The 136,475-nt window shown below is 50.6% G+C and overlaps 5 protein-coding genes, 2 long non-coding RNA genes and 1 other non-coding gene across 17 annotated transcripts in view; 4 read left to right on the top strand and 4 right to left on the bottom strand.

The window, feature by feature from the left end:
- Positions 1-1,844, bottom strand: part of TECPR2 (tectonin beta-propeller repeat containing 2) — a 67,668-nt gene extending 65,824 nt beyond the window's left edge. The window contains exon 1 of the mRNA XM_060181166.1: positions 1,731-1,844. The gene's annotated coding sequence lies outside the window, so the exon portion shown is untranslated. The remainder of the gene's footprint in view (positions 1-1,730) is intronic.
- A 24-nt stretch (positions 1,845-1,868) lies between these two features.
- CINP (cyclin dependent kinase 2 interacting protein) lies at positions 1,869-6,217 on the top strand. The gene is made up of 5 exons (XM_060181165.1): positions 1,869-1,972; positions 2,484-2,652; positions 3,453-3,582; positions 3,795-3,924; positions 5,767-6,217. Exons 1-5 carry the CDS (start codon positions 1,966-1,968, stop codon positions 5,967-5,969), a joined length of 639 nt encoding a protein of 212 aa, XP_060037148.1. The 5' UTR covers positions 1,869-1,965; the 3' UTR covers positions 5,970-6,217.
- A 2,054-nt stretch (positions 6,218-8,271) lies between these two features.
- ZNF839 (zinc finger protein 839) lies at positions 8,272-16,366 on the bottom strand. Its single transcript, XM_060181373.1, is given in 9 exon segments — positions 8,272-9,127; positions 9,267-9,343; positions 10,103-10,211; positions 10,322-10,423; positions 10,519-10,696; positions 11,675-11,767; positions 13,033-13,288; positions 13,290-13,852; positions 16,023-16,366. Coding segments are annotated over 9 exon segments (2,052 nt in total). The 5' UTR covers positions 16,290-16,366; the 3' UTR covers positions 8,272-8,720.
- A 1,631-nt stretch (positions 16,367-17,997) lies between these two features.
- TRNAI-AAU (transfer RNA isoleucine (anticodon AAU)) lies at positions 17,998-18,071 on the bottom strand. The gene has a single exon. It is a non-coding gene; the product is annotated as a tRNA-Ile (tRNA).
- Positions 18,072-23,860: 5,789 nt separating this feature from the next.
- On the top strand, positions 23,861-47,034 carry MOK (MOK protein kinase). 7 transcript variants are annotated; one of them, XM_016186100.2, is made up of 12 exons: positions 23,861-24,030; positions 30,920-31,034; positions 34,928-35,017; positions 36,164-36,234; positions 40,903-40,981; positions 41,071-41,119; positions 42,891-43,069; positions 44,401-44,502; positions 45,304-45,477; positions 45,857-45,968; positions 46,368-46,562; positions 46,648-47,034. In XM_016186100.2, exons 1-12 carry the CDS (start codon positions 24,024-24,026, stop codon positions 46,726-46,728), a joined length of 1,254 nt encoding a protein of 417 aa, XP_016041586.1. In that variant the 5' UTR covers positions 23,861-24,023; the 3' UTR covers positions 46,729-47,034. The 7 variants fall into 7 exon arrangements, with proteins under 7 accessions (XP_016041586.1, XP_060037054.1, XP_060037056.1 ...); XM_060181071.1 differs by lacking the exon at positions 34,928-35,017; XM_060181073.1 differs by lacking the exon at positions 45,304-45,477.
- Positions 47,035-56,247: 9,213 nt separating this feature from the next.
- Positions 56,248-109,422, bottom strand: WDR20 (WD repeat domain 20). Its single transcript, XM_060181155.1, is given in 5 exon segments — positions 56,248-58,177; positions 62,722-62,765; positions 62,768-62,810; positions 65,405-65,587; positions 109,130-109,422. Coding segments are annotated over 5 exon segments (1,806 nt in total). The 5' UTR covers positions 109,379-109,422; the 3' UTR covers positions 56,248-56,890.
- Positions 109,423-109,615: 193 nt separating this feature from the next.
- On the top strand, positions 109,616-118,967 carry LOC132535433 (uncharacterized). Its single transcript, XR_009547224.1, has 3 exons — positions 109,616-109,674; positions 111,624-111,735; positions 118,812-118,967. It is a non-coding gene; the product is annotated as an uncharacterized LOC132535433 (long non-coding RNA).
- Positions 118,968-119,737: 770 nt separating this feature from the next.
- On the top strand, positions 119,738-134,490 carry LOC132535434 (uncharacterized). 4 transcript variants are annotated; one of them, XR_009547227.1, is made up of 5 exons: positions 119,738-120,227; positions 121,820-121,920; positions 128,798-128,954; positions 133,039-133,132; positions 133,456-134,490. It is a non-coding gene; the product is annotated as an uncharacterized LOC132535434 (long non-coding RNA). The 4 variants fall into 4 exon arrangements; XR_009547228.1 differs by having other exon boundaries at positions 119,741-120,227; positions 121,820-121,911; positions 128,821-128,954; positions 133,485-134,490; XR_009547226.1 differs by having other exon boundaries at positions 119,741-120,227; positions 121,820-121,911; positions 128,821-128,954; positions 133,464-134,490.
- Positions 134,491-136,475: the final 1,985 nt, after the last annotated feature.

Below are 136,475 nucleotides of genomic sequence, written 5' to 3'. Positions count from 1 at the left end.
GAGAGAGGGAGAGGGAAAGAGAGAGGGAGAGAGAGAGGGAGAGGGAGAGAGGGAGAGAGAGGAGGGAGAGGGAGAGGGAGAGAGGGAGAGAGAGAGAGGGAGGGAGGAAGGGAGGGAGAGAGAGAGGGAGGGAGAGGGAGGGGAGAGGGAGGGAGGGAGGGAGGGAGAGAGAGAGAGGGAGAGGGAGAGGGAGAGAGAGAGAGAGGGAGAGAGAGAGGGAGAGGGAGAGGAGAGAGGGAGAGAGAGAGGAGAGAGAGAGGGAGAGGAGAGAGGGAGAGAGAGGAGGGAGAGGGAGAGGGAGAGAGGAGGAGAGAGAGAGGGAGGGAGGAAGGAGGGAGAGGAGGGAGAGGGAGGAGGGAGAGGGAGAGGGAGGGAGGGAGGGAGGGAGGGAGAGAGAGGAGAGAGAGAGAGAGGGGAGAGAGAGAGGGAGAGGAGAGAGGGAGAGGGAGAGAGAGGGAGAGGGAGAGAGAGGGAGAGAGAGAGGGAGAGGGAGAGAGGGAGAGGGAGAGAGAGAGGGAGAGAGAGAGAGGGAGGGGAGAGAGAGAGGAGAGGGAGAGAGAGGGAGGGAGGAGGGAGGGAGAGAGAGGGAGAGAGAGGGAGGGAGAGGGAGGAGAGAGAGGAGAGAGGAGGAGGGGGAGAGAGAGGGAGAGAGAGAGAGAGGGAGGGAGGAAGGGAGGGAAAGAGAGGGAGGGAGAGGAGGGGAGGAGAGGAGAGGGAGAGAGGGAGAGGGAGAGAGAGGGAGAGAGAGGGAGAGGGAGGGAGAGAAGGGAGGGAGAGGAGAGGGAGAGAGAGGGAGGGAGAGTGAGGGATGAGGAGAAGAGAGGGGAGGAGAGGGAGGGAGGGAGGAGAGGGGGTGAGGAGAGGGGAGAGGAGAGGGAGAGGAGAGGGGAGAGAGAGGGGAGGGAGAGGAGAGAGGAGAGGGAGAGGGAGTTGAGAGGGGGAGGAGGGAGGGATGAGAGGGAGGATGAGGGATGAGAAGGGAGGGACGGGAGGGGGGGCGCGGGCAGAGGGGACGCTGGCCGACAGTCGCGCCCTGCGAGGAGACCTGGGCGTCCGAAGGAAACGCGAGCAAACCGCCGGGAGCCCCCCTCCCTCCCTCCCCCGGGAGCGGCCCCGCACGCGCCGTGGGTTCGAGCCCCGGCGGGGCACCGGCGCGATCGCCCAGGACCCGCACTGCGAGCCGGCCTGCGGGGTCCGTGTGTGTCGGGGAGCCCCGCCGAGCTGCCGGGGTGCGGGTCCCGGGGACTCGGAGCCTCGGGGCGCGGGGTCCCCAGCCGCAGGGCGCGGGGTCCCTGGTCCCGGGCCGCGGGGTCTCGGGGTGCAGGGTCTCGGGGCTGCGGGGTCTCGGGGCTGCGGGGTCCCGGGTCTCTAGGCTGCGGGGTGCGGGTCCCGGTGTGCGGGGTCTCGGGGCTGCGGGGTCCCGGGGTGCAGGGTCCCGGGTCTCTAGGCCGCGGGGTGCGGGTCCCGGTGTGCGGGGTCTCGGGGCTGCGGGGTCCCGGGTCTCTAGGCTGCGGGGTGCGGGTCCCGGTGTGCGGGGTCCCGGGGTGCAGGGTCCCGGGTCTCTAGGCTGCGGGGTCCCGGGTCCCGGGCCCCGGGCTCCCATCCCAGCCCGCTGTCGCCGGGCGCCCCCAGGTGCTTAGGCGCGGGCGGCCCTCGTGGGACAAGCGAGCGTGAGGGGCCGAGGCGCGGCCGGGGCGGCGGAGGGCGGGGAGCGGCGCGAGCGGACTCACCTCCCACCGCGGCCCCTCAGATCGCGTCGGCCGGTCGCGCCGGAGGAGGCGGGGCTGGGCTCCGAGCCGCGGGGGCCGCCGGGAACCCGTTCCCTAGGCAACGGCGCCGGCACCAGCGAGAGGCCGCGGGCTAGAGCGGCCCCGTCGCCGCCGGCTCGGCGCGTGGGAAGCGACGCGCCACTTCCGGTCTGCGCAGCGGCGCTTCCTGCTCCTTCGCGGGATACCCGTGGGCCTCATGGAAGGTGCGCGGAGGGGAGTGCTCGGGGTCGAGGGCGGGCGGGAGTCTTTTTTTAAATTTTATTTTCTGGCGGGCCGGAGCCCCGGGATTGAAGGGGCGCGTGTGTCGCCCCGCCGGGCCCGCAGGGGGCTCTGCGGTCACGTGGAGCCCGGCGCCGCGTGCGGGGGAGCGGCGGCCGCGGGAGGGGGCGCCACCGACTCGGACCCGGGACCCTGCCCGCGCTCGCGGGCCCCCGGCGCTGCGCTGCCTTCCAGCCGGTGCTGTTTCTCGGGAGAGAGAGAGAGAGAGAGAGAGAGAAAACAGCGCCACGCTCGACACTTGACGAGCTTGCAAGTGTGATCTGCAGCTGCCCGAGTTGACGCGTCCCGGTGACTTAGTTACAGTTTCCGTAAGACCTATTCGTCCCGGGGGCGTAGGGTTGCAGGTGGTTTCACTGTCGAAAGTGAGAAAGATATTTCGCCCTCTAAGATCATGCGTTCCCTAAGAAGGACACGTCCCTTTTTCCCTGTCCCCAGTCAAGGCTCCTGGGAGTGTGACACCCAGGAAGCCAGTCTTAGCTGTCAGTGCGAGAAAACTTAAGGACAATGCGGCTGACTGGCACAACTTAATCCTGAGATGGGAAACCCTGAACGACTCGGGCTTTGCTGTTGCAAATAATATTGCCAACGTGAAAATCAGCTTCCTGTAAGTACACCGCGTCAAGCTTCTCATGTTGTGCGCTCTTCACTCTTCACAGCTGAGCAGAGGTTTCCTGGGACTCTCTGTCCAGGTAGGAAGGGTGTTCTGTATCGACAGGGATGCAGTAGGTGATGTCAGACAGACAAAAAAGCAAGTGGTAAGATGGTTCATTTTTTTTTTTTTTCTTTATTGGGGAATTAATGTTTTACATTCAACAGTAAATACAATAGTTTGTACGTGCATAACGTTACATTCCCCATTTCATTTATTTTTAATTTTTTTTTATATTTATTTATTTTCCCTTTTGTTGCCCTTGTTGTTTAACATTGTAGTTATTGATGTCCTCGTTGTTGGATAGGACAGAGAGAAATGGAGAGAGGAGGGGAAGACAGAGAGGGGGAGAGAAAGACAGACACCTGCAGACCTGCTTCACCGCCTGGGAAGCGACTCCCCTGCAGGTGGGGAGCCGGGGACGCGAACCGGGATCCTTGCGCTTTGGGCCACGTGCGCTTAACCCGCTGCGCTACCGCCTGACTCCCCACAGCATATTCTTGATGCTGAGCTGGGAAACAATATCTCGTGTCTCCCCTCCTCCCAACTGTGTCATTCCCAGACGGGTACAAATTAATATAGTCCGTAGACTTCACTGTATAAACAAATCAGTCAGCAGATAATGTAGAGACTTGAAACAGCAACAGTACAAAATGTCTCCAGTACCTGTGTGGACACGGACACCTCTCAGGCTGTCTAGACCACAGGTGAACTCATGTAGTGCATTTTGTTTCATTTGCTTCCTTTTCATCCAGGAGTAAAGATGAGATAGAATTAGAGGGCAGCTATCCGGCTTCCAGTGAAGGTGCTGAGAAGATGTTTCCGGAATATAGTCAGGAGCTGGAGGGGCTGTGTGAGGAGCTGCAGGCCACCCTGGAGGCTTTGGTAAGCCCTGACCCCTCTGCCCATCACTGACTGCCCGGTGCACTGGGGGCAACACCTGGCCTCTGCGACATTCTGCACTGAGGGTAGAGACTGCGTTACAGAACTTGGGTCTCAACAAACTTAACTCTTCTTAGCTTTGAATTCTCTGTGCTGTTGAAACACAGACCTTGGTAGATATCAAGTAATGATCTTGTTCCACACTGTCTTTTCAGACCAAAATCCAGGGGAAAATGGAAAAGCTATCTTCAACCACCAAAGGGATCTGTGAACTAGAAGACTACCACCACAAGGAGGATCAGAAACGGGCCCCTTTATTCCACACGTGGCCCACAACCCATTTCTGTGAGTAGCTGCATTTCCACAAGGGTGGTGATGAAGCGGCATCTGGTGACATTGAGATCTGCCACTGGTTTTCACATGCAAGAAGATCCTCTCAGAGGGAGTAGGTGGGACTTCTTAAATTAGTATTTTCCTTTGCTTTTAAAAAATCTTTATGAGAAAGAATGAATGAGAATGTCACACTGACACAGGGATGCCAGGGATTCAACTCAGGGCCTTATGCTCGAGATTCCAATGCTTTATCCACTGCACCACCTCCTGGGCAATCTTCTTAGTTTTAATTATGAAACAATTAGCAAAAAATATTAACTGTAGACAGAGACTTGTGAAGCAAGCTGCCATTAATAGTCTTTTTTTTTTTTTTAAGTAGATAGAATGAATTTTATCTCTGTACAGACAGAAATCTTATTTTTGGTCTGGGAGGTGGTGTAGTCGATAAAGCAGTTGGACTCTCAAGCAGAAATCCTTTGTTTTTTCAGGAAGAAAAAAATGGGGGGCTTTCTATTCCCCTCTCCACTTTTAAAACTAGAGCGTTAGGGAGTCTAGCGTTAGGCTGTAGAGCAGAGGGTTAAGCGCAGGTGGCGCAAAGCACAAGGACCGGCATAAGGATCCCGGTTCGAGCCCCGGCTCCCCACCTGCAGGGGAGTCAGTAGCTTCATAGGCGGTGAAGCAGGTCTGCAGGCGTCTCTCTTTCTCTCCCCCTCTGTCTTCCCCTCCTCTCTCCATTTCTCTCTGTCCTATCCAACAACGACAACACAATAATAACTACAACAATAAAACAACAAGGGCAACAAAGGGAATAAAGAAATAAATATTAAAAAAAAAAAACTAGAGCATTAGCGGTACCAGAGATTAACTCTCATGCAAGTCCTGTGAACTATCACTGCACTAGCTTCCGAGGCCACTTTCCTCTTTTTAATTAGAAATAAATAGAAGACATTTCAAGCCGCCCTGTGGAAGAAGATTCTGGGGAAAAAGGACCTCGTTACTTAAATAAGTTCTAGAAGGCTTGTTTATCGAAGAATAGAAGCTAGTTAATGCTGAGAATGGGGATCACTCCTAAAGTTGTATGTTGATTGAAATCCTGTCAGTTTAATGTAAAGCTGCTATTTCTGATCTTAAGAGGCAAGCAGAGAAGGCTCTGACTCCAGTTATTTGTGAGATAGGCTCCCCATGTGACTGAACTCGGATTTGCACCAGTGAGGGAGTTAAGTGCCCATCTGGTTCATCTGTCTTGGTGTTAATGCTGATTCTGGCTTTTAACAAGAAGCTTTTGGGGGCTGGGGAGTTAGCAAAAATGGTTCTGCAAGATTCTCATGCCTGAAGCTCCAAGGTCTCAGGTTCCATCCCCAGCACCACCATAAACCTGAGCTGAGCAGTGCTCTGCTGTCTCTCTCTCTCTTTCCCTCCCTCCCTCCCCCACTCCTTTTCATATTATAATAAAATGTTTTTAAAAAAAGGTTGTTTGGGAGTTGGGTGGTAGCACAGCAAGTTAAGTGCACATGGCACAAAGCACAAGGACAGGTGGAAGGATCCAGGTCTGAGCCCCCGGCTCCCCACCTGCAGGGGAGTCGCTTCACAGGCAGTGAAGCAGGTCTGCAGGTGTCTGTCTTTCTCTCCCCCTCTTGTCTTCCCCTCCTCTCTCCATTTCTCTGTCCTATCCAACAACATCAGTAACTACAACAATAAACAAGGGCAACAAAAAGGAATAAATCGATACATATTTTAAGTTTTTTTTTTTAAGTTTTTTTAAAAAAAGGTTTTTGGGGGGAGCTTTTTGAGGTGACAGTGAGTTAAGTTCATGGCCTGGTTACCGCTCTTCAGGGAGACTCCTGTGTGTTTCAGACGAGGTGGCACGCAGGCTTGCGGACATGTACCGGCAGGAGCTGCTCCTGAAACGCACCATCGGGGCAGAACTGGCCCACACGGCCGACCGGGACCTCACTCTGAGCTACCTGTCCATGTGGCTGCACGAGCCCTACGTGGAGGCCAACAGCAAGCTGCTGCTGGAGAGCATGCTGCTCGAGACGGGGCACCGAGCTCTGTGAGCCCCGCTGCAGGCACTCACCCCGGCTTTCCCGGCGGACGGAGAGCGGTGGTCTGCTCTGTAGAACCCAGAGCCAGAACCCGAGGCCCTGCCCTGCACACCAGCCCGGCCACCGCTCCCCTTGGCTCTTCCGGCACCAGGTTCTACATGGCCCCCGCTGCTCCGTCTTCCCTCCACATACTGTCACCTGCCACTCGGTGTCACCTGCACTTCCCTTTCTGTGTGAAGTAAAGGAGTTTGTCTAAAGAATGGCAGTGGCCTTGGCTGGTCCGTTGGTTTTATAGTCGTGGGCCTCAAGCACGTGCACTTTTCTCTCGCCCCCAGTCAACCTGTGGAGCTTGCCCGAGTGCTTTAGTGCGCCCATGTCCCTGAGTGTGTGTTCTGCTAGGTAAGCTGTCTCTAGACCCTGTGATCTCACTTTTTTGTAAATTGTCTATGACACGTATAGAAAAACTGGTTAGAAAACTTTATAGCTTAGAGAAGGAAATGCATTAAAGGAGACACCAAAATTCAAAAAAAGGGGAAAAACCCGAAAACTTTATAGCAACGATAGGATAGATTGTGCAAATGACATCCATGCCTGAGGCTACAGTTTTTGATATTTTATTTACTTATTAATTAGAAGCACAGGAGGAGAAAGAACCAGACATCACTCTGGTACCTGTACTGCCAAGGATTGAACTCAGGACCTCATGCTTAAAAGTCTAGTGCTTTATCCACTGTGCCACTGCACTACTGGACCACTTAAAAAGATTGTTTTATTTTATATAGATTTTTTTTTATATTTACTTATTTCCTTTTGTTGCCCTTGTTTTACTGTTGTAGTTATTATTGTTGTTATTGATGTCGATGTTGTTGGATAGGACAGAGAGAAATGGAGAGAGGAGGGGAAGACGGGGGAAAGAGAGACACCTGCAGACCTACTTCACCGCCTGTGAAGCAGCCCCCCCCCCCCCACTGCAGGTGGGGAGCCGGGGGCTTGAACTGGGATCCTCACACGGTCCTTGCGCTTTGCACCACGTGAGCTTAACCCGCTGCACTACCGCCCGACTCTCTTAAAAAGATTTTTGTATGTGGCACTGGGAGTGAGCTAAAGGCCTGGTGTGTCCACAGTACCGCCAAGCTACGTCAACAGTTTGAGTTTGTTGACTGTCTGCTTGGAATCGAGAGAGACCACAGTGCCCCACCATCCCTGCAAGTCCCTGACTGCTCACGGTGCTGCCAGGTGGTGCTGGGGACAGAAGCCGGGCCTGAGGCAGGGAAGGTACACAGACTACCTGCTGAGCCCCAGCCCCACGGAGAACATTCACAAGGAAAAGGTGGAGTGATAGTTCAGCTGGTAGAGTGCTGGGCTTGCATGCCTCAGGGTCCTGGTGGTCTGCAGCAGCACAGGTACCTGAGAGGGGTTCTGCCTTGTCTCCCCCACCCCCACCCCCACCCCCTCTGTCTTACGTGAAACTATACAGGGGGCCGGGTGGTGCACCTGGCTGAGCGCGCGTTACAGTGCTCAAGGACCCAGGTTCGAGCCCCAGACCCCACCTGCAGGGGGAAAGCTTCACAGTGAAGCAGGTCTGCAGGTGTCTCTCTTCCTCTATCCCCTACCCTCTCGATTTCTGGCTGTCTCTATCCAATAAATAAAGCTAATAATAAAAAAAATAATTAAAAAGAAAAAACTCCCTGTATTTAATAATAAATCTAAAGGAGAAAGGCCTGGATCAGTGAGTTTCCACTGAAATCAGCGGTCCGGGCCCAGAGCTGGAGAGGGAGCTCGGCATGAGCCTGAGTTCTGTCACCAGCACCACATCCGAAATGCCCAAAGATCAAAAGCAGGGCACTGGGAGACAGCCCCTTACCAGGAGCAGGTCCTGGGCACTTGGGCATTCCATGGGTGGCGGAGCGGTTCTGTGGTATCTCTCCTTTCTCTAGAATAGAATGAAAAGCTCGGCGTGGGGACGGGGGTCTCACACACATGAGACCCTGGGGCCGCTGGAAAGAGGCCCAGGCCGCAGCCTCAGCCCTGTCTCACGAGTTAGGCTTTATTGTTTCCCTTTGCTGACCTGCGAGCCAGAAGGAGAAATGACCTGTCAAGTGTGGCCCAGAGTGGCCAGCTTCTTTACTTTACTGAACCCCAACGTTTCCAGCACAGACCAAGTCTGGTGAGGGCAGCAGAGGCTGAGCAGAAAGTGGCAGAGGCAGAGGGCTGGTGACCGGGCACGGTGTGAGGGTGTCCCAGCTTCTTGGGGGCCAAGCTGAGGAATCCCTGCTGGGTGAGGCTTGGTCACGATCAGAGAAAAAGTACCAGGCAGAATGACATCGTTCTTTATAAATAAAACATCTGTTTATGCTGGTATCCACACTAGAAAAACAGACATTACTCAGTACAGACCTGAGCAAGTCCCTACAGACAGCAGCTCAGCCGGTCTCCAAAGGAAGCCTTTCGGGTGTGCCCACCGGCAGGGCGGGCCCCTCCACCTGGGTCACGATGGCAACGGGAGGGAGCCTGAGGGGGACAAGAGGAGCCCCTTGGGGGTGCGGGTGGCAGTCATCTCCTTGTCCTGGCACAGCCCGGGGCCCCCAGTAGTGGTCTCCAGAGTCCAGGCCTCGCCGGTAGCCATGATGTGCCCCAGTCCCATCTGGTCGGAGTCCGGGTCACCCTCGAGGCTCCTGAGCTGGCCGTCAGCGGACAGCTGGCCTGGCTGGGGCAGGAAGATGTTGCCTGGCTGCACATCTGGGGACGGAAGTTTCTGCCACCTCAAGAGTGCAGGCCGTCACTGGGGCTGGATGATGGGCCACGTGAGGGGGAGGCCTGCACCCTGTGGAGGTCTCCTGCTGCTATACCCACAGAACTGCCAGGTGCCAAGGGTCCCGCTCCTCTGGAGGCCGGCAAGGAGCCGTAGACACCCCCGCTCTGCAGGCTGTGCCCCGTGTCCTGGTCTGGGAGGGGTCCCTGAGCATTCTCCTCAGGGAATGCTGCCACCCGCTTCTGGGCCAATGTCCCTGGCTCCCCCAGCTGAGGGGAAAGAGCCAGGCCACTCACACCCCGATAAGGGACAGTAACGTCTGCGTAGCCGGTTCTGGCTTCAAAGTCAGCTACTGGCGGCGGCACGGCGGCACCTTGAGGATGGCGAGAGACACTCCCGTTGATGCGGGCGGCAGGCCCTAGATGGGGGAGAACAGGTGAGTGTGAGTACAGGGGTGGCCTGCTCCCTGGACCCAAAACAAGCTCGCCCAAACTAATGCTCCCTTTGTTTAAAAGATGGATCTGTAGGGGCTGGGGAAGATAGCATAAAAAGAGTACCTTTGTGCCTGAGGTTCCAAGGTCCCAGGTTCAATCCCCAGCAATACCACGGGGCAGAGCAGAGCAATGCTAAAGTTCTAAAAAGTAATAATAAAAGGACTTATTTTTATGAGAGAAGCCCGGTCGTAAGCTGGCGCTGGGGGTGAGTCTGGAGCCTCCAGGACCTCGCACGTCCAGGTGCTGTGACATACTGCAACCACCCCGACGCCTCACATCTTTTTTTTTTTTTTTTTAATTTTTTTTTTTTTCCTCCTCCAGGGTTATTGCTGGGCTCGGTGCCTGCACCATGAATCCACCGCTCCTGGAGGCCATTTTTTTTCCCCCCTTTTGTTGCCCTTGTTGTAGCTTCGTTGTGGTTATTATTATTGCCCTTGTTGACGCAATTCGTTGTTGGATAGGACAGAGAGAAATGGAGAGAGGAGGGGAAGACAGAGAAGGGGAGAGAAAGATAGACACCTGCAGACCTGCTTCACCGCCTGTGAAGCGACTCCCCTGCAGGTGGGGAGCCGGGGGCTCGAACCGGGATCCTTACGCTGGTCCCTGCGCTTAGCGCCACTTGCGCTTAACCCACTGCACCACCGCCCGACCCCCATCAACTTTCTTTTTTAAAAGATTTTATTTATTAATGAGAAAGCTAGGAGAGAGAGAACCAGCCATCACTCTGGTACATGTGCTGCCGGGGATTGAACTCAAGACCTCAAGCTTGAGAACCTAATGCTTTATCCACTGTGCCACCTCCAGGACCACCTCAGATCAATTTTCTAGCAGAAAGAAGTCACAAGCTCTCTTGGTGGCGCCTGGAGGGGCTGTCAAGACCCCAGTGGCAGTCCGGGCACCTGAGAGCGGCTTCTGCCTGCTGGCACTGTGGGCGCAGGGCTGGGTGCCGTCCTGGGACAGAGGTCCACTTCTGGCCCTCTTCAGTGCAGCCAGGTCCGGCTCCATGCTCTGCGGGGAGAACAGGGCCGCTCGGACCAGGAGACCCGCTGCCGGACAGCCGCGAGTCCGGGACCCCAACCACAGCCGCTCAGCGCACAGGCGCCCCAGACCACACCCACCTGGCACCCCCTCTTCTGTGGGCCAGGCTGCTCCAGCTCCCACCCGGCCCCTCGTGGCAGGTGCCCGTGGGTGGAACGCCATCTGGGTGCCTTTCGTTCCGCCTCAGGAGTTCACCCGGGATTCCTCATGACTCAGCCGCCTGAGGAGAGAGGGCCAAGGAGTCCAGAAGCAGGCAGGTCACCACACGAGAAATCACACGGCCTCCAGGGGAGGTCGCTCGGTACCTTACTGTTGTTTATTCGCAGGGGTTCCAGAGAACGTGGGCTGGCACTGCTGAGGTAATCTCGGCACAAGTTCTTCACCATCTCATGCAACTCTTCAAATTCCTTGTATACAGCCAGGAAAAGAGGCTTGGCTGGGTAACCTTCCTCAACCTTTGTGAGATGACAACAACAAAGAAAAGATTTAGGCCTGAGACAATGACTGGTATAGAAAATAGAGATTTTTACAGGGCAGGTCACAAGACCCATGTGATACCCTCAGCCACCTGTCAGTGGGCTCACCAGGTAGGGCACCTGTCTTGCCGTGGCCTGACCCAGATTCAAGTCTGCCACCACAAGGGAGGCACTGTGCCAGCAGAGGGAACTTCAGTGCTGTGGTGTCTCCCCCTTCTCGGACCTGAATGAATGGCCTGGCCTGCTGGAATCACGTGCACTCGGCCTTGATTCTATAAAGAAATAATTTCTCTCCCCACGCGCGCACATGTGGCAGTCACCAGAGGATCAAGAGCCCGAGGTGAGAACAGGAGGCCCCGCGGCTCGTGGGAGGAGGACCAGGCCTCTGCTCCTCAGGGGCCCGGCTGGTGCTTCCTGGGACTGCAGAGGGGAAGGCGGCGAGGGAGGGAGAGGTGCTGAGGAAACAGGCCTCGAGGGTGGGGGCTGCGGCTGCCGCTTTGACCCCCTCACACAGTGAAAGCAGCCTTTGTTGTCAGCAGGACTGACAGACTCACCTCTGCTCTGTCTGGGAGGAAGGAGGCAGTCCGGCTCTTTTTTGTAATTTTTTAATTTTTTAAACTTTTTTGCCTCCAGGGTTACTGCTGGGGCTCAGTGTCTGCACCATAAATCCACTGCTCCTGGAGGCCATTTTTCCCCCTTTTGTTGCCCTTGTTGTGGTTATTGTTATTATTGGATAGGACAGAGAGAAATGGAGAGAGGAGGGGAAGAGAGGGGGAGAGAAAGACACCTGCAGACCTGCTTCACCGCCTGTGAAGCGACTCCCCTGCAGTGGGGAGCTGGGAGCTCGAACCCGGATCCTTACGCTGGTCCTTGCGCTTTGCGCCACCTGCGCTTAACCCGCTGCACCACCGCCCGACCCCCAGTCTGGCTCTTTCTACACTAAACGCCAAGACTCACCTTCCCGAGGAGAAACTCGTAGACGGTCACAGCCTGAGCCAGCCGGAACAGAGCCAGCTCCACCAGATCCCCACGGCCGCGCTGCTGGAGAAGCTGCCAGAAGAAAAGCACCTGGAGTCTTTGGAATCCCTGCAGGGCCTTCCCAGTCCTGTGGCCGGGAGGCCAGCGGCGTGCAGAGCTCCAGGCTCGCATGCGTGAGGTCCCGAGTTCAATTCCAAGCTCGGCACACGCCTGAGTGCTGCTGTTTCTCTCTCATATTAACATATCAGTCTTTGGGCTGCTAAGTCAGCTCAGCACACCGGGAAGTCTCAGCGCTGGGACGTCTCCCACCCACACCTGTGTGCTTTCTTCCACCAAAGCTCTGCTCGGCTCTGGCTGATAGTGTTGCCTGGGACTTGGGAGCCTTAGGCATGAGAGTCTCTGCACAACCATTATATCTTTCCTCACTTGTTTCTGTTTTTTTAATCGAGGCAGAGGCAATGGAGTCAGAGAGAAGAAGTGAAGAGAGACCACAGCACTGCAGCTCCCTTTAATGCAGTGGGTTCGACCCCTCCTTTTTTTTTTTTTTTTTTTTAACTCAGAGCACTGCTCAGCTCTGGCTTATGTGGTGCTGTACTGGGACCTTGTGAAGCTCAGGCACGAGAGCCTTTTTGCATAACCGCCTGCTGACTCTCCCTTTTAAAAAGTGGCCACCAAGTCGGCGCCACAGAAAGCACAAAAAAGAAAATTCTCCCAAATTAGTGGTGAGACGGCCTAAAGTGTGAGCGTTTCTGTTTATTCAGGAGCGGACTCCAGTGCTGCAGGTGGCTCATCTGGGGTGAGGGGGCTGGGGGGAGTGTTGGTGGCTCCCCCCATCTGTCTGCAAGAGTCGAGAGAAGCCTGGGGCCGGGTGGTGGCGCACCTGGTTGAGCTCACGTTATAGTGCGCAAGGACCCAGGCTTGAGCCCCTGGTTGGAGCCCGACCTGCAGGGGGGAAGCTTTGTAAGTGGTGAAGTAGGGCTGCAGGTGCTTGTGTCGCTCTCCCTCTCTATCACCCCCTACTCTCAATTTCTGACTGTCTCTAGCCAAGAAATAAAGTAAAAAAAAAAAAAAAAGTCGGAGAAGACCCCGCAGCAACAGCAGGAGAATGGGCTCTAAGAGGGATGCCTCGCCAGAGCCAGGCACGCCGCCCCCAATAGGCAGCATCCTCACTCACGCGAGAACACAGCACACCCAGCTCCAGGACAGCAGGGATGCAGAACTGTCAGCAGCAGACAAGTTACCTGCAGGCCACTCCGGGCTGACGGGGCCCCTTCCTCCCCTCCAAGGGCTGGTGTGAACACTTCCAGGGGGGCCAGGCCCCGTCCTTGACAAGTTACCTGCAGGCCACTCCGGGCTGACGGGGCCCCTTCCTCCCCTCCAAGGGCTGGTGTGAACACTTCTGGGGGCCAGGCCCCCGTCCTCGCCTCCTTGTGGCCCTGGACCGCCCTGTCCCCGGCTTTCCCAGGTGGGACTATCTCAGGCTCAAGGTGGCCATGGCTGGGGTTGAGTTTAAAATGTCGGGCCAGGCCCCCCTTCCCAATGTAGCATTTGTCACACGCCTGACACTTAAATGCTTTGGGCCTCAGTGAGCAGCTGGAATTCAAAGAGCCCCTGCTTGTCCCCTGGCTCCTCCTCCTCCTCGAGGCTCAGCTCCGAATAGTCGTCCGAGTCTGAAGGGTGACCGTCGGCCAGGTCCTCTGTCTTTATGAACTTGTAGTCCTTCGCCTTGTGCTTGGGAGGGCGGGAGACGCGCCCAGAGCGCGTCTTCACTCATAAGAGCCTTTTCGGTTTCTCAGGGTGCTTTGTGTGTGTGCTGGCAATGAAGCCATCGGCTGAGCTGGAGGAAGATGGGGTGACCGCAGGCAGGTGAGCGGCTGGGGCCAGGCCCCTCTCGGCGGAGAGCAGCTGCAGGGCGGGCAGAGGCCTTCGCACAAGCACCTACAAGGGAGGCTGAGGGCCAGTCAGGAGGCAGGGCTGCAGCCTGGTGCTCAGGAGGGCCCCAGCACCGGGTAGCTGTGGGCTGGCGACGCTGAAGAGCCTTCCGGGTGGCGGGCTCAGCCTGGCTGCCTGGGGCTGGACGGTGACCAGGGGGGACGTCGGCCTCTGCTGCCTGTCTGTGCTGCCAGGTGACACCTTGACGCATCCGGCTTCCAGCTGCTTAAAGACAGAGAGCAGTGGTGTACTGAGCAGTGGCGCCGCGGTTCTGTTCTCTTCAGTTCACCAATGAACACATTTCTCCCCGCCCCTCTTATTTATTTTACCAGAGCCCGGCTCAGCTCCAGCTTACAGTGGTTTTGGGGACTGAACCTGGGACCTTTGAAGCTTCAGGCATGAAAGCCTTTGCATAACTGCATAACCACTATGCTATCCCCAACCACTGAAGTCTTTTTTTTTTTTTAACTGCCACCAAGTTTATCACTGGGGCTCAGTGCCTGCATGAATCCACCACTCCTGGTGGCCGTTCTCTTCAATTTTTTGTTTTTAATTATCATTTTGACGAGACAGAAATTCACAAGAGAAGGGAAGATAGAGACAGAGAAACACCTGCAGACCTGCTTTACTGCTCCTGAAGCTTCCGTCTGCGGGGGGGGGGGGGAGGGGGGGGACTGGGTGCTTAAACCTGGTCCTCAATCATGGGATGTGTGCTCTCAACTGGGGGCGCCACTGCCTGGCCCCATAACTGTAATGATTACAACAGTGTTTCTCAATCCTTCTGGAAAAAAAAAAAAAAGATGACTTTATCCCGTCCATGAGTGAGTGTAAGCACTTGCACAGACAAGTAAAATACTGGGTGGGTAACTCCAGGAGCAATAATATTGTGGGTGTACAAGTCTCGGTGCTGAAAAACTTTTTGTTGAGTCATATTTTACTTCCTTGCTCAGTGCGTGGCTTCCTTGAGAGCAAGTTTTGCTGATGCAGTAATTCCTAACCTGGGGATCGGCCCCAAGGACTCCATAACGCCCAACCAAAAAGATCTGTGTACTCCTATGTTCATAGCAGCACAATTCATAATAGCTAAAACCTGGAAGCAACCCAGGTGCCCCACAGCAGATGAGCCGCTGAGAAAGAGCAAGGTTTGCTTTGGTGACCTCTTAACACAGCACAGAGTACCGTGGCTGACAGGCCCCAAAACTACATTATTTCCCCTCCTGATAACAGTATCACTTTACTGAGGAAATACTGATTTACAGGAGCCGTGTCGGCACAAGGATACATTTCCACGTTTCCCCAAGATACAAAATCCCGCTATTGAGAGCGCTGTGGCCAACCCAGGAGGGCAGCTTCAGCCTGCGGCCACGCTCCCGGGCTCTGGGCCGGGCTCTCGGTGCTGGCAGCCCGTCAGTCGGGGACCCCGAGGAGCCGTGGCGGGAGGACTCTGCTACAGACCCTCAACCTCTCAGAGTTTCTTCCTTAACTGTAAAAGGCTGATGCGGGGTTAAGCTCAAAGCGCAGGGACCGGCGTGAGGATCCCGGTTCGAGCCCCCGGCTCCCCACCTGCAGGGGAGTCGCTTCCCAGGCGGTGAAGCAGGTCTGCAGGTGTCTGTCTTTCTCTCCCCCTCTCTGTCTTCCCCTCCTCGCTCCGTTTCTCTCTGTCCTATCCAACAACGACGACATCAATAACAACAACAACAACAATAAAACAAGGGCAACAAAAGGGAATAAGTAAATGTTCAAAAACATTTAAAAGAAAAAGCCAACAACAAGGGCATCAAAAGGGAATAAAATAAATATTTAAAAAAAAAGAGTAATAATTTCTGGGGCCAGGTGGTGGCGCACCTAGTTGAGCGCATATGTCACAGCGCGCAAGGACCCAGGTTCGAGTCCCCCGTCCCCCACCTGCAGAGAAACGTCACGAGCAGTGAAGCAGGGCTGCAGGTGTCTCTCTGTCTCTCCTCCTCTCTGTCCCCCCTTCCCTCTCAACTGCTGTCTCTATCCAGTAAATGGATAAATAAAGATCATCAACAATAATCATAGTAATAATAAGTAAATAGAAAATCAAAGCCAGGAAAGGCTGCTGACTGTTGTCTCCCCGCCTCCTTCCGTGGGAGCGGCGTCCCGGGCGAGTGCGCGCACCCCGCGCCCCGCACCGCCCCGCACCCCGCACCACCCAACGCCCCGCACCACCCTGCACCCCGCACCACCCTGCGCCCCGCACCACCCCACACCCCGCGCCCCGCACCACCCCACACCCCGCACCACCCGGCGCCCCGCACCACCCAGCGCCCCGCACCCCGCACCACCCAGCGCCCCGCACCACCCCACACCCCGCGCCCCGCACCACCCAGCGCCCCGCACCCCGCCCCGCGCCCCGCACCCCGCCCGGCACCTGCTGCTGCCCCTCGGGCTCCGACAGGCGGCCGAACGCCCCGGGCCTGTGCGGGGGCCTCACCTGGGGCGGCGGCGGGCGCGGGGGCTGGGCCGAGTCCCGCAGCTCCCAGGGCGGCGGCTGCGCCTTCGTCACCCGCTCCAGGACGCGCCGCAGCTGCTCCGGGTCCAGCGGGGCCAAGCGCGCGGAGCTGCCGCTCGGGCCCGGAGCAGCCAGGCTGCCGCCGCCCTCACGGAGGACCTCCGCCTCCAGCAGCACTTCCGCCATGTCTGCCGGGGCCGGGGCTCGAACTCCAGTCGCCCCGACGGCCGAGCGCCGGCGGCGCCGATGTGCGTCACGCGCGTCACGTGAGGAGACGCTGCCTACGGGTGCCGCGCAGGCCTGGATACCTCGGGAGCGAACGCGCCTGCGTGAACCGACGCGTCTGTTGACCCCGCCCCCTGCCGTGGCCAAACCCCGAGAGCGGCTCTGTTTTTATTGTTGCATCTCTTCTTTGAAGGAATTACGCTTTAGGGCGGAGGGTGGATAGATAATGGTTATGCAAACAGACTACATGCCTGAGGCTCCAAAATCCCAGGTTCAGTTGCCCACACCACCATAAAGCAGAGCTGAAAAAGTAAGAAAATCAAATAAATAAATGGCTTACAGTGGACACTACAGTACAGTAGTTTGCAAATTGACACGCATAACATTTCCACGTAACAGCACAGCCCCCCACTAGGTCCTCCTCTGCCATCAGGTTCCAGAACCTGAACCCTTGAGAGCAAATCTGTCTCTGCAAAGAAGCGCCTTCTTTTCTTTTCTTTCTGTAGCCCAGGAGGTGGCATAGCAGATAAAGCACTGGACGCTCCAGTATGAGGTCCTGCGTTTGGCCCCCTAGCATCACATGTGCCAGTGTGATGCCTTGGCTCTTAGTGAAAAGATCTTTAAAAATAAAATAAAATAACACCAAAGTCAAAGACTCTGGGGTGGGTGGGTGGGGAGAATACAGGTCCATGAAGGACCTAGTGGGGGTTGTATTGTTAAATGGGAAACTGGGGAATGTTATGCATGTACAAACTATTGTATTTACTGTTGAATGTAAAACATTAATTCCCCAATAAAGAAATTTAAAAAAAAATTAAATAATTTAAAAATTCTCATTTTTGTTTTTACTTATTTATCCACCCCCACCCCCCTTTTTAATCGTGTTTCTTTTTTGGAAATCTTCTGTTCGTACTTTTTTTCCCTTTAGTTTTCTGGTGTTTTTTGTTTCCAGAAGCACTGCTCAGCCCTGGCTTATGGTGGTACAGGGGATTGAACCTGGAACAATGGAGCCTCAGGTATGAGACTCTCTTTGCATAACCATTATGTTATGTACCCCCGCACTCATCGTCTGTATTTTAACCTTAAATTTTTTCTTTTTTCTTTCTTTCTTTCTTCATTCCCTTTTGTTGCCCTTGTTTTATTGTTGTAGTTGTTATTATTGTTATTGATGTCGTCGTTGTTGGATAGGACAGAGAGAAATGGAGAGAGGAGGGGAAGACAGAAGACAGAGAGGGGGAGAGAAAGACAGACACCTGCAGCACGTCTGAGCAGAGTGCGGAGCTGACTCCGGAGGTGTCCTCACGGGCGAGGCCTGATGATGGATGGCACTTGTGCCCGCACACCTGGCCGGCCACACCCGGCCGCGCGGGGACCCGCGAAGGTGTCCAGAGCACCGGCCCGGCAGCCTCGCCCGCACCCTCCTCGCGGGGGCTGGAGCCCTAGCGCTTCCCGCTCCTTCCAGGTGCGTGGTATGAGCTCAACGCAAGCCCGCACGCGCGACCCCGAGAAATGCATGAAAACTGGGTGCGTGCCGGAAGCTCTGCACCACGAGCTACTGGGGTGACGTCCGGGCACAAAAAATAGAACCCGCAGGCGTTTTAAGGAGACGCCGTAGCAATTCTGCACGTCCTTCGAGAAGTTTTGAAGCGAAAAAAGAGGAACTCACTTCTGGCCCGTACGGGGATCGAACCCGCGACCTTGGCGTTATTAGCACCACGCTCTAACCAACTGAGCTAACCGGCCACCCGAGAGCGCCCGGCCGCCGCGGCGTCTACAAGGCTTCTGGCTGCGCGTCCCGCCCGCGCCTGCAGGTGGAGCCCGCGAGCGGAGCTGGGCGCCCACCCGCCCGCGTCTCCCCGCGGCTCCTGCAGATGCTCAGAGCGCAGACCCGCGGGGGAACCTCCGCACCCCGACTCCCGGCGTGACGTTCAGATACAAAAGCCAGTTTTTAAAATCGTGCTGGCCGTACTTCGGATTCGGCTGTGGGCCCCTCCCTCAGCAATGCCAGGTCATGGCTTCATCCATTGATTGCGGATTCGGCGCGCGAAGTGGGTGGTTTCGTTCTTTCCTGCGATGACTAAGACGCCGGTCCCCTTAACATGCAGACATTTGTTTGTTTGTTTGTTTGTTTGTTTAGCAAGCGCCTGCACTTTGTACTCCGGATGCAAGAATGATTCATAGAGTAGCTGCTACCCAGTTACTCCCAAGGCCAGGACTGAGTGCAGGAGAAACAAAGGGAGAGGGAGGTGCTGGCAAGACAAGGCTCAAAGGCACCCCGAGGGCCTCTAGGTCCCCGCCACGCGTGTGCCAGGCGTTCTCGGGAGCACAGAGGCCCTCTGGCTGGCCCACTGGCCACTACCCTGACCATCCCAACAGCTGTCCCCAAGCCATTTGTCCCCAACGTCCCTGCTCCAGCAGCAGAAACCACAGCGAGTTCAGCAGGGCAGCTGTCACCGAAAAGAGGTTGCGGGGTCTCTCCCTCCACCCGCAGCTAGGGAGGCCAGCTCCAGGCAGTGGCCACCAGGACAACACACACACACACACACACACACACACGCACGCACACAGCCTGGCAGAACCTGGCAGAGCCTTGATCCCAGGAGTCACTGGGAGACGCTCCGGCTTAGCAAGGAGACCCGAAGTTAGAGTGGGGGGACCACGTGGGTGGCGCCCAGCATTTGAAAGTGAGCTGGGGAGGGAGTCCTGCTGCCTGAGAAGGCCGGGGCCATGGGCTGCCCTACTGACGACCAGCATCTGGCATGGCACAAGGGCAGCAGGTAGGAGTAGGGCCGGGGGGGACTCACTGCAGAGCACATGCCAAGCTTAGAAGAGGCCCTGGGTTTGAGCTCTGGCACCACACCAGAGTACTATAGATGGAAGGGGTTTCCTCCTTTCCTCCTCTTCCTCCTCCTCCCCCACCTTCTCCTCATTATCCTCCTTATCCCCCTTTTCTTTTCCTCTTTCTCTTAAAACCAAATAATGGTGGGGGGTAGGTGGTGGCACACCTGGTTAAGTGCACAAGGACCTGGGTTCAAGAAAGCCTCACAAATGGTGATACAGGGTTTCAGGTGTCTCTCTGCCCCTTTCCCTCTCTCCCCCTCTCAATTTATCTGTCTTTATCCAATAATAAATCTCCTTCTCCTTCTCCTTCTCCTTCTCCTTCTCCTTCTTCTTCTTCTTCCTCTTCTTCCTCTTCTTCTTCTCCTTCTTCTTCTTCTCCTTCTTCTTCTTCTTCTTCTTCTTCTTCTTCTTCTTCTTCTTCTTCTTCTTCTTCTTCTTCTTCTTCTAGCGTTTGCCCTTCTTCCGTAGCCAGTCAACAGCATCAGGTTGAGCCTGATGTCAAGTTTCGAGACCTCCTTTGAATCTGGAGAGGTGGCAGTCGTTGACTATGTGGGTCATAGTCTGTCTGGAGCCGCAGGGGCAGTTCGGGTCGTCTCTGGCTCCCCAGCGATGGAACATAGCGGCGCACCGGCCATGGCCTGTTCGATAGCGATTGAGGAGGGCCCGATCATAACGTGCTAGGTCAAAGCCGGGTGGACGCTTGCAGGGGTCTGCGATGAGGTGTTTGTTCTTGACCTCAGCTGACTGCCAGCTCTGTTTCCAAGAGTCTGGATCAGAGAAGTTCAGTGTAGGCGTAGGGGACCAGATTGGATGACGAGACGTCAAGCGTTGAACAGTAATAATAAATAAAAAGATTTAAAAATAAACTACTGGGAGTCAGGCAGTAATGCAGCAGGTTAAGTGCACATGGCATTAGCACTGACATAAGGATCCCAGTTTGAGCCCCAGCTTCCCACCTGCGGGGAGGGGGGATCACTTCACAGGCGGTGAAGCAGGTCTGCAAGTGTCTATCTTTTCTTCTCTTGTCTTCCCCCTCCTATTGCGATTTCTCTTTGTTCTATCCAACAAGAATGACCGCAATAACAGCAGTAATAATGACAACAACAATAAAACAAGGGCAACAAAAGGGAATAAATATTTGAAAATAATAAACCACTTAAAAAATAAATAACAGATATTTGGGCTAGGAAGGCCATTCAGCAGCATCATACATATGTGAGGCCCTGGGTTCATCCCCCAGAGTTGCCTTACACACAAAATGAAATTCAGTTCTTTTTTTTTTTTTTCTCTCACCAGAGCACTGTTCAGCTCTGGCTTATGGTAGTGCAGGGGGGTTGAATCTGGGGCTTTGGAGCCTCAGGCATGAGAGTCTAGTCTCTTTGCATAACCCTCTGCCAAGACTCAGTTCTTCTGTAGGAGTAGGATGTGTGAGCAGGCCCATATCCACAACAATCTCGCATTCGAAACCAACCTAGATCTCGGTCCAGACTCTCCCCTCCAGGCCCAGTTCTGACCAGCTTCAGCCAACAATGTAGCCTAAACTGACATGTGACATTTGGGATAAGCTTGTACTAGATTTGGACTCAATTGTCTGAAATCCACTCTAATTGGACTCCCAGCACCACATCTGGTGCTTTACCCAGGGAGGAACAGGAGTCTGGACCCCCTCCCAGCTGCTCCTTCCAGCCTTTGCAAAGCCACAGGATGGGCCCTCCCTGCTGGCCCTGCGCAGGGCCCTGCCTGCGTCCTCTCCGGCAGCAGACACTGCCTCCCTCATCTCCTCCGAGCCTGTGCTTCAATGTCACCGTGCAGCTAACTCCATAGCCTCCTGGCTACACCCCACCCCTGCGGCTCCCTGCCTATGTGCGCGCTGGGTGCCAGGGCGGTCATCTTTCTGTGGCGCCCAGAGATCGAATCAGGTGGCCATCAAGGCGCACAGACCGCGCAGAGGTCCAAGGGTGCTCCCCTCTTGCTTCCTGAGTGGCAGGACCCCAACACCTGCCAGACACACCCGGGTGGTACCCGCGGTAAGGAGACGCAGTGACAAGTTCTAAACGGCAGGCGGCGCCCGAGAACCACGCGGTCAGCTAGTCGCCGGGGCCGGGGAAGGAGAAGGAGCGCTGGACCCGCTGCTGCCCACCGGGTCTCACCGCGGTCCCCAAACAAACAAGCCCTACAGGACCGGAATGAAACGGCCCGCATGGCTATTACTGCACTTTAGAGTGCTTAAGCAATCTCCTGAGTCAGCCTTCTTATTTACATTTTCAATTTTGTCTCAGGGCCGTAAAAACACGTAAGTACTGAAGCTGAATTCTTATCAGTCAACTCCAGAATAAAACCAAAGAGAGTAGGAGGGGGCATTAGACATGCTTCTCTGTACACTATGTACTGTGTCAAAGCTGCTGAACAAATCAATAGGATTTTTCACATGTTCCTTCTAAGTCACTACAGCAAATCACTTGTTTTCAGGAACTTAAAAAAAAAAAAAGTCTTTCCATGGCCCAGAAAGTGGATCAGTGGCTAGAGAAATAGACTCAAATTTAGCATGAGGTTCTCAGTTTGATTCTCTGACGTCATATATGCCACAGTGATGCTCTGGTTCTCTCCTTATCATCAATCAATATTTACATTTACACATATATGTAATTTTCTAAAATATTTATTCACTTTCGTTGCCCTGGTTGTTTTATTGTTGTAATTATTGTTGTTATTGATATTGTCGTTGCTGGATAGGACAGAGAGAAATGGAGAGAGGAGGGGAAGACAGAGAGGGGGAGAGAAAGACAGACACCTGCAGACCTGCTGCACCGCCTGTGAAGTGACTCCCCTACAGGTGGGGAGCCGGGCTCGAACCCGGATCCTTACTCTGGTCCTTGAGCTATCACCCAACTCCCCCTATATTTAAAATTTTAAACCAGGTAACTGCTCAGTGCTTATGGTGGTGGTGGTGGTGGGGTTGAACCTGGGAACTTGGAATGTCAGACATGAAAGTCTGTTGCGCAAACCACCATGCTATCTTGACGTGATCTCGAGTCTTCAGTAGCAGTCACTGAGCAACTGTATGTACCTTGCGGGGGGTGGGGGCTCCAGGCAGAAATCAGAAGCTTTTGTGCTGTGTATCGTGGACACAACACCTCATATAGTTGTCACAAGCAGAATTACATTAGGAAACGTGAGGACTTGGGGTCTCTACCGTCTGACCCCTGGAATTACCTGTAAGCAGAGAACTACTGCTCCAGGGCAACTCTCACAAGTTCCACTTTTTTCTTTCTGCTAACACATCAGGTGTGGGCTCTTTGATTTTACATTCTAGGGGCATTCGCTCCTCCCTAAGCCCCCAGGGTGTGCAAGAGAGTGGGGGTCCCTGTCAACTTAGGAGAATAGCCCCAGGCTAGTCTCCCCTCTCTGGCAGCAGACGGACCCAGCCTCAGAATTTACAACCAAGCACCCTGTTGTTCACTGAGGTGAGCAGAAAATTCACTAACACATGAGGAAGAGAAGCAGTAGGGCTGGGCAGATGATCCCAAAGAAATGACTATCTAGTTCTATCATTATAACACTATTGCAAATACTTTGGTCTTCTATCGCTTCGGTGAGAATAAGCTCCTCTCTCTCTGTCTCTCTCTCTCTCTCCGCCTTAAAACAGTTTATTGGCTTAAGTGCACGTGGCGCGAAGCTCAACGACCAGTGTGAGGACGCTGGTTAGAGCCCCCGGCTCCCCACCTGTAGTCGCTTCACAGGCGGTGAAGCAGGTCTGCAGGTGTCTCTCTTTCTCTCCCCCTCTCTGTCTTCCCCTCCTCTCTCCATTTCTCTCTGTCCTATCTAACAACAATGACATCAATAACAACAACAATGAAAAACAACAAGGGCAACAGAAGGGAAAATAAATAAACATATAAAAAATAAAATAACAGTTTATTGGATTCATGTGGATAAAGATATGTACTTGTTCACAGTCTAGTACTCAAATGCCACACCCACTTCAAATCAGTTTTTTCTCTAGTATCTGTCATGCAGCAAGAAGCACATTCTCAGTTCTGCTGGACCTCTCCAGTGGACACTTCTAACAGCAAAATCCACATTATGCACAAGCACGGTTTTTCACCCAACAGAGGCTGTTGGTTAACGTAACCACTGCAGACACATCGTCTGAATGGTACTTCCACAGGATGAACTTGTCAACATGCCTTCAGTCACCAGAGTATATTCCAGAAATCACTTTTTTTAAATTGGGGAATAAGAAATCACGTTTTATCAAAGCCTAACACACCGGTAGACATCCGGAACACCTCTGCGGTGCTAAAGTCATTCCCTCGTAGGTCGGGGATCTATCTGTAAGCTCCACTTTCTCTTCGGCCAAAGATTTTTTTCTTCTGTGTGTTTACTGGTCACCTCACAGACTGGAATGAACTACTACAAACACGGGCACAGCTACAGTTCCTCAGTGGTACCAGGCTCTATAAACGTCATGGCTGTGGTCCCCGCACCGCACCTGTCTTAGGTGGAAAAGTTCTCAGGACCAGGCTGTCTGTATCCCCACGTTGGGAACTCGGAGGGAGGGGTTGCTTAGCAACCAGCCGGCGGGATGCACTGCGCACGCGTACTAGGGACACCGGAGCAGAACGGGTCTTGTGCGCAGGCGCAGACAACGCCCCGGGACGTTCTGGGCCAGGTGGTTGCCAAGGAAACAGGGATACAACATGGCGGCCGGCTCCTAACGCTCTCCATCCAGGGACCACCGTGGAAGTCCTCGGTCGGGACCCTGCCCCAGAGAAGTGAGAGTCGGGGGCTCTTTCCTGCCCTTCCTTCTCCGTCCCGAGTCTGCAAGGGTTGTCGCCAGCTTCTGGATCCAGGATGAAGAGTGAGCGGGCCGGGGTCGCGGGGGATCGCAGGCGACCAAGGGGACCAAGGGGACCAAGGGGACCCTGGCCGGCAGTGGCCGCAGTGAACCACTGAGGGGAACTGACTTGTGTGCTTGATCATTTGGGGAGGAGATCAAGCAGTAATGCTTTTTTAATATTTGTTGATTCCCTTTTGTTGCCTTTGTTTTATTGTTGTGGTTATGGATGTCGTCGTTGTTGGATAGGACAGAGAGACATGGAGAGAGGAGGGGAAGACAGACACCTGCAGACCTGCTTCACCGCTTGAACCCTGACCCTGTGCTTGAGAGTCCAGTGCTTTAGCTGTGGCGCTGCCTTCCAGACCACACAAATACAGTTTTATTTTATTTTATTTTCTAATTTTTTTATTGATAAAAATAAAAAAGAAACACTGACAAAACCATAGGATAAGAGGGGTACAGCTTCGCACAATTCCCACCACCAGAACTCCATATCCCATCCCTCCCCTGATAGCTTTCCTATTCTTTATCCCTCTGGGAGCGTGGACCCAGGGTCACTGTGGGATGCAGAAGGTGGAAGGTCTGGCTTCTGTAATTGCTTCCCCGCTGAACATGGGTGTTGACAGGTTGATCCATACTGCCAGCCTGTCTCTCTCTCTCTCCCTAGTGGGGCAGGGCTCTGGGGAATCAGAGCTCCAGGACACATTGGTGGGGTTGTCTGTCCAGGGAAGTCTGGTCGAATCCTGCTAGCATCTGGAACCTGGTGGCTGAAAAGAGAGTCAACATAAAGCCAAACAAATTGTTGACCAATCATGGACCTAAAGGCTGGAATAGTGCAGATGAAGAGTTGGGGGGCCCTCCATTTTGTAGATAGCTAGTAGGCATATTTTAGTTATATTTCAAAGGGCCTGTGGCTATACTAGTTTTTTTTTTTTTCTGCCTGAGCCTGGAATCTGATATACAGGTGGATCCTAATTATTGTCTGGGGAGATGATGTCATGGCTGGGAAAAGGACCAGAAAGCTGGATCAGGGAAGAGAGTAGCTCCCTAATATGGGAAAGGGGTATAAAAATTACTGTAAGCCCCATTGATTTGATGTGACCTAGGGCCCATAATTAGCTTAGGAGCCTGTGTGACCTCTGCATCCCTGTGGATGTGAGCTCACATTCTGTGGTCATGAGTAGGAACATTACAAGCTGCCCCAGTATCGACCCATCTTCCTCAGGTGGAGCATAGAGTATGTTGTCCATCCTCCCTTCGGAGGATGGAACATTTTCTACCATTGTTGATCCAGAACAAATACAGTGTTTTTAAAAAAAGAATTTATGGGGGCTGGGCAGTAGCACAGCAGGTTAAGCACCTATGGTGCAAAGCACAAGGATTGGCATAAGGATCCCGGTTCAAGCCCCAGCTCCCCACTTGCAAAGGGGTCACTTCACTAGTGTTGAAGCAGGTCTGCAGGTGTCTTTCTCTCCCCCTCTCTGTCTTCCCCTCCTCTCTCCATTTCTCTGTCCTATCCAACAATGACAGCAACAACAATAAAAACAACAACGATAAACAAGGGCAACAAAAGGGAAAAAATAGCCTCCAGGAGCAGTGGATTCATAGTGCAGGCACTAAGCCCCAGCAATAACCCTAGAAGCAATATATATATATTCATTAGAAAGATAGATAGGAAGAGAGAAAGAACCAGATGTCACATGTGCTGCCAGGGATTGAACTCGGGACCTCATGGTTGAGAATCCAGTTCTTTATCCACTGTACCACATCCTGGACCACTAATTTTTTTAAACTCATTGATATTTGTCTAATGAGAGAGAAAGAAAGGAAGGAAATGGAGAGAGAGAGAGAGAGAGAGAGAGAGAGAGAGAGAGAGGCCACCAGCTTTTTTTAAAGCTATATTATGTTTTATTTATTTTTGGTGAAACGAACCTTGTGCATATGCAAGTGCTATGGCCTCCTTTTTGTTTTCATTCAGATAAAGATATAGAGAGAAGGGGACCGGGTGGTGGTGTACCTGGTTAAGCACACATATTACAGTGTGCAAAGACCTGGGTTTAAGCCGCAGCCCCCACCTGCAGGGAAAAAGCTTCACAAGCGGTGAAGCAGGGCTGCAGGTGTCTCTCCCCCTCTTTCCGCCCTCTCAATTTCTGGCTGTCTCTATCCAATAAATAAATATAATTAAAAAATTAAAAATAAAAAGAAATTTAAAAGATTATTTAAAAATGATAGAGGAAAGGAGAGAAGGGGTAGATAGCATGATGGTTATGCAAAGAGACTTTCATGCCTGAGGCTCTAAAGTCTCAGGTTCAATCCCCCACACCACCATAAGCCAAAGCTGAGCAGTGCTCTGGTAAAAAGAAGAAAGAGAGAGAGAGAGAGAGAGAGAGAGACACCACAGCACTATAGCTCCCCTCTGTTGCCACCGCCCCTCTCATGTGGTGCCTGGGCTGGAACCTGGGCTGCACAGGTAACAGGGCAGGTGCGCTTCCCTCTCCCTGTGAAATCCCTTTCCAGCCTGCAAATACAAACTCTTGAAAGCCCACCATTGCCTGTGCTTGGTGAAGTGTGTTCTGTGTACTCAGGTGCTGCCTCAGAGCTCCACACAGCAAGGCAGCTTCCTTGTTCTTGGGTGGGGGGTCCCGGTGGGATCCTGGTGGGGTCCTGGCTGGGGTTTCCCTGGGGGCTGCTCCGCCAGCTCCTCTCCTGGGATCCTTTCTATTCTGTGTAGTTGGAACAAGGTGCCATCATAGAGCAGCGTGTGTAGGAGGCTTTGCCGTGTGCTTTTTTGGTTTTCTTTCATTTTAACATTTTGTTGTGGAAATTTTCCTGCAGTCCAAAAATAGGGGAAATAGAATCCTCATGGGTCTTTGTCACCAATTTCCAGCAGAGATCAGCATTCGGCATTCCCCCACTGGCTTTTATTTCTGGAGTCTAGCTTTCATTGTTGCTTTTTAATAAAAATAGTAAGCTCACTGTGGGAAATATCTAACTTGGAAAATGAGACAGGGCTGGAGGATGGCAGACCCAGTAGTATGCACTTTACCGTGTGTAAGGATCTGGGTTAGAGCCCCTGGCACCACATGGTGATGGTGGGGGTGGGGGTCACAGACAGTGGAGTGGTGCTGTGGTGTCTCTCTTTTAGTTATTTATTATTATTTTTTAATTCTGTTTTTAAATTTTTTAAAATAATTTTCCCCCTTTTGTTGCCATTGTTGTTTTATTGTTATTGTTATCGTTGTTGGATAGGACAGAGAGAAATGGAGAGAGAAGGGGAAGGCAGAGGGGGAGAGAAAGACAGACACCTGCAGACCTGCTTCACCTCTTGTGAAGTGATCCCCCTGCTGGTGGGGAGCTGGGGGCTCGAACCAGGATTCTTGTGCGGTCCGTGCACTTTCCACCATGTGCGCTTAATGCGCTGCGCCACCACCCGGCTCCTGGTGTCTCTTTCTTTCTCTTTCTGTCTCCCTCGCTCCCTCTCCATTTCCACCCACCTTCTGTCTGAAAAAAAAAAATGATGCTAGCTAGAAACCCCAGCAAAACCTTGGCGGCAAAAAAAGAAAAAAAGGGCAGGGGGTAGCTAGCATAATGGTTCTGCAAAGAGACTCTCCTGCCTGAGGCTCCAGAGTCCCAGGTTCAGTCCCCAGCACCACCATAAGCCAGAGCTGAGCAGTGCGCTGGTAAAAAAAAAAAAAAAAAAAAAAGAAAGAAAGAAAAACGAAAACAAGACAGAGGAAATGGTATTCTCAGAAAGAGCCACTAGTCTGTGAGTGTGCATTAGTGGGTTCTCTTTGAGGGTGTTATTTTTAGAGATCTAGAATTTAGATCCATGCAGCACGGATCACTATATGACTAAGCCACACACACACACACACATAAATATGCATAATTGCATGACTAGGTCTTATCTCTTTGGGGATGGTTGAAGTGCCATTGACTTTGTATTAAATATGACTGCACTGAACTAAGAAAAAGATGATGCTGTATCCTTCAGACAGAGCGGATGGACCTGGGGGTGATCATGCTTAGTGAATTAAGGACTGAATGTCAGCTGCTGGGCAGTCTTGCTTGTTTGATGCCTACAGAGACTGAAATACATGAACTTGCCAGCAGAGGAGTAGCCGCACTGTTCCCATGACCCTGTGAGAACTGAGGAAGTCATCTGGGGCTGGGGGTGGGCACACAACCTTGGCCATGGGAGTGCATGCTTTGTTTGCAAGACCCTCTGTGCATTCCCTCTGAAAGGGGCAAGATTGTGTTTGAGGTGCTGCATGGTATTGTGTTGTGTTGTGTTGTATTTATTGTATTATATTTTTTTAAGTTTTTTTTTTAATTTTTAAAATATTTTTTTTCCCTTTTGTTGCCCTTGTTGTTTTTTATTGTTGTAGTTATTATTCTTGTTGTTATTGATGTCTTTGTTGTTGGATAGGACAGAGAGAAATGGAGAAAAGAGGGGAAGACAGAGAGGGGGAGGAGGGGAGAGCAAGACCGACACCTGCAGACCTGCTTCACCATTTATGAAGCGACTCCCCTGCAGGTGGGGAGCTGGGGGGCTCGAACCGGGATCCTTAGGCCGGTCCATGCACTTTGCGCCACATGCGCTTAACCTGCTGCGCTACCGCCCTGCTCCATACATTGTATTTTTTGCAAGCAGAGTTATCTCTGGGGCTTGGTGCCTACCTGACTCCACCATACCCAGTGGCTTGCCCGTCCTTCCTTCCTTCCTTCCTTCCTTCCTTCCTTCCTTCCTTCCTCCCTCCCTCCCTCCCTTCCTCCTTTCCTCTCTTCCTTTCTTTCTTGTCTCCAGAGTTATCGCTGGGGCTCAGTGCCTGCACTATGAATCCACTGCTCCTGGAGGCTATTTTTTTCCTTTTGTTGCCCTTGTTGTTTATTTTTGTTATTGTTATTGCTGTCGTTGTTGTGGCTCGAACCGGATCCTTGCTCCGGTCCTTGAGCTTTGCACCATGTGCACTTAACCCTCTGTGCTACTGCCAGCCCCCCCAGTGACCATTACTTTTTGATAGCTTCCTCTCTGCGGTAGAGACTGGGGACTTGAACCTGGGTCCTTGTGCCAGCCAGTCCCAAGAGACATTGAGGTTTTGTTTTGGTTTTTTAATTTTTTTTATTTATTCCCTTTTGTTGCCCTTGTTGTTTTATTGTTGTAGTTATTATTGTTGCTGTTATTGATCTTGTCGTTGTTGGATAGGACAGAGAGAAATGGAGAGAGGAGGGGAAGACGGGGGGGGGGGAGAGAAAGATAGACACCTGCAGACCTGCTTCATCACCTGTCCAGCGACTCCCCTACAGGTGGGGAGCCGGGTGCTCGAACCTTGTGCTTTGTGCCACATGTGCTTAACCCGCTGCGCTACTGCCCGACTCCCACATTGTGCTTTTAAAAGCTTGTTTTGTGTGGATGTGGGCATGAGGCCCCAAGCTGATGGGCCTTTTTTGGTCCCATCTGTTTCCAGAGCAACGCAGCTGAACTTTGCTGGGCTTCTGATCTGTTTGTTTCTAGTTGGTTTTCTTTTTGGCCTGGCTCTTGGCGTTTCTCTTTTTGTCTCCATTGGCTTCCTTCAAGGCCCTCCATAACTTGCCAGCTGGGTAGGGACCTGTATTCTCAGGATCTCTGTTTAATTGAAAAGTCTCTGGAGGCTGGGTGGTACATGGTGCAAAGCACAAGGACCAGCACAAGGATCCCAGTTCAAGCCCCTGATCCCCATCTGCGGGGGGGGGGGGGTTCACTTCACAAGCGGTGAAGCAGGTCTGCAGGTGTCTATCTTTCTCTCCCCCTCTCTGTCTTCCCCTCCCCTCTTAATTTCTTTCTGTCCTATCCTACAACAACAACAATGGAAAAAAAGATAGTCTCGGGAGTCGGGCAGTGTAGCCCAGTGGGTTTAGCGCAATGGGGTAAGCTCAGGTGGAGCAAAGCGCAAGGACCGGCTTAAGAATCCCGGTTCAAGCCCCTGGCTCACCACCTGCAGGAGAGTCGCTTCACAAGAGGTGAAACGCAGGTCTATAGGTGTCTATCTTTCTCTCCCCATCTTTGTCTTCCCTTCCTCTCTCCATTTCTCTGTCCTATCCAACAATGACAACATCAATAACAACAATAATAACTATAACAATAAAAAAAAGGCAACACAAGGGAATAAATAAATATTTAAAAGAAGAAGAAGAAAAAAGATGGTCTCCAAGAGCAGTGGTTCATAGTGCAGGCACTAAACCCCGGCAATAATCCTGGAGGCAAAAACAAAAACAAACAAAACACCTCATTAGCAACTTTCCAGCCAGAGTATCTGGAAGGATCAGAATTCAGTGGGTAGAGAGCATGCCCTGCCGGCTGTGAAGCCCTGGGTTCAAGCCCCAGCACCACTTGAGCACCTTGGGTGGCACCAAGGGAGTTCCATAGATGGTGAGGTGGCCTCCCTTCTTATCTCCTCTCTCTCTTCCTCTCCCTTTCCTCCCTGCCCCCTGTCTTCCCCTCCTCTCTCAGTTTCTCTCTGTCTTATCCTTTCTTTCCTGTTCCTCTCTCTCTTTCTCCATCTCTCTCTCTCTCTTTCTCTCTCTCTCTCTCTCTTTCTCCATCTCTCTCTCAAATAAAATGTGAAGAATCAGTCCAGGGAGGATTCTCATCAGTGGTATCACATATGCACTAGACCCTGAGTTCATTCCCAGGGCCAAACAACAACAACAATGTGAGCACAAAATATATGCAGGGGCCAATGAAATTGTTCATTTGGATAGCGAGCTGCTTTGCTGTGTACAAGACTCAGGTTCAAGCCTGGGCCCCACCACTTTGAAGGAAGCTTCAGTGTTGGGTCTCTTTCATTCTCTGCCTCTTTATCTCTAGCTAAAAAAACCATAGACACATACACACACAACACTTTTTTTCCATAACTGTATTTCTTTACAGACTACAAAGCCATTGGCAAGATAGGAGAGGGAACATTCTCTGAAGTTCTGAAGGTGCAGAGCCTGCGAGATGGGAACTCCTATGCTTGTAAACAGATGAAGCAGCACTTCGAAAGGTAGGCAGGCGGGCAGCTCAGCCCAGGCACTGGCACAGTGAGGGCAGTTGCCACGTGGAGGCTTCTCCTCACTCAGGAACATGTAAAATGTGGCCACAGTTCTTTGCAAAGTGAGGACTGTGGGCTTTCTCTCTCCCTCTCTGTCTCCCCCTTCTCTCTCATGGAAAAAATGCCTGCCATGTGATCCGGGAATTTGGCGCAGTGGATAAAGCATAGGACTCTCGTGGTCCGGGAGGTGGTACAGTGAACAAAGCATCGGACTCTCAAGCATGAGTTCCACAGTTCAATCCCCGGCAGCACATGTACCAGAGTGATGTCTGGTTCTTTCTCTCTCCTCCTATCTTTCTCATAAATAAATAAATAAATAAATAAATAAATAAATAAATACTTTAAAAAAAAGCATAGAACTCTCAAGCATGAGGTCCTGAGTTCAATCCCCGGCAGCACAGGTACCAGAGTGATGTCTGGCCCTTTCTCTCTCCTCCTATGTTTCTCATTAATAAATAAATAAAATCAAAAGGACAGGAGATAGCATAGTGGTTATGTAAACACACTCTCATGCCTGAGGCTCCCAGGTCCCAGGTTCAGTCCCCCCATACAGCCATAAACTAGAGCTGAGCAGTGCACTGGTAAAAAAAGAGAGAGAGAGAGAGAGAGAGAGGGAGGGAGAGACAAAAATAACAAGTATTTAGACAGACGTCTGCAGCTGTAGCTCCTTCTAGTGTCAAAAGCAATGTTCTTGTCTCTGACTTATAGGAATGACTCCAGGGTTTCTTCAAGAAAGACAACTGTTTTTTGGAGTCATCTCTAGGAATGAGATTGCTACTGTTTGCAGGGTGTTCCACTGCTGTTACTTGATCAATGAGTTCGTAGTCCGGGCCGGGCTCCGAGCACCAGCGATAACCCTAGAGGCCATATATATATATGACGTCCTTAATAATTAATCTTTTATTTTTTTCCAGATCACTACTCAGCTCTGTCTGGTGGTTATAGGGGGATGAACCTGGGGCTTTGGAGCCTCAGGCACAAAAAAGCCTTTTTGAAAAACCATTATCCTACCCCCCCACCCAATTAATAGATATATTTAAGTTATTTCTTTTTTTAATATTTATTTTATTGATTTATTCCCTTTTGTTGCCCTTGTTGTTTTATTGTTGTAGTTATTATTGTTGTTGTCGTTGTTGGATAGGACAGAGAGAACTGGAGAGAGGAGGGGAAGACAGAGAGGAGGAGAGAAAGACAGACACCTGCAGACCTGCTTCACCGCTTGTGAAGCGACTCCCCTGCAGGTGGGGAGCCGGGGTTCGAACCGGGATCCTTGTGCTTTGCGCCACCTGCGCTTAACCCGCTGCGCTACAGCCCGACTCCCTATTTAAATTATTTCTGTCTTGTCACTCCAAGCTTGGTCTGGGCTGGCAAGTTCTCCGAACCTGGTTCTAAGGGACGGTGACCAGATAGTGTATAAAGAAAGAGTTGTGGGAGCAGGCGGTGGTGCCCCCGGTTGAGTGCTCACATTACAGTGCACAAGGACCCAGGTTCAAGCTCAGGGGGGAAGCTTCACAAGTGGTGAAGCAGGGCTGCAGGTGTCTGTCTCTTTCCCTCTCTAACTCCCCCTCCTCTCTCAATTTATCTCTATCCAATATTAAATAATAAATAGTAAAGACAAATACTAGAAAAAAGAAAGAAAAAAAAAAAGAGAAAGGGTCATGGCCAAAAAGGTTGGGGGTGTTGGGTTAAGTTAAAGCAGATGCCTTTATTTTGTAGGGTTTTGGAGAGTTCACACACTCTCCAGAATGGGCCGGCCTGGGCCTCCCCCGAGCTTTCTGAGCAGGACGTCCCCTCACACGCATTCTCTGGAGGAATCATATTCTTTGGGGCGTGGTCCATTCTGAGGCATTTGGGGGAGCCCTGGGCTGTGCACAGGCGGAGTGGCGGGTGTCAGAGGGATGGTATGGCAGCCTTGTCCCCGTGCCATGCAGCCGGCCACCTGTGGGCCTCTTGAAGGGCTGTGTCTGGGGATGGAGCTGCTCTTAGATCCAGCTGGGCCTGCCTTGCCCTGCCCTCCCACCACCCCTGCATCCACTCCCCTCACTCGTCCTCTCTCTGCCACTAACTAAAGAAAGGTCCCAGGAGCCGAGGCCCAGGGAGCCTGACTCCTTCCCCTCCTGCAGTGTGAGTTGCTGTATAGTTCTGAAGTTCATCCTTCAAAGGAAATAGGGGGTTGTAAGGAAATTGAAAATGAAAAAGTCTCAACTTTTCAGTCAGAAATCTTTCTTGCCCAGTTGTTCGGGATGTTTTTACATATCTGCGGGCTAGTGTGAGAGGGACTCAAAATACTCAGCCACACTGACTCCAGGTAATAGTCACGTGATTCCCACTGTTTGAACCACCTGACACAGTGCTGAGCTTCCCATTACATGTTACATCTGGGCTGTGGGAAGGAAGGGTTTATTCACGTGTGCTCCTTTTAGCGTCTCAGATAGAGGTCTCTGTGGATCAAGTCAAAAGACCGTGTGAACCTATGGGCGGTCTGGTGTCTCTCTTGGGGTCTGGAAGTAATGACAGCCAACCTCAGGCCACTCGGCCCATGATGCTGGGATGGGTGTGGATTTGGAAAGGACACAGCGTCCAGGTGTCCTGTGCGAGGCTCACCTGACGGCAGGTGGATGGCACTGAAGGCTGTTGAAAGCTGGGTCTGCTGCACCACTCTGAACTGCTTCTTTCGGGTGGTGTCTGTGGCCATTACTCCACTCGCCCCCCCCCCCCGAGACTTCTGTCCTATCTAATAAAAAGGAAAAAAGAGTGGTCTGGGAGGTGGCTTAGTGGATAAGGCACTGGACTCCCAAGCGTGAGGTCTTAAGTTCGATTCCCAGCAGCATGTGTACCAGAGTAATGTCTGGTCCTTTCTAGGGAGTTGGGCGGTAGCACAGCAGGTTAAGCGCAAGTGACACAAAGCGCAAGGACCAGCACAAGGATCCTGGTTCGAGCCCCCGGCTCCCCACCTGCAGGGGAGTCCCTTCACAGGCGGTGAAGCAGGTCTGCAGGTGTCTGTCTTTCTCTCCCCCTCTCTGTCTTCCCCTCCTCTCTCCATTTCTCTCTGTCCTATCAACAACAACGACATCAGTAAAACAACAACAATAATGACTACAAGAATAAAAACAAGGGCAACAAAAAGGGAATAAATAAATATTTAGAAAGAAAGAAAGAAAGAAAGAAAGAAAGAAAGAAAGAAAGAAAGAGAGGGACACCTGGAACAATGGAGTACCAACCCTGATTGGAAAAAAAAAGACACCAGCAAGGTCTTCTCACAGGACCTTAGATAGAGAACTATTTGACTTATGTCTGAAGCTCCCAGAACCTTGGTTTCTGTGAATTCATTTAGAAACAGAGTAAGCCTACCTTCTAGGGAAAGATAGACATAGGCTGGGGGATGGATCAACCAGCCATCATGCACATCCAGCAGAGAAGCAATTAAACAAGCCAAAACTCCTTTTTTTCTGCACCCCTAAAAGAATTTTTGTCTGCACTCCCAGAGGGGGAAATGTTAGGGAAAGATGACCAGAGGGATTTGAACCCCACTTCCACTGGGACCTGGAACTTTTGGGACCTTTGCACCATCACTTCTAGGGAAGGGATTCTGGAGAACACTTGAGGAAGTCAGAGGCTGTTTCTATCTTTATTATAAGATTACCTTATAATCTTTAAATCACTAATAAAAAAATAAAAGCAAAGGGAACAGGGTGGGCCTAACCTCAGCAGCCCGCAGGAGAAATAAGCCTGGGAGACTTGCAAGTTTCCCAGTTAAGGTTGTGTCATGACTCGTGAAGTAATGATCCTCCCTGTTAAGCTGACCTGCGTTACAAACTAGTTATTTATTTTTACCTACACAATAGTATTGAGCAAGTGAACAATCTCCGGGAGATACAAGCTCTGAGGCGCCTGAATCCACACCCAAACATTCTTACGTTGCATGAAGTGGTCTTGTAAGTATATATTTGGGGCTTTTTAAATTGATGTTAATGTGATGACAATGACTAGATTGCTTTTAAGGAAGAAGGGTGTGGGAGACCATCTCAGAGGGCTGCCTTTTTCATTGTCTCTGAAGTCACCCACTGGCCTGCACCGGTCCCCATGCAGACCTGCCTCATTCAGGCCAAGGCACACTCCCCCCAGGCGGACCCTCCCCGGAGCCCAGCTGGACTGCGGCTAGAGCCGGTTCCGCACCTGAGGTCAGCAGTGTGCTCTGGTCTTGCTGGGCAACTGCTCTGCTCCCGCCCCCAGTGAGTGCTGTGACTGGTGCTCCAGGAGACCAAGCACAGTTGTCCCAGGCCCACGAGAGCCCCCACACTGGGCATAGCACCTGTCCAGGGGCGGCACCGACCTCCATCGGAGCCCCCTGGGCAGACCCGGGCTGGAGAAGCAGACGGCCAGGCTGCGGCCCCTCCTCAGTGTGGCCAATCTGTGTGTCGTCCTCTCCTCCCTCCCTGCCCCGCACAGGTTTTGGGGTGCCCTCACTTATCCTGATCACACAGAGGTCATTTAGTAAATGGTAAGGGGGTGTTAGCCACCAAACCCACATTCCATTCTTTTTTTTAAGAATTAAAAAAATTATTTATTTATTGAATAGAGACAGTCAGAAATTGAGAGGGAAGGGAGGGATAGAGAGGATGAGAGACAGAGAGACACCTGCAGCACCGCTTTACCACTCCTGAAGCCTTCCCCCTGCAGGTGGGGGCCGGGGGCTCAAACCTGGGTCTTTGTGCAATGCGCCATGTGCGCTCAACCAGGTGCGCCACCCCCCCCCACATTCCATTCTTTTCCCTTTGTGTGCTTGAGCCAACACCCCAGTCTCATTTCTGCTGACAGTTAATTTGATATTTCCAGGACATTTATTTAAAAGAAGCATGACGGGTTAGAATTTCTGCTTAAAAGTGGGTCTTACCATTATTTTACGTATATTTCACCTGAAACATTGATTTGAACCCCAAACTTGTACTCTTTCATTCCTTATATTTGGCCTTTGTCCTGAGTCTGCTTTATGTTAACCAATGAACTTACATATCTGACTATGCTTTCTTAACAAAGACAAGAAAAAATAAAAACATTTACAAACCTGCTTTCTTCTTCAGTGACAGAAAATCTGGTTCTCTTGCACTAATATGTGAACTTATGGACATGAATATTTATGAGCTAATCCGAGGTACGTAGACTTCTTTGCAAGCTAATCGAAGACCTGCTTCTAGAGGCTTCTGCGGGTTCGCTCCGCTTGGCTTTAGCGCTCAGAACCTCTGGTCCCTGCGTGTGAGTCCCCTGTCATGCAGGGCAGCAGACTGCTTTGCCCTGGAGGCCTTTTGCTGGCAATGCCCTCTCTCTGAGGCGGGTGAGGGTGGGCGGTCACTGCCTGCAGGGGCTCTGTCCCACGCGGGGTCTCCGTTAAGGCTCGGCAGGCGCTCCTCTGTGTCTCAGAACAGGAACGGCGGGGTGGGGCGGGTGCTGAGAGGCACCTCCTTGTGCTCAGATCCCCCTCTGTGTTCTGGGTGCTTGCTCGAGCCCTTCTGAATCAGTCAGCTCTGTGCAGCCGGGCGTCCCGGACCCGGAGCCACCCTCTTCCCGGCTGGCTGCCAGACTTACGGAGGTCGAGGTCGCCCGAGGGACATGAGAAAGGGCTGCAGGTGGCCGGCTCACATCTAGCCATGCTCCCTGGGGTGTCAGGACTAGGGAGTGTCCCCGAGAACATGGCGTGGGGAGCGTGGGGCCTTCCAGATCACATCAAGCCTGTGGGGCTGCCCCCTCATGCCACGTGCCCGCCTGCCCGCGTGCACCCCAGAACAGCCTTTGCAGGGCATCGAGGAGGCCCAGGGGCTCCTGGGCTCAACAGTGCAGGCTTGAGGTGACGTTCTCTCTTCCTGAGATGGAGAGGACCCCTGCACCAGCACTCGTTCTGCAGAGGGAGTGGAAAGAGGCATGGTGGCAGACCAACTGCTCACAGGGGACTGCACACACTTGTGTCCTAGACGCCGGGCCCAGGGAGGCGAAGCAGAGGTTGCACGTGTGTGAAGTCCTGCCCATGTCTGGTCCCCAGCAGCCCCCAGATATGGTTAAAACTTTTGGATCCAAACCTCCTGAATCTCTTGGGAAAAATAGGATATGCCTTTTATCCTCTCTGAGAATATGTGGTATTTCCTTTTTTTTTCTTTATTATTATCTTTATTTGTTGGATAGAGACAGCCAGAAGTCAAGCGGGTGATAGAGAGGGAGAGAGACAGAGAGACGCCTGCAGCCCTGCTTCACCACTCGCAAAGCTTTGCCCCTGCAGGTGGGGACCAGGGGCTTGACCCAGGTCCTTGCACATTGTAATACGTGCACTCAACCAGGTGCGCCACCACCCGGCACCTATGTGGTATTTCTTGTGTCGTCTTCCGTGTATATTTAATTCATAGGTGAGCCCCTCACTTGGGTCTCGGTCTAATCTTGCTTTACATATAATTCTTCCCCTTCTCTCTCTCTCTCTTACCTCCAGGGTTATTGCTGGAGCTCAGTGCCTGCACTATGAATCCACTGCTCCTGGAGGCTATTTTTTTTTGTTGTTGCCCTTGTTGTTTTATCATTGTTGTTATTATTGCTGTTGTTGTTGGATAGGACAGAGAGAAATGGAGTGAGGAGGGGAAGACAGAGAGGGAGAGAGAAAGACAGACACCTGCAGACCAGCTTCACTGCCTGTGAAGTGACCCCCCTGCAGGTGGGGAGTGGGGGGTTCCAACCAGGGTCCTTCAGCCAGTCCTTGCGCTTTGCACCACATGCGCTTAACTTGTTGTGCTACTGGCCAGCCCCAGTTTTAAATATAATTTAAAAAATTTTTATTTTGAAAAAATTTTTATTTATTTTCCCTTTTGTTGTCCTTGTTTTTTATTGTTGTTGTCGTTGTTGGATAGGACAGAGAGAAATAGAGAGAGGAGGGGAAGACAGAGACGGGGAGAGAAAGACAGACACCTGCAGACCTGCTTCACCGCCTGTGAAGCGACTCCCCTACAGGTGGGGAGCCGGGGGCTCGAACCGGGATCCTTAGACTGGTCCTTGTGCTTTGCGCCACGGGCGCTTAACCCGCTGCGCTACCGCCTAAAACTCCCCTTAAATATACTAACAAGCTTAGTTATCTGATTTATTGGCTTAAGATCTATCAGAAATGGAGCTGGTTAGAGGGAGAACATAGCTCCCCTCGCCATGTCTGAGAGCCTGGGTTCAAGCCCCACACGGCGTGGGGCGGGTTGGGGTGGGCTCTGGTGCCACACTGTCTGTCTTCTTTCATTTACTGAAATTTTTAAGATCAGTGAAAATCGTGCCTGTGGGGGCACTACCCCTGGCGCTACCTAGAGCCCTCATGGGTCCAGTTTCTTTCTTTATTCTTGAGCAGGAGTGGGAGAAGGGAGAGGGAGAGGCAGGGAGATCTCTGCATCCCTCCATCACCCATGGTACTAACTTGACTGTCCACTGTGCTCCTGGCTGTCCTAGATTGTGCTCTCAGCCCTAGTCCCAGAGCCCCAGGAGAAAACAACACTATTCCTGGGCAGAGATAGATAGCATAATGGTTATGCAAAGAGACTCTCATGCCTGAGCCTCCAAAGTCCCAGGTTCAATTCCAAGCACAACCATAAGCCAGAAATGAGCAGTGCTCTGGTAAAAAGCAAACAACAAAACTCTTTCTGACGATTGTCCAGACTTGTCGGTGACGAGGCGGGTGTGGAGAGTGGGTCTGTCGCTCAAGCTTTTGCACCTGCTCTAGGCACCCGCTGCTCCTTGGGTCTCCAGAGCACTGGGGGCACTGCCAGGGGGCCTTGCAGAGGACGCCCAGAGTCAAGTAAGCAGAAAGCAGCGTTTATTTCATGCTGGTAGGCTCAGCGGACTCAGGCCCCAAAATGAGCCCAGGACAAACAAAGGTTATTGCTGTTAACATGTTTTTCAACTAGCTGGCAACAACAAATTTAAAAGAATAGTAACACTTATAAAGGTCTTTATATATATCAAGAGGATTCATTTTGAGCAAGGTCTGATAACGGACTCCTTAGCAGGTGTGATGGGCTCTTTGGAGGCCAGCCAAGGTTTTCTGTGGGGGGCAGCATGTCTGTGTGGGGGAGACTGCTGCCAATTGCATTTCCTTCTCTTAACTAAGAAGACAACCCTAGCTTAGTGATAAGCCACCCTGCTGCTCTGCGGCACTGTCAGCCCAGCACTGGGCACATGTCTTAGGGAGGGCTGGGCCCTCCGCCAGCAGGTCTGGAGAGGCTAGGGCTCTGCTAGCCTGGCAAGGGTGAGCCCATGGGAGGGAAGACAGAGAGCTCGCTTTCTTTCCACTTTTGCTTAATATTTACTTATTTCATGGATAAAGACAGAGAAATCAGGAAGGAAGAAGAGGAAAGAGAGATAGAGAGCTTGAGAGGGAGAGGGAGAGGGAGAGAGAGCACAAGAGAGAGCCACCCACAACCTAGCTTCACCACTTCCTCCAGGCAGGGACCTTTCTGCTTTATGGAGCCGGTAATTGGGGCTGTTCACAGCTAAGGAGAGCGGTACTGTAAGTGCTGTGAAGCGGTAATAAATGCAAGAATGAAAAGATTGGGGAGAGCTCGTGCCCTTAGACGTTTTGTGACGTAGATTGCTTTGTAAACTGGAGTCTTGGTTGGCTCTGTGAGGACCACAGCTGTCAAGTGGGGCCTCTGCTCCCGGGAGGGGGGTGTCTGACTGCTCAGGTCAGAGCGGCTGTTCTTTATATCAGGTGCAGTAGGACGGGGCACTCCCTGGAGCAAGGGTAGCCACTGTGCTCACAAGGACCACAGGAACGGAGGGAACAGGGTGGGGGAGCCAGCGCCAACACGTGGCAGCCTCCTGGGTCAGAAAAGGTCAATGCCATTGTCAGCCTCTCTCCATTAAAAGCGTGCTGGGGAGCCGGGCGGTGGCGCAGTGGGTTAAGCACAGGTAGCACAAAGCGCAAAGACCGGCATAAGGGTCCCGGTTCGAGCCCCCGGCTCCCCACCTGCAGGGGAGTCGCTTCACAGGCGGTGAAGCAGGTCTGCAGGTGTCTGTCTTTCTCTCCCCCTCTCTGTCTTCCCCTCCTCTCTCCATTTCTCTCTGTCCTACCCAACAACAACAACAACAGCAATAACAACAACGACGATAAACTACAAGGGCAACAAAAGGAGGGGGAAGTTACATAATAAATAAAAAAATTTTAAAAATCAAGCATGCTGGGTTGGGGGGATTGAGGGGGGCGCTGTGGGCTGGCTCCTTTGCTTAGTGATTCGTTGCCATTTTTCTGTTTGCAGCCAGGCCTTCTCTGGAGCTTTGTTCATGCAAGTTCCCACCAGTCCTGGCAGAGGCCTCTCTTTTCCCCGAAAGAGGGCGAGATAGGGAGAGGGAGACAGAGAGACGAGAGGCCCCTCAACACTGCTCCCCCACTCACGAAGCTTCCTCCTTTGTGGTGCCCTCATACTGGTGGTTGCATACCGTCAGGTGTGCGCTGGGTCGAGGGAACCAGCTCCCTAGACTGGACGACCTGGACTGGAAGCCTGGGAGAGCTCTGGACTTGCTCGAGCCCTGCAGCTGGGTGGCATGGGTCCCTGGAGGCCTGGCCTGAGCTGGCCTCAGGTTCCTGAGCTCCAGTGGCCCCTCAGATGGTTAACAGTCACGCAGAGCCACGTGGACGGCTCACTGACCTCGTCAGGATGCAGAGCTGACGTGGTGGAGTTCCCTCCATGTCCCTGAACCCACTGCAGACTGTCCTTCACTGAGAAAGTTATGTCCTCACCCACCATTACATTGGCCTTTCATTTCAAAAGAGGGGGTGTGGTGACCATGTCGACTCCCCTGGCCCGGCCAGGGAGAAGATACCCGCTGTCGGAGCAGAGGGTCATGCACTACATGTACCAGCTGTGTAAATCGCTCGACCACATGCACAGGTGCGAGGGCCTCAGCCTCCAGGGCGCGGTGGGGGCCAGGGCCGGACTGAGCGCACGAGGGTGAGTGACCCTGTCTTCCCTTTGTGCAGAAATGGGATCTTCCACCGAGATGTGAAACCAGAAAATATATTGATAAAGGTAAGAACTTTCAGCTAACGATGGTGTCAAGGTAACGAGAAGCTGTAAAAATGTCTCAGGGCCTGAGAGAGAGCTCACCAGGTAGGGTACTTGCCTGGCCGTGCAGGGGACCTGGGTTCATTCAGTCCCTGTCATTTCGTGGGACCACCACAGAGCCAAGGCGGAGTTGCGAGGCTGTGGTGTCACTTTATCTGAGGGTGGAAACCAGGCAGAGGCTGCCCTTGGAGCCAGGGAGTTGCACAGGCTTGTGGCCCTGACTCTACACAATAAATGATTGTGGATGAGAAGCTTTTGCTGGATAGACTTCAATCCCATGTTGGTCAGCAGTCATTGTAGGGTTGGAAAACATGGTTTATCTGATAAATGCTATCAACACAACTGCACATCCAGGGAAAATTATCTGAGGCACCTTCATACTGTACACAGCAATGAACTCTGTTCCAACCACTGGCAGTGGGGTAGGGCAGGGCTTAGGCCCCCACTACTGGCACGACGTGTGTGGAGTTTAGGTACCATCGCAGTCAAATGAACAAACCCACCCCCAAGAGTTCCCTCTCCCCCACCCTGTGCCCCCAGACAGACTCATCTGCTGCCCTCACCGTCTATTTACATTTTCCAGAATATCCGGCAAACCAAATTCTGTAGTTAAAGAGAGCTTTTTTTTTTTTTTCTCGTTTTGGCTTTCTCTCAGCATCGTTTTGGCCTTTGTAAGCTCTGTTCCTGGTGAATTTTGACCATGACTCTTGGATGTTCGGTTCTGACTTCACCACTCTTTCTCTTTCATTTCCGTTTGAGGAGTTTCTACTGGTATGTCTTCATGTTCCCCGAGTCCTTCCTTGACTCTGGAGCCTGGCAGATCACGTTATTTTTGTTACAGTGGGTTCTGAGTCCCTTCCTCCCTCCCTTCCTTCCTTCCTTCCTTCCTTCCTTCCTTCCTTCCTTCCTTCCTTCCTCCTCCAGGGTTATCCCTGAGGCTCAGTGCCCGCACTATGAATCCATTGCTCCTAGAGGCCATCTTTTTGTTTCCATTGTTGTTGTTGGATAGGACAGAGAGAGATTGAGAGAGGAGGGAAGACAGAGGGAGAGAGAATGACAGACACCAGCAGACCTGCTTCACCACTTATAAAGCGACCCCTCTGCAGCTGGGAAACCGGGGGCTCAAACCAGGGTCCTTGTGCCGATCCTTGTGCTTCGCACCATGTGCACTTAACCCAGGGTGCTACTGCCAGGCCCCCCGGGTTTTTCATGTTTTTCATTTTTACTTTTGGTGGCTCCAAGGAATGAACTCAAAGCCCCCCACGTTTGCTGCAAGCAGAGCACCTCTTGGACCCAAGAGGAGGAGAGATACCACAGCTCTGCTCCACCATTCCTGGAGCCCCTCAAGTGCCGCTCACGGTGTTCACATGTAGTGCTGGGCTCGAACCCAGAGCTTCACACCATGAGATGTGAGCTCCTGCCTGCTGTGATAGTCTGGAGGTCTGAAGTGTGTGCCTTGTCCCTATCTGTCCTGTTATTCTCCTGCCTTTTGCTGCCATGATGCGTGTTTCATGAGTGAGCGCGGGCGCTCGGCTATGGCGGGGACCGGCCAGGGGCTCACACTCGACTTTACCCTTCAGAACCCAGAGTCACTACATGTGTTCAGAAACACCCATCTGAAGCGCGCTTCTGGGCTGTGGAGCCTGAGGCCTTCTCACAAGTCTCTGGAGTGGCGTCTGATGCCGCACTGCTTGAGATGTTCCATCTCTCTGTGTCCTCCCCCCGCCCCCCGCAGCAGGACGTCCTGAAATTGGGGGACTTTGGGTCCTGCCGGAGTGTGTACTCCAAGCAGCCATACACAGAGTACATCTCCACGCGCTGGTATCGGGCCCCCGAGTGCCTCCTCACCGACGGCTTCTACAGCTACAAGATGGACCTGTGGAGCGCTGGCTGCGTCTTCTACGAGATCACCAGGTGGGCCGCGCCCTTGAGTCACTGTGGAAGGGCCACAGAACACTGGCCTGGAGTCACCGCACCACGCAGCCTCCTGCGGCCCCACTACCGAGCACCCAGCTGCCCTGCTTCCCTGTGTGAGGAACGTGCTGTCTGGAGCAGAGGCCTGTCTTGCCACTTTTTTGAAAATATTTCAAAAAACTTTATTAGATAGAGACAGGGAGAAACCAAGAGGGAAGGGGGAGATAGAGGATGAGAGAGAAAGAGAGAGACCTGCAGCACTGTTTCATCTTTTGCAAAGCTTTCCCCCTGCAGGCGGGGACTGGGAGCTTGAACCCTGGTCATTATGTTCAACCAGGTGTACCACTTCCCGGCCCCTGTCTTGCCAATGTTGTACTCTGCCCTGAGACCTGTAATGGGAAGTGTGTTTATTTCCAGTGACCTGGAATCTTTGATCCCCAGTCTTAAATCTATAAAACTGAGAGAGTCAAAGTTTCCCAGAGGGCCAGAGGGCCAGAGAGCTGACCAGGCAGGGCACCTCCCTGGCCGTGGCCGTGCCTGCTGCCTGGTTCAAGGCCCCACACCATAATGGAGTGACTTGGGACCCCAGAAAGCTCGATGCTTTCTGTCTCTCTAGCTGAATGGGGAAACAAACAAACAAACAAACAAACAAAAGACCAGTACAGTAAAACTGTGCACACTTACAAGGCTGGGACTTCAGGAGCCAAAGAAGCCCCTTGAGAGTGATTTGTTGTCAAACCCTGCCCTGGCCTGGCCAGCATTTTTGTCAACAAAGCTCACTTGAGTGGTTAGTGGGTGTCACCTGTCACCAGAACGTGGCTCCCTCTTGACTCTGAGAAAGACATCTCCTGTTGTTAAAACAGAATGAGGAAGAGCCAGACCGGCCTGCGAGGAGGTTCAGTAGTAAACTTTGAATCCATAGGCATGAGGTCCTGAGTTCGCTCCCCAGCACTGCACAGGCCAGAGCACTACTCTGCCTGTCTCCCTTGTTTATCTGTTTCTATCTCAGGGAATAAATCAATCTAAAAACAAACAAACAAAAAAATGTTCTGGGAGGTGGCGCATTGGGCTCTCAAGGTCCCGAGTTCAGTCCCTGGCAGCACATGTGCCAGAGTGATGTCTGGTTCTTTCTCTCCCTCCTCCTATCTTTCTCATGAATAAATAAACATTAAAAAAAAAAAGAGAGAGAGGCAGGCAGACTCAGGCCAGAGGGGGTGTGTCGTGAGGACCGCCATGTGGCTACAGATTGCTTCCAGAAGCTTCTGCCAGTGATGGTGGCCTGCAGAGGGCCGTGGCTCAGTCCTCATTGCAGCCCCCTTGTCGCCCCCCAGTCTGCAGCCCCTCTTCCCTGGAGCCAACGAGCTGGACCAGATCTCCAAGATCCATGACGTCATCGGCACACCCGCTGAGAAGACCCTCACCAAGTTCAAGCAGTGAGTGCGCGGGGTGGCCCTCTCTGCCACCAAGCCACCTGCCCAGCTAGCCGCAAGTCTAAGGGGGCAGGGAGTGGGGCTCTCTCCAGTCCCGCAGGAGAATCCAGGTCATGCCCCAGCATTTGGAGACGGATGGCCGTGAGCACCCAGCACCCCAGCCACAGGGCCGGCAGAATGAGGAGTGTTCAGGGAGCGTTTGGATTCTGGGTCAGAGGTGGGGCCGAGGAGCCGGGGTCTCCTGGGGGAACTTAGGCTGAGGGGGTCCCACAGCTCCCAGACACTGGGGCTGAGGGCGAGGAGATAGCCACTCATTTGGAGTCTATTTTTCAAACCTTCGCTCCACTCTTCTTAGGCAGGACTGTGATATCAGTCTGTCTTTCTTTTTTGTTTGTTTGTTTATTACCAGAACACTGCTCAGCTCTGGCTTATGGCGCTGCGGGGGACTGAAGCTGGGACCCTGGAGCCTCAGGCATGAGAGCCTGTTTGCATAACCATTATGCTGTCTGCCCTCCGCCAATATTAGTCATTTTGAGAACACACTGTTTTCTTCTTGACACTTGAACATAATCTGGTTTCAGTCCTGCACACACCCAGCCCCTCCCCCACCCCTAGTTCAAAAGCAGCTTCCTTCTCAGAGCGGTTTTAGGTTCACAGCAGAACGTGCGTGCAGGCATTCTCCAGCCCTGGGGTCCCAGCCCCGCAATCGCCCCGAGGCCACAGCCCCTGCCCCCAGAGTCTCGAGGGCCCGCGGGCGCCTCAACCGTGGCGTGATCGTCTACTGTCATTGGGCTTTCAATGCAGGTCGAGAGCTATGAGTTTTGATTTTCCTTTTAAAAAGGGATCGGGGATTCCTCTCCTGACAGCCAGTCTGTCCCCGCAATGTCTCTCCCTCCTGCACGCCATGGTGGCTTATGACCCCGACGAGAGAATCTCGGCCCACCAGGCGCTGCAGCACCCCTCCTTCCAAGAGCAGAGGTAGGCAGCCTGGGGGAGCTGGGGGAGCGTGCCCCGAACCCATGGCCGAGGGGATGCCGTCTGTGGGCCCACACTCACTGTGACCCGAGCACCCTTTCCCAGAGGGGGTGCTGGTGGGGTGGGGGCTCTGTGGCTGCTCAGACTGGGAGGCACAGTGGACTCAGCCCAGTGAGCCCATGAGGCAGCTGGTATCTCATCTGACCCCAAGTCTCCAGCTGCTGGGCACAAATCTGTGGCCACAGACACCCTCAGGGCATAGAACCCCCAGCCAGCTGGTAGACGACACGGCTGTTCCTGGCGGTGGGTGAGGAGGCGTGTGAAGACAGACAAGACTCCTTGCCCCTCATCCTCAGCGGGCCGCACCCCTCCCCACCCCCAGGGCAGCAGAGAGGCAGGCTCTGGCCAACCACAGAAGAGCTTGCTTCTCCGAGTGCCCCGTGGGCCCAGACCTCAGCACTGACTGGCAGACGGCCAGGGAGAGCCGGAAGCAGGTACCAGGGGCAGCTGGGCCATGGGTAGGCCAGGCCAGACACGCAGAGGAGGCAGCGTGGGCCTCCCCGAGGGCCCCTCCTCATGTCCTGGGTTGGCTCCCCAAAGGTCCCACTCCCCTTTCCTCTTGGTCCCAGTTGCCAGGTCCCGGCAGGGGCCCTTCTGAGTCTGCACCGCCTTGGTGCCAGGAGCCAGGCCGCGCCCCAGAACCCTTGGCCTGCCCACCCCAGGTCCCTCTGCATGCCCAGACATTCTCCTCTCCCTCTCAGCGGCCCGGGACCCCACGTACCCTCTCTCCACACACCCCTGCGTGACCCTCCTGCGGCTGTGTCCCCGCAGTGTGTGGGCGCCACCAGCACAGTGTGAGCAGGGCTGCAGCCCATGACCTCTGTCACCCCCAGCACCCCAGACTGCGGGCAGAGGAGGAGCGCGCCCGCCGGCCAGGCCCGGCCTTCGTGGTGGAGCTGCCCAAGCTGAAGCTGGCGGGCGTCGCTAAGCTGCCGTCCTTCTCCAGCCCCACGCTGCAGCCCGTGTTTGTCCCTGGCAAGGTGGCCGTGCTGCGGCGGCCCTTCAAGTGTGTGGGCGCAGGCCAGAAGGTAAGCCCCCCTCCCCCCCGCTCATCTGGGAGTGCTGCCTTGGCCTCCATGGCCTGTGCTGAGCGACTGTCCTTGTCTTTGACAGACGGACACGCAGAAAGACTTGAAGCCGGACCTGAAGCAGTGCCGCCTGCCCACCATAGAGAGGAAGGGCGGGGGCCCCTGAGCACCACGGCACCACTGCCAACTCCTAGGGAAGCCGCGCTTCCGACACCCCCCCTGGGCCGGCCCCGGAGGGTCCCCTTGAGCAGCCAGCCATGTGGCCTGACCCCCAGCTCAGGTCCCTATGTCCCAGAGCAGCTTCTGTCTTGTCTGTCACACGTGTCGACCTGAGTCAGAGCAGATAGGACATGTCTGCCCATGAGCTGACTATTAAAGACTATCAGGGCAAGGCCTGGCTTCATGCTTTCTGAGTCCAGCGCAGGCTCTGGCCAGCGGCCCTGGGCTCTGCAAGTACTCCCCGGTGCGCTTTTGTCTGCAAAGTTCTGCAAGGTGCATCTTCACTTTGCTTCTCCTGGAAGACCATGAAAGAATGAACACAGGCATGCGCTGGGTGCACTGGATCCCTGGGGTGTCCAGTGTCCACTCCGGACTCCCGACCTTGATCCCTGAGCCCCCGAGGCCCAGCAACCCCCCCCCCCGCCTCCCCAGAGGTGCTCTGAAGGCCTGTGGGGAGGAGTAGAAGGTGGACGCCACACAGACCCACTGAGGCCTCCCTACCTGGGCTGTAACTCATAACTCCTTGGGTTTTTTATCTTTTCAAACTGACACATTAAAAAGCAAGCACGTTTCCCAAGTTCAGTCTTAAGTTTCTTTGTTCCTAAATTTGAGACAAATGTGTGGAACGTTCCAGGAGCTGTTGGGGGCCACCAAGAGCTCTTAGAGGCCACCACGCCAGTCAAGCCAGAAGGGGTCTTGTAAGTCAAGGTCTCAGAGAGGTCAGTCTGCCCAGTGGGTGCCCAGGGGACCTCCCAGGCAAGCACAGGGAAAGCTGGCCCACCTGAGAACCTAGTGGGGCCTACAGGGCACCCTACATGGTGGATAAGAGTGAAGGACCCAGCCCCCCAGCCGCACATGGGAGAGCCCTGTGGCAGCAAAGCGAACAGGAGGGGCAGGTATAATGCTGCCCAAGGGGCCGCTGGGCTCACTGAAGGGCAGTGACGGCCTCAAGCACACAGGGCTGAAGGCCAGCATGGGGCACAGGGTGGGGGGTCTGGGCTGGGGTGGAGACAGCCATCAAGGGCCCCCTTCTGCAGGAGTGGAGCCCCCAGGGGCAAGGGGGCCCTGCTGTCCTGGCCTGCCTGCAAGCCAGGCAGTGGGCAGGTATGAGGATTCAAACTCACTGAGAGGCCGTGAAGTGTGGTGAAGGCACCCCGGATGGGTGGGCTGCAGGGTAGTACTGGGGGTTGGGCAGCTGGCCACATGCTCCCGCTGGAGCCCACACGATGCCGAAGTGTCAGAGGAGCCAACACTGTCCTCACTGGGAGACTGCGGACTCCCCTCCACCAGACCTGCCCCCTGGAGGCCAGCCTGCTGCCACCCAGCCAGACCCACTGCAGGTGCTGTGACTGTGGCCTTGGTGGCTGCAGGAGGGGACACTGGGCAAGTGGCTTCACCTGGACCCTTTGGCCAGGGCTGGAGCCATGAAAAAAAGTGTGCTATGAGCACTGGCTGAGGGGGTGGGTGCAGTGCTGGGACAGGCCTCGTGCCCTGCCAGGGTCGTGATCTCTTGAACCCAAGACACAGCTGTCCTAGAGCCAACCTGGGGGCCACCTGCCACTTGTTACACCCACAGGAACACCCAGGAGGGGTCCAAGATGAGGGAGCTCAGGCTTGGTTTTCAGAGGCTCATCACCACATCTGCAGAATCCGGGGCTTCCCTGTCCTCTCTCAGAGCCACACAGATGGACTCCAGAGACCCACACTGCTGGAAGGAAGCTGGAGCGCCCAGCAGCCTAGCGCAGGCTGACACAGAACTGTCACGCCAGGGGCCTTCTGAGCATGTGCACAGGGGTCTTTCCCACCAGGTACTGGCGTCTCTCGCCCAGACTGCTGACTCCTCTGGTGACCCCACCCCACAGCCACATTCATGTGGCCCACCAGCCGCCTGAAATTGCCCCCACCTTACCCTATGGGGGATGTGCAAATCAGAGAAATGCATTCCAAACGCTCTGGGGGAAAAAAAAAAAAAAAAACTCTTTCAAAAGCTTCAGCTGTGAAGGTCAGCTTACACCCGAGGGTTGTCCCTGCCCGGCAGCTTCGCGTCCGCGGGTCGGAGCTGGCCTGGCTGCTGTGTGCTCAGCCGCTTCAGGTCTGTGCCCCAACCCCCGCCACCCCAATTCACCAAGTGCCTAGCACCTGTGGGGGCCAAGCTGTGTGTGGCCACTGGCTTTCAGGGACTAAAGGACAATAGTGACACAGTGCTGAAAGGAAAAAAAGCAACGGGCTGGGGGTCAGAGCGCTCACAGGGCAGCGGCCCGTCTTGCCATGCATGGCCCAGGTGTGAACCTCCACACCACGTGGGGTGTGCTGTGGTGGCAGAGGGAACCTGGGGCTGCCGTGATATTTTTTTCTCCCCATCACGTCTGTCATTAGGGTCTACACATGAATCCACCACTCAGGAGCCATTTTTTCTTTGATAGGATAGAAATTTGAGAGGGGAATGAGACAGACAGGGAGAGACACCTGCAGACCCATTTCACTACTCAAGAAGCTTCCCCCCTGCAGGTGGGGACTGGGGGGGGGCTCAAACCCAAGTCTTTGTGCACGGTAATGTGTGACTTAACCAGGTGTGCCACCGCCTGGCCACCCCACCGGAGAAAAAAATCCAGTGTCGTGGTCCAGGAGGTGGCGCAGTGATAAAGCTTTGGACTCTCAAGCATGAGGTCCTGAGCTCGACCCCTGGCAGCACATGTGCCAGAGTGATGTCTGGTTCTTTCTCTGTCCTCCTATCTTTCTCATTAATAAATAAATTAGATCCTTTAAAAAAAAACTTAAAAAAGAAAAAAAAATCCAGTGTCACCAAAATATCAAGAAGGCTGACTGAAAGCCTGGTCTCTGCACCCTCCAGAAGGCTTGCTCTAGTCAGGGGCGCGGGGCTGTGTGAAAGAGGCAAAATACTTTGATACCAAACATTTCACTGTACACACGATGGCCAAAAAATGCAGTTTAACAGACAATAAACAAAAGATAGATTCAAGGTAGCTTTAATCTTTTTTTCATGAATGAGAAATACCATTAAAGACGAGCATTCCTAGTGAAGGAACTGCTTCATCCAAGTGCGAAGTCACATCTCATACACATAACACAGCATTGATGCATCGGGGAAAACACCATTAGGATAAATGCAAGTGGGTTACAAAGGGCATCTTCTGTCCCATCACAGAGGTCACGAGCCCACGACAGCAGCAGTTTCTAGCGCACGCCGCTCTCTGAAGCGCAAACGATCTTTTAAAATCTATGATTGTAGCATCCGCCTCCCTGAATTATATTTAAGTCATAATTAAGTCCGAAAGTTACAACTTCCTTCTGAGCATATTGCAGGTTGTCTCCTGACCAGCTAAGGAATAAAAGCATCAGGGCGGCAACACAGAGGGTAGCACTATTTTTTTTAAATATTTATTTTCCCTTTTGTTGCCCTTGTTTTTTATTTTTATTGTTGTTGTAGTTATTATTCTTGTTGTTATTGATGTCGCCGTTGTTGGATAGGACAGAGAGAAATGGAGAGAGGAGGGGAAGTCACCGAGGGGGAGAGAAAGACAGACACCTGCAGAGCTGCTTCACCGCCTGTGAAGCGACTCCCCTGCAGGTGGGGAGCCGGGGGCTCGAACCGGGATCCTTATTCTGGTCCTTGTGCTTCGTGCCACTTGCACTTAACCCGCTGCGCTACCGCCGGACTCCCGGCAGGACTATTTTTAACAGCTGAATTCAAGGACTGCCCAGCCCAAGAAGTGCTTAACTCCCACTTAAGTATACAGATATATGTGTACATATCACGTGAGGTTGCCACGGCGTTGAATCAGAGTAAAGAGCAGGAGAGCCCTGCTTCTCTCCTTGTTGCTGCAGCCTCAGACAACTTCCCTGAGCAACCAGCAGCGCATGGCCCCCGTCTGCCGGTGGTCTTAGCCCACGAGGGTCTGGCGTGGCTGGAGGGTGCCTCGTGGCTTTCTCAGTCAGGTGAGACATACTTGGGGGTGAGACTATGCCCTGCCAACAAGGCAGTCCCCATCATCCCAGCACCACCTGCTTCTCCACAAGTTTCCACGATCACTGAGGCCTGCTGCTTTCGAAGCTGGTGTCTGCACAGACCTCCACTGACACGTCCGAGCAGGTCACTGCAGCCATGACTCACCCTTAGAGCCCACACAGAGGGGCTGGTAGGGTTGGCACCTTCCCAGGGAAGCTCTTGGGGGTGATATCTGGCCCTAAGTAGGGATGCCTCCTGGGGGGCTATTCCCCACTATCCTCCCCAGGTCAGCTCCCACGTCCCCCAGTCCGGGAGTGGTCTCCAGCACTGCAACCCTGGACTGCCGGGCACCCCCCTGGGCCAGGCAAATTCAGCAGCATTTTTTTTTTTTAAACCGGAGCACTACTCAGCTCTGGTTTACGTTGGTGCAGGGGATTGAACCTGGGACTTCTGTTTGCATAACCATTATGATATCTACCCCTGCCCTCAGCAGCACTTTTAAAAGGTACTTTCTTCCCTCGGCCAGGGCTCAGCAGAGGTGGGGGGTCTGGCCACAAGCTATGGCGGACCTGGGGCAGCCCAGCCTGTCCCTACACCCCATTCCTGCCGACGCATAGCCGAGAGCCTGTGTGTCCCCTGGGCTTCTCCGCCTGAGCTCCCAGCCTGGCGTTTGCTTACTGAGAAGGATTTTAAGATGACAAGAGGGCAACACCAAAGCCACACACTTTCAGTCCTAGGAAACCCCCTGCCTCCCAACCCCTGGGCCTATAGACCATGAGGGGTGACCGTCTGAAGTGACCTCAACTCCGCCCAAACCTTGGGGAGCCACACCCCCTGGGGCCTACAGGACCTCTCCTGGGGACGTGCTCTGCCCAAGGAACCTTCTCACCTCACTGGGGGTGTCCCGCCCCCCAGCCTCTGGAATCACAACGGCCAGGGGTTCCCATGTGGAAGCCGCCACAGCCACCTGGAAGCAGGTGGCCGCCAGGGCTGTGCAGTCAGGGCCCAGCGTGGAGAGGCGCTGTCCCCCAGACAAGAGGAAAGTGCTCCTCCCACAAAGGGTGCCTCTCCAGTAATCCTTGGGGCCTGTGTTGCCTCACAGCACTTGAGATGCTGGGGAACCTCTTTTTTTTAATCTTTATTTATTGGACAGACAGCCAGAAAGTGAGAGGGAAGTGGGTGGTAGAGAGGAAAAAGAGAGACACACCTGCAGCCCTGCTCCCCGCTCGTGAAGCTCCTCGCCCCCGCAGGTGGGGGACCGGGGACTCGAACCTGGGTCCTTGAGCACTGTAACATGTGCGCTCAACCAGGTGAGCCACCACCAGGCCCCACTACCCCCAGCAGCACACTCAGCGCAGAGGGGAGGGGCCTTGCCCCGAGGCGTTGGTAATTATTGTCCAGTGGCAGGTGGGGCTGTGTCTGGGGCTCCAGGCTGCTGTTCCTGCTGCCTTTAGGGCCTGGGCCAAGAAAGATGGGGTCTGGGGCTAATTTCCTTGTGGTCACTCTCTTAGCTCACCTGGACAGGAGGGTGTCCAGGCTGCCGCCCCACTGCTGGTCATGGTCTCTGCAGAGCAGCTGATCGCGTCCCTCTACCAGCCTTGCTGTCCAGCTACAGGTCCCACCAGAGAGACCACTCAGCCAGCTGTGTGTGTCGCGGGGGTGGCACCCTCAGGCTCAGATTTTTCCCGCAGGGAGGAGAGGGCCCTTCTGGTCCTACTAGTATTTCTGGCTTGGGTACCACCCCGGCGCTGTCACTGCCTGATGCAGGAGGGGCTTGTAGGAGACCCAGAGGCCCAGAAGCCACTGTCCCCTTAGAAGGCACTGACACAGACAGGGAGGGCAGCTCTGGCTTATGGTGGAGTGGGGGACTGAACCTGGGACCCTGGAGTCTTTTTGCGTAACTATTATGCTATCTACTCCCACGCTAGTTTTCCAGGGACATGAGTTAGTTTTCAAGGTGAGTGAGTGAGTGAGTTAGAAAGATTTAACACTGCCAACCTACTAGTGCTGAGGCTTCAAATCTCCTCAGGCCTAAGGAGGAAGACTGTAGTCCTGGGTCAATGGGTCTGAGCAGGCCAATCTGAAGGTGAGAAGAGACAAGCTTGAGGGCTGAAGGCTGGGGGTGGCAGGTCAGGAAGATGGGGGAGCCGAGACCCTGAGGCCTGGCCTCCAAACCAGCAAGGACCTGACTGTGGGCTTTCTCCCCCAGCCCCAGTCACCTGGCCCATTCAGGGGTGGAGATGCTCACTCCTCAGAGGGCCGAAGGGGCCCCAGTTCCTCCATGGACCCCACTTTAGTGGCAGCAACCTCAAGCCAAGGGCAACAGCGCCCAGGCAAAGCTCCTTGGGCCTGGAGTCTGCTCACCAAGGCTGGCTCGCAGCCCAGGGCCAATGCAGAGAGAAAGCGTTTTCTTAGCCCACAGCCAAGCAACACCCCCAGACTGGACCCTTCATAGCTGCGAGCCACAGCAAACAACCACCATGTGTGACGTTCAGTCCGGTTTTCACGAGACACCGGGGACCGGTAAGAAGGGGCAGCAAATCTCGCAGCTACTTGGCAGGACATGTTGAGGCCCATGACGGTCCACACTGAAAGGGTTTCTGTGTTTGGTTCACTGAGATCCTTTGACATTTCAATGTGAAAATGACCACTGGAAATTATCGACGTTAACAACTCATTCATACGTTTATTTAATGTCAGTCTACAGAGGATGGACCCAAAGTAGTTTGCGGTGTCAAGTATCCGAGGTAAGTCTCTGGCTGTGACGGTGACAAGAGAGGCTGAAAACCAAGGAGATGGGGACGGGAAAATGACTCTCGTAACGTGAAAAAGCGACAATACTGGCATTAAAGCTTCACTGATTGTTGCAACAGGTTAAGGACTTAAATTTACCAATATCTCATGTTAGGAAGGCTCTTTAAGAAATGTATTCAAATTGTCCAAGAAGTCCGATGGACATGTATAAAAGGAAATACACAGGAATTTCACTGTTGATTTTCATACAGTTTTGTACAGTACAGCTAACGCAGCAATCTTATTAGACAGAAACCCAAAACGGCAGGAAAAACTGCCTTTTACACCTTTCTGTGGAAGACAGTGACGTCACTCAGACACAGGATTCACGGCACAGAGAGGCTGTCAGTGGGTCACCCGTCCCGTGGTGGACAGTGCCCTGTTGCAGGTCCACTCACACCATGTCCCAGGTGACAGCTGAATGCCACACATTCACTCCAGGTCCCCAGAGGCCCTCAGCACCGCCCCACCACCCTCCTCTTGCTGGGTGTCCCCTGGGGGACATGAAGCAGAGCCTCGATGGCCTCTGGGAGGGAGGGCGTGGGGGCCATACCCTGCTATGTTCCCAGGACACACCCCACCCCACGAGAGAGCCCACCAGAAGCACCCACGGGGGGGGGCAGTGCAGGGGGCCAAACCCCCCCTTCTCCATGGAATGGGACGCTGAGCTTTGTCATTTGATTAGAAGGCATGTGACCTCAGCCCCAAGGCAATGGCTCATAGGAGAAACTTAAAAAAATATATGCTAAGAGGTTCAATCAGCGCAAAGGAAAGTGAGGCTCTTTGTCACCGTTTTTTTTTTTTTTTTTCAAGTAAATTTAGAATTCAAAAGTTACTGGTTATTTTTAGTGTCTGCCCACTCCCTCTGGTACATCTGCTTTTAAAAGAAGGCAGGGTATTTCCCAAAGGTTTCCAGGCCCTGAGACGTGGTAGGTCCCCAGAAGCAGGGGAGCGGTGCACTGAGAAGTGGGCCACACCAAAGTCACAGGCCAGGCCTGGCTTCCAGAAGCCCGGGAAGTCTGAGGGGCAGGGCCGGCGCAGGGGCCGAGGGGCGGGGTTGGCCCCACCCTTCTGGGACATACACAGTGGCAGAGGCGATCTGGAAGCTTGGCCTCCTCTTGCCAATAGCTGTTTACAAACTATATTCTTGCTCTCGACAGTGTCTCAGCAGCAGAGCTGAAAGCTTTCAGTGAGGAAGCTCAAAGTCTGGGGGACACCACGAAATCCCCCCGGGTGTGTCGGTGGCCTCAGCGGAAGCAGCGCGGCACCGTGCCTTATGCATTGCGGCGACCAGGCCCGGGGCTGTGGCACCTCGCCCAGAGCCAGACCCAGGGAGGAGGGGCCCGCCCGCCTCTCCAGGCCCTCTTCAGCTGCTGGCACCTTTAGTCCTGGTCTTGGAGAACACCTGGCATTCTGTCCTGACTGCAGGAGAAGGGCTCTGCTGGCTGTCAAAGAAAGGGGGCAGGTGTCAGAGGGCAGGGCCACGGGGCAGCATGGTGCTGCAGGCTCCGGGGGGCCAGCCCCGGCCACCCAGCACTGGGATGGGCAGAGCTCCGGATGGCAGGGGGCCCATGCTCCCCAGCAGAACATAGAGAAGTGACACGGCAGCCGATCTGGAAGCTTGTGGCCAGGAGGCAGTAACCCCCTCTGCGGCCTCTCCCGCCCCACCCCACCAGCACGGCCCTGGGGGACACCCTCAGAGCACCTGCGCCAGCCCCGGGGACCTCCAGAGGGCAGAAAGTGGCACTCGGACAGGAAGGTTACAGGAGCTTCCCTGCAAGGGGCACTTACCTGGGACGGGACTGGCCAAGCCAAACCAAAGTCCTGAATTTTGAAACTGCAAACCCAGTGACTCGGAAGCATTTAGAGCAAATGTCTCTGCCCGTCGAGTAGATGCGTGAGCCCACCCCCTGGGTGCTGGCTACCACGCCTGAGGGGGACTGCCCGCCGCACCTCTGGGGCTGTGCCTGCTGCCTTCACCAACCCACGTCAGGGACAAAGGGTGCATGGGACATGGCCTTTCCCTCGACTGTCAGCACAAGTGTGTGTGTGGGGGTATGCGTGGGGCTGGCGTGGCTCTGCTGAGGCTGCACCCCACCGCCACCACCTCCTCAGACCAGTACAAGTGAGTGTCACCTCTCTAGTCAGCAAAGAGAAAAGCCCACCAAGGGGCCAAAATAAGTTAAATCATTTTACCTTAGCCTAAAATAAGGGGCTCAAAGAGCCACCGCACCCACTGTGGAAACTGGCTTTTGGAGAGAAACTCCTCACACCGCACGGGGAGCAGGCGGCCTCCTGGACCCGGCTGGCGGTCCCTGAGCACAGAGCCCGAGTACCGGGCCTGGAATCGTGACCACCGCCTGCTCCCAAGAAAAGGGGGCCCTGTCCTCCCTCTGCTGGAGAACCAAGCCCAGACAAGTGCGGCGCCAGGCACACTCCAGACCCTGGACGTGTCGGTCTTTACAGAGCAGCTGAGGAGACTGTCCACGGCCCACAGCCAAGCGCCTCTCTGACACAAAAACAACAAAAATATTTTCCCTTGGGGAAAAAACATAAGCAAAAGTGCATCCGACACGAAGAGACCTCGGCTTATGTGGCAAGAGGCACTTGTGACAGCGGGGGCGTCCTCGGCCTGCGGGTCCCTGGCCAGGCTGAGTGACACGGAGTTTATTGAGTGCACAGAATGTCAATCAAAGTGCTACAAACTGCTTCTTTGAAAAAAGATGTTTATTAAACAATTTTAATTGTCATAAAATGACTAAAATGGGCTTTAAAAATTAAGGCTCGTCTCTTTCTGTGGATTGCCAGAACAATGTAAAAATAATATCAATCAACCCTGCTGAACGCTTTTGTTCCTAAAGTTAAATCTCATAGATTCCTAAACGTTTTACGGTTAAGATAAAAAACTGGACTATAAATGACAATCAATGGCTATCCGTGTTGATGCACGCTCTGATCAGGTGGACGGTGTTCTAATTGAGTAGTTAGGCAAAAATATTCCAGTTAAAGCAGAAATTTTAATTTTAGCGTTTGAAAGTCATCCTCCCCCCCCACTGCCATGATTCCCCTAGGACTGGAGTATCTAGTACAGGAGCGCTGACTCGGGACTTGATATACTCCCAGGAGGGCGACTGACCTGGCTGGCAATTAGTTTGATTCTATTTTTTAAACGTTCTAAGGTGAATTAGCAAATGATTTAGAATTACACGGCATGCAGTATCCAAAATTATGGCTCTGATGCATTTAGATTTACATTAAGAATAAGAAGTGTCGTTCACATTCATCATACTCCCCACCCCGCCCGCAGAAGGAAACCGCTACCTACTCAAGTTCCAGGTCTGGCTCAGCATTAAGGATTAAAACTTACCACTTTACCAGGCCTTCCCCATGTGCAAATAAATCCCTCCTGACAAGCAGTGACTATACAGTCTTCAAGGAAAATTAACACAGTCAGCCTTTCGTGTGCTATCTTTTTACAGATCAGCGGCTCTAACAAGGGGACGTCTTCCATGCGCGGGCACAGGGGCGTCCCCAGAGTCTTCGCAGGGTCCGTTTTGGTTTTTGCGACCAGGTTCAGTTTGTCGCTGCTCTTGCTAGAGATGTGTCCCATGCTGTGGTTTCGCTTGTGATCTTTCTCGTGGTGCCTGTCCTTGCGGTCGTGGAGGGAGAGAGTGGCAAACTTGCTGACCCCCGCTGCGACGGCCCCGTCGGCGATGCTGCCCTTGCTGCCGGCGGTGGAGACGGCAGAATGCGGGAGGCTGTTGGAACGCGGCAGGGGCGGGGGTGCCGAGTGGCCGGGGGTCGCGACGCTGTTGCCAGCGCTGCCGCCGCCGCCGGCGGGGGGGCTCGTGGCGTTCATGACGTTGGTGTGTGTCCGAGCTCTGGAGAGGGGCTGGTGAGGGAAGAGGATGTCTTCGGTGAGGTCCCATAAGCACAGCTGCGTGTCCTGGCCCACGGAGCCGAAGCGGTACGTGACGCTCACGGGCCGGCTCTCGGTGGAGTTCCGTTTGGAGAGCCTCGACTGCGTGCTGTTGGCCCGGTCTCGGCCGAAGTGGAGCAGGTCCTGCAGGTCCTCGTCGCTGCCGCTGAACTCCATGGGGTCCCCCTCCTCCACGCTCGTGGTGTAGGGGTCAAACGCCACCACGCTGACCCACGATTTGTGCCCGTGGCCCCTGGCGATGACCCGGCAGTCTAGAAAAGACCACACGGTCACCAGGTCGTCCTCCCCGCCGGTCACGATGTACTTGCCGTCCGGGCTCCAGCACACGCACAGCAAGCCGCCAAAGTAGCTTTTCATGGTGCCGTGCAGCTCCACCGAGTCAAAGTTGAACACCCGCAGGAAGCCGTCCTGGCTCACACACGCCAAGAACTTGCCATCTGGGGAGAAAGCAAACTCGTTGAGGGCCCCCTCGCCCACCGTCCACTTGAGGAGAGGGTTCCTCGTGGATTTACTCTTGCAAGTGTGCACGGCAAAGCTCTCTCCCTGCTTCAGGAGCTGGTAGTGGGGGGCCGTGGTGCCACAAGCGTGCTCCACATTATACAAGTACATGTTCCCACTCGCGTGGGCTACTAGGAAAAGGCTTTCCGAACCGGGAACCCATCTGACACAGGTTACTCGCGACTTGTCTATTAGTCTCTGTGAAGACAAAGGAGAACACGTTATCACAACGGAGAAGCTTTCAACTTCGTCTGCTTTCCAGCACTCGGGCTCGCCTGCTCCTCGGGGAGATGCCAGGAGCCCGCCCAGGCCCCTCCACCTCCTGCTCTGGTCCTCACACACAGGCCGGTCACTGGACAAACATGTGGTGAGCGCCTACTGGGTGCCAGGCGCTGGGCCACACCACTCAGAGGGATGGACGGCGGCCCTGGTCCTGGTCCTCTCATGCTCAGAGTGTCTGGTACCCAGCTCCCTCTCCCTGGGGCCCCCAAGAAAACCCTCCAGGCCTCTCAGCCAGGAGAGCTATGCATGCCACCGGGCGTCTGCCCTCTCGTCGGCGGGTGTCAAGAGCACAGGCTCCTAGCCTGCTCTGGCTGCGCCGAGGAGGGGGCACAGCAGCGGCCCGCCAGCCGCACAGACTCTCCTGGCTGCACCTTGGCCCCAGATTCCTGAAAGTTCCTCCCTCCAATCACTGGTCTGTGTGTCTCTTTAGTTAAGGAGGGCTTAGAGAAACAGGTGATTAACTCAGAAGGCTATGCCTGGGCATCACTACTCTGTGATAAGTTTGGGTCTGCTGGCTCAGGCAGCTAAAGGGGGTAGGCAGGAGGGCGCCCAGGGAAGAAAGCTGCACAGAGGAGGGCCCCGCAGAGGCAGGGGCAGGGGCAGGGGCAGGGGCAGGGGCAGGGGCGCGCACACGCCCTGGAGAAACAACAGAGCTGCGCCCACAGTGGGATCGTCTGCGGCACAGACAAGCGTGAAGAGCAGGGCCGTCCCACGGCTCTCAGCTGCCCGCCGGCCTCACTCAGACCCGGGCCAGGGCAGGGGTGACCCTAGCGCTGCCTCGTGAGGTCTTTACAATCAAGAGGCAAACGGCTGAAACACATTCGCCATAAGCATGAACAGTGCACCCCGGCTTCTGCACTGTAAGTGGAGGGAGGGACGGAGGGAAGGAGGGAGCAGGACAGGTGCTGGGTGGGGAGCACTGGGAAGGACAAGCCCCACTCCAGGCGGGGCCGCTGGGCTCCTTAAAGAGCACCCAATTCCAGAATGCTCCAAGGCCGATTTTTATAATCACTTTCCCAAAAAAGACAACCAAAAGCGGAAGCCTTGCTGCCCAAACCGGAAGAGTAGTCTGGAAGTGAGCTCCCAGCTTCTCCCCAGACTCGCCCGGCCCGGGACCCCACACTCCCCATTCTGGAGGACAAAGAAACTCGCTCTTCCACCTCAGACCCACTGGAAACAAACACCAAAGTGCCTTCCCCGATGGCACCGACAGACAGGGCTGACTGCTCTAAGCCAGGAGAAGCAAAAGTACAACGCCGCCAACGTCATCAATTTTACTGACTTTCTCAAGCCCTGTGTTCCCTTCTCCTCTCAGTTGTCACTATGACAAAAGGGAAGAAATGGGTGTGAGGGAAAGTGGGAATACATTTTACAATGCAGATATTAATTCATAACAGAAATATTAAAAGCTACATCAACACCTTCGAAGGGAGCTGCCCCCCCCCCCCGCAAAATGCTAGCACAGAGTACACAAAGCCTTGAAAAACAAGGCGGACATCACTTTTTTTTAAAAAAATTTTGTTTTATTTATTCCCTTTTTGTTGCCCTTATTTTTATTGTTGCACTTATTATTGTCTGTCTTCGTTGTTGGGTAGGACAGACAGAAATAGAGGAGGGGAAGATAGAGAGGGGGAGAGAAAGATAGACACCTATAGACCTGCTTCACCGCCTGTGAAGCGACTCCCCTGCAGGTGGGGAGCCGGGGGCTCGAACCGGGCTCCTTACACCGGTTCTTGCGCTTAACCTGCTACGCTACCGCCCAACTCCCCGGACATCACTTTTATCAGTCTCAGAATTTTAAGGAGCAGATAATTTTGTTCCTTTGGGTTATTAAAAAAAAAAAGCAGCATCAGCAATAACAGCAATACTACCAAAATGAACAGAATCACCGTTATAGAAGCAGACAGAACAGGGTCTCCTGCGATTAGACCACCATGGAGGAGGAGACCCACCCAGAGTGGCCCGGGACCTGTGAGAGGAGAGTCAGAGCAGAGGACCTCTTTACACATCTGTGGTCAAGGAGCCGGGATGACAAGTTTTTAAAGCTCACTTCTTAATCTACAATCAAGACACTCTTGGAAGTCACGATAAGTTACTGTTCTATACACACCATCCTGAAGTGTTGAGGATCTTTACAGAATGGACAAGGCTGTACTTATCCTGTGGAAATGGTTGCCACTGGACTCCTCCTGGCCCCTGGGGCGCTTCACCTGAGGGACACGCTGAGAGGCTCATCCGTGGGCGTAAGGGCAGGTGTCATGGTCTGAGAGGTTACAGGATAGACCAAGGTGAGCAGAGTGAGCAGAGGCCCACTAGGCAGCTTCCAGGGCACGGTCTGCCCAGAATGCCACACACAGAAGCCCCACATCTCCCTTAAAGGTGAGAGCGGCCAGGCTGGTAGCTCAGCAGGTGGCGTGCAGGATTTTTCATAAACAAATGTTAAAAAGAAAAAGATGGCAGCATGTGTAGACTCGGCACCTGAGGCCACCCTTCCTAAGGGCGGCTATGTGGCCTGGCTACAGAGAGTGAACCATGACTGGGACGGCCCGAGAGCAGGGCGTAGGCCCTCCTCAGTGACCGCACTGACCCAAGTGTGGTCAGACCAGGGGCCAGGCTCGGAGGTGAAAGCTGCTGGCATTTCTAGCAGAGGTGTGAGTCCTCAGTGAGAACGTTACCGAGACAAGTTCACAGTGAGCACTGGGATCACAGGTGACGCCATGAGTCTCAATGCCCCAGTTTTTCTATAAACAAACATTTCACATTTTTAACTAATGGGGGGGAAAAATCACCTTTTAAGATATACCTGATTCCCAGATAGAAATTTTCATCTAGGGAGTCGGGCAGTAGCGCAGTGGGTTAAGCGCTCGTGGCGTGAAGCACAAGGGCCAGTGTAAGGATCCCGGTTCGAGCCCCCGGCTCCCCACCTGCAGAGGAGTCGCTTCACAGGCGGTGAAGCAGGTCTGCAGGTGTCTGTCTTTCTCTCCCCCTCTCTGTCTTCTCCTCCTCTCTCCATTTCTCTCTGTCCTATCCAACAATGATGACATCAGTAACAATAACCACAATAACAATAAAGCAAAACAAGAGCGACAAAAGGGAAAATAAATAAGTATTAAAAATTTAAAATAAAAAGAAATTTTCATCTATCTTTAATCTCAGGCAGAGTTCTGGAGATTCCAACTTCCCTCCCTCCCACCATCCATCCATCCATCCATCCATCCATCCATCCATCCAGTCAAGCATCTACCCCGTCTCGTGCGCTGTCTCCTCTAGAAAGGAACAGAGGTCAGAGTCCTCAGTGCGGCCCGTGTGTGATGGCGGGTGAGAGCAGACACACAGACAAGCAAGTCTACTCTTCACCTCTCCTAGCTTCTTGTCCTGGAAACTCACTTCTGTTTCTCCTTCAGAACTGCTAGGGCCTCGACTCCCAACCTCCAGGTAAGGGCCCTCAGGGTCTGCCCCCCACCCCCGGAGGCCACCCAGCATATCCCAAGCCTGGCTCACGCTTGTCGGCCAGGTAGGCCCTGCCCTTTCCTGCTTCCCAGCAGCCTCTGAAGGACAGGCAAGGTCAGACATGTGGCCACATGCAGAAAGCGGCAGAGCTGGGGTCTGAAGCCCAGGCATTTGGCTCAAGGGTCTCTGGGCTCAGCCGCTGGGTGGGGATCTGAATCTCAGTGCCCCTGGGAGGTGAGGTGATGAGTGGCCTACCGTGCCATCAGAGGTCAGCTCGAGGCACTCCGCACACGTTCCACCTAATCTCCGGTATGAATACTTTTTCTATGTCAACAAGTGTGACCTTCAGTTCCGAGTGCTAAGTCCACGTCCTCACTGCCTCTACAGGCTTCTTAAAATGAAGCTCAGCCTGCACTCCATCTGTGCACTGCTCCCCACAGAACCAGGATGTCACTCTGAGAAACGGCCAGGCCTGACTGCCTCCTGCTCTCTCTACAGAATCCCACCACTGGGAGAAGCGGCAGCCACCCGGGGCCACTCCGTGATGCCCTGCCCTCACTTCATCCTCGCTCTCCACTCTGTCCTCTCAGCCCCAGTTCCTCCTATACCTGGGCCGTCGCTGTCCCTTCTGAGAAAGGCTCTATCTCCAGGGCCCTACCTGCTCGGCCTCCACCTCACTCCAAGTTCAGCTTAGAGCCCACGACTTCCTCCACAAGCCTGTCTCGCGACGTATTTAAAGCAGATCCCATGCTGCTCCTCCCTCTCAGGCACACTGCCTGCTCTCACACAAGCCAGCATTTGCTCTGGGTGTGTGTGTGTGTGTGTGTGTGTGTGTGTGTGTGTGTGTGTGTGTGTCTGTGTGTGTCTGTGTGTGTGTGTGTCTGTCAGGGTGACGGCAGGCGGCCTTTAGCTGCCACTGCAGACCCACTACTGGGCGCAGGTCAGCAGGCAAGGTGTGTGGAATGAATGGAAACACGGCCACAGAGCTAGTCCAAGCCCTCAGCTCTCACCTGGACAGTGACTAGAGCCTCCTCACTGGTCTTGCTACCTTCCTTCTCTCTTCATTGCAATCCACCTTCCACAAGTGCTGACAAGAGTTCTAAAAAAACACATTTGATCCTGTCACTCCCTTGGCTGAAAGTCCCAAGGTTCCCCACAGCCTCTGGCGTCAGGTACCGATGTCTCACGGAGGTGCAGGTCCGAAAGGCTTTCACTACTGGGGCCCACGGGACCTGACCAGCTCTGATGCCAGCCGCTCTGAGGCCCACGCCCTGTCACGCGATGCTCCTCTACAATCCGCGGTGTTTTCTCCAGTTCTGAAGGCCTTTCTCACCCTCCAATGGAACTTTCGAGACTCACGTCAAATAGCACCTTTGAGTTTGAGACAAGACTTCTCCACTGAACTGAACTGATGTTTTGTTTTGCATAACTGACACCCATCCCACGGGACACAGCTCATCTCGGCGCGGCGCACAGGCCCGGGCCCTAGCGGCCATCATCCTGACTGTCGGCCTTCAGGAGACAAGCAGGCGGGGCTCGCAGGAACCTGTGCAGCACATCCCTGACTCCACTTCTGCCGCCAGCTTGCTGCCTGGGCTGCACTTACCTTTCCTTTGACTGTTTCCCTGCCACAAACAGGAGGCAGCGGTTCATGCCCGAGGAGAACACAGGCGTGGGGTGACGGCCGCTTCAGTCCCTGGCAGACACGCCTCTGACCGCCCTGACTCTTACAGTCCTCACCAGGACCTGATGGGAGTGCTGTCTCTATGCAGCCAGAGAACTGCCCTACTGTGAAGGGTGATCAGTTTCAGCCTTGAGTTGCAAATGCCAAGCTGGCTTTATACCATGCACCGTCCCGGCATTTGAAACAATCATCTTCCAATAAAACAAAAGGTAAAAAACAGCATGAAATACTCCTGCTTAGGTCACTAAGAGTGGGGAGGCTCTATCCGCCCTCAAGTCCCTGTGGGGGTTCCTGGCTGAGGAGCCCATGTTCTCTCGGGCCCTCAACTCCACGGACCTGTGGTCTCCGGTTCCGCCCTCCGCCAGGACGGCTCACACCCTCCTTGTTCTCCAAGTGGCATTCTGAGCTGTGCCCAGCAGAGCAGCCTCTGATCCTGTTCACCAAGAGCCCTTTCCAGAGCTCCAACCCCCTTCTCTCAACACTTCCCCTACTTAAACCCAAACAAAACCCCACAATGAATGAATGCAAATTCGGTTTCTGTTAACACTGCAGAGAAAGCCAAATTTGAAGCCACATCTTATCCCCTTCCCACTTAAACAAACCAAAAAAACCAGAAAGTTACTCAGGAAGCACTTCCTCAGACGATATTAATAAACATCTAGGCAAGGGCAACAAAAGGGGGGAAAAAACACATCTAGGCAAAGGGAGTGACTTTCTGCTTAAATTATTAGTAGAACATTGAACTAAATTCATTTCCTCTACAGTTCATCAATCCAAAGAGTAAGTTTTATCTCCAGTGGCCCCAGGTGAAAGCAGCGAGGAGAGGCCTGGGTCAGAAGATGTCACGAGATCACTGGCCATGGCAAACAGAAGCACCCTGGCTAGAAACTGGGCCCGCAGGAGAAGGAGACGCTACAGCAACTGCGGCCCCGCCCTGCCCCAAGAGTCTGAACTACAATTTGCCAGTAACTTTCCCCCCAAACAAAATCATTCCCAGAGTCTCCAAGTTGCAGCTGTTTGTAGCTGGTGATGTGAAAGCCAGACAGTGGCACTGGCCTGCCCTCTCTCCCGAGAGACCCCTGATGCCCACCCAACCCAACCTCCATCATCTCAGGTTGAGCTCTCAAGAAGAGGTAGGAAGCAAGCCGATGTTTTCCATTTGCTAGGGAAGCCACACTGAGACAGAGGAGGAGGAGGAGGAGGAGGGGGAGGGGGAGGGGGAGGGGGAGGGGGAGGGGGAGGGGGAGGGGGAGGGGGAGGGGGAGGAGGAGTATCACATACATAAAGACAACACTTGGGGCTGGAAAATCGCTCCAGTAGCTTTACCAAAGAGAATCTATTTGGCGACTTCTACCCGCCATATTTCACAGTCCTGACATGTTCCTCAACAGACAACTCAGGTATCCCAGGCCACTTCCAGAATGTAACCTAAGATACCAGAAACCCCAGGACATATGACAACACTGGCCAAAGTCACATCATGTGATCTACTTTTAGGGGCCAGGATTTGTAACTATGTCAAAGGTGACTTTATAGCAAATATTCTTGAGCCCGAGAACTCCTTAGCCAAACACCTGTCGTACACACACGCACACAAGGCTTCAGCTACAAGTTGAAGCAACTTGAGGAAATGCCACCAAGTTCTTCAGTGTGTGTGAAGTTTTCTGGTCAAGTGAACAAAGTCTAGAGTTCTTTATGTTCTTACCAAAACCATAAATATCAGCTTATAGTCTTGTTCCTCTCTCCCTTACAAGACTCTGAAAGCACCTGCTATAGGTATCTGAGCACATTCCATTTAAAAAAAATGCACAAAACAACTACACCAAGGAAAAATAGACAAAAATCAACAAAGCAGTTCACCACATTTAAACTTGGGTAACACTAGGTATAGAAGCTGGATGGAAAAGGGGCTTGGCTTGAAGTGTAAAATAAGACCCACTACCCCTGTTAAGATTATATAAATGCTTAACGGGAATTTATCTTAACGGCTAAGACAGGGTTCTACTTACTTCCTCATTAAATAGTTTGCTAGTTTCTTTTTTGATTGGGTCTATAAGCTGGACTTGGCCTGCGGAAAAGCCCACTAGGAGAGAGACACTTTCTGCTGTGGCTGTGAGGTGGTTGAAGTCATGACAAGTAGGCTGTGTTCCTTTGTATATCCTTTTATCTATTGGTTTACTCAAGTCAGCAGCCTGGAGGAGAAAGAGAAAAACACACACGGTAAACAGCACATTGAGATGAGCAGTCCAAGTCACACTGTTTAAAGCCCGCTGTGCAGTTCCATCTTAACACAAGGGTATTTGAAAACTTCTCTCCATTTTTAGTGTTTTGTCAAAGTACGTCACATACCTTCACCAATCTGACATGGACAGACTATCTGTAACACGTTTAAAACCACGACTTTGACAACGTATTCTTCTTCAAACGTATTTCCTTCTGGACTTCAGGAGCAATCTGGAGATACTAAATTCAGTGCTTGCAAAACATATTCCGAGCATTTTCGAACAGAGCAACTTCAACTCATAAAAGACCAGCTTTCCAGTACATCTTACAGCGCCTAAGTGTCCTCGGCGAGTTTACCTGTAGCCCCGTGGTTCTCAGCAGCAGCAGCAGCACCTGGGAACTCAGAAATGCAAATTCTCAACCCCCAGCCCGGACCAGATAAGTGAGGGAGCACGGGGCCAGCCCAGCTAGCTGAGCTGCGGTGTGAAAGCCGCAGGGGGCGAGAAGCAGGGCCGCAGCCGGGCAGCGAGGGCAAGGCCTCCTCGCCCGACACAGTCCTTCTCCCACGTGAGCCGGCATGCGAGCCATCGTGTTCGCTAAGCGAGTCCACACTCAGGACTAAATCCCTTCCACACTCCTTCCAAAACAGACACGAGCCCCACGCTACAAATAAGAAGTCCAATCACTCAGCTAAGACCCTATGCCTACCTGAGAGTGGGCCCAAGTCTGCCAGATCACAGAACACACACCACACACAGCACACCCTGAAGTCAAAGGCAAACCACGCAAGTGGTTCCTCACTGGGGGTCAGCATGATTTTAAAGCAGGGTTCTTTTTTCAGGAGAAGTGTTCTGTGCTGATAAGAGGGAGGAAACCCCTCACCTGGCTCTCTGAAAGTCACAGGTGGAGGCACTTCACACTAAACACCCACTCTGGCCTGTCACCAATCCGGGGTCCATGGCATTTTCCTTCTGACCACCCTATGCGACACTGCGCTGCATAATCTAGCAATGTATTATATAAATGCTGGGCAGAAACGAGGACCTCAAAGCCAAGTGTCTCTGAGCAAACTCAAGTGGGACCTGAGTAGTCCCAGTAATTTTGGGACAAAGGACTGAAGACAGAAGCCTCGCAGACCCTTTGCCAGCCTCGCCTCAGCTAAACTGAGCCCGGTGAGCCTCGCTGCTCTCCCACCCTCGGGGGACTGTTTGGAAAAGGAACTGGACCGGCCAGGAGGTGCTGCACCTGTGTGAGCCCACATATTACCACGTGCAAGGATCTGGGTTTGAGCTGGGGGGCACTTCACGAGTGGTGAAGCAAGTCTACACAGGAAGAAGGGCCTGGCAGGGGGCAGAAAAAAAGCCGCTGCAACCCAGGTGTCCAACAGCAGGAGAGTGGCTGAGCAAGGTGTGGTCTGTATACACAGTGGAATACTACTCAGCTGTAAAAAATGGTGACTTCACCGTTTTCAGCCGATCTTGGATGGACCTTGAAAAAATCATGTTGAGTGAAATAAGTCAGAAACAGAAGGATGAATATGGGATGATCTCACTCTCAGGCCGAAGTTGAAAAACAAGATCAGAAGAGAAAGCACAAGTAGAACCTGAACTGGAATTGGCGTATTGCACCAAAGTAAAAGACTCTGGGGTGGGTGGGTGGGTGGGGAGAATACAGGTCCAAGAAGGCTGACAGAGGACCTGGTGGGGGTTGTATTGTTATATGGGAAACTGGGGAATGTTCTGCATGTGCAAAGTACTGTATTTACTGTCGAATGTAAAACATTAATTCCCCAATAAAGAAATAAAAAGAAGAAGAGGAAAGAAAGAAAAGGAGCCGCTGACACCCTGAGGCCAGCTAAACCGCTGACACCCTGAGGCCAGCTAAACCGCTGACAGGCCACTGAGAAGCAGCCCTGAGACTCACACACCAAGTGAATGGCAGCAAATCATCTCAGAGCAAGGGAGGAATCAGCCAGCGTAAAAAAAAAAAAAAAAAAAAAAAAAAAAAGCTAAGAATATAAAATATGTGGAGATAGCACTTGGTTATGCAAACAGACTCTCCTGCCTGAGGCCCCAGGTTCAATCCCCCACACCACCATAGGCCAGAGCTGAGCAGTGTTCTGGTAAAAAACCAAATGCAAAACACACAGAATACAATGCAACCAACAACCTAAGAGAAAAATCAAATTTGAACTGCAAGTAATTAATTACACTACTGTGAACCCTATCAGACCACAAAGGCTTTTTTTTTTTTTTTTGCTTAAGGGATTTTTCCACTAAAAGAACATACCTAAAATATAAAAATCAACTCAAAGGCAAGACAAAACTTAAAACACTCGAATATGGATTAAATGAGCTACAGAATATGTAATGTTCTCTCAAATGACCTATTTCTTCAAGTACCGCCACCAGCTTGGAGTTAAACTTCTGGAGCCTTTACAGGGTCTCCATTAATCCCAGTTCTCAGTACATTCACTGAGTATCGTTAACTCCCGAAAAGGTGTCACGTGAAGTCAGATCGCAGGCGCACATGTAAAAGCCAGTCAGTGCCAACTGAAAACTATTTGCTCTTGTCCTACAAACACTCCAAAGATGCCTTGTTTACTGACTGGCTTCCAACCTCCTTCCTTAAGGGCACTGTCAGAAAACCACGTAAGCGCCTGCAGCCCAAGTGAAGTCCAGAAGTTGAGAATAAACACTTAGCAACTTTTATTGCAATTTCTCAGTGATTTCCTACTGATGTTAATAGTACAAAATTACAATTTGCATTCCACAGTTTAATTCTTTCACCTTACGATCAGTCCACACAGCCATACAGACTCACTCACAAAAAGTGCTCCTCTGGCTGGTGGGGGCAGAAGAGCCGACATCTTCCCAAGGAACAACTCACCCCCCCCCCCCATGCTCTTTCGTCCTCACTGCCCAGGCACTGGTCACAAGAGGACAGCAGGAATCCGGCCAGGTGCTAAGCCACCTCCTCTGAGCAAGATGGCAAGATGGCCTGTGCCCTCTGCAGTCCATGCCCCGAGTGGAGAGGGGCCGCCAGTAGCGGGCACATCTGCTCCCCGAAGTCCCTGCCCTGTCACTCACTCTCCTCTCTCCTCTAGCTGACAAAGCTCCTTCCCTCTCACCCACCTCAGAGAAGGGAAGTCTGCCGCAGCGGAGGTCAGAGAAAGCACAAGACACGAGAGCCCAGAGGCAGCCGCCGCCATTGCTTCCACCCTGCCTGTGCCCCCTCCAGTCAGATGCTCCAGTGGCCTCCACCTGCCACCACATACATCTGAGTATGCGAAACGCCCCTCCCTCTGTCCTCCTTGCCCTGGCCACCCTCCGCAACACGACCCCCACTGCGGCTAGATTCACTCACCACTCCAGGCTCTAGGAAACTCTCCCCGACAGCTCGCTTCATCTCTCTCTCTTTTTCTTTCTTTCTTTTTTTTAAATACCTTTTTAATATATTTATTTATTCCTTTCTGTTGCCCGTGTTGTCTTATTGTTGTGGTTATCATTGTTGTTGCTATTGATGTCGTTGTTGGATAGGACAGAGAGAAATGGAGAGAGGAGGGGAAGTCACCGAGGGGGAGAGAAAGACAGACACCTGCAGACCTGCTTCACCGCCTGTGAAGCGACTCCCCTGCAGGTGGGGAGCCGGGGTTTTGAACCGGGATCCTTACGCCGGTCCTTGCGCTTTGCGCCACGTGCGCTTAACCCGCTGCGCTACCTACCGCCTGACTCCCTCTTTTTTCTTTTTCTTTTTTTTTTTTTTCCTACCAGAGCATTGATCGGCTGTCTTGTGGTAGTGTGGGGGCTTGAACCTGGGGCTTTGAAGCCTCAGGCATAAGAGTCTTTTTCGTAAGCTTTATGCTATCTACCCACCAACCTCCCACTCACTCGTCAAAGTCAGCTGAGGGCCCCAGCTGCATGCTAACCACTCCACCCACAGCCCCGGCTCGGTCCAGGCACCTCTTCCCTGGCTTTGTGACCTGTGACCTCAGCGGAAGGAGGTGCCTTCACCCCTAGTTAGGAGCCCCAGCCCCAGCGAGCCTCTTCCCAAGTACCATTCTTGGTGCTGGCTCTGTTACCTCGATTCTCAAGCACTTACTTTAGTATTTAATCACTGACATGATTTAGGGATTGCCCTATGATTACAGTAAAGTTAGTCATAATAAAATCACAATGAGAAATTCTTTACGGAGCAGAACTTCTTAAATAGGGGCTGTATTTTCAACTTTTTGGTGAAGCCTGAGTGGAGACAGGCTACAGACATTGGGGCTTTGCAAATCTTTGTTTTAAGTATCGCCAATTATTTCTACATGTTTTATTTGTTTATTGGAACAGAGACAGAGACATTGAGAGAAAGGGTAGAGAGGAAAAAGATACCTGTAAAGCATTCCCCTTAGAGGTGGGGACCTGGGGCTTGAACCCAGATCCTTAAACACTGTAACCTGTGCTCAACCAGGTGTACCACCACCTGATCTAAGAACTATCAATTATCTTAAGAATTTAGAGTAGCAACGCTTTCCTTAAAACCATCTTACCTAGCTCAAGAATCAGACCAGACTTGTTTATTCAACCCCAGCAGAGTAGCCAGAATGTCACATTGCTCGAGACCCAGTGAACACATCAATGGCCGCTGTGCTTTTTTGCACCTGCTCGGGGAATCAGTGCCTACAAACACATTGGTACCTCAGCACGCTCACTGGTCTCAACAGGAAGAGGGGGCAATTTAACGACGGTTTGCAGATGCCTACTGCAGGCCAGCATGATGGCTCACCTGCAGGGTACAGAGGAACCTAACTCAGGTTCAAACCTGGCCCCCTCCCCACTAGGGGAAGCTTCGATGTCGGTCTCCCCATCTCTGTCTGAAAAGGCAGCCCAGAGCAGCGAAGTCTGAGTAGCGACCACAGGTAAGTACCTAAGCCACTGAAATTCCCCCTAGGTGCAGCTACAGTACACCAGACTTGCAGGCCCGAGGCCAGCTCACCACCAGGAAAGCCTCGCAGGGCCTGGGCTGCAGGGGCCACAACCATCAGTGGAGCCGGGGACAGCTTGGGCCTCGTCACACCCAGCCCAGGCTCCAGGGGCATTAGAGAGGAGAGATTTGGGGAAATGCAGCTCACATTATGATACCGGGCAGCCTTGACAAGGGGCGGCCGGGGGTGGGGGGGAATGAGCTTTATCTCCCTAAATTTCTCCTTTCCCCTCCCCATCTACAGTTCACCTCAAGCCAGCCTCTCAGACTGCCAGAAGAGTCCTTTTACCGGTCAAGCACTTGACCAGATTTAAAGCTAACCCGCTCCCCAGGAAGTCACTTTGCTCCCAAGCCTGCACCCCCCCCCTCCTCATGCCCCTTCTCCTGAGCCCCGAGCCTGCTGCTTCAGCCTGTCACCACCCCCTACCCTCAAGCCCCCAGCTAAAATGTCAACTTCACGTGTGAAATGCCTTCTGTAGCCCTCACCCAGCCTGGTGAGCATCTGGGAAGCAGACCTTCCACCCACTTCCGTGACCTCCCATCCATCCCACGCCCCACCAGACGGCTCCCTGGGCTCCCTCCCACTCTGAGCCTCCAGGGTGCTGCCAGCTGAACTCTGCAGCTGGCCGCCCACAGGCCTTCCCATTAGGGACCTTGTCATCCCGTCCCCCTCGCCCACTTAGCCCCAAGGCACTGTCCTTGCACTCCTGTGCTCTCAAACTTCTGCTTCCCTTCAGTCCTCCTCCCTCTGCCCCTCGCCCACTGCTCACCCGCCAGGTGTTGCTTCCTCCCGCTCTCACCTCCAGGCGGCTTTCTTTCACCCACCCTCCGTGGCCTGCCTACCACTTTGCGCAGCTTCCATCAGCCGTAAAGTCAACTGTATCCCGTGCACCGTGCGAGCCCAGCTCTGTTTAAGCAAGTCAGGAGTCACTGGCGCTGAGCGGCTTGTGGGGGAAGCTGGAGCAGCCCGGCGTGCTATTTGAGGGTCAGAGGGGAACTGACGCTCTAACTTTCAGAATCATCTCTCATTTATTTATTCATTTTCATTTCTACCACAGCACTCCTCAGCTCTGGCTTATGGTGGTGTGAGGGACTGAACCTGAGACCTTGGAGGCTCAGGCAGGAAAGCCTCTTTGCATAACCATTATGCTATCTCCCCCTCACCCCATGATCACCTCTCTAGACCTCATTCTGACTAGCAAAATAGGAGCCAAAACAGAGCACGGGCTGACCCCCAGGGTTATTGAGTACCCCCACTTGGGAAGAAATCTTAACTTGGATCCAGAGGTAGTGTGGAACTATACCTTGTAATCTTTTTCTTTTTAAATTTTTAAAAAACATTTACTTATTATTTATTCCTTTTTGTTGCCCATGTTGTTTTATTGTTGTAGTTATGATTGATGCGCTGTTGCTGGATTCTTTTTAAATTTCTTTTGTAATTTTATTTATTTATCTTCCTTTTTGTTGCCCTTGTTGTCTTTTTATTGTTGTTGTAGTTGATGTCGTCGTCGTTGGATAGGACAGAGAGAAATGGAGAGAGGAGGGGAAGACAGAGAGGTGGAGAGAAAGACAGACACCTGCAGACCTGCTTCACCGCCTGTGAAGCGACTCCCCTGCAGGTGGGGAGCCGGGGGCTCGAACCGGGATCCTCATGCCGGTCCTTGCGCTTAGCGCCACCTGCGCTTAACCCGCTGCGCTACCGCCCGGCTCCCTCTTTTAAATTTTTATTATATTTTTATTTATTCAATAGAGGCAGCCAGAAATCGAGAGGGGAGGGAGAGGTAGAGGGGGAGAGACAGAGAGTCACTTGCAGACCTGTTTCACTACTCGCAAAGCTTTCCCCCTGCAGGTGGGGACCGGGGTCTCGAACCTAGGTCCTTGTGCATTGTAACATGTATGCTCAACCAGGACTGGCCCCCTATACCTTGCAGTCTTATAACCCTGAAACAACTAACTAAAAAAATTAATCAATAAATGAATTCTTAGCTGCACCCCCCCCCCCCATAAACAAACCAACCTTGGGCCCAGAGTAACCACATGACAAAGGCTGTCCCACAGCTTTTCCGGGGGGGGGGGGGGGGACACACACGACTTTTTACCTAGTCAGGCTTGGAGTTCCGTGACTACCTGATGAGCCTGGTTGAAACCTGAGGGAACAATGAAGCCTTCCAAGTCATGGGTGTGAGGGAAAGGAGACTGGCCACTGAGAGCTGAGATATGTTCATTTTGTGAATACAATTCAGCATCCCACTGAGGCAAAGCTGTCTTCAACACAGTGGGGAATGCGGAACACCACGTGCAGGGGGGCCCCCCCGCTGCAGCACTCAGGGAACAAGCAGCTGGGGGCTTCACACAGACACAGACCCTCCAGTCCGGCTGCTGGGAACATGTGAGGGAGGCCAGGTCACGTGGGCGTGATCAGCAGCCGGCACAGACAATGGAACTGAAGAGATTTAAGGGGAAGACTAGTGGAAATCTCTCTCTTGCTTGCTGCTCTTGTTTCCTGGTCTCTCAGCCTCCTGCTTCTCCAGGCGTGCCCTTTTTTCTCCCAGAATCTGTGCATCTGGGAACATGATGGCTGGAGAATGAACTTATTGCCAGTAGTAACTCACGTCGTGTGCTAGCCACTTAGGGATTTAAGTCTTTCCTCCTTTGTCTTTTCCATTACAATGACTTTTAAAAACTAATCTGCCAATTTTATAAAAAAAAAAAAACAAAAAAAGAGCCCTTTTTATTTTATTTTACTTTACTGATTTTTAAATTTTTTACAATAACAGCCCACCTGCCTTGAAATAGAAACAAAACCAGGCGAATTCTCTAACTCTGTGAGCCATTCACGCAAGCCGTCCCCTCTCCTGGCTTCTTCAGTCAATAGGTACATCTAAAGCATCTGCACAGTTGGCACCAACAGGATTTAAAGTTTCTAAACTTTAACTTCAGTGTTTCAGTGTGGAGAGAAACTTGTCCTATGTGTATCCCCAACACCTGAAGGCCTGGCATGTTGGCGGTATCATTAGGTATCTATTGTAGAAACGAAACAACTCCAGAAACAGGAAAGGACAGTAATGACAGGAGCCAGAGAAGACCCACAACCTGACAGAATTTTGCTAACCAAAATACCTTGTTGGGTGCCCATCTGTGAAACCAACCAACCATCCTTAGCAAACAGCAGTAAGCCACCTGACAGTCTAGGAAATGCCTTCACATTCCAGTCTCTTGCCCATCGCTGCAAATCTGTGCAACAACTGTGAACATCACTCCCATTTTATAAACAGGGAGCCGGAGCAAGCCAGTCTGAATCCCGGCCCATGTGCCTCCTACTGCACCGTGCTGCTATGACAGGAAGCTGACAATATAACATCGGAGGTAGCACCTCGTTCTAAAATTCTAGCACGGTGTGACTCCACATTCCTAAGTTTGCTCAAGTGGGAATCAAACATTCCACTCACTCAGCGTGGCCCAGATTCCAGGCTCGCCTTCCTTCTCAGTGCACTTACCCGGCAGGGTTGCTCTAGTGAAATGGAGAAACTTACTGAAGTCCCAAGTAGAAGGTTTGGCACATGAAGGACCCTTGAGAAAAAGTCCCTCTTCTAAACAGCTGCTGGGTTGTTGGAGAAATCATGACACGTTTTTGCACAGAAAAGCAGAAAAGATGTGTCATGACTTTTCTGACAACCCAACAGCTCTGAATTAGACATGTCTGAATTGTACATGGGGACTTGCTTTAAAAAATCCCCGTCAAGCATTAATGTCCGCAAAGACGCCAGTCAGGAAAACCAGGGACATGTCCTGCTGCCCTAAGCTTCCTGGACTAAGACAGCAGGAAGCGCCAAACTTCGGGCATGTCTTCCACCCAATGCGAGGTAGTGGACAGTGCCTTCCCACTGCCCTCGTTCTCAGGCCTACTGGCACAGACCCACACTTGCACCGGCACACAGGACCATGCCCGGAGCTAAAGACAGTCACCGACACGTGGCCTGCCAGCGTATTTCTAGCAGGCCCTGACCCCGGGGTGGGCTCCTCTTACACGCACAGTGACAGCAAGATCATGAGAAGTGGGCAGGGAAATTCACGGGGGAAGAGGGAGAGGAGGAGGACAGAGAGCCAGACACCACACGAGAGGGGTACAAAATCACAAAATGCATCAAGTGTGCTCAGTGACATTTTCACAGCGACACTCTCTAGAACTGCTCGTTGCTCACAAAAAAAAAAAAAAGAGAGAGGAGAGGGGGGAGGCTCCTCCAAGGAGCCCGGAAAGACCTTCCCACAAAGCTCTGCCGTGAGCAGGTCACCTCGGGCAGGGTGGGGGTGACTGTGGCGAGGACGCGGGGCTGAGATCACGTGAGGCATCTTGCCTCTGGTCCAGCTGTCTGCCAAGCATTTGCTGAGGGCAGCGCCTGTTCTCCGGGCTCCTTTCCCCATGGCAGCCTAAAGAGCCGAACTCAGGAAGCTGCTTACCCGCACTGTCGCTGCGACCGACCGACCGACCGACAGACCGCGCGCAGGGCGACTCTCCTACCAAGACGCCAGTCCCCACAGTTGGCTGTCGACGTCGTGCCTCATTTAGGCTAATGAAATACTGATTTCTTCATTAAAGAGACACTATGAATAAACATTAGATCAATTCAATTTACACACATTCTAACACCAGATCTCATCACATTAAAATGCTGACATATTCAAATGACCTATTTTTAATAACATTTCTGTTAAGTATGCACAGAAATATGCATTCTTGTTCCTAAGGGAATACCCAACATCACAAAAGAAAGAAAAGGCGTGATGCTCTCATTTTTGCAGAGGAGCATTTCAAATTCTTAAGAAAATAATCTTCAAAGACTCCCCTGAAAGGAATGGGGGGGGCCCTCTGCAAAGGCTGTGACAGCTCTGGTGAAGACCACCCCAGGGGCCGGGAGGAGCCCTGTGCGCTCACTGCTCAGCCTCCAGCTCTCCTGACATCTCCACGCTCCGCGCGCTTGGGGGGTTTAAAAGCTTTCTGACTGCAGCTGCTGAGTACTGCAAGCAGTGATCTGCAGAGGGGCTCCCACTCCAGGAGAGACGGACCCTAGATCCCTAAGTCCCCGCTAGTATGTCCTACAGGTCACCTCAGTAAGTCACTCCAGCATTGCGGACACTTGCCCCAAGCAGGTGAGGCCACTTCAGGCACCCTGAATGCATCGGGCACCTGTGACGCAGCAGCAGCAGCCGGCTTCAAGCTGTGGCCAGTTAGGTGCCTTCGGGAAAGTGGAGACCAGGTGTCACCAGGCCCCAGAACCCGGAGACCAGGACTGTGGGCTGCCACGGCCTGCGTGCCCGGCAACTTGACGGCATGTTTCTAAAGCTGCCTCCTTTCCTTGAACCTCAAATCCAACTTCTAACTGTTTGTTCTTAGAAAATACCTTTCAGGGGGCTGGGCTGAGCACAACTGGCTAAGGTACCATGTGCAAGGACCTGGGTTCAATTCCCCGGTCCCCACCTGCAGGGAGGAATCCTCCCAGGTGGTTTCTGATTTGCTTGTGCCCCTAGCCGTACCAGGAGGTAGGCACTGGACGCGCCGGCAAGTAGCAGACAGCCCTAGTGCCGACGCCATGTCAGCCTCACCCTGGACCGGCACCAGGTGCGGCGAGGGAGTGGAGAAGAGGGATCGAGGACGCCTTTTCGTATTTCTGAGCAAGAAAGCTGTCAGGCTGAACGAGACTGTGTCCAAAACCTCAGGAGGCAAAGCAGAGGGGCGACCGTCGGCCAGAGAGGACGGTTTATATGGCAAAACTACGGAATTTTGACTAAGCTGAATTCACGCAAATATCAACGGGGAAGAAAATTAACTTTATCCATACGATACACATGTATGTAATGACTGCAGCAGGGAAGGAGAATGAAGTCTGAGGCCAAGGGTTTACACTCATCATCAAGACAGGGCCGGGAACCAAGACAGGCTGCTGACCGCACTGTGTGCAGGTCCAAGCCCTGGAGCACCTTTTGCCAGAGCTGAGCAGGGCTCTGAATCTGTTTTTCTCTCTCCTAAACAAATTAATCCACTAATTAATTTGAGGGGGGTAATAACTGATTTAGCTAAAAACCTTCCGTGGGGGCCGAGAGCTCGCCGACCTAGCAGAGTCACGCTGCGTGACATGCCAGGACCCGGCCTCGATCCCCAGCCACATGAGGACACCTGCAGCACAGAAGAGCCTTCACCAACGGTAGGAGGTCTCTCCTCACTCTCTCACATCCTCTGTCTAGAGATAAGCAAATAAACAAACCTCTGGGAGTGGTGGAACTGTGTGGGCACGCAGCCCCCATGAAAACTCTGGCAGGGCAGAAAAAAAAAGTAAAAAAAGAGAAAAATCAATGAACACTAAATCTGGTGAACGAAGGTTTGATGAGAACTAAGGTATGTGTGGGCTTAAAGCAGCGCCTTGCAAAGGGGACTTTTGAGTGAATCGACTTAGCAGACACAGGCTGAATGACAGCTGACGCACAGGCCCGAGAGGATCACACCACCATTCACTGGCGCCCCAGCCCCAGCACAGGCCATGAAGCGAATCATGCAAAAGACCAGAAGAACCCAAACTGGCAGGTACTCTATATAATGACCAGTCTGAGCTCAGAAAATGCCGTGATCATGGGAGCAAATGGCTACGGAACAGGTCCAGACTGAAGGAGGCTGGAGAGATTTTTTTTTCTTCTCCTTAAACAAAAACAAAGAAACAAAAAATAATGGTTACTGATGATAAATTTAAAATTGTAATAGGCGGGGGCTGGGTGGAAGCACAAGGACCGGCATAAGGACCATGGATTGAGCTCCCGGCTCCCCACCTGCAGGGGAGTCGCTTCCCAGGCGGTGAAGCAGGTCTGCAGGTGTCTGTCTTTCTCTCCCTCTCTCTGTCTTCCCCTCTTCTCTCCATTTCTCTCTGTCCTATCCAACAACGACGATAGACAACAAGGGCAACAAAGGGGCAGAATGGCCTCCAGGAGCAGTGGACCGAGCCCCAGCAATAACCCTAAAGGCAAAAAAAAAAAAAAAAAAAAAAGCTGTGATAAGCAAAAAAACTGTCATCTAAATAACCCTCCGCTCCATTTTCAACGCTTGAGTGCTCCCTTTTCAAACTGCTTCCTCTGCAGATAGATGAACAGAAGTAGACAGAAAGTTGAAGCAGAATCATACATTCAATTCTGGAACTTTTCCAGCTTATACACAAATCGAGAAATCGGTCTGAGGCACAGCACACACTTCCCCGCCGGCCGCACTATCTGCTTCGTCACCAGCGGCATCACAGAAAGCAAGCTTCCTGTAGCATCAAACAAGTGCCATGAGCAGGAGTGACCATGAACCAAAGAGGGAGGATAGATTTCACACTGGCCAAATCACACTCCACATCAGTTAGGACCAACGGAGCCCATGAGTGTTGATGTTTCTGCGACGCTTCACTATCAGATGGCGACGTCGGCGAGGTAAGAAAGGACAAGACGACCATGCAGGCCACTGCTGGCTCTCTTGTTGCACTCTTCAGACCCCAGTAGCTTCACACTGGTTTCCCATGTACTCCGGACTTGCTACAGAGGCGAAAAGAAGAGTTTTTCCCTGTCCACTCCGGGGAGTGCAATCTACTCCAAGTCCGAACCCTTGCCAATACTGTAGACCTGAAATCGGATGCCCATTTTGCTCTGAAGAACCGAGCTAAAACTTTATCACCATCCTGTGCTTCTTGATTCAAAACTGAATCGTCAATTATCCTCAGTCCAGAAAAAAGTTAGGGAGGTCACACAGTGGAATTTTTTCTTTTATTTACTTGTTTTGATTATTAAATTACTAAATTCTAGTAACGCACTCTAGTAATGTGAATCTTATTGGTGTACAGTAAGATTACAGGAGTAAAAAGATAAAAGTCGCCGGGGTATAGTTCCATGTGGAATTTGTTTCTATGCATTCAGTAATGTTAAAGAAATCTGAAAGAACCTTCAGGTCTCAAATAAAAATATTAGGCTCAATGGGGACAGCTTTGCACTTGGAATGGAGGTTAGCAGGCCGACCGGCTTAGACTGGATAAGAAGCTCCTAACCGAACGGAAGTCAACCATTAGCCAAATTCACGCTCACCAGCTGCACATATGTTTCGCTGTAAGCACTTATGGGTCACAGGCAGTGAAGCAGGTCTGCAGGTGTCTGTCTTTCTCTCCCCCGTTGTCTTCCCCTCCTCTCTCCATTTCTCTCTGTCCCATCCAACAATGACGACAACAACAACAATAATAACTACAACAACAATAATAACTACAACAACAATAAAAACAAGGGCAACAAAAGAAAAAATAAATAATAAAAAAATTAAAACAATATATGTGATCCAGGAGGTGGCGCAGTGGATAGGGCATTGGATTCTCAACTATGAGGTCCTGAGTTCGATCCCCAGAAGCACATGTGCCAGAGTGATATCTGATTATTTCTCTCCTCCATCTTTCTCATGAATAAATAAATTACAAAATAAATAATAAAAAATAAAAATAATATCAGGTGTGACAGACGGCTGTCACAATGTATACACAGTGGGTCTATCTTCCCAGACAGGGTCTAATGTGGGTAACGCTTCCTTTTCTCGTGGCCTCAGAGGACTAAGAGCTGGTACAGAGCTTCAAAACGATCACATTTGTCTTAAGCAGCAAGGGAGGGAGGGGGGGAGAGAACCAGAGCACTGCTCAGGCACACACAATGCCGGGATTCCACTCAGAACTGTGTGCTTCACACTCCGATGCTTACCTCCTGGGCCACATTATTTGGCTTTTTTTTTTTTTTAATGGGGTGGGGGGAGGCGTGGTAGAAACCAGAGCATGACTCTAGCACACGTGACACTGGGGATCAAACTCAGGATCTCACGCCTTATCCACTGTAACACCCTCTCCAGGCAGCGGGTCTCCTCTCATCTGGAGACTTTTTGCTTTTTAAATCAGACAATAACTAATTTCCAGAACTTGGACTTTTGTTATCATACAGAGTGAAGAATTACAGAAGACAGTAAGCTATGATAAGCCAAATGCCACTTGTTTAGTCAGCAAGACAAAGGCCAACTGTCACAGCTTCTCCAGGCTGGAAAGGGACTGGGCAGAAAGCAGCTGCTTGTCTCATGATAATTCAGTTCTCAAGCTGACTGTGCCCTGAGCAAGTAAAGTCAAAGACCACTCCCACAGCGCTTCCCTTCTTAACCACCTTCTAGAAAACCTGCCCTCTAGCCAAACCAAGTGCCCTTAGATAAAACTTGGGGGTTGGGGGGGGGGGCTCTGGGTAGTGGCACACCTGGTTGAGTGTACATGTTACAGTGTGCAAGAAGCCGGGTTCAAGCCCCTGGTCCCCCACTGCAGGGGGAAGCTTCACAAGCAGTGAAACAATGTTACGGGTCTCTCTCTCTCTCTGTCTCTATAATAATGAAATAAAATAAAACTCTGGTCTACAAGGATATATGTAGAATTTTGTACGGAAATATAAGAAGGGCGGCAGAAAACAGGCAGCAAACTTGAGCTAGGCTGCAGACACAGAAAGTCAGGGGAAGCCAGAGGTGCAAGGACCAGCAGGCAGTCAGCGCAGGGGCTGCAAAGCAAGGCGTGGCCAAGCACAAGTCAGCTGGTCAGCGAAGTGGGCCGTTCAGCAAAGACAAAGGCTCCGGCTCCCAACACCAGCAGGTCCCGTGAGCAACGCCTGTGACTTCAAGTCACCAGGCAGATCTACTGGGTCACACCTCCGCCAAACATGCCGCACCCACAACTGCTATAGGTCTGGAAAAACACACAACAGCGCAGCATTTGCAAATGTTCTTACTGTCCACAGGAAAGTCAGGGTCTTGTCTGTCCTCAGAGTTCTCAGACATCGAGCCACAAACATGGACACCATATGCGGAGGGACTGGGGCACACTCAAGGACGCCAAGGAGAAAGGTGTAGGATAAGAAGGGAACTAACTGTGAGGCCAGGAGTCAAGCTCAGGACTGGGCCATCCCAGAAGGCTGCTAGGGTCACTTTTGCCAGATTCCCTGGCAGACGATTCAGTTATTTCAGTTGACTTTTCTTGTGCAGCACTAACTAGCAAGTGAAGCAAAGGGCCATATATGCACAGTGCTACCAAGTGGTCTTCCGGCTCAGTATTTTACTCTTTTTTCCTAAGACTGAGCGCTGCTGCGGCATCCCGAGTGCCACTGGCACTGTCCATGGTGCTGAGAAGCAAATAGGGCACCATTCAGCAACAACGTGTGTCCTACCCACTGAGCTAAAACCAGGTCCTCAACTATTTAACTTTTTTGTCAGGAACCTTGTTTATTTCTCTGTGAACTCACCTGTCAATCTCATCCTCCACACAAGTCCTAAGTGGGGCGAACAAAACCACTGCGTAGGGTATCATTTCCCAAGTGTCAAGTGACACATCAGTGAAAGCTCTGGTTGAAATATCTGCGTTGGGCTGGCAAAATGGCTCGCTTCGTGCTCAATGTGCACTGCTGTGCCACATGTGGGACCCGGGTTCAAGCACGGCCCCCACCGCACAGAAGGAAGCTTTGGTGCAGTGGCCTCTTTAACTCTCTCTGCCTCTTCCCACCCCTTCCGCCTGCACCCTATCTGTAATCTCTCTCACATGGTTGGTCCCCAACCTCCCTCCCTCCCTTCCTTCTTTCCCTTAAAAAGTATTTTATGGGGGCCGGGCAGTGGCACGCCAGGTTAAGCACACATAGTATAAAGCGCAAGGACTGGTATAAGGATCCCGGTTTGAGCCCCTGGCTCCCCAGCTGCAGGGGGGGGTTACTTAACAAGTGGTGAAGCAGATCTGCAGGTGTCTGTCTTTCTCTCCCCTCTGTCTTTCCATCCTCTCACAATTTCTCTCTGTCCTACCCAACAACAACAATGGAAAAAAGATGGCCGCCATGGATTCGTAGTGTAGGCACTGAGCTCCAGCAACAGCCCCGGAAGCAACAACAACAACAACAAAGTATTTTATTTCTTTTAATGAGGGACAGAGGAGAATACACAGAGACCAGAGCCCTGCTCAGCTCTGGTATATGGTGGTGCTGGGGCTTGAACCTGGGACTTTCAGGGCCTCAAGCATGAAAAGTCTCCATTGTGCTATATCCCAAGCTCTCTCTCACATTGTTTAAATAATACAGTATTACCCTCCTCACCTATTTCCTCACTCACTCCCAAGCTTTGTCAAAAGCAAAGACTGCAAAAGCTGATTAAGGGCAAGAGACAGGCATACTTTAACGATGACTCTTTAGTCACTATCAGGCCACCCCATCAGCTGGGGCTCTAGTTGGGGAGTCCTGAGATTCCCAAACAGACATGATGGGCCTAGACCTCGAATAAATCCCTCTCTCCATTGTTACCAGTCATCTATATCAGGAATAACAAAACCGACCCCTTTGTGGACCCCCATAGGACCTTGCCCTCAATAGTGGTAGAGAATGTTCCATCCTCCGAAGGGAGGCTGGACAACATACTCTGTGCTACACCTGAGGAAGATGGTCCTGATATTGGGGCAGCTTGGAATGTTCCTACTCATGACCACAGAATGTGAGCTCAGACCTACAGGGATGCAGAGGTCACATAGGCTCCTAAGCTGAATATGGGCCCCAGATCACATCAAATCGATGGGGTTTACAGTTAGCAATATTTATATTCCTTTCCCATATTTTTAAAAATATTTTTATATTTATTTATTTTCCCTTTTGTTGCTCTTTTTATTGTTGTTATTATTGCTGCTGTTGTTGTCGTCGTTGTTGGATAGGACAGAGAGAAATGGAGAGAGGAGGGAAGACAGAGAGGGGGAGAGACAGACAGACACCTGCAGACCTGCTTCACCGCCTGTGAAGCGACTCCCCTGCAGGTGGGGAGCCGGGGGCTCAAACCGGGATCCTGATGCCGGTCCTTGTGCTTTGCGCCATGTGTGTTTAACTCCCACACCTTTCCCATATTAGGGAGCTACTCTCTTCCCAGATCCAACGTTCTGGTCCTTTTTCCAGCCATGACATCATCTCCCCAGACAATAACTTGGATCCACCTGCATATCAGATTTCAGGCTCAGGGGAAAAAAAAAAAAAACTAGTATAGCCACAGGTCCTTTGGAATATAACTAAAATATGCCTACTAGCTATCTACAGAACGGAGACCCCCTCCCCCCCAACTCATCATCTGCACCAGTCTTTAGGTTCATGATTAGTAAAGATTGTTTGGCTTTATATGTTAACTCTCTTTTCAGCCACCAGGTTCCAGATGCTACCATGATGCCAACCAAAATTCCCTGGACAGACAACCCCACCAATGTATCCTAGAGCTCTGCTTCCCCAGAACCCCAACCCGATAGGGAAAGAGAGAGGCAGGCTGGGAGTATAGATCGACCTGTCAACATCCATGTTCAGCGGGGAAGCGATGACAGAAGCCAGACCTTCCACCTTCTGCATCCCACAATGACCCTGGGTCCATGCTCCCAGAGGGATAGAGAATGGGAAAGCTATCAGGGAGAGGGGGTGGGATACAGAGATCTGGTGGTGGGAACTGTGTGGAGTTGTACCCCTCTTACCCTATGGTTTTACAGTGTTTCCTTTTTATAAATAAATAATAATAATGCAATATTTCCAACAATGGGAGAGTGGCATGGTAGCCCATGCCTTTAGAACGGTGACACTGCGAGATGATGGCCCACATAAGGAGTCTACGAGATCTGAAACACAACCCCACGAGGACCAAGCCTCATGTAGCCCTGTTGGCTAGCCTGGCATTGCCTGGCACTAGTCAGGGAGCTAAGAGCTCTCAAATTTGATTTACTCAAAGAAAAGATGAAAACCAGGTTAGGCGCACATAATACCACACAAGGATCCCAGTTTGAGCCTCGGGCTCCCCACCAGCAAGGGTTCACTTCACAAGTGGTAAAGCAGGTATGCAGGTGTCTTATCTTCCTCTCTGCCCTATCAAAAAAAAAAAAAAAAAAAAAAGGCCACAGGTGCAGTGGATTTGTAGTGCCTGTAACGAGCCCCAGTGGAAGAACAGCAAAGAAAATGGCACCCCAAAAAATCGTGAGTCAAAAGATGAAAACCTTACTTCAGTTTTACATAATGTACTGAACATACTTTTTAAGATATTTATTTATTCCCTTTTGTTGCCCTTGTTTCTGAGCATATTTTTAAAGTGTGGTGTTATGATTAGCTATGGCTGTGCCTGTTATTAGTAATCTTACCAAAGCTTTAGCTACCAACTTAAATTTATTTTAAAACAATGGTCATAAATAGGCTGTATTTCCATCACTATTTCAGGTGCTCACTGGTAAGATAAAGCTAAGCCACAACTCAAACTAAAAATACAGGACACAATCCACTGACCTCTATCACTCAGAGTTCAGCAGACAGCTACGGGCAGGTGTCCGCTCATCCCCAGTGTTCACAAGACGGCAAGAAAACACAGTTTCCTCCAGACCCTTCCCCAAATGTGACTGACTGACACCCAGATCATTATTATTATTATTACTATTTGCCTCCACGTTTATAGCTGGGCTCAGTGCCTGCACTACGAATTCTCTGCTCCTAGAGGCCATTTTTTCCATTTTGTTGCGCTTGTTATAGTTGTTATTGTTTATTGTTGTCATAGCTGTTGTTGTTGGATAGGACAGAGAAATGGAGAGAGGAGGGGAAGAAAGAGAGGGGGAGAGAAAGACAGACACCTGCAGACCTGCTTCACCGCTTGCAAAGCAACCCCCTGCAGGTGGGGAGCCAGGGGCTCGAACCAGGATCCTTATGCCGGTTCTTGTGCTTTGCGCCACGTGCATCAACCCGCTGTGCCACTGCCCAGCTCCCTATATTTTTCTTTTTTTTGGGGGGAGGGGGGCAAAGCCCCACCAGCTCTATTAGTGGTGCCGTGACTGAGCCTGCGACCTTCCACACGCGAGTCCCGCTTTGCTATACCCCTGGCCCCAGTTCACATTTCACACAGAGTCCGTCTCAGCAGTGTCAACAAGGCATCAGATGTAAATAATGAAACCCGAGCAGTACAAAAAGAAAACAGAAGCATCTTTTACTTACTTATTTTTTTGTCATCATCAGGACTCCACCGCTCCAAGCCAAATTTCCAGATAAAAAGAAAGAGGGAAAGACACCGCAGCACTGCACCTTTCTCCAGCGTGTGTGTGTGTGTGTGTGTGTGCGTGCGTGCGTGCGTGCGTGCGTGCGTGCGTGCGTGCGTGTGACGGCAGGGCTGAGTCTGGGCTGTGCATGTGGCAAGGCAGGTGCAGTATCTTACCAACCTCAAACAAGAAGGAATTTTAAGGGGCCAGGTGGTGGTGTACAATGTGCAAGGACCTGGGTGCTGGGTGGTGGTGCAGCGGGTTAAGAGCACATGCCAAAAAGCACAAGGACCGGCATAAGGATCCCGGTTCGAACCCCGGCTCCCCACCTGCAGGGGAGTCGCTTCCCGGGCAGTGAAGCAGGTCTGCAGGTGTCTGTCTTTCTCTCCCCTCTCTCTCTGTCTTCCCCTCCTCTCTCCATTTCTCTCTGTCCTATCCAACAACCATGACAGCAATAAAAACAATAATAATAACAGCAACAATAAGCTAGGGCAACAAAAGCAAAAGATAGCCTCTAGGAGCAGTGGATTCATAGTGTAAACACCGAGCCCCAGCAATAATCCTGGAGAAGGGGGAAAAAAAACCAAAAAAACTGAGTAACAATGTGCAAGGACCCAGGTTCCAGCCCCCTGTCCCCACCTGTAGAGGGAAGCCTTTCGAGTGGTGAAGCAGTGCTGCAGGTGTCTCTGTCTTTATACTTCTATCATCCCCTTCCCTCTCAATTTCTGACTGTCTCTATCCAATAAATAAAAATAATAAAAATGTTTTTAAAGAAGTTTAAGGAGTAATTTTAAAAATAAAGTTAGGAGATTTTAATCCTGTAGGAAAATAGATATGGGAGATGAGCAACCTCACAGGACAGAGACACAAGTGGCTCGTAAGTGTCTGAAACGACGCTTAACTCAGCACAAGAAACATAAAACCACAATGTTGTGTCATTTTTCATCTGTCAAACGGGCAAAGATCACCTCACATAAAAGTACTCTGGGCTGGGGGCCAGGCAGTAGCACACCGGGTTAAGCGCACATAGTCTGAAGTGCGAGGACTGCTGCAAAGATCCCAGTTCGAGCCCCCGGCCCCCCACCTGCAGGGGGTCACTTCACAGGCAGTAAAGCAGGTCTGCAGGTGTCTGTCTTTCTCTCCCCCTCTCTCTCTTCTCCCCCTCTCTCAATCCTATCCAAAAACAAAAACAAAAGGGAAAGATGCCTGTCAGGAGCAAGGATTTGTGGTGCAGGCACGAAGCCTCAGCAATAACTCTGGAAGCAAGAAAAAAAATTTTCTCTTCTGGGCCAGAAGAGAAATTGGTAAAATCTGTGGAAGGCAACTGGACACTATGAGTCAGAGTTACAGACGTGGAATCCTCTGACCCAGCAGCGCGACTCTGAGATGCTGGCAGCATGACACGTGCACAAGGTCTTGTCACCAAAGAGCTCGCAGCAGCTCAAGCCTGGAAACGTCAGCCGCCATCAAAGGGGAACTGTGGTCTGTCTGTACAATGGGGTTTGGTGCGGCTGCTCACAAAGCAGCTCTTCACTCACTGAGGAGAACCGGCGCCGACTATATTTACAGAGCAACACACACACAAGCGGCAGCTGCCGCACCTGCATTTTAAAGGGGAAGGACGACATCTGAGCTTCCGCTGCGCTGAACCAGAGTGTGCACACGACTGAAGAACTTGCCGGCGGCTGCTTCTGAGGGGAAGAGCACAGGCTTTGAGAGATTCTCACTGCACACCTTCTGAATTCGGAACCATGTGAATGTATTACCTAATTTAAAAGGAAGATACCCCGGGAGTCGGGCGGTAGGTAGCGCAGCGGGTTAAGCGCAGGTGGCGCAGAGCGCAGGGACCGGCGTAAGGATCCCGGTTCGAGCCCCCGGCTCCCCACCTGCAGGGGAGTCGCTTCACAGGCGGTGAAGCAGGTCTGCAGGTGTCTGTCTTTCTCTCCCCCTCTCTCTCTGTCTTCCCCTCCTCTCTCCATTTCTCTCTGTCCTAGCCAACAACGACGACAAAAATAACAACAATAAAACAACAAGGGCAACAAAAGGGAATAAATGTGTTTAAAAAAAACAAAAAAAAAACTTCAGATCTTATTCTAAGGAATAGGAAAGCATTAGAAGACCTTCCTCAGTGGAGAAATAGGGTCTGGCCTGTATTTTTAAGACATCACTGCTGGGGGTGGCGAGGGTCATTTTGGGCACTGGATCTCAAGAACAAAGGCAGGTAAGTTTCTCCTCTCAACAACTCCAGGGTCCATGGGTGCCAAGGCAAGCAGCCAGAAGTCCACTCAGAGCCCACAGGAATAATCCCGCGAGAGATGCTGTTCCCTTAAGCCAGGGAAATAGCAGTTGAAATGGGAAGTGACTGGATTCTGGATACTTTTAAGGCAGAGAGCCAGCTGGTTTTACTGAATAAAAACCAACAGGTTTTACTTGGAAGAAGACTGAGAGGAGAGGGGACCAGGTGGTGGCGCACCTGGTTAAGCGCTCACATTACAATGCACAAGGACCCAGGTTCAAGCCCCTGATTCCCACCTGCAGCGGGGAAGCTTCATGAGTGGTGAAGCAGGGCTGCAGGTGTCTCACCTACTTCTCTCAATTTCTGTCTCTATTCAATAAATATGTTAAAAAAAATTAATGATTTAAAGAAGACCGAGAGAAGTCCCAGTTGGTTCCAAGGTATTTAGCTCACACAACTTTTTACAATGATCTAAGAGGTTAATTATAAAGTTACACCTTAATATAAGCCAACTGTTCTAAAATAGGTTATGAACATGATCAAGAAAGGCCAGTGCTTATCTATATGCCAAATTAGAAGCTGCAGGAAACTTTAAAGTTGAAAAAGAACACTTCCGGGGTTCATTCTCTAAGTAATAAGTGTTTATACTCTGCCACATATCTATTAGGCACAAAGCTGTACTTAAAATAGACAACTGACTGGGAGTCGGGCGGTAGCGCAGCGGGTTAAGCGCACGTGGCGCAAAGCACAAGGACCTGTGTTAAGGATCCCGGTTCGAGCCCCCGGCTCCCCACCTGCAGGGGCGTCGCTTCACAGGCGGTGAAGCAGGTCTGCAGGTGTCTGTCTCTCTCTCCCCCTCCTCTCTCCATTTCTCTCTGTCCTGTCCAACAATGACAACATCAATAACAACAACAATAATAACTACAACAATAAAACAAAGGCAACAAAAGGGAATATATAATACGTATATAAATATATAAAAATGTAACCTAATAAAAATTAACTTGATCAGGAAAAAAAAAAAAAAAGGTTAAACATCACAGAAACTGAAAAATGCCTGCACAGACTCCAAGGACTAAAACAGGACTAATAATGGGAATAAGATATTTCAATCTCAGGGTTACCAAGATCTGATGTAAGGGAGAATGTTAAAGTAGCGCTTACAGGGAACTCCATGCCTTGAGCACATTTCCCAAGTAAGAAACGCAGGAAGTGTAGATTCCTGTCAGAAGCTAGGAAGACAACGGGTAAGCCTGAAGAAGACAGACACCTGCCATCCAAGAGTGAGCAGTCATATCCCTGTGACAGCTCTCTCACAAACCACTGTTTGCCTAATGAAGTGTAGAAGAAGTTTAAAAAATAGAAGAGAAATAAACCGCAGGTAATAACAGGACAGAAAATGGAGAGACAGGACGGCGGTGGCGCACCTGGTTGGGTGCACGCTACAGTGCGCCAAGGACCCAGGTTCAAGCCCCCAGTCCCCACCTGTAGGGGGAGCTTCATGAGTGGTGAAGCAGGGCTGCAGGTGTCTCTGTCTCTCTCCCTATCTCCCCCTCCCCTCTCGATTCCTGGCTGTCTCTATCAAATAAATAAAAAGACAATAAAAAAATTTAAAAAAAGGAAATGAAGAAACAGTAGCTGGTACTTTGAATTTAACGACACACTCTTACATGTCTGTTCAGGGAAGAAAAAAAAATCAGGAGTGAGGGGTGAAGTTCAAGCTGGTGACAGAGCCTGGCAGCTGCCCACGAGTGGCAGAGGCCTGACACTGCCCCAGCGGCTCCACTCCAGACACGCCACAGCTCTGCCGAGGAAGGTCAGTGTCGGCCCTCGGAAGGCCAGATCCATGATCACAGACAGATGGTCCGGAGCAGAAGGCAGCAGGGATGAGGGAAAGGCTGGCAAGTTGCTGAGAATGAAGAGCCAGAGCCAGAGCCAGCAGCAGAAGGGGAGGGAGAGCCGCTGAGCACACGGAGTGAGTCTCCACAGCCCTAAGAAACCTGTGCTGCCAGGGAAATACCCGCGGGGTGATTCACTCAATGAACACTTTGCCCTGGGAGTCGGGCAGTAGTGCCGCGGGTTAAACGCAGGTGGCGCAAAGCGCAAGGACCGGCTCAAGGATCCCGGTTCGAGGCCCTGGCTCCCCACCTGCAGGGGAGTCGCTTCACGAGCGGTGAAGCAGGTCTGCAGGTGTCTGTCTTTCTCTCCCCCTCTCTGTCTTCCCCTCCTCTCTCCATTTCTCTCTGTCCTGTCCAACAACGACATCAACAACAATAACTACAATAATAAAACAACAAGAGCAACAAAAGGGAATAAATAGGATGTAAAAAAAAAAAAAGGGAATAAATAAATATATATATTAAAAAAAACTTTTCTCTAGGGGGAGGGCAGCCCAAACATTTTTAGGATCAAGAGATACAGTAGAGACTTAGAATGGGAGTGAGAAAAGGGAGCAGGGTGCGTCACAAGGAAGTCCAGTTAAAGACAGGAAGAATGGAAGAAGCCGAGAGATGAGGACCAGAAAGAAGTCAAGATGAAAGGTTCACTGCAGGGATGAGGTCCCAAGGTCCCAGGGTCAGTCCCAGCACCACGACCAGAGCTGAGCAGGACTCTGGTCAAAATAAAACAACAACAACAGGTCACAGCAAGGAGAGTTCAATAGAGACGACCGGCCGTGGGAGACGCTGGGGAACCAGCATCCTGGAGAAATGACAGCGGCGGGCACCAAGGTCACACTGGAGCAGAAGCACACTCCTTCTACCGGAATTAGTCATTCTGGAGCTAAAACCACTCTGGCTAACGTCAAGACTCAAGTGTCTTGATGACTCATGATGGGACAAAACGGCAGAGTGAAGCAGAGGAGGAGACACCAAAACGCGAGCGGCCACGGTGCCGGCGACCCTGCAGTGGGCACGGAGCCATGCAAGATGACGGCGGGCACAGAGCAGAGAGGGAAGCCGCCAGCAAGGCAGAGAGAGGCGGTGGAGTCTCAGGTGGGGCTTCAAGGAGAGGCCAGGAGGAGGGGCAGACGGGCTGTGCCAGCCTCGCTGGCGCTGCACTTGGCGGCGTAGCCAGGACTCTGCCAGGCTTTTCAGCTCAGCCTGTGGGTCAGTCAGAGCTCTCTGGGAAAAGACAAATTGCTGGCACACCAAGGAAAGACCCGAGCCTGCCACCTGCCCTTTGCCGGTGAGCTGAGCTAGCACTGTCCTCAATCTTGCTGGCCAGACACGGCTATTCCAAAACCCAGAGCAGGGCGAGGAGCTGTGTGATTCCAACAATTAAGACGAAAGAAGGGACAGCAGCAGGAAAGGCGGCCCTGTTTTTCCAGGCCACCCGCAAAAGGGAGCTTCCTGCAGAGCTAGCTAGCTGCCTGCAGGCAGTCGAGACAGACACTGCTTCCTCCTGGGCTGGCTCAGCACACTCTCAACTCCATCTGAGGCTATGATCAACAACTTTTTTTCTTTTTTTGAAAATACTTATTTATTGGGAGTCGGGCTGTAGCGCAGCGGGCTAAGCGCAGGTGGCGCAAAGCACAAGGACCGGCATAAGGATCCCGGTTCGAACCCCGGCTCCCCACCTGCAGGGGAGTCGCTTCACGGGCGGTGAAGCAGGTCTGCAGGTGTCTGTCTTTCTCTCCTCCTCTCTGTCTTCCCCTCCCTCTCTCTCCTATCCAACAACAACAACAACAATAATAACTACAACAATAAAACAACAAAAGGGAATAAATAAATAAAATAAATATAAAAAAAGATTTAAAAAATACTTATTCCCTTTTGTTGGCCTTGTTGTTTTATTATTGTAGTTATTGATGTCGTCGTTGTTGGATAGGACAGAGAGAAATGGAGAGAGGAGGGGAAGACAGAGAGGGGGAGAGAAAGACACCTGCAGACCTGCTTCACTGCCTGGGAAGCGACTCCCCTGCAGGTGGGGAGCTGGGGAACACTGCTCAGTTGTGTCTTATGGTGGTGTTGGGGATCAAACCTGGGACCTCAGAGCCTCAAGCTTGAAAGGTTTTTTTGCAAAACATTATGCTATCTCCCCAGCCCTCTTCTCCTCCCCTATTATTCTCTCTCCTATTGAAAAAAAAAAATCGAAAAAATGACCACAGGAGCAGTGGATTCGTAGTGCTGGCATCAATTCCCAGCAATAACCCTGGAGGCAAATAAATAAAAAGAACAGAACAAGAAAATACATCAAGACTTTCCTGATAACCCAGCATTTTCTTTTTAAAAAAAATTTAATATTTTTTAATTATATTCTTTATTTTCTTTTATTGGGTAGAGACAGCCAGAAATCAAGAGGAAAGGGGGTAATGTAGAAGGAAAGACACAGAGTGACACTGCAGCCCCGCTTCACCACTTGTGAAGCTTTCCCCCTGCAGGTGGGGACCTGGGGCTCGAGCCTGGGACCTTGCACATTGTAACATGTGCGCTCAACCAGGTGTGCCACCACATGACCCTGCAACCCAACATTTTCTACATGTAAACTAGTCTCTGTACCAAATAATAAACATGCAAGATTATTCGCTGCATCATTAACTGTAATGGAAAAAGACTGACCATCAAGAGTCACCCGGTTAAATCATGTATAGTACGTCCTCGGCATGAAGTATAAGGTATTACAAGGGTGAAGAACTGTTCTGGGGCCGGGTGGTGGTGTACATGGTTGAGCACACACGTTATAATGCACAAGGATCTGAATTCCAGCCCCCAGTCCCCACCTGCAGGGGGAAAGCTTCATAAGTGGTGAAGCAGGGCTGCAGGAATCTCTGTCTCTCTCTCTCCCTCCCTATCACCCCCTTCCATCTCGATTTCTGGCGGTCTCTATCCAATAAATAGAGAATGAAATAAATAAATAATCATAATGAAAGAATGACTACTTCCATGGGAAAAATATTTTTTTTAAGTATTTTTATTTATTTTTGAGAGAGATGCAGAGAGAGAAAGACACAGAGAGAAATACCAGAGCCCTGTACATCTCTGGATTTTGATGGTGTGAGGGATTAAACCTGGGACTTCAGAGCCTCAGGCTCTGAGAGTCTGTTTGCATAACCATTACGAAATCTACCCCCACCCCTTCGATGAGAAAATCTTCAACATATATTAGGCAGAAAAAGAGCAGAGACAGGATAACCATACATAGTACACATCCTAACTTCTTTCAGATTTCTGCTCAAATTGCATCTTACTATTTTAACAAAAGGATGAATTAAAGGTGGTCCGGGAGGTGGCTCAGTGGATAAAGCATTGGATTCTCAACCATGAGGTCCTGAGTTTGATCCCTGGCAGCACATGTACCAGAGTGATGTCTGGTTCTCTCTTTCTGCCTGTCTTTTTTATGAATGAATAAATTCTTTAAAAATTTAATTAATTAATTAAAGGGGATTGGGCAGTAGTGCAGCGGGTTAAGCGCACATGGCGCGAAGCACAGGGACCAGTATAAGGATCCTGGTTCAAGCCCCCTGGCTCCCCACCTGCAGGGAGGTCACTTCGCAAGCGGTGAAGCAGGTCTGCAGGTGTCTACCTTTCTCTCCCCTCTCTGTCTCCCCTCCTCCCTCTATTTCTCTCTGTCCTATCCAACAACAACAATGGCAGTAATAACAGAAACTCACCCCCTGGCAACAATAACAATAATAACAACAACAACAAGGGCAACAAAAGGGGGGGAAATGGCCTCCAGGAGCAGTGGATTTGTGGTGCAGGCACCAAGCCCAGCAGTAACCCTGGAGGCAAAAAATAAAAAATAAAAGTATTAAAATAAAATAAAATGTGACTCCAAGGAAGAGACAAAGCTGAGGGGTGGGGGGACAGAAATGGCAGCTGGATCAGCCTGGCAAAACTGTACTATAGTTCGGTGCTAAAGCACATTTATGGCCAGGAGATGGTGGTGCACACAGCAGGGAGTACACCTTTTTTTTTCTTTTGGTAATTACTTTTTTAAAATAATTTTATTTATTTTCTTATATTGGATAAAGACAGAGAGAAATTGAGAGGGGGTAGAGAGGGAGAGAGACAGAGAGACACTTGCAGCCCTGTTTTACCGCTCGTGAAGCTTTTCCCGTGCATGTGGGGACCAGGGCCTTGAACCTGGGTCCTCGTGCACTGTAATATGTGAGCTTTTAACCAGGGGCACTACTGCCTGGCCCCTAGAGCACACACTTTACTATGCTTGAGGGCCAGGGTCAAGCCCAGTAACCAACCACATGGGAGCACTACGCAAAGGGGAAGCTTTAGAAGCAGTGGGATGGTGGATTAGTGTGATGTGGTGGTGTCTCTTTCTCTGTCACTCTCCCTATCTCTCATGGGAAAGAAAGACAAAAGAATCTGCTGAGAGGGGTGCAGACAGATGTAAGCACAGTATGTGGGGCCTTGCATAAGCCGAGGTCGAGCTGGCCCTGAATGCCGTGTCAGAATCCTTTAACCTCTCCAAACCTCCTCCCCTGGCCCGACCGCTCCTATGTCAAACTAGATGGCAACCCACTCTCTCCTCTTTTGATACAAGTCGCTTCTGTTATCTGCTATCACGCCCACCTCCGCTCTCACAGCCCTCTCCCTGCCCCATCGGGGGTGCTTTTAGGCCTCGCTTCTGATCCTGGGGTTTCCCATTCCTTGACACACATCAACTGCAAGGGCCTCTGGGCCCGCTTCCCTAACGTCCCCCTGCCACAGTTAAAATGCATCCTTGCCACTTGCTCCTCCTGCGCCAGCCTGATCAAAACACCTGCTATACAAAATCTCGGGGTTAATCCCCGTGGCTTAAAAGCCAATGCCCTCTGGCAGATTGATGTCACCCATTTGCCTTCCTTTGGCAGACAAAAATATGTCTTTGTCTCAGTTGATACCTTCTCTAAATTTATGTGAGCCATAGCTCAGACCGGGGAAAGTTCAAAAAAAGCTTATAAGTCATATGCTGTCCTGCTTTGTTGTAATGGGCATGCCCCTCCAAATGAAAACCGACAATGGACCCGCCTTTGTCAGTCAACAATTTAAAATTTTCTGTTCCCTCTGGAACATCTCCCACACCACAGACATCCCCTATAATCCTCAGGGATAGGGGATTGTTCAAAGGGCTCATCAAACCCTTAAGGCTCAATTACTAAAAGAAAAAGGGGGGTATACACCCCCCAATATCCAGCTGACAGCTCAGATATTTCTTAAATAAAACATCCGGATAAGACAGGGCCTCTGAAGTAAAGACTGCAGTAGAAGAAAGAACACCTGCACAGTTCGACCACAGCAGAGAACTCCAACACGGCACATCGGCCAAGTGGCTGTGACCAGCCAGAGGAAGGCCCGCCTCAGCGCATCAGGATAAACTCCCATGTGGCTCGCTACCTGGACCTATGTTGAAATACTTAACTCTTGGGAGTCGGGCGGTAGCACAGCAGGTTGAGTGCACATGGCGCAAAGCACAAGGATCGGCATAAGGATCCCGGTTCGAACCCCGGCTCCCCACCTGCAGGGGAGTCACTTCACAGGCGGTGAAGCAGGTCTGCAGGTGTCTATCTTTCTCTCCTCCTCTCTGTCTTCCCCTCCTCTCTCCATTTCTCTTGTCCTATCCAACAAAGACGACATCAACAATAACTACAACAATAAAACAACAAGGGCAACAAAAGGGAATAAATAAATAAAATAAATATTTTTAAAAAATACTTAACTCTTACTTTTAAAACACAATAATCTGCTAAATCTCTCATGAGTGACCTTTGCTTCTTTCTTATAAAACCTATAGTTTCAAGTATACTTTTCTACTGTTACAAGACCACAGATCCAGCACGAATTTATTTGCCAAGACTCAGGAGGTGGCATAGTGAGTAGAGCACTATGAGGCCCCAAGTTCAATTCCCTGCATTGCATGTGCCAGCAGAGTGATGCTCTGGTTCTCTCTTTCTCACTCTCATATCGGATTAATTTTTCTTTCGTTCTGCCTCCAGGGCTATTGCTGGGGCTCGGTGCCTGGACTACAAATCCACTGTTCCTGGAGGCCTTTTCTTCCATTTTTGTTGCCCCTGTTGGCATTATTGTTATTGTTGTACTGCCGTTGTTGTTGTTTGGATAGGACAAAGAAGCTGAGAGGAGGGGAAGACAGAAGGAGAGAGGAAGATAGACGTCTGCAGACTTGCTTCACCACTTGTGAAGCAACCCTCCTGCAGGTGGGGAGCCGGAGGCTCAAACTGGGATCTTTACCCAGTCCAAATTGTGCTTCATGCTGTGTGCGCTTAACCCGCTGTGCCACGGCCCGGCCCTCAGCTGACTAAGTTTTCTTTCTTTCTTGCACTCTAATGAAATCATTATTAGAAAATATATTTCACACGTTGTCCGGGAGGTGGTACAGTGGATCAAGCACTAGATTCTCAACCATGAGGTCCCGAGTTCAGTCCCCGGCAGCACATGTACCAGAGTGATGTCTGGTTCTCTCTCTCTGCCTATCTTTCTCATGAATAGATAAATTCTTTAAAAAAAGAAAAAGAAAATATACTTCACAATGCAAGACATTCCTGAGGCAGGCGGTGGTACAGCTGGCTAAGCACACACTATAGTGCACAGGGACCCAGGTTCAAGCCCCTGGTCCCTACCTAAAGGCGGAAAGCTCCACATGTGATGAAGTATAACTGCAGGTATCTCTCTGTCTCTTCCCCTCTTTGTCTCCCTCTCTCAATTTGTCTCTATCCAATAATAAATTTCAAAAAATTATTTAAAAATGCAAAATATTCCTCAATTTACTAGTTACCAACCGGCAGAGAAGCTGCCAAGTTGAGAAAATTCTAGAGTATAAGGGCAATTATCAACTAAAGCATAGTCAGATATGAAGATAAAGCATTTCTGAAATCAGACAGTAAGATGTTCCAGGTTTTAACATTCACACAAGTGTAATGTTTGAACATTACAATTAACAATGTAATCTGTACATTTCAGGGCATCAAGTCCAACCCAACACTCTTCTCCCAGTAGACAGAAAAACACCACCTCACCTTTCTTCCTTTTTGGTCATCTTTTATTTTTTTTTTTTGTATTTATTTATTTATTGCCCTTGTTTTTTATTGTTGTTGTAGTTCTTATTGTTGTTATTGATGCTGTCGTTGTTGGACAGGACAGAGAGAAATGGAGAGAGAAGGGGAAGACAGAGGGGGAGAGAAAGACAGACACCTGCAGACCTGCTTCACCGCCTGTGAAGTGACTCCCCTGCAGGTGGGGAGCCGGGGGCTCGAACCAGGATCCGTAGGCTGGTCCTTGTGCTTCGCGCATGTGCACTTAACCCGCTGTGCCACTACTGACTCCCTATCTTGTATTTTTTTATATTTTCATTTATTATTGGATAGAGACAGAGAGATACTGAGAAGGGAGGGGTGGCAGAGGGGGAGAGAGAGAGAGAGAGAGAGACGCCTGCAGCCCTGATTCACCACTCATGAAGCTTTCCCCTGCAGGTGGGGACCAGGGTCTTGAACTCGGGTCCTTGTGCACTGTAATGTGTGCACTTAACCAGGTGCGCCACCAGGTGGCCCCTACCTGTCTTAATTCCACTTGATCACTTGTGTTCAAGGCAGAGCACTTACTATTACAATCACCAGAATAAAAAGCCAGGCTCCTTTACAGACTGGACGTGTCTCAATTTACCTCTCTCTCCCTCTCTCTCTCTGTGTATGCATGCAAAGCACATATGTGTGCCTTCAAGAAGTTTATTACAACAAGAATTAAGGGGAGAAGGAAGAAGAAGAAGAGGAAGAATTGCTATTAAGGCAAAGTTTATTCAGGAAGCAATACAATCCTAGGGGTTTGCAAAGAAGCATAAAGAATCAAGAGCTCCCTTTACTTCCGCACCACCTACAATGGACAGCAGTGCCCTGCACAGCCAATGAACATTTGATTGACTGACCGACTGACTGATTTACTTAGTCTCCAGTCGCTGGGGCTCGGTGCCTGCACTACAAATCCACCGCTTCTGTTGGCTTTTTTTTTTTTTTCCTCAATAGGATAGAGAGAAATTGAGAGTGGAGGGTAGACAGAGAGGGAAAGAAAGACAGACACCTGTAGACTTGCTTCACTCATCACTTGTGAAGCAACCTCCCCTGCAGGTGGGGAGCCGGGGGCTTGAACCTGGGTCCTTGCTCTTCGTACTATGTGCTCTTAACCTGGTGTGCCACCACCTGACCCCCTTGATTTATTTTTTAAAGCAAGAGGAGGCCAGGTAGTGGCATACCTGGTTGAGTGCACACATTCCAGTGTGCAAGGACCTAGGTTCAAGCCCCTAGTCTCCACCTGCACTGGGAAGGCATCATGAGTGGTGAAACAGTGCTGACGGTGCCTCTCTTTCTATCTCCCTCTCAACTTCTGTCTGTATTAAAAAAAAATAAAAGAAAAAAAATTATTATTAGAACTGTTCAGAGAATAAGCTGATTTTGTCAGATACATTCATTTTAAATGTTATGAAAATTAAAACTAAGAATATCTGCCAGTTACAGTTATTTATACTTTTGATACCATGCCTACTCCTCAACAATCAAATAAACTATATTTCATGTTTCTGCACAAAATAACCTCACTGGAATATAAATAAAATCATGCTCTAAGACATATCAGACTTTAAGAATCTTCACATTTATTATTTTTTTAATTTGGGTTTTTTTTAAATTTTTTTATTATCTTTATTTCTTTACTGGATAGAGACAGTCAGAAATCAAGAGGTAGAGAGAGAGACAGAGAGACACCTGCAGCCCTGCTTCACCAATCATGAAGCTTCCTCCCCTACAGGTGGGGGTCAGGGGCTTGAACCCGGGTCCTAATGCACTGAAATGTGTGCACTTAACCAGATGCACCACCACCTGGTCCCCACATTTACTTTTTTTTTTTTTTTCCCTCCAGGGTTATTGCTGGGCTCGGTGCCTGCACCATGAATCCACCGCTCCTGGAGGCCATTTCCCCCCCTTTTTGTTGCCCTAGTTGTTGCAGCCTCGTTGCGGTTATTATTGCCATTGTTGACGTTGCTTTGTTGTTGGATAGGACAGAGAGAAATGGAGAGAGGAGGGGAAGACAGAGAGAGGAGGAGAGAAAGACAGACACCTGCAGACCTGCTTCACCGCCTGTGAAGGGACTCCCCTGCAGGTGGGGAGCCGGGGGCTCGAACCGGGATCCTTACGCCGGTCCCTGCGCTTTGTGCCACGTGCGCTTAACCCGCTGCGCCACCGCCCGACCCCCCCCCCCCCCCACGTTTACTTTTAAAAGAAGATTCTCTAGGCATATAAGCCAAGCTAGTCAGTGACAAAATCAATTTTGGTTCTTGCTCGAGTTTTCTTTTCTTTCTTTTTTTTTTAAAGAGTTTATTTATTTATTCATGAGAAAGATAGGAAGATAAAAAGAACAAAAGAACCAGCCATCACTCTGGTACATGTGCTGCCGGGGATTGAACTCGGGACCTCATGGTTGAGAATCCAATGCTTTATCCACTGCGCCACCTCCCGGACCACACTCTTGCTCGAGTTTTCTACCAGAACACAATAAACACTTGAAAAGCGTTGCAGATGCTACCACGACACCAACCTGGCCATCATGCTCGAAAGTCGAAGGCTTACTATGCCACCACTTCCCTGGCCCTACGACGACTTCCAGAGGACAGAGACTGAACAACAGTACCTCACAGCTGGGAGGCGCACCCCGTAAGTACTTGTGAAAAGAATGGCATTTATGACTCCAACGGATCTCACTGAGACATTCTGGGAGTGTCTTTCAAAAGCTTGTCTCCATGTCCCTCTTCAAGGTCAAGAGAACCAAAGTATCTTATGAAAGTTTCTCAAGCCTACTTTAAGTGATTAAGATGATTTCCACTCACATAGGCCAATAGCTAAATCTTTATCAATATTTCAGAAGCTATTAAGTAAACCTTATTGGGGGAAAAAAGTGTTTCCACTTAATTCTACATGTGTCCTACTAAATTAAGTACAGCATTTCTCAAAGTAAAGTTGATATAAAAAGGTCTAGACTTCTAAGTCTGCAAACTATAAATGGGGAGCAGAGGCGTGAAAATTACAACTGGGCAGAAGGGTGTGAGCATGACTTTCTCTGGAGGAGTCCGGTCTCTACGAGTCAGTGGGGAACAAAACCTTTTTTTTTTTTTTTTTGCCTCCAGGGTTATTGCTGGGACTCAGTGCTGGCACTGAAAAACCCACTGTTCCTGGAGGCTATTTCACCCCCCATTTTTGTTGCCCTTGTTGATCTGATTGTTGTTGTTACTGTTATTTTTTTTAATTTTTTAATTTTTTTTAAATTTTTAATATTTATTTTATTTATTTATTCCCTTTTGTTGCCCTTGTTGTTTTATTGTTGTAGTTATTATTGTTGTTGTCGTCGTTGTTGGATAGGACAGAGAGAAATGGAGAGAGGAGGGGAAGACAGAGAGGGGGAGAGAAAGATAGACACCTGCAGACCTGCTTCACCGCCTGTGAAGCGACTCCCCTGCAGGTGGGGAGCCGGGGTTCGAACCGGGATCCTTATGCCAATCCTTGTGCTTTGCGCCACCTGCACTTAACCCACTGCGCTACAGCCCGACTCCCGTTGTTATTGTTATTGATGCTGTTATTATTGGATAGGACAGAGAGAAATGGAGAGAGATGGGGAAGACAGAGTGGGAGAGAAAGAGAGACACCTGCAGACCTGCTTTACCGCCTGTGAAGAGACCCCTGTGCAGGTGGGGAGCCAGGGCTTGAACTGGGATCCTTACACCGGACCTTGCGCTTTGCACCACGTATGCTTAACCCACTGCACTACCGTCCGACCCCTGGAACAAAACTTTTCAAAAGTCACCCTCCTGCACAAAGTTGATCTGCAGTCTTTGACAGAGTGCTTCCCAGACAGAATAAAATGTTCACTCTCTTCCAAATCAGTCCATTACCCTCCTGCTTAACTCTAGCTCAAAAAAATCTGTGAGCTGCTACAACTGACTCTTTTAGCCTATTTTATTTCAGCATGGTGAATACAACGCTCTTTCTAACAGAGACCAAGAGTCACATGTTTGCTTTCACAACACATCCCACTCTTCCCAATTCCCATTCAAGAAATAAACTATGCACCCAAAGAATGAGGACATCTTCCCTATAGGAAAATGAATGTAGTGCCTGCCTGCCTGCCTGCCTGCCTTCCGCTCTTTCTTTCTTTCTTCCTCTTCCTCCCTCTCGATTTGATTATTGAGAAAGGAGGAGAAAGAAAGTACCAGACATCACCTGGTACATGTGCTTGAGAGTCCAACGCTTTATCCACTGAGCCTTCTACCAGATCACGAATGTGGTTTCAATTAAAAAGAATAATAACTGGGAGTCGGAAGGTAGCGCAGCGGGTTAAGCGCAGGTGGCGCAAAGCGCAAGGACCAGCTTAAGGATCCCAGTTCGAGCCCCCAGCTCCCCACCTGCAGGGGGTCGTTTCACAAGCAGGTCTGCAGGTGTCTGTCTTTCTCTCCCCATGTCTGTCTTCCTCTCCTCTCTCCATTTCTCTCTATCCTATCCAACAACAACGACATCAATAACAACAACAGTAACTACAACAATAAAACTATGGCAACAAAAGGGAATAAATATTAATAAAAATAAAATTTTAAAAAATTACATATTGAACACAGACTCATACTATATTGAAAAGATAATGGAAGCTTTCAAATTCCAGGGTTACTGCTGGGCTCAGGGCCTGCACTACGAGCCCACTGCTCGTGGAGACCACCCTTTCCATTTGCTGCCCTTGTTGTTGCTGTTACTGTTGTTGGATAGGACAGAGAAACGAGAGGAGAGAAAGATGGGGGGGAGTCAGACTCCTGCAGACCTGCTTCACCGCTTGTGAAGTGACCCCCCCCCCACAATTGGCCCCCTATTCACTTTATTTTAGTGAGAAAAGAGGTAAGAGAGTAGAGCACTGGTGGTGCCGGGGATTGAACCTGAGACCTCAGGGCCTCCTCGTGCATGAGAGCCTTTTGCACAACCATTATGCTATCTCCCCAGCCCCTGAGTACAGTTTCTAAAAGCTGTTTGCTAGTACATGGATCTGGTAGGTGATGAAGTTTGACGGAAGTATATCAAAAGTAATCTGTACTTTGTGGCTCCCTCCATCGCTTCACTCAAAAAATTATGTCTCCTTACAGAATTTCCCAATGATATGGAAGCTAAGTTTGTTACAGCTAACAATAACTTATATGTCTCTAAAAAATTAAAGAGTTACAAAACAGCAAGGGCAACAAAAGGGAATAGATAAATAAAATATTAAAAAGTTAAAGAGTTACAAAAACGGGCGTCTGACAGTAGTGCAGCGGGTTAAGCGCACAGGGTGCTGAGTGCAGGGACCCTGCAAATATTCCAGCAGTTCAAGCCCCCAGCTCCCCACCTGCAGGGGAGTCGCTTCACAAGCGGTGAAGCAGGTCTGCAGGTGTCTATCTTTCTCTCCCCTCCTCTGTCAATTTCTCTCTATCCTATCCAACAGCAATAACAATAACAAGGAAAACAAGGGCAACAAAAATGGGAAAAATGGCCTCCAGGAGCAGGGGATTCACAGTGCAGGCACCAAATGCCAGCAATAACCCTGGAGGCAAAAAAGAGTTACAAAACTATATGATACTTTGTGTCTGAAACTGAGGGTTTTCAGCTTCTAAATATCTTGTTTAAAAATGACATAATGCAACAAGGGCAACAAAAAGGGAATAAATAATTTTTTTAAATGACATAATGGACACCAAAGCTTCATTCAATCATTCACTCAACAAATAGAGTCTTACCAGATGCCGAGCACAGCTAAGGCACTAAAAAGACAGAAAGCAGAAAAGGCACAGTCCCTCCTCTGAGGAAGTCAGATTTTCACACAGAGAATCACAAATCAACATTAGCAACATGGCAGCGGGACCCCAACAGAGCCAGGAGTAAAATGCTTTACAGCCTTAGTAAGACTAGAGAGAACAGCAAAGTCGAACTTTTTTTCTTCACCATTTTTACTGCACTTGTTATTGTTGAGTAGGACAGACAGAAATGGAGAGAGGAGAGGAAGACAGAGAGGGGGAGAGAAAGACAGACACCTGCAGACCTGCTTCACCGCCTGTGAAGCGACCCCCCTGCAGGTGGGGAGCCGGGGGCTTGAACCAGGAGCCTTATGCTGGTTGTTGCACTTCACACCAATGTGCGCTTAACCCACTTCACTACTGCCCAGCCCCCCCCCCCAGCATCTTTATCCTCAAATAATCTCTACTGTAAAAGAGGAAAATAGGTGGTCCAGGAGATGGCCCAGTGATAAATTGGACTCTCACACATGAGGTTCGATTCCCAGCAGCTCATGTGCCAGAGTGATGTCTGGTTCTTTCACTCTCCTCCTATCTTTCTCAGAAATAAATAAAACCTTAAAAAAAAAAAAAAGAGGAAACAGGACTGGGGAGATAGCATAATGGTTATGCAAGAAGACGTCCGTGCCTGAGGCTCTGTAAGTTCCAGGTTCAACCTCAGCACCACCATCAGCCAGAGCTGAGCAGTGAAAACATAAAAATAAAATAGGGGGTCAGGTGGTAGCGCAGCAGGTTAAGAGCACGTGGTGGGTAGCGCAGGGACCGGCATAAGGATCCCGGTTCGAGCCCCCGGCTCCCCACCTGCAGGGGAGTCGCTTCACAGGCGGTGAAGCAGGTCTGCAGGTGTCTGTCTTTCTCTCCCCCTCTCTGTCTCCCCCTCCTCTCTCCATTTCTCTCTGTCCTATCCAACAACGACCACATCAATAAAAGCGATAATAATAACTACAACAATAAAACAACCAGGGAAACAAAAGAGAAAAAAAACCAGGAGCAGTGGAGTCATGGTGCAGGCACAGAGCCCCGTCAATAAACCTGGAGGCAAAATAAATAAATAAAATAAAATAAAGACGACAAAGAGGTTTGAAAGTAAGTACCCTAGAGTTCAAGGGGAGGGCCCTCGCAGGGCCTGTCTGGAGAGCCCACATCCCCTTGCCCTCAGTAACTATCACGGTAGTTCCAATCTCTGCGAAAGCCATTAGTGTTGGTATTAAATCCAGGGACACAGCCTGGGTGAGAAAAGTATTAATAAATGCACAAAACTACATCTCCTCACACAAGAAAGGCCATGCTGAGCTTTGAGAAAAGAAGTTGCAGCCAACCACCTTGAAGGAACGTTGCCAAGATTCGGTGTGGTCATTCTATGACAAACTACTGGGACGAATTCTGAAGTGCTTGGAGTATCTGAGTGACCACCAAGCTTCATCAGTCATTCTCTAGATCTCACCGAGAGCTGCGCACACGCAGCTGGGCTTCACAGCCTCCCACTCACCAGGACAAAACTGCAATGCAGCATGCACACCCCTCGCTCAGAGGTCCCTTCTGGCTTTAGAAACTGACCTGCAGATGGTTTAAATGGCTGGCATCACGCCCCTGGACATACTGGGCCACAATGTATTTTCTGTTCTCCTATGCAAAAATGCATCAAGAACTTCCTGACTACTACTCAGCTGTAAAAAATGGTGACTTTACCGTTTTCAGCCGATCTTGGATGGACTTTGAAAAAATCATGTTGAGTGAAATAAGTCAGAAACAGAAGGATGAATATGGGATGATCTCACTCTCAGGCAGAAGTTGAAAAACAAGATCAGAAAAGAAAACACAAGTAGAACCTGAAATGGAATTGGCGTATTGCACCAAAGTAAAAGACTCTGGGGTGGGTGGGTGGGGAGAATAATACAGGTCCATGAAGGCTGATGAATGACAATAGTGGGGGTTGTATTGTTAAATGGGAAACTGGGGAAGGTTATGCATGTATAAACTACTGTATTTACTGTTGAATGTAAAACATTAATTCCCCAATAAAGAAATAAATTTAAAAAATAAAAAATAAAAAAGAGGCTGATGACCAAAAAAAAAAGAACTTCCTGCCAACCCCACAGAACTCCGGCTGCTTCCTTCCCACTCCACCTCTGCGCTCCACACTGCCTTTCAGGAATGGCTACACACAGTTCATACTTTAAGCTGCTTATGCCAGGGTTTCAAAGAAACCTCTGGTGCTGCTGTTACCACTCCCCGTCTCTCCTACCTGAATGAAAAAGTGGCCCAGAGCAGTGAAATACACGTACGAGGCCCTGCTCTGAAAATATTCAAGAAGAAAATGAATCACAAAACAAAGGCCAGGAGGTAGCTCATTTGGCAGTTCGAGTATCTTGCAGTACACGAGGGCCAGGATTTGGAACATGGGAACGCGATGGATGGCAAAGGAGAACTCCAAGGTTGGTGCAGTGGTCTCTCTCCTCTCTCTGTTTCTGTCTCCCTCTCTCAGTCTCTCCTCTGGGGTCGGGAGAGTTAGGAAGATCCCACAGAGCCCATATGTGAGGTCCTAGGTTCATTCTCCAGTGCTGCATTCTACAAAGAAATAACAATTACTAAATAACTGCAAAGTCATTCATGGAAAACAAAACCTGTAAGTTATCACAGGTGAAAGAAGGTTGAAATGTCCACCATATGATGCAAAATGTTTAACATCTGTCTTGCTTGGGGATCCCGCCGTGGCACACCTCGTTAAGCACACAGCCTACAGTGCACAGAACGCTTGTTCAAAGCCCCCGGTCCCCACCTGCAGGGGGAAAGCTTCACAAGTGAAGTAGAGCTGCCGATGCCTCTCTGTCTCTCTCCCTCTCTGTCTCCCCCCCTCAATTTCTCTCTGTCTCTACCTAATAATATATAAATAAAATAAAATTTAAAAAAATATGTCTTGCTTAAAATATTTTTAAGGTGGGGGAAGCGGGCGGTAGCGCAGCGGGTTAAGCACACGTGGGTGGCGCAAAGCGCAGGGACCGGCATAAGGATCCCGGTTCCAGCCCGCGGCTCCCCACCTTCAGGGGAGTTGCTTCACAGGCGGTGAAGCAGGTCTGCAAGGGTCTATCTTTTTCTCCCCGTCTTCCCCTCCTCTCTCCATTTCTCTGTCTATCCAACAACAATAGTAGACAACAATAATAGTAACAACACTGATAAACAACAAGGGCGACAAAAGGGAAAAAATTGCCTCCAGGAGCAGTGGATTCATAGTGCAGGCACCGAGCCCCAGCAATGACCCTGGAGGCAAAAATCATCATAATAATTTTAAGGGGAGGCTGAGTAGTAGGGCACTGAGTTAAGCGCACATAGTACAAAGCACAAGGACCATGGCAAGGATCCAGGTTCCAGTCCCTGGCTCCCCACCTGGAAGGGGGCTGATTCACAAGCAGTGAAGCAGGTCTGCAGGTGTCTGTCTTTCTCTCCCCTCTCTGTCTTCCCCTCCTCTCTCCATTTCCCTCTGTCCTATCCAGCAACAGCAGCAGCAGCAACAACAATCACAGCAACAACAACAACAGTGGACAAAAGCTGGCCTCCATGAGCAGTGGCTTCACAATGCAGAAACTTGAGCCCCAATGATAACCCCCAAGGCAAAATAATACTAAGAATAATTTTAAGGGAAAGCCAGGGAGATAACAGTATAGGCAGCAAAGAGATTCTGACGCTTGAGTCATCAAAAGTCCTAGGTTCAATCCCTGGCACCAACATAAGCTAAAGATGAGCAGTGGTTAAAAGAATTAATAAAAATGGGAGTCAGGCTGTAGCGCAGTGGGTTAAGCGCAGGTGGCGCAAAGCGCAAGGACCGGCGTAAGGATCCTGGTTCGAGCCCCCGGTTCCCCACCTGCAGGGGAGTCGCTTCACAGGCGGTGAAGCAGGTCTGCAGGTGTCTGTCTTTCTCTCCCCCTCTGTCTTCCCCTCCTCTCTCCATTTCTTTCTGTCCTATCTAACAACGACGACATCAATAACAACAAAAATACTAACTACAATAAAACAACAAGGGCAACAAAAGGGAATAATATTTTTAAAAAAGAATTAATAAAAACATTAAAGTGTACTTCTGAAAAGTTCTCCAAGTGTTATGCTGTACTGAATAGCAAGCATCCCACCAAAAAAAAGATAGTATTGTGGTATTTCCAGTCAAGAGACCTATTAAAAAAAAGTTTATGAGCAGGGGTAGATAGCATAATGGCTATGCAAAAAGACTCTCATGCCTGAGGCTCCAAAGTCCCAAATTCAATCCCCCGTACCACCATAAGCGGCCAGAGATGAGCAGTGCTTTGGTTGAAAAAAAAAAAAAAAAAGTTTGTAAGAGGGAGATACAGGGAGAGAAAAGAAAGAGAGAGAGAGAGACAGAGAGAGAGAGAGGGAGAGGGAGGAAGGAAGGAAGGAAGGAAGCAGAGCATCACTCTGGCACATGCAATGCTGGGGATTGAACTCTCATTCTTGGGAGTCCAATGCTTTGTCTACTGTGCTACCTCCTGGCTCCCTAGACTTTTGTCTTTTAAAATTTTTTATTTATATTTATTCCCTTTTTGTTGCCCTTGTTGTTTTATTGTTGTTGTTATTGATGTCATTGTTGTTGGATAGGACAGAGAGAAATGGAGAGAGGAGGGGAAGACAGAGAGGAGGAGAGAAAGACAGACACCTGCAGACCTGCCTCACTGCCTGTGAAGCGACTCCCCTGCAGGTGGGGAGCCGGGGGCTCGAACTGGGATCCTTATGCTGGTCCTTGCGCCACGTGCGCTTACCCCACTGTGCTACCGCCCAACTCCCAACTTTTGTCTTTTTAAAGGTGTCAGAGAGGGGGGAGAACGAGAGAGAAGCAAAGCACCACTCCTGCGTGTGCAGCCCTGGGACTCGCTGCCAGTCTTCACGCACACGAGCCCTGAGCCCTAAGCCCGGAGCCCGGAGCCCGACCGCTGGGCTGGGCACCAGCACGAGACCCACTTTCATACCACGACCAGAGGCACCGACCCACTCCACGTGAGCTTCAGAAACAAAACACTTCAACAGTAACTATTTGGTGTGAGTGGGAGCATTGTGCATTGTGTGATCACACCGCTCTGGGCTGCTTCTTCATTCAGATAGAGAGGAAGGACGGACAGACAGGTAGCTAGCTGCCTCTGCTGCCAGAGACCCACGGGTGGTGCGTGGCAAGGCATGTGCCCTACTATTCCTCTGACCCAGCAGACTTTTTCTGAAAAAGACAACAACTAACATCTTAACTGCTACTAAATTCAGGTTTTTAAGGACTCTTCCTTTTATTGGGTAGTCAGAAAAACCCTGACATAATTTTCTGTGTAAATACGTGTCATGACTTTTCCAACAACCAATAATATAAAATCTACTAACTTAAGGGGCCAAGCGGTGGCACACCTGGTTAAACGCACAGACTGCGGTGCACAAGGACCCAGGTTCAAGCCCCTGGTCCCCATCTGTAGGGAGAAGGCTTCGTGAGTGGTGAAGCAGGGCTGCAGATGTCTGTCTGTCTCCCTATCTCCCCCTCTTCTCTCACTTACTGTCTCCAGCCAGTGATAAATAAAAAAGTATTTTTTAAAATCTACTAACTTAAATGTCCACAGAAAGTTAATACTTGGGGCCAGGTGGTGGCACACCTGGTAGAGCGCACACACCTTACAATGTGCGAGGACCTGGGTTCGAACCCCTGGTACCCACCTACAGGGAGAAAGCTTTACGAGCGAGGAACCAGGGCTGCAGGTGTCTGACTCTCTTCCTCTTTATCACCTCCTTCCCTCTCAATTTCTCTGTCTTTATCCAGTAACTAATAAAAAAAATAAGAAATTAAAAAAAAGAGAAAGCTGAGATTTCAGTTCTAGTAGAAATATCAAAATAGCAGCTTTCTATTTGATGGCTAGGGCGCATGCTCATTTTAAAGATGTTATAAAGTTCACGTGAGAGTTTGCTACAAGAGACCACCCTGGTGCATGCGGTGGCAAGGAACAAATCAGAATTCTCGGGAATGCAAGTCCAGCGCTCCACCTGCCCACGCTTATCTTAACTATATTCTACACCCGCCCAGCGTTCCAGGGCTTTCAGGTTCACTCCAGACACCGTAATATAAATTGTTGTGTAGTACCGCAATCTCTTTTTCTGAAACTCATCTAAGGTCAAGTCAGAGACAAAAGGGGTAGGACTGAACACCATCAGCATCTAGACTTCTTCACAGACGCCTTCACACTTCCCCAAAGGCTAAAGAAATGGTAAAAGAGAAAGAAAGAAAGAGAGAGAGAGAGAGAGAGAGAGAGACAGGGGGGCAAGCACTCGCTTTCCTTAACTTGTAAGAGCACATTCAAAGACTGCGTGAGCACGCCTTTTCACAAACAGCAAACCAATGAATCAACTTTGCTACACTGAGACATCCCTGTCCTGTCCCTAGTTCTTGTTACCAAGTTAAAAAAATAAATAAATGAATGAACGAATGAATGAAACACTGGTTCTGGACCTGCTCCCTACCAGAGTGTTCAAGCCTCAGAAATGTCCTACATCGGCGGCGTCCTCAACAGCCCAACTTTGAGCCGCGACTGTGCGGCCAAGTGGTCTGTCTCCTCACTCTTGCCAGGGTCCAGCCAGAGACCTCCCTCGCAACAAACGGCACGGCGTCCTCCAGGAGAACCGGGGGGGGGGGGGTTTTCCCGGGCCGGCGGAGGCAAAGCTCTGCAAAAGTCGCTCCTTCTACAAGGGACGATGCCTCTGAAGGATGGTCACACGGGGCTTTCTGCAAAGTCGCTTTCACGGCGGCAGAGCCCTCCCTGTTTGGGACACAGTCCGACTGACTTGTCGGGCGAGAAGAACCTGGACTCGCTCACACGGAAGCCTCCAGCCCCGTCCTTCCCGGGACACGCGCGGGGGGTCAGGGCGCCCCGGTCAACCCCTCTCTCCCGGGCAGGGTCCTTCCCCCCGCCCCGCCCCGCCCCGCCCCGCCCCGCCGCCGGTTTGGGGAACAGAAAGTGCTCGCAGCGGAGGGAGGGGCTCCGGGGCACAGTCAGCCCGCAGCAGGTGGAGCCGGTCCTCTCTGACCCAGTCTCCGTCCCGGTTCCGCCTTGGACCTTCTTCCCCGGCCCCCAACCCCCGCCCTCACCGCACCCCACCCTGCCCGGAGGCCCGGCGCCCCGGCGGACCGACCGCACGGCCGTCCCACTTCTTTCGGGGACTCGCAGGGCCGCTCCCCGGCCAGGTCGCAGCCCCGGGAGGGAGGCGGCCCGCACCCGCCCCGCACCCGCCCCGCACCCGCCCCGCACCCGCCCCGCGCGGCAGAGCCCCCTCGCCCCGGCGGCACCGGGGACTCGCCGGCCCACTCGGAAGTCAGCCGCTCACCCGGCCCCCGCTGTCACCGCCCTGCCCCCGGCCTCCGCCCCCGGCGCTGGCGGGCCCGGCGCCGCCCGGGTCGGTACCTTGCGGACCCCCTTGTAGATGTAGAAGTAGAGCTCCCGGCCCACATTGAAGCAGAGGCGGTCGCCGTTGCCGGACTGATCGTTGAGGTTGACGAAGGAGACGCGGACGGGGTTGGACCCCTGCGAGTTGAAGGGCACCCGGTTGGGCCGGCTGTACTCCGAGTGCGGCAGCAGCTTGTAGAGACCTTCCCGGGTGGTGAATTGGGTCTTAATCTCGTTCATCTCCTTCCCTCCTCCCTCTGTCGCCATCTTGGAAAGCAGCGTTCATCCTGCCCTGAGTGCCCGGATCACGCCCACCGCGCAGGCGCCGCTCGGGGCCCCGCCCCCAGGCCCCGCCTCCTGCTTTTGGCCACGCCCACACGCGGGCAGGTCCCCGCGGAGGCGGGTCCAGGCCGAGGGGTGGGGGTGAGGGCGGGCTTGTTTACGGCGCGGCTGCGCATGCGCGCTCGCGGGCGGGGCGGGGCTTCCTCGAGGCTCCTCCCCCGGCGGGGCTGAGGGGACATCGGGGCGGCTCGGGGCGCGGGGGTCACAGGTGTGACTGACAGGTCAGGGTCGCCGGCGGGGGTGAGGTCCCGAGCTGCGCCCCAGGTCCCTGAGGTCCCCCCGCAGCTGCCCCAACTTCGTCAGGAGTGCAGGAGGCGGGCATGGCCCGCGGAGAAACGAGAGACTGAGATGGGGAGAGAGAGAGAGAGAGAGAAAGGGAGCCAGAGACACAGGAAGGGAGAGACAATGCAGGACAGACACACGGGAGGAACAGGGGGGGAGAAAGAAAAGAGAGGCAGAAAGGGAGAGAGAAAAGAGAAACTGGGAGTCGGGCGGTGGCGCAGCGGGTTAAGCGCAGGTGGCAAAGCGCAAAGACCGGCTTAAGGATCCCGGTTCGAGCCCCCGGCTCCCCACCTGCAGGGGAGTCGCTTCCCAGGCGGTGAAGCAGGTCTGCAGGTGTCTGTCTTCCTCTCCTCTCTCCAGTTCTCTCTGTCCTATCCAACGACGACGACATCAAGAACAAGGGCAACAAAAGGAAAAAAAAAAAGTAAATAAATAGAAGAAATATATAAGAAAAAACGAAAAGAGAAGACAGAAAAGGAGAGACACAGAAAGGGAGAGAGAAGGGGGATAGAGACACAGGAAGGGAGAGACAGAATATAGGGGAGACACGGATGGGAGAGACGGAGGGAAAGGAAGAAAGAAAGAGAAGAGGAGACAGACAGGATGGAGGGGGGCGTAGATGAGGAGAGCTAGAGACATAGGGAAGGAGACAGAATGAGAGAGAGACAGAGGGCTCGGGAGAAAGAAAAAGGAGGAGAGACAGAAACACAGAAAGGGAGAGAAACAGGATGGAAGAGAGACCTAGACAAGGAGAGAGAGAAAGAGAAAGGGTGGAAGAGAGACCTAGATTAGGAGAGAAGAAAGGGCGACACAGATACAGACCGACTGAGACGCAGAAAGGGAGACAACCCAGAGAGAGTGGGGGCGGGATGGTGACGCACATATCATCATGCTGAAGGACCAGGGTTCGAGCCCCTAGTCCCCACCTGCAGGGGAAGACTTCACGAGCAGTGAAGCAGGCCTGCAGGTGTCTCCCCCATCCTCTCTCTCTCGCCTCCAGGGTTACCACCGGGCTCAGTGCCAGCACTATGAATCCACTGCTCCTGACAGCCATTTTCCCCATTTGTTATGGGGTAGGACAGAAAGAAATTGAGAGAGGACAGAGAGACAGAGAGACGCCTGCTGACCTGCATCACCACTTGTGAAGTGACCCCCATGCCCTGCAGGTGGGGAGCTGGTGGGCTTGAACCGGGATCCTTGTGTGGATCTTTGCGCTTCTTACTATGTGCACGTAACCCGGTGAGCCACCGCCCGACCCCCCTCTCTCCCTGTCTATCTCCCCTCCTCTCTCAATTTCTCTCTGTCCTATTGAATGAAAGAGAAAAGAAAAGAAAAAAAAAGGCTTCCAGGAGTGGTGGGTCCATAGTGCAGGCACCAAGCCCCAGCAACAACCTTGGAGGCAAAAACAGAGAGAGAGAAAGGGAGAGAGAGAGAGAAAGGAAGGGAGAGACAGCAGCAGCTTGCAAACAGGCTGCTGGCAGTGAGAGGGGAGAGCCCAGGAGTGGCCGAGGGTGGGAACAACACACCCTTCAAGACCTGCTTGTTTGTTTGTTTGTTTAATTTTTTATATTCCTTTTTATTTTTTTATATTTATTTCCTTTTGTTGCCCTTGTTGTTGTTATTGTTGTTGGATAGGACAGAGAGACACGGAGGGAGGAGGGGAAGACAGAGAGGGGGAGAGAAAGACAGACACCTGCAGACCTGCTTCACCGCCTGTGAAGCGACGCCCCTGCAGGTGGGAAGCCGGGGGCTCGAACCGGGGTCCTTACACCGGTGCTTGCACTTTGTGCCACCTGCGCTTAACCTGCTGTGCTACCACCCGACTCCCTCAAGAACTGTTCTGTTTGTTTTCTAAAGATGTTGTTTTCATCCTCTAAATTCTATGCAGGAAGCCTATGAGCGAGTGAGAAGCCAGAGCGCCCACCATCCAGTGCCCAGCACTCACACCTCCAGGACTCATGCCAAGGAGGCTGGCGGGAGAGTGGAGGAAGCCTCGGGAGGTAAGTTCTGAGGAGGAGTGGGGAAGGCCGTGTCCTGGATGTGTTACACCGGGAAGCGGCCTCCTCCCTGAAAGTCAAATCAATGTCAGGATGTGCTCTGTGGTCACCGAAGATTTTATCCCAGTTTCCTGTAACTGCAGTGTTCCTGAAAATACATGTTTAAGGCTGAGGAGACAGCTCAGCCTGGTAGAGCAGTCACTCACTCACTCACGTGCCTGAAGCTCCAGAGGCCATGGGTTCAATCCCTGGCACCACCTTATGCTGAAACTGAGCAGGGCTCTGCGCCTCTCTTTCTCATAATAAACAAGTCTGAAAATACACACTTAGAGTTGCACGGTGGCTTGATGCTGTTCTAAATCAACGGAGGACTGTTCCATCGTGTCTACTGGTCATCTAGGTTGGCGAAAACAGAAAAGCACATTTTGGAGAAGAAAAACTCAGAAGGCGGGAGTCGGGCGTCTATCTTTCTCCCTCTCTGTCTTCCCCTCCTCTCTCCATTTCTCCCTGTCCTATCCAACAACGACATCAATAATAGCTACAACAATAAAACAACAAGGGCAACTAAAGGGAATAAGTAAAAAAAAATATTTTTAAAAAGTAAAGCCAATTCTATTAACCTTTAATTAGCCACAATTTCCAATTACTTATAATGCCTGTAGTACCTCAAACATTTGAAAAAAGGTTTTATTCTATGTGAACAATAGGCTGTTCACTTTGCACCATGCACAGCTTATTGGGGAACCTCCTCTTCGTTTTGTTTCATCTGTGCTTCCCCACCCCCAACGTACACACACACACTCAAAGATTCAGTAAATAACACCCAAATCTACATAACTGAACCTAAGTTTTTAAAGATTTTATTTATTATTGATGAGAAAGATAGGAGGAGAGAGAGAGAGAAAGAACCAGATATCACTCTGGAACTTGTGCTGCTGGGGATTGAACTTGGGACCTCATGCTTGAGAATCCAGTGCTTTATCCACTGCGCCACCTCCCAGGCCACCTGAACCTGATTTTCATTTCCAGCTGGGCATTTCTAAATGAATTTCTGTTTCAGATCCGTCATTCTCTAAACTTGAGCAGCTCTGCTTGCGTGTCTTCAGACCTGAATCATTATATATAAAGGGCTCATAAATGAGTCTCTTAATTTTCACTTTTTCTCTTCAACCACTCTAGTAAACAACTACTAAATTAATGTCCATTATTAGAACTATTATAATTTGTCACCAGGGTATCACTGAGGCTCAGTGCCTACATAACAAATCCACCATTCTGAGTGACTTTTTATTTTCTTCTTTCTCCCCCCCTCTTAATTTTTGATAGAGGGAAGAGAGAATAGAGAGCTGGAGAAAGAGAGACCCCTGCAGCACTGCTTCAACACTCATAGAGCCTCCTCCCTGCAGGTGGGAACCAGCCTTTGCACATGGTAAAATGTGTGCACTACTGGGTAACTTGTTTATTAATTAATAACACACACATAGAAAGAAGGAACCAGGGGCAGGTTAGAAATAACACAGAGAGAGAGAGAGAGGGAGAGAGAAATAACATACAGAGAGAGAAAGAACCAGGGGGCATACCTGGTTAAGCACTCACATGACAGTACTCAAGGTCCCGGGTTCAAGCCCCTGGTCCCCACCTACAGGGGGAAAGCTTCGTAAGTGGGGAAGCAGGGCTGCAGGTGTCTCTCTTTCTCTCTCCCTCTCTATCTCTTTTATATATAGATAAATAAATAAATAAACAGAAAGAAAGAGAAAGAACCAGATCATCACCGTGGCACAGATGATGCCAGAGACCCCATGCTTGAGAGTCCAATGCTTTAACCATCTCTCTCCACCCAAATTAAGATTCTTAAAACAGTGTTTTATAAAACAACAAGGGAATAAAAAAATAAACATAAATAATTTTTTTAAAAAAAGAAAACTTTTGGGCGGGGGAGACAGCATAATGGTTATGCAAACAGACTCCCATGCCTGAGGCTCCTAAGTCCCAGGTTCAATCCCCCGCACCACCATAAGCCAAAGCTGAGCAGTGCTCTGGTGTTTCTATGTGTGTGTGTTTCTCTCTCTGCATCTCTCTCAAAAACAAAATTAAAAAACAAAATTAAAAAAAAAAAGAAGTTGTGAGATTGAATACTACTCTGCAATAAAAAATGTTTATAAAAAAAAAAAAAAAGAAAACTTTTTTTTAAACTGCTTTAGATGAGACCCCAGTGAAACTCTGGCATCAAAGAAAAATAGATCCAACTTCAGTGGTCCAGGAGGTGGTGCAGCAGGAGAAGCGTCAGACCTGCAAACATGAGCTCTGGAGTTGCCTCCCGGCATTGCATTTACCAGAGTGGAGCGTTGCCCTGGGTATCTCTCTTCCTCCCTCCGTCTAGCCTTTTTTTTTCTCTCTCTCTCTCTCTCATAAATCAATAAATCTTTTTTAAATATTATCTTTCTGTCTCTGCACTTCGTAACTTGCAGTAAATGATCCATGAGCAACTCTCAGCCTCTCACCTACACCCTCCACTCCGGGCCAACTGGGATGTTCTGACGTGACAGCACCTTGGCTATCTCTGTGCCATCACATCCTGTTCTCCAACAACTACTTTAAATCTCATCTGCACCAAAACTTTCTCAAACCCAGGCAGATGAAACCATACTTGAAACCAGAGATGCTCAATCCAGATTCCAGGGAAGCAACTGAATTCCCCGGAGTTGCATTCGGAATTCTGTGCGCAGGGGCAGGTGATAGTGTGTGCCGCTGATGCTCTGGTTACCATGTTTTTCGTCTTCCCTTGTGTTGCCCTTGTTTTTTCTTGTAGTTTAATAACCGATGCTCTAGTTCCTTCTCACTCTTTCCCCCTCTCTCTCATGAAATGAATAAATAAATCTTTTAAAAACATTTTTAATTATTTTTATTTGTTGGATAGAGACAGCCAGAAATTGAGAAGGAAGGGGGAGATAGAGAGGGAGAGAGACAGAGAGACACCTGCAGCCCTGCTTCACCACTTGTGAGGCTTTCCCACTGCAGGTGGGGACTGGGGGCTCAAACCCGGGTCCTTGCACACTGTAACATGTGCACTCAACCAGGTGCACCACCATCCAGCCCCCATAAATAAATCTTTTAAAGAATTAAAATAAGGGGGGAGCCGGGCAGTGGCGCAGCAGGTTAAGGGCACATGGTGCGAAACACAAGGTCCAGTGTAAAGATTCCGATTTGAGCCCCCAGCTCCCCACCTGCAGGGGAGTCGCTTCACAGGCAGTGAAGCAGGTCTGCAGGTGTCTATCTTTCTCTCCCCCTCTGTCTTCCCCTCCTCTCTCCATTTCTCTCAGTCCTATCCAACAATGAACAACATCAACAATGGCAATAATAATAACAACAACAAGGGCAACAAAAGGGGAAAAAAAAAAGGAAAAAAAATAAATAAATAATAAGGGGCTGGGTGGTGGCGCACCTGATTGAACACACATGCTATAATGCTCAAGGATCTAGGTTCGAGTCCCCGGCCCCCACCTGCAAGGGGAAAGCTTTGCAAGTGGTGAAGCAGGGCTGCAGATGTCTCTCTGTCTCTCTCCCTCTCTATCTCCCCCTTCTCCATTTCTGTCTCTATCTAATAAATAAATAAAGATAATAAAAAAATTTTAAAAGAAATATAAAAGACTCTGGGGTCAGAGGACCTAGTGGGGGTTGTATGTGGAAAACTGAGAAATGTTATGCATGTACAAACTATTGTATTTACTGTCGAATGTAAAGAAATTAAAAATAAAGAAATTAAAATAAAGAAATCAAAATAAAGAATAAAATTAAGAAATTAAATAAATTAAAATAAAGAAAGAAATTAAAATAAAGAATTAAAAATAATAGTGGGGCCAGGCAGTGGTGCACCTGGTTAAGTGTACACACTGCAATACGCAAGGATCAGGGTTCAAGCCCCTCATCCCCACCTGCAGGGGGAGAGCTTCATGAGTAATGAAGAAGGGCTATAGGTGTCTCTCTGTCTCTGTCCATTACTTTTTTCTTTTTTTTTTTTTTGCCTCCAGGGTTATTGCTGGGCCTCGGTGCCTGCACCATGAATCCACTGCTTCTGGAGGCCATTTTCCCCATTTTGTTGCCCTTGTTGTTATTGTTCTCATTGCTGTTCTTGTTGTTGAATAGGACAGAGAGAAATGGAGAGAGGAGGGGAAGACAGAGAGGGGAGAGAAAGACAGATACCTGCAGACCTGCTTCACCGCCTGTGAAGCGACTTCCCCTGCAGGTGGGGGGCCAGGAGCTCGAACTAGGATCCTTGAGCCGGTCCTTGTGCTTTGCGCCATGTGCACCTGTGTCTCTGTCCGTTTCTGTCTCCCCCTCCACTCTCAGTTTCTCTCTGTCTCTATCCAATAATAAATTAATTAAATTAAAGAAATAAATCGTCGTAGCTGCTAACGAGGCGACTCAGCACATGCAGTAGACTCCTGACATGGGAGAGACCTTCTGTTCAGCCCCTAGCACTTCATGTAACTGAATGTTGTTCTCCTCTCTCTCTCCTCTCTCTCTCTCTCTCTCTCTCTCTCACACACACACACACACACACACACACACACACACACACACACAATAACGTAATAAATGTCTTTTACAAATCAGGAGTGAGGTTGGGCTGGGTGATAACATAAGGCAAAGTACTTTCATGCCTGAGATTCCAAAATTGCAGATTCAATCTCTAGGACCATCATAAGCCTAAGCTGTGCAGTGCTCTGATATCTATCTTTGTCTCTCACTAAAATAATTAATTCAATTTTTAAAAAATAGCTGGGAGTTGGGCGGTAGTGCAGCAGGTTAAGCGCACGTGGCTCAAAGTGCAAGGACCTGCATAAGGATCCCGGTTCAAGCCCTGGCTCCCCACCTGCCAGGGAGTCGCTTTACAAGCAGTGAAGCAGGTCTGCAGGTGTCTATCTTTCTCTCCCCCTCTCTGTCTTCCCCTCCTCTCTCCATTTCTCTCTGTCCTATCCAACAACAATGACATCAATAACAACAACAGTAAAACAACAAGAACAACAAAAGGGAATTAAAAAAGAATAAAAATTAAGTAGTTAGGTAAACGGTTCCTTGGTAGAGCATTGGACTTGCATACCTGAGGCTCCTAGTTTGATTCCTGGCACTGCCTGTATCAGAATGCTATTTTTTAAAATATTTATTTATTCCCTTTTGTCACCCTTGTTGTTTTATTGTAGTTATTATTATTGTTGTTATTGATGTCATTGTTGCTGGATAGGATAGAAAGAAATGGAGAGAGGAGGGGAAGGCAGAGAGAGGGGGAGAGAAAGACAGACACCTGCAGACCTACTTTACCACCTGTGAAGCGACTCCCCTGCAGGTGGGGAGCCAGGGACTTAGACCGGTATCTTTATGCCTGTCCTTGCGCTTTGCATCACCTGCGCTTAACCCACTGTGCTTATGCCCTACTCCCCAGAATGCTATTTTTGATTTTTTTTTTTCCCTCCCAGATCACTGCTCACCTCTGTCTTATGGTGGTGCCGGAGACTGAAGCTGGGACCTTGAGTGCCTCAGGCAGGAAAACCCTTTTCTTCATCACTATGCTATTTCTCCAGCCGCTGGTTTCTTCTTCTACTCTCTTTTCCTCCTGTGCTGCTTAGTTTCCAAATGCAATAAATAACAGGAACCTTCAAAAGGAGAGTGAGGGCCAACAGCATGCAAACAAGCTCACTTGGTCCTGATAATGCATCGGACTCTCAAGCGTGAAGTCCTGAGTTCAATCCCCAGTAGCACATGTACCTCTCCTATCTTTCTCATTAATAAATAACTTTAAAAAACAAAAACAAAACAAAACAAACCTGGGAGATGGGAGGTAGCGCATCGGGTTAAGCGCACATGGCACAAAGCGCAAGGGCCGGCGTAAGGATCCTGGTTTGAGCCCCCAGCTCCACACCTGCAGGAGATCGTTTCGCAAGCAATGAAGCAGGTCTGCAGGTGTCTGTCTTTCCTCCTCTGTCTTCCCTTCCTCTCTCAACGTCTCTCTGTCCTATCCAACAACAACAGCTATGACAACAATAACACCTACAACAAGGGCAACAAAATGGGAAAAATAGCCTCCAGGAGCAGTGGACTCGTAGTGCAGGCACCGAGCCCCAGCAATAACCCTGGAGGCAAAGGTGGTAAAGCCCCACTGTTCCCATGTGACCACAATTAATCCATTAGCCCCCAATAAATTAAAATAAAAGTTCCTTGATTCACCAATTAAATAGAATTACTGGGACAGCTAGCGCACCTGATGCATCGCAGTCTGCCTGGAGCCAGGACTGGGTTTAGGCCCTCAGCATGGCATGGGGGCACTGAGCGCAGCACAGGGGAAGCCCACTGCACAGTGGAGCTGTGCCGTGCTATTTCTCCCGTGTCTCTAAAGTTGAAGGGTAAAATATAAAGACATGGGTAGGTGCTGTGGTTTCTGTTTCTTTCTCTGAATGAGAAGGTGACATTGGAGTGTTCAAATTGTACAAGCGTGGGGGCCATAATAAATAAAAATGAGAGGAAGGTATACATTACCAAATTTATTTTTCAAATACCTAATAAACTATTAGCACGTGAATAGCCGTTAGGTTTCTCTGACCTACCCAGTAAACAGACTGCTAGGCACTGGTGTGATGTCAAGAAGCTCATGACATAAAGGGCGCTAAGAACCAGGAAGGTGGAGGCTGGGCGGTCGCGCCTGGGTTAAACGCAAAGACCAGCGTAAGGATCCCAGATCGAGCCCCCGGCTCCCCACCTACAGGGGAGTCGCCTCACAGGCGGTGAAGCAGATCTACAAGTGTCTGTCTATCTTTCTCTTCCCCTCTCTGTCTTCCCCACCCTTCTCGATTTCTCTCTGTCCTGTCCAACAACGACGATAAACAAGGGCAACAAAAGGGAAAAACTAGCTTCCAGGACCAGTGGATTTGTAGCCCCAGCAATAACCATGCAGGAAAAACCAACCAACCAACCAACAACAACAACAACAAAAAAAAAACAGGAAAGTTTTTTTAGCGTGAACCTTCTCAACTACCAGGCTATCCCTACTACCTCTGCCTGAACCTATTCCTACTCCTTTCTTCTAGAATCAGAAGAAGAAACACCTCTTCAGAATCAAGGCTGCCACCACGTTCGCGTGGGAAGTCCTGCCGTCTTCTCGAGGGTGCAGTGACTTCCCTGGATCCTGGGCCCCCCTCCCACTGCCCGGCCTCCTCCCATGCAGTTAAACGTGCTAAAAGGTGGCAGCAAGAGGGAACAGTGCAGCTCGGTTCTGCCTGAGGGTCTGCCAGGGCACCAGTGGTCATCAGTAGAACTGTTCTTCTCCAATTAAAAAGAGGAATAAGAAAACCCACCTCAGGCCACTGACTACTCTTGCCAGTCCTGGCTTTAACACTCAACTTTGCCTCGCAGCATCTCAGATAAAAACAACTCCACGTGTGCTGGTTTTTCTTTTTTAATTTTTTTTATATTTATTTATTTTTCCCTTTAGTTTTTCCCTTTTATTGTTGTTGTAGTTATTGATGTCGTCGTTGTTAGATAGGACAAAAAGAAATGGAGAGAGGAGGGGAAGACAGAGAGGAGGAGAGAAAGATAGACACCTGCAGACCTGCTTCACCACCTGTAAAGCGACTTCCCTGCAGGTGGGGAGCCGGGGGCTTGAACCCGGATCGTTCCGCTAGTCCTTTTGCTTTGCACCACGTGCACTTAACCCACTGCGCCACTGGCCAATTCCCAGCATTGGACTCTTAAGCATGAGGTCCTGAGTTCAATCCCAGGCAACACATGTACCAGGAAGATGTCTGGTTCTTTCTCTCCTCCTATCTTTCTCATTAATAAATAAATATAAAAAAACAACAAGGGCAACAAAAAGGAAATAAATAAATATTTTTTTAAATCTTGAAAAAAAAGAGGGAGTCGGGGAGTCGGGCGGTAGCACAGAGAGTTAAGCACAGGTAGCACAAAGCTCAAGGACCAGCGAAAGGATCCAGGTTAGAGCCCCCGGCTCCCACCTGCAGGGGAATCGCTTCACAAGTGGTAAAGCAGGTCTGCAGGTGTCTTTCTCTCCCCCTCTCTGTCTTCCCCTCCTCTCTCCATTTCTCTCTGTCCTATTTAACAGCAATGACATCAATAACAACAATAATAACTACAACAACAATAAAACAAAGTCAACAAAAGGGGAAATAAATAAAATATAAAAAAAAAGAAAAGAAAATGCAAAGGCTGTGACATTCTGTCACTCGCAGACACAGAGCCAGCTGAGTAAATCCCCAGTGAGCATTCTTAGAACTGCACCCAAATTAGGACAAGGCTTTTGGTAGCTAGAGCTTGTGCTTACGTTGTTTTTCATTGTCAGACTCCTCCAGTGAGAGGTTCAAGGACGGCCTAAGCAGAGCAGCCCAATCAACTTCGTGGGGTTTATCTCTGAGATTAAAGCAAGCACTCACACGCTTAATACCTTGAATAATGTCTGACTTCTGTCTGAGTGCCTTAACAGGAAAGAGGTAAGGCTATTGAAAAGCATTGGGCAATCTAGGGGTTGGCACAGTGGCTAGAATATTGTATTTAAAAGCATGGGGTCCCGAGTTTGGTCCCCAACATTGCATGTGATATGATGATACTCTGATTAAAAACTAAAATAGGGGGAGTCGGGTGGTAGCGCAGCGGGTTAAGTGCATGTGGCGCAAAGCGCAAGGACCAGCAGAAGGATCCCGGTTCGAGCCCCCAGCTCCCCACCTGCAGGGGAGTCGCTTAACATGCAGTGAAGCAGGTCTGCAGGTGTCTGTCTTTCTCTCCCCTTCTGTCTTCCCCTCCTCTCTCCATTTCTCTTTGTCCTATCCAACAATGATGACATTAATAACAACAATAATAAAACAAGGGCAACAAAAAGGAATAAATAAACATTAACAAAAAAATTAAATGTTACTGTTTTGAGAGCTTGCTAAGGAGGGTGTGTGCCTCCAAACCTTGGCACCACATTTAAGGTGCTGTGACATCCAGGGAAGCTTGAGGCTGTGTTGTCTCTCCCTCTCACTGTTCTCTATCTGAATGGAAAGGCCGTTGAGAATGGTGAATTTGTACACACCCAGACTCTCCAGGGAAAAGGGGAAACAAAGTACAATATTACAGATTTTTTTTTCTTTTTTAATTTCTTTATTGTGGAATTAATGTTTTACAGTAAATACAATAGTTTGTACATGCGTAACATTTCTCAATTTTCCATATAACAATACAACCTCCACTAGGTCCTCTGTCATCCTTCTTGGACCTGTATTCTCCCCACCCACCCACCCCAGAGTCTTTTACTTTGGTGCAATACGCCAATTCCATTTCAGGTTCTACTTGTGTTTTCTTTTCTGATCTTGTTTTTCAACTTCTGCCTGAGAGTGAGATCATCCCATATTCATCCTTCTATGATTACAGAATTTATTCTAGAATGAGGTAGGGTGTATTCTCTGAAAGATTTTCTTTCAGATAATGTTTATCTTTCAGGAAGTTCCTCTACCAGTGCAGTTAGATTTGATTTTACTGAGAGGAAGAGCCTCCTCAGAATTCGGAGTCCCCTACTATATCACTAAGCACATGGCGAATGCTCAGCACATACTGAGTTGAATGTCTAGTCTCCTCCTTTTCCATCTTCCTCGTATTTTGTCTCCCCCCCCCCCACTTCCTGGTGTTTCCACCTTTACAGGCTCCCAGACTGAGCCTGAGCGGTTGGTTTACTTGGAGTTCCTCATACCTGTCACACTTGTACTTTCGTGCCTTTGCACAAACCAGACCCCCTCATCCCTCTGCTCATCGGAGGGGATCTTACTTACACTGCCCCTCCTCTAAACACGAACTTGCAGATCTCTGCCTGCCGTGCTGTGCGCTCTGCTGAATCACCCCTGGGACCTCAGCTGCAAAGCTGCCTTCCCAGAGAAGCCTCCCCCCCGCCCGAGACCCCAGACCTACTGATGATCGTGTCAGCTTGCTACTTTTCACAGCATCCCTCCTTCCTTAACAGCCCTTGCCGGCAGATGCAGTGGTCTGTGTACTTGTCACACTTCCCAGTAGCGTACACATTGTGTGTACACACACGCTAGTCTGTTTACAGAGAAACCGCTCCTGTGTGATGCGCTGACACCTGTCTGGGGAAAGATGGAGCTGTGTTCCTGTACAGAGATCCTGGAGACCAGCGTGCCCTCAGTAAAGACTGTCTAGAAACCCCGGGGCTCTGAAAACCAGGGGTACTGCCACCCTACTCAGCACTGTGTAACTCAACTAACTGGGCCCTGCCATTCAGCAGGTGCTCGGAATACATTAGCCCAGTGAGTGAGTCACCTCCTCTGAGAAGCATTCTCTGACTTTAGCACTTTTGTGTTAATACCTAACTTTACTGTGACATTCATGACATTGCTCTCATCTCACGAGGTCATGGGCTGCACAAGACTGTAGTTTGCATACCTGAAAACATGCACATTCAGGCTTTCCTTTCTGTGCTAACCCCTGACGTTGACCTTGGCTTCGGGTCACATTACTTGTGTTCTCGCTGCTTCTAGCATCTGTTGTTGTTTGGGGAGGGGGGTGATGGGCAAAGGTTCAGCCTCTTGTGCGTTTCACTTTCAGGTAAATTTGTACTTAACATGTCCATTGTTCAGTCCTTTCCTCAGCCCAAGGTCATTCATTTTTTTTTTGGGGGGGGGTGTGGGGCTGGGGGACAAGGAACAGTAGCAAGAAATACACACTGTCCTAGGGCTCAGTACTTTAGAACATAGGACTTGCATGTCCAAGGGCCTAGGTTCAGTCCTTGGCGTTGCGGTATGTCCTGAGCTGTGCTTTGAATAGTCTTTTGTCCTTCATAAAAATAAATCTTAAAAAATAAATAAACGACTCTCATGCCTGAGGCTCCAAAGTCCCAGGTTCAATCCCCCACACCACCATAAGCCAGAGCTGAATAGTGCTCTGGTCAAAAATAAACAAACAAACAAACAAACAAACAAATAAGGGACCAGGAGGTAGTACAGCGGCTTAAGCACACATGGCGTGAAGCACAAGGACTGGTATAAGGATCTGGGTTTGAGCCCCTGGGCCCCCACCTACAGGGGGGTCGCTTCACAAGCGGTGAAGTAAGTCTGCAGGTGTCTGTCTTCCCCTCCTCTCTTCATTTTCTCTCTGTCCTATCCAACAACAATGATAGCAGTAACAACGATAATAATAACAACAACAAGAGCAACAAAAGGGAGAAAATGGCCTCCAGAAGCAGTGGATTCGTAGAGCAGACACCGAGCCCCAGCGATAACGCTGGAGACAAATAAGTAACTAAACAGATGCCACTGTTCTGCACCCTTGGGAGGCTAATGGATAAAGCACTGAGCTTTCAAGCATGAGGTTCTGAGTTCAGTCCCCAGTATCGGATGAGATCCCAAGACTGACCCCTCACATCACATGTGCCAAAGCGATGCTTTGGTTCTTTCTCCTCTCAAAATAAATAAATAAATCTTTAAAAAACAAACTGTTCTGTCCTTGGAGGATAATCTTCCTTTGGGGATCTATGTCAATGTATCAATAATAGGACAGAATACTGAGTTTCTGAGAGAGATTCTTTTTTTTCTTTTTTTAAATATTTATTTATTTATTCCCTTTTGTTGCCCTAGTTGTCTTCTTGTTGTTGTTGTTGTTGTTGTCGTTGTTTGGACAGGACAGAGAGAAATGGAGAGAGGAGGGGAAGACAGAGAGGGGGAGAGAAAGACAGACACCTGCAGACCTGCTTCACCGCCTGGGAAGCGACTCCCCTGCAGGTGGGGAGCCGGGGGCTCGAACCGGGATCCTTACTCCGGTTCGTTTATTTATTTATTCCCCTTTTGTTGCCATTGTTGTTTTGTTGTTGTAGTTATTATTGTTGTTGTTATTGATGTCATCGTTGTTGGATAGGACAGAGAGAAATGGAGAGAGGAGGGAAAGACAGACAGGGGGAGAGAAAGACACACACCAGCAGACCTGCTTCACCGCCTGTGAAGGGACTCCCCTGCAGGTGGGGAGCCGGGGGCTCGAACCGGGATCATTATGCCCGTCCTTATGCTTTGTGCCACCTGCGCTTAACCCGCTGCGCCACCGCCCGACTCCCTGTATCTTGGAAAACTTAAGATGATCAGCTGATAACCTTTTTTTTATTTATTTCATTTTGGTGCCTGGGAACAAACCCAGGGCTTTGAGTTTTCACGCCACCGCTACATCACCCGAGCCAGATTTTTCTAAGAATGAGAGACAGAGGGTGGGGGTAGACAGCATAATGGCTCTGCAAAGAGATTCTCTTGCCTGTGGCTTCGAAGTCCCAGGTTCAATCCCCCGCACCACCATAAACCAGAGCTGAGCTGTGCTCTGGTAAAGCAAAACAAAACAGACGTTGTAATCAATGAACACACAGTTGCTGGCGTTCATGCAAGGAAGTGGGGCTTTTAGACGTGCGCACTGCAGTGTGGGGTGCTTCCACTAGGCTCGAGCTGCACAGTGACGCAGACTATCTGTGGTCAGAGGGCTGCTTTTCCATCAGATAAACAGAGGGAAAGGAGGAGACACCAGCACTGAATCTTTCTCTGGTCCCATGACAACTCCCAGATGGTGTCAGGACTCCAGCTCGGCCACTGGCAAAGGCACTCACTCACCCTACTTATGAGAAATGTCTCTGGCCCTCTGAATATACTTAAAAAACAAAAACAGAAACCTTTAAGAGGCTGGGCAGTAGCGCAACAGGTTAAGTGCACATGGTACAAAGCTCAAGGACTGGCTTTAGGATCCTGGTTCAAGCCCCCAGCTTCCCACCTGCAGGGGGGTCACTTCACAAACTGTGAAGCAGGTCTGCAGGTGTCTGTCTTTCTCTCCCCCCTCACCCCCCACCCCCATCTCGATTTCTCTCTGTCCTATCCAACAATGGCAACAAAATGGGAAAGACAGCCCCCAGGAGCAGTGGATTCATAGTGCAGGCGCCAAGCCCCAGCAATAATCCTGGAGGCACACACACACACACACCTATTTATTTACTTTTGTTTTTTATCTTTTGGATAGAGACAGAGAGAAACTGAGAACAGAAATGCACTGGGTTGAGCACACACGTGTAAGGACCCGGGTTCAAGCCCCGCCCCCCCTCCATGCCTTCAGGGGGAAAGGCTTCATGAGTCGTGAAGCAGGTCTGCAGGTATTTTTTTCTTTAAACACTTTTTTAATTTCCTTTTTGTTGCCCTTTTTTTTTTTTATTGTTGTAGTTATTGTTGTTGTTATTGATGTCGTCATTGTTGGATAGGACAGAGAGAAATGGAGAGAGGAGGGGAAGACAGAGAGGAGGGAGAGAAAGAGACACCTGCAGCAGACCTGCTTCACCAACTGTGAAGTGACTCCCCTGCAGGTGGGGAGCCGGGGGCTGGAACCGGGATCCTTATGCTGGTCTTTGCGCTTTGCGCCACGTGCGCTTAACCTGCTGCGCTACCGCCCGACTCCCTAGATATCTTTTTCTATTTCCCTTTCTCTCTCTCTCTCTCTCTTTTTATAAAACTCTGTTTTTATACAACAGAGAGAAATTGAGAGGGCCAGAGAGTTAGACAAAAAGACCATTCATGAAGTTTCCCCTACAGATGGGGACTGGGAGCTTGAACTTGGTTCCTTGAGCATATATGCTTAACCAGGTGTGCCACCATTTGGACTCTCCCTCTCCCTCTCTACCTCACCCCCTCACCCCCTCACCCTGCTCTCTGTTACTATCCTAATTAAATAGAAAATGAACACGAAAATGACTGCCAGAAGCAGTAGACTCACAGGGCCGGCACCAAGCCCCGGTGACAACAGAGGTGGCAAAAAAAAAAGAGGGTCTGGGTGGTGGTGCACCTGTTAAGTGCACATACTATCAAAGGTGAGGTAATGATCCAGGTTTGAGCCCCCATCCCCACCTGCATGGGATCCACTTATCGAGCAATGAAGTAGATCTGCAGGTGTCTTTCTTTCTTTCTTTCTTTCTTTCTTTCTTTCTTTCTTTCTTTCTTTCTTTCTTTCTTTCTTTCTTTCTTTCTGGCTTACAGTGGTGCAGGGATTGAAACTGGGACTCCAGAGGCTTGAGTCTCTTTGCATAATCATTATGTTATCTCCCTCGCCCCAGGTGTCTACCTTTTCCTCTATTTCTCCATCCTCTCTGAATTTCTCTCTGTCCTATCTAACAAAACAACAACAACAATTAGAAAGAAGAAAGAAAGGAAGGAAGGAAGGGAGGAAGAAAGGAAAAGAAAAGAAGGAAGAAAGAGAGAGAGAAAGAAAGACAGGTAGGTCATGGGAAGTGGTGGATTCATAGTGCCAGCACCACGCCCCAGCTATAATCTTGGTGGCTATAAAAAATATAAAATTTTCTGGAGTCAGGCGCTCAGTGGGTTAAGTGCAAGCAGCACAAAGTGCAAGGACCAGTGTAAGGATCCTGGTTCGAGCCCCCGGCTCCCCACCTGCAGGGGAGTCCCTTCACAGGCGGTGAAGCAGGTCTGCAGGTGTCTGTCTTTCTCTCCCCCTCTCTGTCTTCCCCTCCTCTCTCCATTTCTCTCTGTCCTATCCAACAACGATGACATCAATAACAACAACAATAACTACAGCAATAAAACAACAAAAGAGAATAAATAAAATTAAAAAGACTGATATATATATATAATTTTTTAAAAGGGGTAGGGCCTCTAGTCTGGGAGGTGGCACAGTGATAAAGCTTTGGACTCTCAAGGATGAGGTCCTGAGTTTGATCCCTGGCAGCACATGTGCTAGAGTGATGTCTGGTTCTTTCTCTCTCCTCCTATCTTTCCCATGAATAAATAAAAATCTTTAAAAAAAAGAGGGGGTGGGGCCTGGCAGTAGCACACCAGGTTAAGCACCCATGGCATGAAGCACAGGACTGGCGTAAGGATCCTGGTTTGAGGGGCCAGGTGGTGGCACACCTCGTTGAATATACACATTATAGTGCGCAAGGACCTGGGTTCGAGACCCCGGTCCCCACCTGCAGGGGGAAAGCTTCACAAGTGGTGAAGTAATGCTGCAGGTGCTGTCTCATTTTCTGTCTATCTCTATCAAATAAATAACAATTTTTAAAAAAGGTTCCGGTTTGAGTCCCCAGCTCCCCACCTGCAGGCGTGGGTCGCTTCACAGGTGGTGAAGCAGGTCCTCAGGTGTCTGTCTTTCTCTCCCCCCTCTCTCTTCCCCTCTCTCCATTTCTGTCTGTCCTATCCAACAACAACAGTAATAAGGACAACAAATAGATAGATAGCATAATGGTTATACAAATAAACTGTCATGCCTGAGGTTCCAAAGTCCCAGGTTCAATCCCCCTGCACCACCAGAGCTGACCTGGTTAAAAAAAAAAAAAGTGCTAGGACCCAGGTTCAAGCCCCCAGCCCCCACCTTCAGGGGAAAGTTGTTTTTTTTCTTTATCAGAACATTGTTCATTCTAGCTTATGGTGGGGGGGGATTGAACCTAGGACGTTGGAGTCTCAAGCATGAGAGCCTGTTTGCATAACCATTATGCTATCTACCCTCCGCCAGTGGGAAAGTTTTGACTGTGTGTGAGTGGCGAAGCAGTGATGCAGGTGTCTCCCCCTCAATTTTTTTTTTGCCTCCAGGGTTATCACTGGGGGCTCCGTGTCTGCGCTATGAGTCCACTTCTCCTGGTGCACAAGGACTCACGTGGCTCAAAGCACAAGGACCGGCGTAAAGATCCCGGTTTCATTGGATAGGACAGAGAGAAATTGAGAGGAGAGGGGATATTGAGAAGGGGAGAAAAAGACAGACACCTGCAGACCTGCTTCACCTCTTGTGAAGCGACTCCCCTGCAGGTAGGGAGCCGGGGACTTGAACTCAGCCAGGTGCGCCACCATCCGGCCCCATAACTTCATTTTTCAAAACTTACAGAAAAATGAATATGTTGCTAAGACCCACTCAGTCTTCTTCACGATAGACCCACCTGTACTTAATTTCTTCCCTATGGGTAGCAGCTGCTCCCCCAAATGCCCACCTTTTCACTCAGTTCCTAATCAAGAGTAGCTCCTTGTAGCTGCAGGATTCTCTTGGCACCGCCACCGCCCTCCATTCTAGTCTGTTCTTTCTTCTTCCCCGTGGCTCTCCAGATGGCTTTGCTGACCCAGACAACACGCAGCCTCCCCCTTGCTCCTGTCCTGCCTCCGGGTTCCAGGCCGGCAGCACAGCAGAGTCTTAGAACACTGCCCAGTAATCTTTGTCACCTCCTCTTGAATCTTAATATTTCCGTGTATTTAATAGCATGAGGGACAGAGGAGGAGAGAGAAAACCAGAGGCTAGGAGGTGGTGCACTGGTTGAGCACATATGTTACAATGTGCAAGGACCTGGGTTCAAGCTCCCAGTCTCCACCTGCTGGGAGAAAGCTTCACAAATGGTGAAGCAGTGCTGTAAGTCTCAGTCTCTCTCTCTCTCTCTCTCTCTCTCTCTCTCTCTTTTGCTTTCAGGGTTATCGCTAGGGCTCAGTGCCAGCACTACAAATCCACTGGCCATTTTTTCCATTTTATTGGATAGAACAGAGAAAAATGGAGAGAGGAGGGGAAGATAGAGAAGGAGAGAGAAAGATAGACACCTGCAAATCTGCTTCACCACCCCTTGCACTTCGTAGTACATGAGCTTAGCCCAGTGCAGCACTACAGACCCCTCCCCTCTCTATCTCCCCTCCTCTCTCAATTTCTGGCTGTCTCTACCCAATAAATAAAGATTTTTTTTTATTTAAGAAAGGATTAATTAACAAAACCATAGGGTAGGAGGGGTACAACTCCACACAATTCCCACCGCCCAATCTCCATATCCCACCCCCTCCCATGATAGCTTCTTTCTTTCTTTCTTTCTTTCTTTCTTTCTTTCTTTCTTTCTTTCTTTCTTTCTTTCTTCTTTATTCATGAGAAAGATAGGAGGAGAGAAAGAACCAGTCATCGCTCTGGTACATGTGCTGCCGGGGCTCGAACTTCTGGACCTCATGCTTGAGAGTCTAGTGCCTTAGCCACTGTGCCACCTCCTGGACCACAACACATTTCTCTTGACTTCTCTTGTCAAAAAATAAAGTTGCTGCATCTTTGCTGTTCCAGATGCCTGTTTGCAGGAGGTGAGCTTGCACAGAATGAAGATCGTCACTGGGCGCACTCTGTGGAATCTAGCAGGCCTCGGTAGCAAACCTCGCCAGTGAAGGAAGCCATGGAGGTCGCGCCTGACAGGCAGTCAGGTATGTCTGTGAACTGGGCAGCCAGCCAACAGATAGGACTTTGAGGGAGTCGGGCGGGTTAAGTGCACGTGGTGCAAAGCACAAGGACCAGAGTAAGGACCCCCGTTTGAGCCCTGGCTCCCCACCTGCAGGGGAGTCGCTTCACAAGCAGTGAGGCAGGTCTGCAGATGTCTGTCTCTCCCTCTCTCTGTCTTTCCCTCCTCTCTCCACTTCTCTCTGTCCTATCCAACAACAACAATATCAATAACCACAACGGGGCCCAGGTGGTGGCGCAGCTGGTTGAGCGCATGTATTACAATGCTTAAGGACCCGGGTTCGAGCCCCCGGTCCCCACCTGCAGGGGGAAAGCTTTACAAGTGGTGAAGCAGGGCTGCAGGTGTCTCTCTGTCTCCCTCTCTATCACCCCCCCTCCCTCTTGATTTCTGGCTGTCTCTATCCAATAAATAAAGATAATAAATTAAAATTTTTTAAAATAACCACAACAATGCTAAACAATAAGGGCAACAAAAGGGAAAATAAAATAAATAAATAAGTAAATAGGACTTTGAGCAGCACCATATTTTCTGAGATGATCTAGAGTTTTAGGGGCTTGTAAATACCGTTGTCAGCTTCCTGCCCGAGTTTAGAACTTCCTGAGAGAGATGCAAGATTTGGACAGGTGGGGCTTAAGCTACTAGCTTTATGACTGAAAAGCTGACTAAAAGAAGGGCTCCTGCTGCTCTGTCTACAGCCCCGAGAGCTTCCTGATGTCAGCTGAAACTGGCCGCCGGTGTGGACAGCATGGACAGGCTGTGAAGTAGCTCACCCCTCCAGACTTAAGGGGCAATTGTAGTGAACAAAGAAAAATACTCTCAGGGTTTCTGTTAGAAGGCTGCAAGACAGTCGTTTTCTGCACACACCTGCCAGATACTACAAGCATAGAAAGAGGGGGCTGGGTTGGGGGTAGGTAGCATCATGGTCATGCAAAGAGACTTTCATGCCTGAAGCTCCAAAGTGCCAGGTTCAATCCCCCACCACACCATAAGCCAGAGCTGAGCAGTGCTCTGGAAAAAAAAATTTAAAAAGTGGGGGCTGGTAGGACTGAGTGGTGGTGTACCCAGCTGAGCTCATATCTAACAGAGCACAAGGACCTAGGTTCAAGCCCCTGGTCCCCACCTGTCCACCTGTAAGGGCAAAACTTTGTGAATGGTAAAGCAGCTTTGCAGGTCTCTCTCTCTCCCTCTCCCTCTCCCTCTCCCTCTCCCTCTCCCTCTCCCTCTCTCTCTCTCTCTCTCTCTCTCTCTCTCTCTCCTTTGCAGGTCTCTCTCTCTCCCTCTCCCTCTCTCTCTCTCTCTCTCTCTCTCCTTTGCAGGTCTCTCTCTCTCTCTCTCTCCCTTCCTTCTTGATTTCTGGCACTCTTTCTCTCTTTTTTTAAAGACTGCATTTATTTATTAATGAGAAAGGAGAGAAAAAACCAGACATCACTCTGGTACATGTGCTGCCAGGGACTGAACTCAGGACCTTTTGCTTGAGAGTCCAATACTTTATCCTTTTTTAAAAAAAAATTCTTTTTATTTTTTTTTTGCTTTTGTTGTCCTTATTATTTTTTTTTAATTGTTGTTGTTATTGATGTGTCATTGTTATATAGGACAGAGAGAAATGGAGAGGGGACAGGAAGACAGAGAGGGGGAGAGAAAGACAGACACCTGCAGACCTGCTTCACCACCTGTGAAGCGACTCCCCTGCAGGTGGGGAGCTGGGGCCTCAAACAGGGATCCTTATGATGGTCCTTGCGCTTTGCACCACATGCACTTAATCCACTGCGCTACCGCCCGACTCCCAATACTTTATCCTTTATCCACTGCACCACCTCCTGGACCATGATTCTGGCTGTCTTTATCCAATAAATATAGAAAGGTAATTTAGGGGCCAGGTGGAAGTGCAGCTGGTTGAGTGCACATGTTACGATGCACAAGGACGTGGTCCGGGAAGTGGCGCATTAGACAAAGCACTGGACTCTCAAGCACTATGAGCAAGGACCCTAATTCGAACCACAGGTTCCCACCTTTCCCAGAGGGAAAGCTTTGCAAGTGGTGAAGCAGTGTGCAGGTATCTCTCTGTCTTTTTTCCTATCACTCTCTTCCCTCTTGATTTCTGGATGTCTCTATCCAATAAATAAATAAAGATAATTAATTTTTTTAAAAAAGAAAAATAATTTTAAGGAAAGAGGGGAGCTGGGCGATATCTCAGCGGGCAGAGCTCATACCGTAACGTGCTTGGTGCCTGGACTGGGTCACCGGCATCACAGGGGCCGCATGGGCGGCGCTGCGGGGCCGACACGGTTGGTGGAGTGGCGCTCTGGTAGCTCCTCCTTTCTCTCTCTCTTTTTAACTTATTTTTTATTTTATTGATTTATTCCCTTTTGTTGCCCTTGTTGTTTTATTGTTGTTGTTACTGATGTCATCGTTGTCATCTGTCCTATCCAACAACGACATCAATAACTATTGTGGAAGGATGATAGATGACATAGTGGGGGTTGTATAGTTAAATGGGAATCTGGGGAATGTTATGCATATACAAACTATTGTATTTACTGTTGAATGTAAAACACCAATTCCCCAATAAAGAAATAAATTAAAAAAAACAATAAAACAACAAGAGCAATAAAAGGGAATAAATAAATAAATATTAAAAAGTTAAAAAATAATATTTATTTATTTATTCCTTTTTGTTGCCCTAGTTGTTTTATTGTTGTAGTTATTATTGTTGTTGTTATTGATGTCATTGTTGTTGGATAGGACAAAGAGACATGGAGAGAGGAGGGGAAGACAGAGAGGGGGAGAGAAAGACAGACACCTGCAGACCTGCTTTACCACTTGTGAAGCGACTCCCCTGCAGGTGGGGAGCCAGGGGCTCGAACCTGGATCCTCACTCCGGTCCTTGTGCTTTCCGCCACGTGTGCTTAACTTAACCGCTGCCCCCCCCCCACAAGGAAATTTTAAAGAATCATTCATGGCAGATGGGAGGTGGCATGCTGGGTAGAGTATTGGGCTCTCAAGCATGACATCCTGATTTTGATTGCTAGTATCATATATACTAGAGTGATTTCTGCTTCTCTCTCTCCCCCTCTGTTCTCATAAATAAATTAATATTTTAAGGAATTTCGTGTAAGGCAGGTACCATACCGGTAAGCCATCCCCCCAGCCCCCACAGCACCACTTGTATTTTTAGAAGCAAAGTGTTGAAAGAGGTTTGAATTCCTAGTTGGCAACTTGTAGTCCTGTGCTGTGCTAATCAGAAAACCACACTGAAGTCTCTGCTGGTTTTCACTGTACATCCATTAGAAAGTAGAACTTGAGAGCGGGGTAGGTAGCATAATGGTTATGCAAAAGGTCTGTCATGCCTAAGGCTCTGAAGCCCCAGGTTCAATCCCCCCATTACCATAAGCCAGAGCTGGGCAGTGCTCTGCTAAAAAAATAATAATAATAGTTAAAAATAAACTAGAACTAAGGGCCGGTTAAGTGCATGTATTATCTTGCAAAAGGACCTGGGCTCAAGCCCACTTCATGAGTGGTGATGCAGTAATGCAGATGTCTTCCTCTCTCTCTCTCTCTCTCTCATTCCCTTTCTGGTATCTTTCTTTTTTTTTTTTTTAAATGTTTTTTTTATTATATATTATCTTTATTTATTGAATAGCCAGAAACGGAGAGAGGGAGAGAGAGAGACCTGCAGCCCTGTTTCTCCACTCACGAAGCTTTCCCCCTGCAGGTGGGGACTGGGAGTTCGAACCCAGGTCTCTCAGGTGCTCCACCACCCAGCCTCCCTTTCTGTTCTCTTTCCCACTCAATGTCTTTCTGTCCTATCAAATAAAATAAATTAAATTAAAACAGAGAGAGTAGAACTATGTAGCATTATGATCTGCTGCCATCCATCCCTGGGGCGTGTGGCCTGTCCGGCACTGACACACAGCTTGTCTGTCCTGCTTCGGAGCAGAGCTCAGCTCTCTCACAGTGTGCTCTGCCCTGGCTGGCCTGCCCTCTAGTGGAACCACAGCTCACGCGGGGAAGCTGGTCCAACCGGCCCCTCCAACACCTGTTTTCCACAGGAGAAAACTGAGGCTTAAACAGACACTCCTTGCTCCAAAGTCTCCCCAGGAGGAAGGGACAGGACAAAGGACAAGCCTCTCCCTGAGATGGCAGGTAAATAAATTCCTTTAAAGGTGGGTGGTTGTTCCAGGCAGGCCCAGCAGGGGGAAGCAGGGGCTGCTCGGAGCAGAGGGGGACATAGATTGGGGGGCAGAGGGGGACATAGATTGGGGGGCAGAGGGGGACATAGATTGGGAGGCAGAGGGGGACATAGATTGGGGGGCAGAGGGGGACATAGATTGGGGGGCAGAGGGGGACATAGATTGGGGAGCAGAGGGGGACATAGATTGGGGGGCAGAGGGGGACATAGATTGGGGGGCAGAGGGGGACATAGATTGGGGGCAGAGGGGCTGGGGTCCAAGAAGTGGAACGACCAGGCTGGCAGGACTTGCTGGGCCCAATCTAGAGTCTACCAAGAAGCTTCTGCACAGCAAAAGAAACCACTACCCAAACCAAGAGACCCTCACAGAATGGGAGAAGATCTTTACATGCCATACATCAGACTAGAGGCTAATGACCAGAATAGATAAAGAGCTTGCCAAACTCAACAACAAGACAACAAATAACCCCATCCAAAAATGGGGGGAGGACATGGACAGAACATTCACCACAGAAGAGATCCAAAAGGCCGAGAAACACATGAAAAAATGCTCCAAGTCTCTGACTGTCAGAGAAATGCAAATAAAGACAACAATGAGATACCACTTCACTCCTGTGAGAATGTCATACATCAGAAAAGGTAACAGTAGCAAATGCTGGAGAGGGTGTGGGGTCAAAGGAACCCTCCTGCACTGCTGGTGGGAATGTCAATTGGTCCAACCTCTGTGGAGAGCAGCCTGGAGAACTCTCAGAAGGCTAGAAACGGACCTCCCCTATGATCCTGCAATTCCTCTCCTGGGGATATATCTTAAGGAACTCAACACACCCATCCAAAAAGATCTGTGTACACATATGTTCTTAGCAGCACAATTTGTAATAGCTAAAACCTGGAAGCAACCCAGGTGTCCAACAACAGATGAGTGGCTGAGCAAGTTATGGTATATGTACACAGTGGACTACTACTCAGCTATGAAAAATGGTGACTTCACCGTTTTCAGCTGACCTTGGATGGAGCTTGAAAAATTCATGTTAAGTGAAATAATAAGTCAGAAACAGGGCAGGGGTAGATAGCATAATGATTATGCAAAGAGACTCTCATGCCTGAGGCTCCAAAGTTCCAGGTTCAATCCCCTACACCACCATAAGCCAGAGCTGAGCAGTGCTCTGGTAAAAAAAAAAAAAAAAAAAATTGAAAAAAAAAAAGAAGAAGAAATAAGTCAGAAACAGAAGGATGAATATGGGATGGTCTCACTCTCAGGCAGAAGTTGAAAAACAACATCAGAAGAGAAAACACAAGTAGAACCTGAACTGGAATTGGCGTATCGTAACAAAGTAAAAGACTCTGGGGTGGGTGGGTGGGTGGGGAGAATACAGGTGCATGAAGGATGACAGAGGACCTAGTGGGGGTTGTATTGTTATGTGGGAATCTGGGGAATGTTATGCATGTACAAACTATTGTATTTACCGTTGAATGTAAAGCATTAATTCCCCAATAAAGAAAATTTAAAAAAAAAAAAAGAGTCTGCCAAGGAGAGCTGACAAAATAGAAGTGGATGGATCACGTGCACTGCTTCACGTGTGTGCAGCCAGGTGGGAGCCCGCCTCCCACAGCAGGGCGGGAAGCTTCAGTGCTGTGCTCTGCCGTTGTCTCTCAGCCCCACACAGCAGAGCCCCGGAGATGACAAACATGAAAATAATGAGAAGGGAGTCGGGCTGTAGCGCAGCAGGTTAAGCGCAGGCGTCGCAAAGCGCAAAGACCCGTAAAGATCCCGGTTGCAGCCCCCGGCTCCCCACCTGCAGGGGGGTCGGTTCCCAGGCGGTAAAGCAGGTCTGCAGGTGTCTGTCTTTCTCTCCCCTTCTCTGTCTTCCCCTCCTCTCTCCATTTCTCTCTGTCCTAACCAACAAAGACGACAACAATAACTACAACAACAATAACAACAAGGGCAACAAGAGGAAATAAATATAAAAAAGACAAGAAGAAACAGAAGCCACAATCGAGTCAGAGCTGAAACTTCACAGGGCCGCATGGATGGGCCCTGCTGCCGAGCTCAGTGCAGACACAAAGCAGTTGGGGCCTCTGTCCCCTCCCCCTGCTTCTGTGTGACACACCCGCCCCACCTGGGGTCATCTGAGGCTCAAAGGGGAACTGCTGGGCCTGCTGGGCCTGTTCTGCTGGCTGCAGGAGAAGCACTCATGGGTGGGCCTCTGCACACGGCAGGAAGGAAGGCTGTGCAACCCACCCAGAGATGCCTGATAGGTCCTGGGGAGGCAACAGACACAGCCCGAAGGCACCATCTTGAGAGCCAGAATGTCACTTTTTACCTTCAGTTTCTTTTTCTTTAATTTCTTTAAATGAAATAATGTTTTTTAATATTTATTTATTCCCTTTTGTTGCCCTTGTTGTTTTACTGTTGTTGTAGTTATTATTGTTGTTATTGGTGTCGTTGTTGGGTAGGACAGAGAGAAATGGAGAGGGGAGGGGAAGACAGAGGGGGAGAGAAAGACAGACACCTGCAGACCTGCTTCACCACCTGGGAAGCGACTCCCCTGCAGGTGGGGAGCCGGGGGCTGCAACCGGGATCCTTATGCCGGTCCCACCTGCTTAACCCGCTGTGCTACCGCCCGACTCCCCCTCTCTTTCTTTCTAACAGAGCACTGCTCACCTCTGGTTTATGGTGGTGCAGGGGACTGAACTTGGGACTTTGGAGCTTTAAGCATGAGAGTGTTTGCATAACCATTATGCTATCTATTCACCCTCTTTTTTTTTTTTTTGAAGAGAGAGGCAGAGAGTTGAGAGACTGGAAGAGAATACAGCACAGAAGCTTTCTTCACTGCCATGTGTAGCCAGGCTTGAACCTGGGTCGTGCACGTGGCAAGGCAGCACTCTATTCAGCTGAGCTATTTTGTTGACCCTTCCAGTCTTTGGAAGGGGGGTGGACTGAACAGTCTTATGAGTCTAGGGCACAAGGTGGTAGCACAGCAGACTTGCATGCCTGAAGCCCGAGGTTGGATCCCCAACACTGCCAGGCGCCAGATTTAAGTAGTGCTCTCATCTCTTTCCCTCCCCCCTCTCTCTTCCTCTCTTTCTGTCTCTTTCTCCCTCCCTCTCTCATTAAAATAACTAAATTTATTTAAGCAGAGCCCTGATCAGCTCTGGCTTGTGGTGGTGCTGGGGATTGAACCTAGGGTCTCTGGTGCTTTAAGCAGGGAATACTTTTTGCATAATCTCTCTGCATTCCCATTTTATTTTTCTTTTTAGTTTAATTTATTATTTCCTTTATTTATTGGATAGAGACAG

This window comes from Erinaceus europaeus, chromosome 22, assembly GCF_950295315.1.
Source record: "Erinaceus europaeus chromosome 22, mEriEur2.1, whole genome shotgun sequence".
Taxonomy (NCBI): Eukaryota; Metazoa; Chordata; class Mammalia; order Eulipotyphla; family Erinaceidae; genus Erinaceus; species Erinaceus europaeus.
Note: the sequence above shows the minus strand (reverse complement) of the source record. Positions and strands in the feature narration are given on the sequence as shown.

Coding starts and splice junctions, on each gene's coding strand:
- CINP (XM_060181165.1), top strand. Junction 2,653..3,452: donor AACGTGAAAATCAGCTTCCT/GTAAGTACACCG, acceptor CTTTTCATCCAG/GAGTAAAGATGAGATAGAAT. Junction 3,583..3,794: donor AGGCCACCCTGGAGGCTTTG/GTAAGCCCTGAC, acceptor CTGTCTTTTCAG/ACCAAAATCCAGGGGAAAAT.
- MOK (XM_060181068.1), top strand. Junction 36,235..40,902: donor TATTTATGAGCTAATCCGAG/GTACGTAGACTT, acceptor TGGCCCGGCCAG/GGAGAAGATACCCGCTGTCG. Junction 43,070..44,400: donor GTCTTCTACGAGATCACCAG/GTGGGCCGCGCC, acceptor GTCGCCCCCCAG/TCTGCAGCCCCTCTTCCCTG.